The 104,289-nt window shown below is 40.1% G+C and overlaps 2 protein-coding genes across 4 annotated transcripts; one reads left to right on the top strand and one right to left on the bottom strand.

The window, feature by feature from the left end:
* The first annotated feature begins 7,488 nt into the window (after positions 1-7,488).
* On the top strand, positions 7,489-52,165 carry RDX (radixin). 3 transcript variants are annotated; one of them, XR_010783135.1, is made up of 16 exons: positions 7,489-7,650; positions 15,766-15,836; positions 24,556-24,639; positions 29,550-29,645; positions 30,961-31,235; positions 32,469-32,552; positions 33,006-33,152; positions 34,615-34,711; positions 35,318-35,481; positions 36,097-36,227; positions 38,319-38,479; positions 39,439-39,531; positions 40,375-40,617; positions 41,595-41,755; positions 46,513-46,669; positions 51,469-52,165. XR_010783135.1 is itself a non-coding variant. In XM_066544775.1 (15 exons), exons 2-15 carry the CDS (start codon positions 15,825-15,827, stop codon positions 51,503-51,505), a joined length of 1,785 nt encoding a protein of 594 aa, XP_066400872.1. In that variant the 5' UTR covers positions 7,489-7,650; positions 15,766-15,824; the 3' UTR covers positions 51,506-52,165. The 3 variants fall into 3 exon arrangements, 1 of the variants encoding a protein (XP_066400872.1); XR_010783134.1 differs by having other exon boundaries at positions 46,510-46,669; XM_066544775.1 differs by lacking the exon at positions 46,513-46,669.
* Positions 52,166-65,167: 13,002 nt separating this feature from the next.
* Positions 65,168-102,957, bottom strand: ZC3H12C (zinc finger CCCH-type containing 12C). The gene is made up of 6 exons (XM_066570876.1): positions 102,886-102,957; positions 82,855-83,621; positions 71,399-71,538; positions 68,547-68,781; positions 67,542-67,648; positions 65,168-66,791 (listed from the first exon to the last, which is right to left on the bottom strand). The coding sequence occupies exons 2-6, from the start codon at positions 83,547-83,549 to the stop codon at positions 65,392-65,394; spliced, it is 2,577 nt and encodes an 858-aa protein (XP_066426973.1). The 5' UTR covers positions 83,550-83,621; positions 102,886-102,957; the 3' UTR covers positions 65,168-65,391.
* Positions 102,958-104,289: the final 1,332 nt, after the last annotated feature.

Raw genomic sequence — 104,289 nt, 5'->3', positions numbered from 1 at the left:
CACCACTGAAGTAATGAAGGAAAAAAAATCTCAACTGTACTTAAATCATAGGAATTATGTAAACAAACAAGAAAGGGCAGATCTTCAAGGTACTAAACCTTTATTTTCACGCAAAGCCTCAATGATTTTGTCTGGCTTCATGTAGAATAAACTCCATATAGAAGATGATGAGCAATCAGTAGGGCAACCAGAGTTACTCTCCTCTTGATCTGTTAAGTGGGTGCAAAGAACATATTTTGTTTTAAAAGAAACAAAAAGTGAGCAAACCAGACATCTTTGCAGGAGGAATGCTCCATCTCATCTAATTAAACTCAAAAGATGAACAGTTGGGCTACAGAGATGCATGCACCAGACAGATGTTCAATTTATTCCCAGAATTCAAGTTTGGGATGTAACAAAATTTTGAATTTTCAGATGGAAAAGGCTGTAACCAAACAATGTAGGCTGCAAGTAGCATTTAATGCCAAATATCAGATTTAATATTGTGTTATCTACAGTCTAATCAGACCGTTAGTTCAGGGTATAGGAAAAAAACCTGTTCATTGTTTAACAAGGTAAATAGCTGGGATAGGTATTTCTTTTGCCTTCATAGGGGATCTCAGTTTTATAACTTTATTTTCAGCCCAAATTTTGTCATCAAAGTAGGCTTCTCTGCAAGTTTACTTGATAACTTGAAAACCTATAAGCCAAATACAAACAAAATTCAACAAAGGTAGGAGCCCTGAAAAAAATTAATATCCTAGAAATGTTATGTAAATATACATCGGGAAAGAAGAAAAAGACAACTGAGGTGTTGCCAGCTGGAAAGGACTGACTGAGCAATCTAGTAACTTGGCTCAGAGGGAATCCACACCAGGCAGAGCTCTCAAGTTTGCCTCAGCCACAGGACAGAATCACAGCAACTCCAAGTCAGTCAGTCACAGGGCTCTGTTTCCAAGCACACACAACCTAAGTCAACCTAGTTTTGTGCAGAAATTTCACTATTTTGTGATTTCAACTTCAGCAGCACCTGCAGTGTCAAGTCTGCCCATATGTACCATCCTTTCAATCTCTGTTCACCAGGTAACAGAAAACCATTAGCAGAATTTAAATTAAGGGGACTAATTTCCTGTTTCTGTTTAATCATATGTCATAGTTTTGGTACTTGTTATATTGTAGCCCAATATAACAAGTTCTTCAACTGCCTTTGAGGTATCCTTAAGGGTAGTCAAAGACTGCATCTTTTAATTTTATTTCCTAAGACAAATAAATACTCTTAAATCTTTCAGACCTTCTTAGTACACAGTGAAATGAAAAAGAAGCATCCTTTAAAAATATACTGGGAGACACAGCACATTGAAGATCTGAGCACCCTAGCATTATCTTACCTTTCTCCTTTTCCTGCCTTGTTTCTCTTTGATGAACTCCAGTGAGGGGTGATTTGATCTGATAAGTTTTGATTGCAACATAGCTGCTGCAAAAGCTTGTGCCCTCTTAAGGCTAAATTACCTTCATGCCTCCAAATTACATCTTTGTAGGTGTGCTGATGATAAAGTTCTGTGGTATTCTGGTTCAGCAAATGAAGTGCCTTGATACATTCCTTGCTTTTTATGCTTGTGAGGTGGAAAAAATTAATCTGGGGGATATCAGCTTCAGCAATAGAGCTGTAGCTGGTTTTAATGACACATGCTTTTGCTAATATCAGCTCAGCCTTCTTGTTCCTGAATTCCCTCAGAAGTGTAGAATGTCTGTGCAGTTAAAACATTGTACTCAGAACTGGCAGATTAACTCTGAAATAAGCCAGTGATTTCGGTGGAGGCATAGAACATTTAAAATAAGAGAGGAATTGTATTCAGTCTCTTGCTATCTCTTTACATAATGTTAATGCTGAGACTTTTTGGGGTTTTTGCTATTTTTTAAAGCAGTTTCATGATTAAGGTTTAGCTGAAAATAACTGGCAAAAATGGTTTGAGGAAACTGTTGTGGAACATCCCCTTCAAAGAAGCAATGGAGTGTTTCCTCCAGGCATTTTTGCATCTTTTGTGATGCTACTGGAATGCCATCAAAAATGTCCCATATCCGGAAAACACAAACCTATTTAAATTTTCACTATTCCCCTGCCTCCCCCTCAATACATACAAGTATTCCAAAAAAATTCCCATACTTAAAAGAGGCTGGATTTGGGGAGAAAAAAAAAAGTGCTTCTATTTTGAGGTTCTGACATCTATATTTTTGTAAAACTGGGAGATGACAAAATATTGAGAATATATTTTACCTGAAAAGTTGTAACACTCCTTCTATGGTTTTGCTTATTTTTACTTGTTAATAAAGAAGCAAGCAAATGCAGTAAAATTAGAAGGGACTAGGACCTTAAAATAGTCCACTGATGGATTCCTAGTAAAAAGCTCTACTTTTTATTATGATTTTATTTATTCACAAAGTTTATGGCTGTCTCTCAGAACAGTGTACATCCACGTTAGAAGAAACAAACAAAAAAACCCACAAAAGACAAACCCAACAATAACACAACCCCCGAAAGCATTTGCTTTGGCTCGAACAGGTGTATACATTTTTCAAGTTTTCAAACACTTGCATCCAATTCTCTGGTAATCATATTAATTTTGTAGGTTTTTTTGCCTGCAGAAATAGATTCTTCAAAAAAGTTGTCTGGATTGGTGCCTTTAAGTGCTTAATACCTTATATACTATTTTATTTTGTTATAACATTATTTTGCTGAAGTGCATGTGGTTATCAATAACTTTGATTTCCAGTGCAATGGACATGACACAGCTACTGCCACAATCTATCTAAATAAACACCACCACTAAAAAAACAGTGCTGTCACTACAGAACAACTTGTACTTGTCATAATAATTATAACTATGAATGAAATAAAAATATTAAGTGGACGCAAGCAGGAAGTGCAGCTAAGTGTCAGCTGTTAGATGACAACCTTATGTATCAGTGAAGGCATGTTTGGGTGACATGACACAAGAAATCAGACAGCTTGCCCCAACCTTAACTGCAAGCAGCTTTATTTGTTAACCTGTCTCTTGTGCAATTACCGAGTTGCAAAAAAAAAAAAAAAAATCATAACATTATAAAGGTGATTGAAATAATAGATGGAATGTAAGTGCTGCATAATACACACTTTGGAATGAGCAAATTATTGCCAAGTGATATGAATACTGATTCACTTAGAATGAATTGCTGATTGCTGAGATCCATATTTGGCACTCAAATAAACACAGTCTTCTACAAGTGATTCTGCTACTCCCTGTGTATTAAGATTTGACTCTGCAATAGGTGGACACCACTATGGTATCTTTGCTGTAGTACCAGGGACTAAATACCAGGGAAAAGCCAAAAATCTGTTGGTGGAAGAAGTCACCAAGTGTGACAGACCATCAGTGATAAAGCCTTTGGGCTTCTTACTCACCCGGGTCTTAGGCTTCCCATGAGAACAGTCAGCAAGAGAAACAATGTTCTTAAATCTTACACTGGCAGGAATTGATTGGGCTGCTGGACAAAGCTTTTCAAACAACCCTTTGGATTTTCAATGGGAAAGGTGTGTGCTGGCCAGCCAGGCTTCACACAATAGTCAATATTATAGCAAGGCTATAATAGCCTCTATTATAGTCAATAATAGAGGCTAAGTCTCCTCAGCCGGGTGATCAAATCAAGGGGTGAAAGACAGAGCCAGCTGCCAACACTGCAGCTCAGCAGATTACCCTGCCCACTGTTGTCCAGGCTTTCAGGTGCTGATTTATCCTTTCTGTCCACTGTGTGTCTCTGAAGAGGGAGCATCCACCTTCCATATGGCTTGTGGTACACTAGGTCTGTCCTCCCTTATTCCAACACTCGTGCAGGGGATTACCCTGGACATGGACTCCTGGACTTCTTCACTGGAGCTGAGGATTCTGGAGGTGCTGCCCAAGTGCAGGATCTTGGCCCTGGAGGACACCTAAATAAGCTTCAGACACCCATGGTATTTCAGAAAGGGAAAATCCAAATTCCCCAGGATCATGTCATATTTTGCTTTTTGAACTTGATCAAAGCTAAGACTGTACATATGCATGCAACAAAGGCAACTTGGAATTCTCAGTGTTGCTACTGGAACCCTTTCATTTTTATTGAAATCTGGTATGTTAATACCATGCATGAAAAATATTTTTTGGAATTAGATACATTTAGTTTTAAATGACAGACAAATTTAACAAGAGACATAAAAACTATTACTTCAGACATTTATTGTAATTTCACCAAATATTTGAAGTATCTGTGAACTCGATTAATCTGATGACTACAGAATACTTTGAATTCCGTTTGTTTCTAGCAAGGACTTTAAGGGGTAATCTAACATACTTTTTGGAAAAATAATTACTATTAATGTCCATTATCACAATGTATCCTTTTATTGTTATTCAAAAACTAACAAAAGAAAAAGCAATTTGGTTTTAGACCATGCAATTAGTAAGAGTAAAATTACCCTGCAATAATTTTAGACAATGTCAGGTCTGCTTCTGTAAACATATTAATAGCTGAGTATGTGTGTGTTGAGTCATATGTATAATTATTCCCAGAATGGCTGCCTTCCAGGCATGGAGGCTGAGTCCATGTATAACTCTTCACGTTAGGGGCATGGTATGGGCAGCACTACTTCTATCCAGGCTGCTGGCATAAATCATAATTGAATTAGGTAAGGTCAAGGTGCTTTGCATACCATTTGAAAATAAAAAAAGAAAATCAGAAATTTCTCATGGTGGTGCTTTTTTTTTTTTAGTTCTCCTTTCCAAAATGCCTTTTCTAGTAAATGCCCCTTGAACTGTACATTTGGCTTTAATAAAAGTAGATTCTAACACACAACTGGGTATTCACTGACTGATGCTTTATGCTTTTGCAGGTGCACTGAAGAAGAGAAACCTTGGCCCAAAAAACATTACTTTCTAAAAGGATTCTAGGATTGATTTCTCAGATCAGGCAATAGAAGTTTAAAATCTGTTTTTTAATGAAGAGCTGGGCTTTGGCATTACTGCTGAAAGACAAACTTTTGTCTTGCACTTAGGGCATTCTTATCATTAGCTTTATCTTTATAACCTACCTCTTAAAGAACTGTGTAATGTGAGTTGATAGGGGTATCTGAAAGCCCTCTTTATTGCCTGTAGTTCTTTCTGTAGATTCAGTTTCATGGCTACAAAGAATATGATCTCTAACTACACTTCTGTTTTTACTGCCCTGTTTTATCAGACAAACTGCAATTTTACACCTTGTTAAGGAAGCAAGGTGAGAAGAAAACCACATTATACTGTGGACAAGGAAGATAAGACTATTATTTACCTTGACATTTCTGAGCAATAATATTCTTCATGTAACAGGATAAGAGATAAAGCATATCCTGCAGTGATAATGCACAAACTGAAAGGAACTGGCTTCCACATGCTATCAACACCAGTAATGAAACTGAGCCCTAGTGCAACAATCCTACATTTGAGCCAGTTCAGAACGGACTATTTGAGAAGAAAGCAAGCCTTTAATTCGGTCAACTAAAGTAAACACATTTTATCTGTGCACTGCAGTGAATCATAGCCAATTTATTTAAGTGGCTGAATGAAACAGGGTTTGTTTTTCTGCATTTTGTTTGTTTGTTGCATTTCCCTTGCTCTGACCTGCAGGTAAAGGCCATCTGAACGGGGAACAGTACAATGCACACTAATGGTGGCTGATCCGTGAAACTGTGTATCTGCAGACACTGCAAGATGCCTTAGAAATTTAATGTACTGCAAAATACTGTTTGACACGAGGATGTTCTTTACAATGAAGAACAACAGAGACAAGAAGGAATTAGCCACTGTCGTTTCTTCCTTGGAGCAAAACGGCACAGACAAAGCTGGAAGTGAAATTTTAGCCCATGTGAGGAAATTAAACATACTTTTAATAGACTGAGATGTTCAGATTCTGTGATGATGACTTAAGATAAATGCCAGTTTGAAATAGACAACAAAATGAATAAATTAAATAAATGTCTCCCAAAAAAGTAATTATGTTCAAGTTTCTATCAATATTTAATATTATAATAGTTTGTATTATGTGGTCATTTACGTTATCAGAATGTTCTTTAAATTTTGTCAAAAAAATTTTAAAATATTTAGTCAGTGAGGCTCCCACAAATTCTCTGGGAGATTATTCCCTCTTTGCCAGGCTGCTTTCCTTCTCTTCCCCATCTCAACTTCACCACAGAATGTTCTTTTTATTCTTTTTGAATCAGCTTTAAATTGAAAATTCCTCATAGTTCTTCCCCCAACCTCTCTTTATCAGACAGCCAGAGGGTGAGGTGTATTAATAGCAGCTGCATGACTCAGAGTTGGTAGCTCGAGTGGATCTCTTTGCACTGAGCTTTGCTGCTTGGCCTCCCTGCTTGGGTTGCCACTGAGCTCCGGGAGCACCTTCACTTCCTTGCAAAAAAAATAAACTGAGAAAGCACAGTGGGGGCTGGGATTGCCTCAACCTCTCTGTCCTTCAGAAGGATTCTCCTCACTGCTATTTTCTTCTACATTCCCATTGTGACTGTATACAAAAAAAGGAGAAAAATATAAAAAAAAAAGTGTGATCCCGTCCACCAGCGTGACTGTTTCACACGACTGAGTGATGGAAAAAAGAGAAAACGCCCATCACTGCGATGATACGAAGGAGAAGAGGGTCAGCGCTCTCCACTCAGACTGCATTCCATGCTCTTTCCCTGAAGGCAGCCCTGTTCTCATGAGCCATCACAGCTCGACCCTTCCCAGCCCTGGCTCACCGCTCACCCCGGTGCTGCCCGCCGCACCGCGGGGCGGTGGCATCGCCAGCTCCGAGCCACCCTATCTGCCGAGACACCCGGCCTCCCGCCGCACCCGGAGCACACGCCTGCCTAAAAGGCGGCACGATGCCTGGCGGGGCTTTGGACGGAAAAAAAAAAAAACACAACCAAACCACGCCGCCAACTCCCCCTCGCTGGCTGAAGCCTTTTTTGAGATTGTCCTTTCCCGCCCGCGCTAACGGGAGAGCTGCTTCTCCTCATCCCCATCTCACTCAAGCGAGCAGGGGGTTTCTGGCGGGCGGCTCTGCCGCTGCAGCAGCTGCCACAGGCTCTCATGACACCGTCAGGGCTGCGCGGGGTCCCAGAGCACCGGCTCCGCCGGAGCGCGCGGAGGGGCGCGCAACCCGTACGGAGGGGCCTGCGGTCTCAGAAGGAAAGCGCTCGCCCCGCCGTCCCCTCACGGGAGCTCCGTCCCCCGCCGCCAGGAGCCGCGCTCCCCGAGCTGTCCCCGTCCCTCACGGGAGCCCCTCGCGGCCACCGCCCCCGCGCCCCTCCGGGCACCGGCTTCGCGCCGCGCGCCGCGCATGCCCGCCCGCCCGCCCGCGGTGCGCGTGCGCAGTGCGAGCGCAGGAGCCACATCTGATAGGGGGGAAAATCCGAACGGCGGCGGCGGCCGCCATATTGCGGAGCTGTCACAGCGCCCGCCGCGCTCCGCGCCGCATCTCCGGCGAGCAGCGCGGGGCGGCCCCGCAGCGAGGGGCGGCGGGGGGGACACACCGCCCCGCCAGGAGCGGAGAGCGCCGCACCCCGAGCACTCTGCCCCGGGGGCTCGGCGCCCCCCTCCGCTCGGCGCCGCGGAGGGAGCGGAGTCCCAGGTGAGGCGGGGTGCTGAGGCGGGGGGTGCGCGGGGTGCTGAGGCGGGGGGTGCGCGGGCGGCCGCCAGCGGGGCCCCGGGAGGGCAGCGCGGGGGCGGAAACCCGAGGCGTGAGCCCGCCCGTAGCCCTCAGTGGGCGGGGGGCACCGGGCGACTTGTTGCGGCGGCGGGAGCGCGGCACCGCGCCGCTCGTGTGCGGGACACCGCCTCCGCCCGGGAGCGGGACCCGGCTCGCCGAGCCCCGGCTCGCCCCGCTCTGTCGGGGGGCCCCGGGAGCGCGCCCCCGGCGTGCCCGCGCAGCCTCCGCTGCATTATTCATGTCCCCGAGCGGCGCGGCTCGGCAGGTTACACCGTAGTAGACATGTGGCAGTCGGGTCGGGCCAGCTGAGTGCGGCGGTGTGGGAGAATAATAAGGAATTACTTCATAAACAAGTGCTGTGGAGCATCTGTTGCTGTCTATTGTTTTCGACAAATGCGCGTTTTTAAGAGTCCTTAAGTACTGACCGACGTAATGGGCGCAGCGGCCCTGAATGAGCCTTTGTGCATTGTTGTTTTGAATGGATTAATGTTTTGTAGAAGTCGTGGGCATTTGTAATTAACCTTGTCGCTTAAAGTTTAGCGCAGATAAGGGGTTTTAGTTTCAACTTTGTGGAATTCACTTGTCTTTTGTCAGTTTCTTAATCTGAACGCGAAAAAAAAAATCTCTTTGGACTCCATGCCAGCACAACTAATCACTTTGGTTGTAAGGTGCTGTTAAGCTGTCTTTTCCAGTCTGTCTAACACCCTAGACAAGTATTTCGTGTTCCTCTTTCTAGTACAGGCTTTTAAAAAGGTTCAGTTTTTCAAACTGAGTTACGGGAGTGGCATTTTCTGAGTTTTATGTAGTTCAGCCTCTGTGGCTGGTTCGGGTCAGGCTTCAGATGTATCGCTACATGTCGCTCTGGTTTGTTTCCATCGGCGATGCCTGTCGCCGTGTCTGTGCCACGGGAGCGTTTTTGGGGACGCGTGTGCCTGCGCAGCGCCTCGCACATGGAGAAGATTGTGGAGATGCGGTTGTTGCTGTCAGCTCTGGGTGCGTTGGCACAGCGCTGCTGGGCAACGTGTGCTCCCGGGGAAGATGTGGAGTTGTTGTACAGTAACGTTATGGCTGCTGCCATGAAGTTGGTTTTTAATCGTTAAAGATGGCACAGGTAGCAACTGTTTGTTAGATTATAGGACTTGTCTCTATTGATCTATTGATTTAGCATGAGGGGCTGTGAGAAAAATAAACTGCGAGTCAGTGCAGTGTTCCCAGATAAGCAGCCTCCCAGCAAATGGCAATTGCAAGGCAGTGGCGTATTTCCAAGCTTTGTACTCAAGTGACACAGTTGTTCTACTAGCTTGGGAAACTGGGAGAGCAAAAGCGAAACATCTTTAGAAAATGCATGAAAAAATGACATGGTGTGACATGTCTGGAGCTGTCCAGAGAGTTTTTGTTGAATGCTGACTCAAAGAAAAGGGGTGAAAGTGTGTGTAGAGATGACAAAAGGAGTTCTGCTCTGTTTCTGCCATTGCAGGGCTATGGTAATAGTACTGCCAGAAAAAGATTGTTTCACAGAAAATTGGGTAAAGCTGTAAAGAGAGTGAGGATTTAGATCCACCTACGAGCTGCAAAACCAGGAGGGTAAGACATGTAGATGTTATGACGTGAGAAGGCATTTCCTGGCAGGGTTCCTTTAGCCTTTGCCAGGATAGGTGAACGGCCTTTTTTCTTCAGCAGCCTCGCTCCACTTTTTGAGAAGGGCTGCCTCTGTTGCCAGAGGTGAAGAGGAAAGTTGTTGTAGGCATGATGTCTTTCTCTTGGATGTGTTAAATACATCAAAGCTGTCCTATCGCTTTATATTGCATTATAAGTCTGTGGGAGTAGAGGAGAGGGAGGATTTTCAAGTTTGTAAATGTAAACAAAGCTTTTATACAAACTTCTGGAGAAAGAACTGATTGTGGAAAGATACTGATCCATTAAAGCAGCACGCGGTGTATCCTGCATGCTCAGCAAGTTTACTCCAGAGCTGAAGGAGCCTAGGTGAACTCATTCCTTTCAACACCAAAGAACTGCATTTGTTGGCTAACTGTACCAATAGGCTAATACTTAGCTGTACTTTGAATATAAAAAATGGTTTTTTGCTTTCTGCTTTAGATACTTATTAATCACTCTGTGAAGTGAAACCTTCAAGTCATGTAGTACAAAGAAAAAGAAATATGACATTGGCCCAAAAAGGCAGTTAATCTTTACATGAGTACATTGCAGTTTAAGAACTCTAGCTAGTTCATATGGAGAATGGTGAGTGGCCAGTTCATAGGTTTCCTTTATTCTATGGAACTGGTTGTTAGAGACTTAACAGCGTCATTCATAAAATACAGTACTTGACTTTGAGATGAGATATACCCAAAATTCTGGGTACATGTCCTATTTCTTTGCTAACTGTATGTTTAGAGAGAGGATTATTGCACTTGGAAGCTACAGTACTTCTATCAGTTTATATTCATGATTTCCATTTTTGATGGTGCATCCAATGGTAAGATTGGCCTTTCTATCATTGTAGGACTCTTCAGAATCCTTGAATTATTTCCTATAGTGCATTTGGGGGTACTTGAAGTTAAGGTTACTAAACTCAATAAATATTAAGTGTATGTAAATCGTGTAGCATGTCTAAAACATACCAGTTTATGAACTGGCAAAACTGCAAGTAGTGCAGAAATATTCTTTGACTGGTATGAAGTTGCTTTTAATTGAATACTGTATTGGCAACTGCCAGGTTTTCATTTTACTTCTGAAGTTGACAGGAAGTCCAGTTTAGAAGAAACGCTAACTCTTCAAAATGTATTTTCCTATAGATACATTGAATACATAAGTCGTACTAGTTCTATTGCAGTTATTTTTCAGACCCAGCAAGCCTATTTTGGGTGTTTCGGGGAGGGTTGGGGGAAATAGTGGTTTTAAGAAGGGAAAGATACAGTATATAAAAAAAAGCGTGTAAAACTCTGCATGTGGTATCTAGCACTGATCAAATCTCAATTTTTGCATATTAGGTGTACAATTCAGGGTTAGATTTTTGGTTGGGGTTTTTTCCTTCGTTTTTTCTTTTCTTTTTTTTTTTTTTTTTTTTTTTGGTGAGATAAATGTCTTTAGTTCCCGCCCTGGTTTGCTTATATTGCAGACAACTGTGTAGGCGGTCGCTCTGTCCGTCTGAAAAAGATGTATGCAGAAGTAAAGTCTGTGGCAAATGAACTTCTTTATTGGATTGCAGCAAGTGAGTCATTAGGGAGCTGTTAGTGTGAAAGATGATTGCCCTGCAGACATTCACAGACTGCTTTGGAGTAGAGAGACATTTTTGTAGAAATCTGAGACCAGTTAGTCAGGTCCAATGGCCTGTGAGTTGCCTATTGCTTCCCCCGCAAAGATCTAAAACTTTTAGGTACCACAAAAAATGGAATGGGATAAGACTTTGAAAAGAAGTATATTAATTTTAAATAAGTTTCTGTTAATAAATGAGTGAATCATGTTGCTGTGGGTAAAGCTCTGTGGTCCCTGACATCTATCTGTATTTAGGGAAACAGATGGTAAACCTCTTGCTCAAGCTTAGGAGGGATGCTGCTGGAGGGGCTGCTTCTGAGAGAAGGCCTTAAGCTATCAGACAGGGATCCTGCTTTTGAGTGTTGCTTCTCTACCAGCCAAGCATCCTGCTCAAGCTTTCTGCCTGCAATCCCATCCTCACCTGACCTCAGACCCATGGCTGTGTCTATGAATGTTTCTTTTGAAAACAGATGCTGCATAAATTATTTGACAGAATTTTGGCATCAGGCATTTTATGCACCATCATTTTCTGAAGAAAGCTTTCATTGTCATCTTTCAACAATTGCTTTATTTGTTGCTTTCTGTGGCATAACTCAAAACTTGGATGATACTGATTTAAAAATTTCAACTGCCTTGTAGTGAAACTAATTGAAATCACAGCTTTTCATTTCAAGAGAGTTCTTGATGTTCTGGATGACTTTTTTTATCTGTTTGTGCTGTGGAGCCTGCTGATACTTTTGTTGCTTTGGTCCAGAGTCCACATTACTGCATATACTTCTGAAGGTCCTGAGTGTTATAGCAGTAGGAAGTTGGCAAAGTCACAGCCCTGTTAATCGTGACTTGGAAGAGGGACCTTTAGGATTTTAAATGCTGAAGTGATGAGCCTTTATGCCTTGTAGGTCACAAGCTGGTTTCAGAATGCAGGAATCAAAAGGAATATCATTCCAAATCCCAGCTGGCTGGGGTCTTTTTTGCTAGGGCTTTTTTTTTTCCCCACTATTTGCAATGCCATTTCCCATGAGTGTTAAGATTAAAGTAAGTGTAAGTAATTAGTTGCTTCAAAGTTAAGAATTTGGCATCTGCTAAATATAAATTTATCTGAACTGGCATTAGTAGCAAAAGCGAATTGCCACTCCAGTAATAACAGTGGAGATACACAATATTTTGCCTGGCTGCAATCTTTGGTTTCTTTTGGCCCAGTGTTTCTCTCATGTTTTGTTTTTAATGTTAGCTGGTGCCAATGATTGGGAAAGATGGGATGATTTTCGGTTTCTATTCAGTGCTTATTTGATGTCAATGTTTGCAGTTTTAAGATCTTCTTGATTTGTATATAAATATAATAGTTACAATGCATTTGTGTGACTGTACTGTTTCAAAATTGCACAGTGTTTTGAATATGAAAACATATTCAGGCTGACACAGGCTGTTTTTTGTATTATATATTGTAAGACTGACACAGGTTGGTTTTTTGTATTATATATAAAATGAAAACAATGGAAATAAGTTCAGCACAGTTGGCTATAAATTTATACTTGGCTAAATTTTAAAAAAAGAAATTATAGTTTTTTTTTACATTTATAAAATATACTGCATGCAGACACTATAACAAAAAATACATGGGATGCTGTTTGTTTTGCATAGATTTTATTTTTTTTCTGTTGCTCTTATACTGTGATAATTTCTCAGGCCCGTGAGGTCTGTGGGACTAACAGTGAGACTTCATTTTTATTGAGTTTTACTTAAGAGGACTCTTGCTTTTTGCTGATAACTTTGTTCTCTTGCATGTGAAAACATGTCTCCCAATTGTGGTTTGATGACATAGGATTAACCTGTAAAACTTTGTAGTCACATTTCTGATTTTAAAAGTTAACTTAAGGTTTTAAAGTAAGTTTTCAAATAAATAATTTTTGGTTTGTTGGTAGTATTATAGCAAAATGTTTGAGTAAATCCCAAAGCAAAAATCTGGGACATGTTTATGAATGAATTTGTGGTGATAAAATGTATGAGGGTATTACAGTTATTGCAGAAATTGCTAGACACGTTGTCTCTTAGAAAGACCTCAGAAAGGAATAGTTCGATAACACAGATCTTGGTCCTGTGCCATGTGCTGTCATTGCTCTCCTGGAGACTGGACTCCCTTATCAGTCATCTTACCATACCCCTTCTTTTCAGTGCTCTGTAACTAAAGGCACAGGAAGGTAGCTGTGCTACTTTCTGTTCCTTTTGGTACTGTTGAGTTGGCACACTCACAAAATGGTGGATGAGAATCTAATTTAGCTTTTGCATCCTTAATTAGCTGAGTGTAACTCTAGGGCTTCAATCTGCCTTCAGTTTTTCAAGCATTGAGCCTCTGCTGTCAGAGGTGAGCACAGGGATTACTACAGCTTGGAATCCTGCTAACTGTTAGCAGGTATTGGAAGCCAAGCTTGTTTTGGTTTCTGTTATTCTCTTGAATTTTTCCAAGGTGTACATTAGGGAAAGAAGGGAGAAGAGGAGGCAGTCTCTTCTCTGAAAGGGAAACATGCTGTTAAATTTTTATCAAAAGCCAGAGTTTATCAAAAGCCAATTTTTTCTTCCTCCCCAGGAAGCTTTTGTGGTTAAAAGCAGAGGGGGGGAATAGAGGAAAAGTGTATTCATAATGTTCAAGGATATATTTAACAGTATCTTAGAACAGTAGTCTTACTGCTGATGTCCAGTGTTAGAAAGATAAATGACTTGTCAGTAGAATTGCCTTGTTAAAGTTTGGGGCTTGACACTCTTCAGCCATCTCAGACCCAGGGGAAAGTTAGCAAAGTTTGGAAGAAAGATGTTCCATTGATAGTGGGCACAGGGAATGCAGAATTCACGAGCCACAAGGACGTTTGGCAGAACTTCCAAGATAAGGAAGAAACAAACAAAGCCAACTCGGCAACTGTGCTGAATCAGCTCCAAGTGGAGAAAAAGTAATTCTGGCAGGGGTGACTGTGACCACAACTCAGGGCCTGCTGGCTCCCTAAGCCCATGACTCCAGAGGGGAATGGCTGAGCATGTGGAGTGATTGGCAGAAATGAGAGAATCATTGAACCAGTAGAAGGTAAAATGTTGATCAAGAAGAGAGCCATGTGACCTGTAGCCAATAAAACATGACTTCTTTGCTTGCTAAAATGTATGAAAGGTGTGAAGTTTGGATGATTGGGGTGCCAGACTTTGGTGGGTTCCTGCCCAGCTCCCTGCTCTGAGCAGATCAGAATAAAGAAATGGAAATGCCTTGGCTCAGTGCGTGAATTGGCACTGCACATCAGGCAGCGAGCCTGCATTTGGGACATGACTGATACTGTCCAGTTCTCTAGAGTATCTTCTGTAATTAAAAAAATCTGCTGGAATGTAATTGTCTTTACGCTAGGCAAACAGAGTATTATTATACCTTTAGAGTTGGGCTGGATTAGTTATAGCATAGTTAATGTAACTTTAGGATAGTGTTTTAATGTTTCCAGGCTGATTTTTCGTTAAACACCAGTTTTGTTCCATATCTGAATTATGCCATTAGATCTCTGTTTCTGTAATCTTTAGTCTTAACATTTGTTTTCTTTACCAGCCAACAACAATTATGCTTCTTAAATTCTGTTTTCATCCTTTATCTGTTTTTTTTAGCCCATTTTCAAACATATCTCTACAGATTAGAAGAAGAAATAAAAAATAAAGTGCTAATGCACCTTAAATTGCTGTGCAAATGTTTCTAATATTTACTGTATTTTTATTGCCAAGAAGCAGGGAAAATTTTGTTCTTTAATTTTTTTTGTAAAAATACTTTATTTTTTCACTTTTCCCTATGAATGAAATATCAGTTATACAAAAGCTTGGTTTTGATAACTGGATCGCTCTCAAGTATTCTGTTTTTCTTTTGCTTTCTTTTAAGCACTTCTAAAGATTTTATTCATCTGTTGTAGCTGTGGAGTTATAATACTGAAATCTCGGATTATTCTGACTAGCATGTCACAGTCATTTTTCTTCGTATAAGAGTAATTCCAGTTAATATTATTTTTGAAAACAGTGCAGTCTGTGATGCTCCTTGCAAACCAGCAACAGTCTGATTTGTGGAAGTCATTACTGTAAATGTGTGCAGGAAGGTGACTAGCTGCTTGCTCTAAGTTAGAAGGAGTTGAAAAGGAGGTAGGATGATATCTCCCAATAACTTTGCAAGCATATTTTTTCAAGGCATAAAAACTTTTTTTGGAACGGAAAATAATAGTGAATACTTTCATCACCACATAGATATAACTTATAGCCTTCTGCTTAAAAAGAAAAAAACGGTGTTATTTTAAGCACAGCAGAATTTCTTCCTTTTTTTTACTGTTGGTGTATTTGCATTTATTTTAATTTGGAAAAAATTACTGTTGTTCTTTTGCTGAGAGAAGCAAATTATTTTATAGGTAGGAAATAAAAGTTTTGATGCTTTAAAATTATTAGAGCGGGTTTTTTGTCTTTATGATGTTTCTTGTAAATAATGTTAGAGGTTTTTAATAGTCAATGATGTATGATAACAGAACCTTTAAAAGAATTTGTAGCACTTTGGGGAAACTGTTGTCTCTTTATGGTAACATTACTGCATAAATGTTCTACAGAAACTAGGAAGGATGTTACTGCTTAGAGACGTGTAGATTCTGGCTCTGGCTAAATTAGTTGCTCTTTCTAGATGTCACCTACTGAGAAGTGTGTTTTGTACATGTAGAGCTCTTGTATAGGAATTTGTACTGTGATTATTGATTCATTTAAAAACAACCCTCTTAATTTTATTTTTGGCAGAAGGGGCAAAGAGTTTTTGGAAGATTTAAGTGAACAGGAGACTACAGAAAACAAGAAAAATGCCGAAACCAGTAAGTAGCAGATTTATATTCATCTAAAATCTAGGAAGGTTTTTATGTTTTAGCGAGATAATCTTAACTGTTCTAATTGTTTTGACTCTGCCCTTTCTAGATTTCATAAGATTTGATCTTGTACAATTGAAGCTGAGACAGTTTAGTACCAACATGAGGAAAAAAAGATCCAGAAAGCTTGGTACTGTAAATTGCATGGAGGACAATTGGAAATGGGAGCAGTACCTGAAGCCCTCTTGGCTGGCAGGAGGAATGACTTTTCAGGAATTGTTGACTTTGCAATGAGCTACTTACAGTAGTTATTTGAGGTATAATTTGAGCCTGACTCAGTATCTGTGAGAATCAGTGGAAGGGTTTGGTGCAGGATTTGGCAGGGGAAGACAGAACGTGTGTAAAGTGTCCGCACTAAGTTAATGATTTTACCATGGTAGAGGGTATCACATAGAAAGTAAGTTTGAATGGAGGAAATAAGCAGAGTTTCTGCTCTCCTGTTCTGCTCATTTCAGCTAAGATAAAGATTCATCCACTTTCTACCTGGGGGAAAAAAAGATCTTCATCTTCTGTTTTGATAATAATTCTAGAAGTCTTTGAGGAGATTATTAGTCAGTAGGTTGATTCTTTTTCTGGTAATGTTATATTGCTACCTTAGGGTTTCATCTGCCATGTGTTAAATGACTTTTGCTTGTCTCTTCCACTTGTATCCAGTGAGAAAAGCATTCAGAAAGGGAACTGAATTGTCAGGTTGTTTCTACTCAACTCGGCTGGTTTATGTAATAGCCTTTGGGCTTTCTTTGTTTACTGATGTTTCATTTTGGTAGCAGATTAGGAGCAGGGTAGGTCTGTTGCTAAGAATAAATGTGTCTATGTGCATTTGTATACACGTATATCCCGATATGTAGATGCATAAAAGGTTTTTGCTATTAATAAGAAATTACCCCTGTAAATAATCAGTTTTGTGTGCCAGTATTTGGAACTAGTACAGCTCGATGAATAATGTGAGCATGGGACTAAGGGCTCAAAGTTCTGTTCTGAGCTTGGCAGTTGATCTGATGACCAACTGGTCATACCTTGTTTCTGTAATTTCTTCTTTTCCTGCCAGTGGATTAGGGGCAGTTTCTTGGCACTTTTTCGAGCTGGAAGTAGCTGTCTCTATCCTGCTCATTGGTGGGAGAAAGCTGCACTATAAAGGGCAGGAAAATGAATTAGCAGCATACTATTTTCTGCTCTGTTTGAATGCTGGCTATGAGAATTGAGTATACTGCCTTTGATGGAGCTTCTCAACTGGAAAACTTTGTTTTAAGAATGAGGCAAAAAGTCATTGTGAGCTCATGCAGTTTGTGAGGCCTTCAGCTCCATGCAGCTGGAGACCCATGGAGCCACAGAGGTCGTGACTAGGGAAAAAAAAAGCCTGGGTGAGGCAACTTCTTTTTAAATTCTGGGACTGGAACCATGAAATTTAGGCAGGCAGGGTTCTTGCTATTTTAAGGACCAGAGAAAATTGAAGGAAATAAGAATTTTAGGGTTGCTCACGAGGAGAGCAATATCCTTAGAACTGAGATTGCAGTGGTGTTGAAAGAGTGCACAGTCCACCCTAATAATGGATATTAGCTACCAGATCTTGGCAAAGAAGCTGGCCTTGTGCCAAAGATATTTTTTTTTATAAGGGACTTTTTATGAAGAGTTCATGTGTCTCTTGATGATGTGGGTGCATGTGAAATCCTAGAAGGAAGCCAAGTGAAAGGAGCCATTATAAATGAAATGAAATTGATTACATTTCTCAGTGTCTTCCTGTAAACTGCAGGTTGCTGTAATTATATTTGGTAATCAGTGAATGAAGAAATAGCGCACTTGCCAAATGTTAAATAGTATTACCTATAAAAATCAAACCTCAGATTTTGTTCTGGTTGCTTCTTAAATGATAGGTGGCGTTGGAGCTCTCTTCCTCCCCCCTCCTCTCTTTTTTTTCCCCCTTCTTTCTTCTTTGGAGACTGTAAGAGCCTAGCCATGGTTATGTTTCATGAATCTGACGTTGTTCTTTGAAGAGTCTTGCTGTTCTGCTCAGATTTGATAGTACTGGACAGTAGGAGGTCTCTTGCTATGGATATTTACTGGAGCTCTTGGGAGCTGTCTTTATGGACAATCCACAATAACCAAATGCACTTCTAGTCCAGAAACTATTTATGCCCTAACTCCTTGTTGCTTATTTTTGACAGTTGTTGCAATAAGACAGTCAGTGTTCTGTAGCTTTATTGCTGGAAATCATTTAACTTGAAAACTAACGAAATATCATGGGTAAAAGCTAAAAAAACCCAGTTAACATAAGTGGTGAGATTTTTGACAATGTTATTTTATCTCTTCTGTATTACTGTGACCTATTTAGGTTTTCTTTTTTCACACTCTGCTGTGATGATCCAATTGATAGTTTTCAGAAACGTCTGGTAGTCTTGTAAATATGTAAACCTGTGCAGTACAACTATAAACTCTTCCTGGGTTTCTGGGATTATTTTTTTTGTTGAGAAAATAACAAATAAATAAGCCATAAATCAATTTAAATGAAATCAGTACCCACAGAAAAGGCAATTAAATAGATTTTGGTTTCACTTTTTCTGGTTTCACATCGTAAAGTTATGTATTATTCCAGACAAAATAAAGTAAATGAACACCAGTAGAAAGTCTTAGATTATTGGAATTTTATAGCAAACATCTTTCATTTTTCTTGGAAGTCTCAGTCTGAAATAAGTTTCATGCCACTGTGAATGATTCTTATACATGGCAGTAAAAAGGCATGGGTTTTGGATTTTCTTTTTTAGAGGATAGTAGGTTAAATAGTTTGGGTGAAAGGTTTTGAAAGGGTAAAAGCAACTTTAGTACATTGTCCTGGGATACTAAGGTAATATGTGACTGAAAAGTATACATAATTGAAACATTTTCATTTTTGATTGCTTCAGTAGAAAGTCTGCTCCTTCTTTTTGCCTGGGTTTGTGACAAAGTGGCTTTCCAGTTTTTCAACTGTTACTCAGCATCTACTCTGATTTTACAACCAAATAGTTTGTTTCTAAAAGAGACTTAGTGTTCTCAGTTCTACCTAGCAGTGTGAATTTTAGTTGCATGTAGCATGATGTGATCCATCTGAATAAAACTGATGACTTCTTTGTTTAATTACATCTTTGTTGCTGTAATCAAAATTTGAGCTATTGCAAGTGCTGTTCTCAGTGTGCTTAGTTCTCAGCTTGCTGAAGAACAGAATATTTGTTGACTCTTATTTTCAGTGCTTTCTTCCTAAAAGAATAGATACAAAATGTTTCTCAGCTCTACGGCATTCTCACAGATCTGCACTGAAAATAGAAACATAGAAGCTAAAATTAGACATCACGGGTTACATAACTGTTAATCATTTCATATGCTAAGAAGATTAGATTTAATTGACTGAAATAATGTATTTATAGGGTGTAGAAAGAGTTAAATTATCATCTGGTTTTGGTGATAATTTGCAGCACTTTTGTACAAGACTGCAAGGCATGAAAGCAAGCAAGCATTACACTGGGGAATAACACAGATAGATGTCAAAATTACTAAGACTAAAAAGGATTTTTTTTTTTTAGGTTTATTCAACATTTTATGATATTGTGTATTCAGAAGGAATAAATAACAAATTCTGGAATAATGTTGTGGTTTAAAATTCTAATATTTGCAAGCTCAAACTAATTTCTGTAAGGTGGTTGAACCGAAATAGTGTATAAATTTTTTTTACTACAGTGCTGTTGTTACACAGGAAAATCTTTGAGTCTGTGTAATGCAGTATTTGAATTATGGCTTGAATTTATGATTTATTTCTGTAGTATAAATGGACAACTGATGTTAGCTTGGAGGACTGCTTTCTTGATTCGTCTATTAGTAAAATCTGTTTGGCATTATTCTGTAGCCTTCTGTTCTTAATGCTGTTTAATCCTTACCTTTTTACCTTACCTTCTTCATAAAGTTTTTTTCTTTCATCTCTTCCTACATCTACTTTGATGTTAGTATTGAGAGAGTGCAGTGGGACTAATTGTGAAGCAGTGGGACTAATACACTGCTACTCTTAACACAATTTAATATGCAAACTTGAGATTGTAAATGGCTGAACCGGTGTGAGGGAGCTCATTGAACAAACTTTTTTTGCCATATGCAATTTTCTTACAAATCAGACTGGTTTTTGTGGCTTTTACAAATGACTAATTTGTATTGCATTCATTAAGCCAAAGCAAAACCTCTGGAAACCATTTCCATGTTATTTTAAATGGCCTTTTTTTCTCAGTATTGGTATTGACTCAGTTTTGGAGTTCATGATGAAGTGCCATAACTAATATTTGCAAAGGATGGCTGAAGTACAGTAAGATAAAGTTTTAGGTTATTAAGCTTACAGCCAGGTTTTGTGCATGTTTCATGGACTGTATCTGTTTGAGGAGAGGTTCAAAGCTTAATGCGGTGACGGTGTAATAGTCCCATAAATTGTGAAGGGTTGAAGTTAGGTACTAAAAGAAAACGTAGACATACTTTTTCAAGTCCTTAAAGATGAAAGAATGCATGCAATAAAAATATAATTCCCTTATGAAGTGCGGGCTTTTATTAAGTGCACATCTGTGTTTGTTATTCCAGATATTTTCAATGACTGTACTCTTTATTGGTTTTGATAAATTATTTAATAGATAATTTGCTGTAGAATATTTTCTATAAATAGTATTTTGTGAGCTGTGGCAAATATCCTCATAACCCATTAGCAATATTTGTTATCAAAACATCAGTTGCTCTCTTGGCAAAGAATAATCAACGTGTAATTCTTAAGTGTATGTTTTTTCCTTTCCTTTGGCCATGTTTAATCATTCTGAAACAAGTTTGGTAAAATACAGATAAACTCAGTCTGCTGCTGATGCCAAGGACCTGGACAAGCTCGAGAAGTGGGACAGTGTGAACCTCCTGAGGTTCAACAAGGCCAAGTACAAGGTGCTGCACCCGGGTTGGGCATCCCCCCATGTCAACACAGGCTGGGGATGAACAGATGGAGAGCAGCCCTGCTGAGAAGGACTTGGGGGTGCTGGAGGATGAGAGGCTGGCCATGAGCTGTCAGTGTGCTCCCACAGCCCAGAGAGCCAAACGTGTCCTGGGCTGCATCCATGGTGGGCAGCAGGCCCAGGGAGGGGATTCTGCCCCTCTGCTCTGCTCAGAGCCCACCTGCAGGGCTGCACCAGCTCTGGGGCACCAGCACAGGGAGGACATGATGCTGATGAAACAGGTCTAGAGGAGGATCACAAAAATAGTTTGCCGAATGGAGCATCCCTCCTTATGAGGAAAGGCTGAGAGAATTTGGGGTTGTTCTGCCTGGGGGAGAGAAAGGTGCAGGGAGACCTTATTGTGACCTTTCAGTACTTAAAGGGAGCTTATAAGAAAGGTGGAGACAAACATTTTATCAGGGCCTGTTCTAATAGGACAAGGCTAATGGTTTCAAGCTAAAAGGATATAAAAGAATCAAACTACATAAAAGTAAGTAAATTTTTATGATGCAGGAGGTGAAACTCTAAAAATTGCCTAGAGAGGTGGTAGATGTCCCATCCCATCTTTGGAAAGGTTCAAGGTCAAGTTGGATGGGTCTCTGGGCAACCTGATGTAGGGGAAGGTGTCTGTGCTCGTTGCAGGGGCGTTGAACTAGATGACCTTTAAAGATGACCTAAATAGTTTCCCTTCCAAGCCAAACTATTCTGTGATTCTATTTAATATGCAAACTTGAGATGGTAATTGGCTGAACTGTGTGAGGAAGGGACCTGTCAGATTCTGTAACAAAGATGTGGGATCCTGGTGAGAGCAAGTTTGAAAAGCAGGCACTGAATCAATCTTGTGGTATGCGTAGTGGTAGCCTTCCAATACTTGCTACAGGAAGCCTTCATGCATTTCTCTTGTCACCATTGCAAGAACTCCTTCCTGTTTCTGTATTTGTGTGGTAAAGTTGGTTCAGATTAGTGACTGTCCTCGTAATTTGTGGTTCAGATAATTTCCCCACGGAAAGAGCATTGTGTCAAAGTAGCCAGAGATGCAGCAGAGGTTGTGTGAGTGACAGATCATTGCTGAAGCTCCTGGACCTTCTTTCTCTGCCTGTGTTTTTTCAATTCCCTGCCATATTTATGATGTGGAAACTTCCCCAATGACTCTTGGTAATGTAGTTTGCCAGCTTTATTTTACAGACAATGCAACTGGTACCAGAGGTTTGATTTTTGTTGAGAGGGTGCTCTGTTATCAAGGTTTGAATTGGATAAGTAGACCTTCAGGGCTCTTCAGGTTTTGACAAAAGTAACTTTATGTTCCATGCCCAGAAACAATTGAAGGTGTGAAACAATGTTACAAGTTTGTAGAAGCCTGGTATTTGTATGCCAAAAATCAAAGTCAGTTCAAATTCCTTCAGAAAGAAAATGAACTGTAGTGTTAACTTTTGTCTCTTCTTCAATAATTCATACCACAAAAGGTAATTTTTTAACATTACCATCATTTAATTTGCAACTTTTTTATTAGAACTGAATGTGTAAATATTGATTAGCAGCTGAGTGATCTGTTAATTGGAAGTACAAAGATAAACAGAAATGCTGCAGGCTTAAGCAGTTACTGTTATGTGTAGAAGTGGCTAGGTACTCTTAATGCCTGTTTGTACCTGTTGGAGGTGTAGAAGCTCTGTACTCTTAGAGCACTCAGATTTTTTGGGGCAGTAATATCCAGAAGCAAACAGAATTTAGAGCTGAATTGAGTTTGTCTCTGTATTACAGCTATTATTTTACTGTTTGCGTATCCTAGTTCTTGTGAAGGATAAACTCTCAGGTAATATTTCTTGCATTTGTAGATGACATTTGTAGTAAGGATATTTATATAAGAAGTTTTTGCTGCTGCAATTAGTTTTGAACTTGCTGTGCTTTGTAGATCTGTGATGCTTCTTGTTTTGGCAATGGTGCTGTTATATAACAGAGCACTTTGGCATTTAATAAAATTATTTTTTGGCCTTATTCTTTGTAACTTGGTTACTTGTGACTGCCCTAAAGAAGGCTTCATTTTTTCAGTAAAAAACTGGTTTTAAAAGTTAATTTTTTGTAATTAAGGGGCAATCCCTCATGCTTAAACTAGTGTAACTGGCAGTGAGTTAGAACTACCATTTAAAATTAGTTATTTTGTTAGATGAATTATATTCCTTAAGGGCTTTTTTTCTTCTCTTGAAATAAAGAGACTGAGAATTTACAGAACATCTTTTTCCCTCTTCCTGACACACACCCTCTATTTTTTTGAATTTTTTTTTGCAATAAAACTAAACTATCTTTTACTCCAAAGTCTTCAACTCTTGTTCTTTATCAGTGCTTGCACACAGAGTAAAGTTGGCTAAGCCCCCTCTATCATTCTTGTTTGCAAGTCTGTAACCTCGATGTCCTCAGGCTCCTGCTATTCTTGTCTTGTATATCCCCCTCGTGTTTACCTTGACAACGAAGGGAGCAGTGATCAAGCTTCATCTGTTGCATGAAGACAAACTGCTCTGCAGTTTTATTTTCCCTACCTTAGATCTCCCTTCCATGTGTTGTCTTTCCTTCTTTTCCAGACAATCACTTCTCAAAGTATTCCACCTGGTGGCAAAATTAGGGAAATAGTTAATGGAAATGGTTTCCACATGCATAGATCAAGTAGTGTAAGAACCTGTAATACAAGTCCTAATTTATTCCTCTGCCCTTTTTTACAGTAGAGAGAAATTAGAATATATCTGTGTGAGTTTGGTTTTTGAATTTATAGGAAGATATATTTGACCTTTTAATACTTATATTCTTATGCACTAAAGATGAATAAAATGTGATTGATACCCTGGCAGTAGGAGTTGGAGGACTGTTCTAACACTGAGAAGACCATGCTGTGCATTTAATACTTTGTTCTGTTTCATGGAAATTCTCACTTCTGTATGTACCAGCTGAAGAGAAATTGGCAAAGACCGTTGTACTTCCAAGTAAGGCTTCCAGTTATCTCCTGCAGTATTTGACTTCTTGTTTTATAACAAATAAACCCAGTGATTGTCAGGAGTCATCTGGAAAATGGTCCTCCCTTTCAGGAGAAGGAGGTTCATTGAATGGTGGCGATTTTTTAGTCTTGTACTAAGGGAGTTGAAGGAGGTTGGCACTAAGGAGAGCAAACTGCTGTAGTTTTTCTTTCCATTGGTGAAAACCTGCTTCTTATCTGTCCTGAGATGTACAACAAGGTCTAGTCCTAGAGCTTGGTCAAAGTGCCTACTTTGCCCACCAAACTGCTTGATTTTAGAAATGGTAAGCAGGAGGCTGCTTGTCTTTTTATATTGCTAGGCATAAATACCTTAAAATGACATATATGTGACCAAGAACTTTTTCTTTTGCATGCATTTGAGAAGCCCTCTGAAAGATAGTGCCCAGTAGCTCAATATCCCAATGTTCTTCAGCTGTTCAGTAGTAATGTCAGCTTTCCCATAAAATTAATTTTGAGCTTTGTTCTCTAATTTAACCTTCCAATCTATGGGTAAGTACTATGCTGATTATGCTTGTAGACTAAATAACGATGAGAAAGTTTTTAGATTGAAATTTTCTGTTTTTCTTACTGCTATGTTCTGTGTGTACACAAGACCATTAAAATGTTGAACTTAAAGGCTATGGAAGCATTACACTGTTACGGTATGATTTAAATGTTTCCTTTTATTCTGTAGATCAATGTCAGAGTAACCACAATGGATGCAGAGTTGGAATTTGCCATCCAGCCCAATACAACAGGCAAGCAGCTCTTTGACCAGGTAACTTACATGTCTCTATGTATATAAGTGCAAGCACATAAGAGTATTGTGGTTATTAAGGCATAGTCTGAAAAAGTGGTAGTGTTCTCATGTACAGACTGCTTTCCTTATGTTATCTAAGCTAGGCTCTGAGTTAGTGTGAATTTCCTCATTACTTCTCCTGGAACACATTGAATTCAAAGACAACTCTCTAAATACGGTACCAGTGAGCCTTCGGATAAATTGCGTACAGGACTGCTTTGAAGTTAATTGTGGTTTTTATGTCTAATAATATTATAATTGCTACGGCAATATAGTTGATAGAATTGCATATTTTAGAAATATGTATGTAACAGTAAATTCATTAATGAAAGGTAACACAATTGCTTTCCAGCAATAAATACTGTAAGATGGTTTTTCACTTCCCAAATGGTAGAACTAAATACTGTTGTCCTGTGAACCAGTTTGGACTTTATGTTTAAAACAAAAAGAAAAGGAAGAAAGGTTTGCAGACCACAAGCACACTAAGGTCATCATTTTCAACTATTCTATCACAGCTACACACTGTCACTTGATGGTGTGTTATACATCAGTCAAATGGACCAAGTGAACAATTTCTTAAACAGGGCTGTTCTTGCACTCATGTGATGTTAGTCTTCAGAATCTTGAAACAAGTTTTTTGAGCTGTGTTGTGGGGTGTTTGAGGAAACCTTAAAAATAGTCACGACCTGTCAATGTGTTATGTTGTTTTCCAACAAGATACCAATAAATATGTTTTATTATCTAGATCCAAAATGTATGCCTTTATTTAGGAAATCTGGAAATATCTGAAATTACCCTTCAAAAATAGTTTAAGTAGATCAACAGTTCTGCCTAGTAGTTGTTTCTGTCCATTCCACTATAGATGCTTGAAATACGCAATGATGAGTACTAAGAGAAAGTAACACATCAAAAAAGTTCTTTAAACTTTTAGTTGACCTTTTAGAGTCAATTAAATGTCTTATTATATAAATTGAAAATAAGAGAATGTTTATTGTTTTAATACTGAACTTTTAGATGAATGAAATCGCCTTTGCAGTTTTTGTTTGAAATGACTGACTCTTAACACTTACAGCCTGCCCTTTTCTCTAACATCAGTAGCAGTATATGGATATACCAATGAAGCAGGTCTTAAGCCCCTACGTAAGAATAAACTTCATGACTCTTAAAAACACTTCTTGAAAAAAGAGGCTGTCTTGCTTTTTGTCTAACCAGCATCACCATCATCAAATAAAAGTATGGTATTCTGTGGCATAGAAGGCTCAAGCTGTTACTTGTCTTTTGCCAGTCTTTGCTATCTTATGCCATTCACTGTTGGGTGGGGTGACATTTTGCTGTGTAATGTCTTGTGCCCAGGTAATCAGGCTCATCCAAATTGGAGCATTTGCAAACAGCAAACAAAGATACAGTTTTGAATTTGTTGTCATGCTGTCTTCTTTGTTCCTCAGTTCTCTGTGTGGTGTTTGACATCACACCAATTCTTACCTCTGGAGCTTTAAACTGAAAAAAAAATTTAGGTCAAGAAAAATCAACCAGGGTAGTTGTGTGTGAGAAACACTTTTTAGTCTGATCTTAAATTCACGTGTGAGTTCCACCATGTAACATCAAGAGCTGAACTGTATTGTGAAACCAGCATGAAATTTCCAGACAAAAAGTTACCTTGTTTCTCTATAGAAAGAGAATTGAATAGCACTGTTACTGAAAGGATTGGCCCTCAAGGTTTATGCAGAAGTGGTGAATGTGACAAGCAAGTTGGTTATTGCTTGCAGAAAAAAAACCTCTCCATGGATTCAGCTGTTATTTAGTGCTCCCCTACATTTTTGGTGAATGACCTTTCAATCTTTTACCAGCCAGTGTTCGTTTAGGCTTTTAATTGGCATTTTCTGGAGTTGTTCATTTATTTCCATTTCCATATGTATGTTCTCATCATCCTCATCTGCTAGCAGGCAAGAATGCAGCATTTGAAATCTGTGGCTATCTCTTTTCTCTTCCATTGTCAAACTCAGTAAACTACTTCTTTATTGCACAAGCTTTTTTTTTTTTTCTAATTACTTGCATTTCAGAAGGTGTACTAACATACTTATCATTGGTCCCTCTGTCTATCCTGTCTCTGGTCAGAACATGCAAGAGGGGATCTGTCCTCCTCTAGTCAACCAGTTAAGCATCTGTAGCTTCCCTGAGAGAGGAAGAACCCTGTGAGGATGTTTCCACACACTAGTGGTAGTTGTGGGGGAGCTGTTTTGTTTCGTTAGCGCTGTGCATTAGTAGCTTTTCGTTGACTGTAGCTGTCATTCAGAAGGAATGTGAGGGTTGTCTCCTTTATTTAATGTTGTAATTTTCCTTTATCCTTTTTCCATTGTCCTTCCCAGATGTCTCCAAAGCCTTCTTTACAATCTTGTGGAAGGTGACGATATGAAATCCTTGTTGTCTAATGTGTATGTTGTGATTTGCCCAAACATACATTGTTCAGGTTGCTTTTCTCCTCTGATAAGTTTTTATTCCCTATTAATAGTCAAGTTGTAGGATATGATGGTGGATAAATCTGTTTTACAGATGGGATGAACACTTGCCTGAAGCTACTTAATAGAATTTTGGGCCAGAATCAAACTCCTAAGTTTTTCATTCTCTACCACCTTTTCATTAACATGCTACTGCAGTGCAGAAGTGCATGTATTATCTCGGTATAAAGTTTCAGAAAGGTTATTTCTTGCCTTTGAGCTGAGAGGCAGTGTAGGCAATGCTTTTTCCTTATTTGTGGGTTCTGCTAGTTTTAGTGTTGATTTTGCAAACTTGTGTAGCTGTGCATTGCTGTACCCAGGTTGTATGTATTTAAATCATGTGCATCTCAGGGCCATAGTTAGTGGGTTGAGAGCAAAATGTTTTGACGTGAGCATAAGCACTTATGCTCATGTCTCCTTATGCCTTATGGGCAGAGCTGTTGAGCATCTGCAGTTCTGTGCAGCTCAGAGAGCTGATAAGGTACAAGGGCTCAGCTTGGACAGCTGCTGGGTAAAGAGCATTCTCAGTCATCTGATAAAGCCATAAGTAGTTTGATCAGTGTTGTATAGGAGATCTGTGCCAAAAGAAACAGCAGGTCTGAAATTCCTGAATTGGGGCACCAAATTTAATGCTGCTTGGGACCATACTAGTAATATATAGACCTGTTCTAAGCATTTCTTATGATCTAAAGTAAATGATGTGGAAATTCTAGAGGAAATAACCATACTCAGTCAAGGCATCAATCAGGTTGGATCCACAAACATTGTGCATTTTGTGCTTTGGAGTTTGATGGTGAAATGATAAAGGAGGAAAAATGTGCACACTCGAGTGGTTGTTAAGTGATTATTCAAATATGCAAGGCAGCAGAAGTAAGTTTGCATAGTTACTTTATGACATTTTCTAATTTTCAAAATCTTAATTTTGCAACCCGATAGTACTACTTTAAAATGGAGGAGGATCTATGTGTAAAATTCTATTTACTTCACATGCATCTGAATGCTTCCATAAAACAGCCTTCAGTAAAGCAGCTTGGCACCATGGTCCAACCTGAGGACATATGTAAGTACTACCATACGTGATCTTTGGAGCCAGAGTTTACAGTAATTTAATAATCTTTGCTGGACCCTTCTGATTAATTGCTTATTAAATCCACATATGCTTTTGCTGTGCAAAAGACTTGTAAACAGTTCCACAGTTTCATTATACTCTGTAGTAAAAGTGCTTCTTTTTGTTTGCTTTGAGCCTGCTATGTCATGATTTCTGTTGATTCTCTTGATTCTTACGTTATAAGAAATAATGAACAATCATTCCCTATTTTCCTTCTACATGCCATGCAAATTTTATAGACCTTTATCATAGCCTTCCTTATTTCTCTGTCAGTAGCCCTAGTTTGTCTTAGCTATGCCAAAAATGTTCCAAGTCACTGGTCATTCTTTTCAACATTTGTGACACATTTCCATTGCTACAGCATCCTTTTTTATAAGTTGATGTGATCAGTCCTTATGTAGAATTAGAGATTTGTGAATACCATACATGTGCATAGTAATGTAATAGCTTTCTTGCCTTTTTGCTTTACAACTAGAACTTTGTTCACATAATTTAAATTGTTATCTTTTATGTACAGTGTTTTGCTTTTATTGAATATGATCTTTTATTGAGGTTCATCTTTTTACTGTTACTCACAGATCTTTCTGTAAGGTTTTTTACAGCAGATTTTTGTCACATCATTTTCATCCTTTTTTGAAGTCCTGGGAGACTTCCCTTGTGGTTGCACTACAATTCTTGTGAAATTGAAAACAGCTTGTGATTTTTGTCCATCTTTTTAAGCAGTGTATCCATAAAACAGCCTTTCCTCTAGTCAAGGACAATTTTGTTTTTTAGTAATTTTTGGTGGTAGACCTGATCTGAAATCTTACAGGAAAGTCATGTATGTTAAATTAGGAGATCATCCTTACCCCTTTTATCATTAACTCTTAGAAGATGGCAGAACTATTTGAAGGAAGCAGTTCATCCTCATTACGTCATACTTGTTCACAAATATTACTCTTTATTATCATTTTACCAGTTGTCTTCTGCTGAAGTTTACTCACTTCCCCATAGGGCTGCAGGTCACTTCCCAGATGTGCTTTATAACCTCAGGGTCCTGTTACTACCTTCTGTTCCTCAGGTGCTGATCTACACAGTGGGCTGCACGCTCCAGCTGATAGCTTGGAGCGTTTGAGTTTATTTAGAACTCTGGGGTTCTCTGAACTTAATGTTTTGCTACTATTTAATCTTTTTTTGTTCTTGTAAGACTTGATTACATTTCAGTTTGTTCACGTAGCTTTATTAAGCTACACAATGCCAGTTAAAAAAATGTATTGTAGTGATGATTATGGCTCATTTATCTTTAGGTGGTGAAAACTGTTGGTCTTCGTGAAGTCTGGTTTTTTGGGCTGCAGTACGTGGACAGCAAAGGCTACTCAACTTGGCTGAAGCTAAATAAAAAGGTAACAATTCCCTCATATTTAGCCAAGTGTACAGTTTGAATATATTGTATAAGCTTTGCTGATTTAATATCTTAAGTGAGGTATGGCTGGCTTCAAATTTAGTTGAAAAATTGCTTTTTGTGTGCTTTAAATGACAAAATAGTGTTAAGTTAGATTAGATATAAAGAATATGCAAAGCTGCATCATTATTTAATTTGAGGAGATAGTTTCCAGTACTGTGGAATGCATGCATGCATGCATTAAGAAAAGTTGAATTCATATGATTGTCCCATTTTCATGTAGCAGAACATAATAGAATTATTGTTTTACAGTTTAGGCGTGTGTATGAAAGTATTTGAGCTTCAGGAATTTGTATGCATACAGCTATGAATCATTAAATAAGGCAAAATAATCTGCTTCTAAAATTTAGGTATCTGATAGGTAGACTGTAGGATAATATTTTTTTTCCCAAACAGCATTGAGTGCCTTGTATCTCCCAGTTACTGGGAACTGGTTCATTTTACTTTAAATTGTATTTGTGAATTTGAATAGTCACTTCTTATTTTAATATTGGCTGTCAGATTATTTGTTAATGCCACTGTTTAGAATGGAGATACTTGTTTTTTATTTCAAACTAATCAAGAATACCTTTTTTATCTTCAATATTAAGAGGCAAATTGGGTGGGTTTTAGGAGCGAGTCCCACTGTCTTCACTTATGTAATCTTTGCTTCTCCTCTGTGGAAAATCCAGTCAGTTAAGCCTGCCAACCACCAAATCTGTCTCCTAGAATTTCATATGTGTCTTGTTTCATGCACAATAAACATTGTAGTGCTACAGATACGCAGAGACAGGAACAAAGCACATATATTTATTTCAATAGTTGAAACACTTTTAAAAGAATCCAACTCCATACTCACGTTGAAGAAATGTACTGTAGTTCTTGCTGAAGAACTGTTGTTAGACCCTAATTTATTCCTTCCTGCAAATCATCCTTGGATATAGTTTTGATCTTTTTAATTTCTCGCAGCTTCTTAGTTTCCAGATCTTTATTGTGATAAATAAAAATTCACACAAGCCTACAAAAAAAACCAACCAAACAAAAAACCACCCAAAAAACAACTTAATCAGCCTGTAAGTAGTATTTCAGAATTGTCTGGTTTATTCAAATTGACAAACTTGTTTGCGCCATGTGAACCTTTCAGTGAGTTCTGCAGTGGGCTTGCATGGAAACTGTGGGGTTCAGTGTAGAGAAGCTAAAGACTTAAGTACTATTAAATCACATTTAATTTACCATTTAGTGCTCTGTTTATTTTTCTCTTTATTCCTCTCCCTCAGGTAACACAGCAAGATGTACGGAAAGAAAATCCTTTGCAGTTTAAGTTCAGGGCCAAGTTTTTTCCAGAGGATGTATCTGAAGAATTAATTCAGGAAATAACTCAGAGACTTTTCTTCCTGCAAGTCAAAGAGTCAATCTTAAATGATGAAATATATTGCCCACCAGAAACTGCAGTTCTTCTGGCTTCCTATGCTGTCCAGTCCAAGTATGGAGATTACAGTAAGGAGATCCATAAGCTGGGCTACCTAGCCAATGACCGGCTTCTCCCCCAGCGGTGAGTGAGATGGGTTTTGCACCAAATGGTGCGCATAAACTTAACTAAAGCACATTTTTTATAAATAAAATATTAAGTGATAACATGCATTTAATAGTGGCTTTCTTAGAGTTCCTCTTTTTGCTAGTAAAATTTAGACATCCTGATTTAGACTTTAATGAAGAATCATCACAGCCGCATGTTTCTTGACATGTATTTCCTGTCCTGTCCACAAACATCTGCACAGATTTAATTTTACACATTTCCAAAGTATTCCAAAATAATTTAATGTTAGTGGAGGCTGCTTCTGCCAAATTAAAATCAAAATACTCCAATTCAGAAGTAACTAAAATTAATTTGATACTCTCTCCTTTTCTTCAGTTTTCATGTTTCTACACACTTAAATGACAATAATTTCCTGAAAGTAAGTGTACTGCAAATAAAATATATTGCAGTGCTTGAGTACAACACAAATTTGTATACTTAAGGTGCTCCTTTTCAGTAGACAAATGCTCAGATGATCTTTTAATTGTACTTTAAAACAGCTTCTCCACAAACACCTGAAATGCTGGGTGCATGGAATTTGGAAAGCATAATAAAGTTATCATATGCATTTGATTTCTTACTGCAGTACTATGCTGAAAGTTCCAGTAGGCCAAAATATAATTCCATCATTGCAGCCTCTTGTAGATTTAACATTACATAGCTTTCTGAAGCTGCTTCCCTACTGATTTTATTCATAAAGGAAAAATAAAAAGAACCCAAAACCACAAAAAAGAAACCCTCAACAAGGTTGTCTGCTGATTTGTTGTAATGTCTTACCTTTTCTTTCAAATGACAGCAGAATGAAAGCTTGGGTGTATCTTTGTACACCTAGAGATTAATTTGCAGCATTGTTGCCAGAAGATTCTATAGGTGTGCATTTTCAGCTGTCGTAAACATTATGACTTAACTGAGGTATGCAATGGTGTGACTTTTATATTACAAAGAATATAGAATACCAAGAAAAAAGAGGTGACTTTCTCAGTATTTTAGTGTGGGAATTTGGAAATACAAATTCCCTTCTGATTTGGAAATAGAAATTAGAAGGGAATTTGTTGAAATACAAAGTCTCTGTTTCTGTGCTGAAAATATGAGCCATATATAGGAAGTCATCTTTTAAGTTTATTCAGTTAAAGCATATGTTGTGCGATGCAACAAAAGAGGTTAAGTTTGTTGTCAGTGTCGTTTAAGAGCAACAATTTCTATTCACAGTGTGTTAGAACAGCACAAACTGACAAAAGAACAGTGGGAAGAAAGAATACAGAACTGGCATGAAGAGCACAGGGGAATGTTAAGGTAATTATGTAAAAAATGTTCACGACACCTTTCATTATTATTAGGATGTATTTTGGGAGGTATTTGTTTGGCAAATGTTTCTTTTATACTGACCAAGGTAGGTAGTTATGAAGGACTTCCATGAGAGTTGAGTTTCCAGCTAGGTTGTTGGTTTACCTACATGATTTCTGGTAAGGCTGTCAACTGGTAAGGCTGCCTTCATCCACAGTTGCCTGCCTCTAAAATACATTTAGTATTTGCTTAACTCATGGGGCAGAAAGACAAAGTGCAATGATTGGACTCTACTTTGATATTGGAATGTAGAGCTCTTAAAGGTAGATGAGTCAAACTATTTTAGAGAGAGATTTAATTCATAACTAATTTTACCCCAGCTGTTTTTTCTGTAGTTCCCTTATTCTTACATTGTACTTATGATTTGTTGTCTAAACTATACCAATTTTTCTTCTTCATCAGGGAAGATTCTATGATGGAATACCTTAAGATAGCACAAGACTTGGAAATGTATGGAGTCAACTATTTCGAAATAAAGAATAAAAAAGGAACTGAATTGTGGCTAGGAGTTGATGCTTTGGGTCTGAATATTTATGAGCACGATGATAAGTAAGTGGGAAATACTCATTTTGCAGTTCTGTACTGGGAGTTGCTATCTGAGATTGTACAACCCCCACCTTACTGTGTGTTCAGTAAGATCTGGCAAAACAGGTTCTCCTTCTAATCTATGTAAGAGATAGAAAAAGAGAGAGAGAAGTTAACTGCCAGAATGTTTGAATTTTAAAGATTAGGGAAGTAAAAGGAGGGAAAGGAAGAGCAGTTCTATGGAAGTTTAAATTTACATTGCTTTATGTGAATTACTATGCTAGACCATCTTTATATGGTTTCTTCCTGTACTTTTCACTCAAAACATTCCCTTGGGTCAGGATGAAAAGGACATTTTAAAGCTAAGCAATGTATTTAATGAGAAACATTTGTAAGAGCCATAATGGGGAGTATAGATGTTGGAGCATGAAAAACTTAGATATTTAAAAGTGAAACCTTTTAGACACCAAAGAAAATAGGTCATCATGTGTCCTGATAAAGAGATCACATCATCTCTTCTACTTGAAGAGGGAAGAGCTGAAATGTGGGAAATATGAAGAATTTGGAAATAGAACAACAGACTTGCTCTTTTCTTTCTTTACAAGCACTTGTTAGTAGTATCTCATGTCAACAGACCCTTCACAGTGATTTGAAGTTACACATGATAGGTCAAATTCCAGATGGGAGCAGTCAACTTTAGATGTATATACTCTGTAACAAAATTCTGTAAGCCTTAATTGCCATTAGATGGCAATATAACTCCTGAAAGCAGGAAATATTCAAAATGTTCAGATCAGATTGAGTTATGAGGCAATTTTTTGGTATTTCCTGTCTCCTGATGTTAGCAATCAAATACTTAAAATATTTTCTGATATTTATAATTAAGATAATATGAATAAAAAAAAAGTCTGTGCTGACAGAAAAATATTTACTGTTATGCAGTTGATGCGTAACATTGTAACAATTTCTGAATTTAATGTGTTTTACTTAAGATGCAAGGGAAATAAATTTAACTTGAATTCTGAAAATGTAAGATCACAAATCTGAGCTAAACGGAAGTACAGCATGGCTGAAAGTTACTTTAATTTCAGTATTTGGAATGGCAATTTCTCACATTTCAGTAGTTACTCGATTTCAAGTGGAAATACAGTTACCAATGCCATATAAGGAATGAGTACATGATCATGATGTTTAGCATCTAGGTAATAGTAGTAGAATAAGTCAAATCAAAATTTCTATTGTTACGATGCCATGTAATTTATGAAAATGTAATTAATTTGATGGAATATTTGGAAAAAGAAAAATCTACCAAAATATGCTTGAACTGTTGTTAATGTTCACATTAAAATATAGTGTTGTAAATGTAATATTCTAAATGTAGCTACGTGTAGTAGTGAGAATGGTACAGACAGAAGCCTTATTGAATTCATGTGTATATAGAGTGCACATCCTTGCTGCTTCTAATGAGAACTTCTTCTCTCTGAAGGCTAACACCCAAGATTGGTTTTCCTTGGAGCGAAATAAGAAACATCTCATTTAATGACAAAAAATTTGTCATAAAGCCAATTGACAAAAAGGCCCCTGTAAGTAGTGTGTACAATAGCATCACTTGCTGTATGAAGAGATTTAAGTCTGCAGGGACTTGTTCTGGCATTAAGGCATGAGTAAATAGTGGTGACATTTACTACTTCTACTGATAGAATAGTCAGTAATCAAAAGAAAATGTTCATTTTGAAATATGGTATGTTTATTTTCTCTCTTTTCCTTCTCATTGATACTCCTAAATTGTTGCGGGGTTTTATGTCAACTAATACTCTGTGATGCATTGAAAAGACAGCATAAGATGGTAAATTCTCTACCTTTTCTTTTTGCTTTTTTTAAATTAAAACAGCAAATTTCATGAGACTTTCTAGGTCAAATGACTTCAGAATAGAATAGAGAATAGTATCATTAAAAAAAGAAATTAATCTTTTATATAAACCAGCTAATTCCTGGAGTGTTCAAGGCGCAATTTTGAATTTAAGTCTATGACAGTAACTAGGTTTATAGATTATGGTGTTCACTTGCTCAAAATATCAAAATACTTGTAAGTTTTCATTTAACCAATGCAAGAATGCAGTAATGTTTTGAATCCTGTCTAAGTGTGGTTTTTTAGGCTAATGGATACACTGGAATAACTTTTTTCTTAGGATTTTGTTTTTTATGCACCCCGTCTGAGAATTAACAAGCGAATTTTGGCACTGTGTATGGGAAATCATGAATTGTACATGAGGAGGAGGAAACCTGATACAATTGAAGTGCAACAGATGAAGGCCCAAGCTAGAGAAGAGAAACATCAGAAACAATTGGAAAGGTAATTAAAAAACTTCCATGAAACAAAAAAAAAAATTCTACCTTATTAAGAAGTCATAGAATATAGTATATCTTCGGATTCTAGAAAAGAGAACTGCTTTTCTTTCTGCACTATGTAAGCAGGTTTGTGAATTGGCATGGCTCCCCTGTCTTAATATAAAAGCGTATCTTTCTTAAGCTTCCAGCACAGTAATAGTAGTTGTACTGTTGTTCCTGTTATGTATTTTGTGCAATTCTTACCTCTCTGTTGCTTGATTCGTAGGGAATTTTATACTCTATGAGTGAACCCTTTAAGCAAGTTCAGTGAAGAATGTCCTGGCTTACCTTGAATGTATTTAAAAAATACTGTTGCTATTTCTAGCCCAGATGAAACATAATGCCTAAAATGCAGATATAATTCTAGATTTACATGTTGAGCCATAACCAAGGTTGATTATCAGTCCTCTTCATAAATTGTTCTTCTCTACAGTATTTTGAAGCAGAAAAAGGATTAGAAGTATTTAAAATTGTCCTTCCTGCTAGCTGAGTAAACTGAAAAATTGGCTACCTGCACCCAAAGAGTATAATTTAATATGTTGGAGAGTAAAGAAAAAACCTTTTCACTATTTTTTTTCAGAGCACAATTAGAAAATGAGAAGAAAAAAAGGGAGATAGCAGAAAAGGAAAAGGAAAGAATAGAGCGTGAAAAGGAGGAATTAATGGAGCGCTTAAGACAAATTGAGGAGCAAACAATGAAAGCTCAGAAAGGTGAGGTCATAGATTTCTTAAATCTAGTGACAGTGTTTAGTTTAGCTGGGTCCTTCAATTCCACAATTCTTTTTCTATGTCAAAAGTGTGTTTTGGTACTTTGGGGGGGGCTAAGTTTATTTTACTAATAGTGGCAAGAATTTAGTGGTGTTCTATTTGATATGAGAGATATTCTTTTTCAGTGTTTAAATGACAGTGTGTGTGCTTTTGTCTGTATCTTTTTAATATAAAACCAATTTCTAGTGTAGCAAAAGTTTTGATTTAGTAAAAAGAAAATTAATGCATGCACACTTCAACTCGGAATTATGAAATGCTCAAAGTGCTGAACACCTGGAGTTGAAGGGAGCAGGGAAATTAGAGGGGAAGATTCAAAGTACTTTCTCTAGGATTTTGTTGAATTTAGCTTTTAATTTGGAAATTCCTTGTTCCTTCCTCCTTTCCTATTCCCTTGTAAGATTTGAGAAATTGTCAGACATGAGTGACAAAACATGTAGGTTTCACCAATCACAGTTCTTTGTGTTTATTCACCCTGTAGAGTCCCTGCCTCCATGATTTCCCAGTCCCTCCTCTCCATGTTCTTTTTTTTTTTTTTCCCTACTCAGGTGTGGTTCACATTCATAAAAGTTTTGTTGCTCCTTTCTTTTCTTAACTCTTGGCTTCAAGCATCATAGAGACAATCTCTGATTAACTCTATGCAAATAAATTGCATATGCCTGGCACTGCTCTCCAGCTCTACCCCTGCGTTTTTCAGTCTTTCAATGCAGAACAGGTTGGAGACATCCAGACAAGTAACACTCTAATTGTGCTGTGGAATTGTTTAGGAAGAGCTATTTTGCCCAGGACAGAACAGTGTCAGAGTAATTCTGAAGGTTTGACAATATGCATTTTCTCATAACTTTGTGAGCAATATAGCATAATTTCTGATGCATTACAAAATGTTAATGTGTTGCTGGTCTTTTTAGCTTTCTTTGCGCACGTGGAAAAGTCTTTATATAAATGGTCTGTGTTAGTTTTGTGTTCTCCATCTTCATATGAAGATTTGTTTGAGTAGTGTTTTTAAATAATTTTATTTTATTTAATTTTTAGGTACTGGATTTGTAGAACCCCACATACTTGTGATGCTGTTAATTTAATTTTATAACTGTAGTAGTAGGCCTAGGAAACCAACTGAAGAATAATGGTCACATTACTACTTAACACTAGAAGTACAAAGATGAAGCATGTGTCAGCATATCTGGGGAGGTGCTTTTATAGTATTAAAGCTTGTGGTGAAGGCAAATGGATTGTTGGGAAAAAAGAATAGTTGTTTAGGTTTTCTATTGGAGGAGTCTATGAAAGCTCTGCCTAGCCAAGATCATAGCAGAAATCTTATCACTAGAACCAGCAAAGAACTTTAGAAAGACTTTTTTTCATAGTCATCTAGTTTTTCTCATTGGGGAGGAGTATAATTTTGTCTGTGTAAACCTAACCTTGCAGTACTTCTAGATTATTACTTCTTCCTATTTCACTTAAGGGTTCTGTCCTTTAGATTTCAATATTTTGCTACGCAGGCAGCTGGACAGCTATTATCTCTCCCTTGATATAAAATTTTCCTCCTCTGATATACAAAGAATTTTTCTGACCCTTCCAGTGGGTCTTAAGTAATTTTGCTGGAGGCATGTGGTTAAATTTTCAGCTGCAATTAAGGAATCTGTCAGGCATTTCAATATGAAGAGTGTTTTTGCTTTCTTTAAGAGAGTGATTAAATGTACATGAAGTATCCTCACGGTAGGTGCATGTGCATGTATATTTACCTGTATTTGGGTTTTTACTTTTATCAGTGGAGTGACACTTTTCTGAAACACTAGGCTGTCAGAAATGTCAGGTGAGATGAAGTATATCCAAAGAATATCTTAAAGTGGGGGAGAAACCAGACATGGAACAGAGCTCTGGGTAACGTGCTCAATAGCTTTTCTTAGCTTGAGGTGGTCTTGTAAATCTTGGTTAGTGTTCTAGGTTACTTTATTTTGGGCATGTTACAGCTGGTATCTGTGATACATTTGAGGAAGAGCTGGGTAGTGATACCTTGTCTGCAAACCTTCCTCTTGGCAGAGCTAGAGGAGCAGACTCGAAGAGCTCTAGAACTGGATCAAGAACGGAAGCGTGCAAAAGAGGAAGCAGAACGCCTGGAAAAAGAGCGTCGAGCAGCTGAAGTAGCCAAAGCTGCTCTAGCCAAGCAGGCAGCTGATCAAATGAAGAACCAGGAGCAGCTAGTAAGAAACTTTATTTTTTTTCTTCAAAGTAGGATTAAAATTGGAAAAGACAGTTGAAAATTTTGCCTTTACCTTTGATTATGTCAAATGAAGAAGTACATTGAAACACAAAAGTACTTGAGATACTGTTACAGAGTGTTGTGGGAACTGTTTGAGAAAACTGCATTAGACTTGCCACTACTTTGCAAGGCAAAAATAAAACTCTGGATCTCTAGGAGATTAAAAGATGACCACCACCTTTCAAACTGACAACACTTATTACACTCTCTTTCTAATAGTCTCAGGCTTATCCAGCTGAGCACCAGAGTAGCTTCCTTCTGCAGCCCTTTGGGAAGCTTATTCTCTGAGGCAGGTTTGTTCTGAAGCTTGATGGTGATGGTGGAGAGTTGGTGACACTGGGATTTGTTGGGGTATTTTTGTTGCTTTTCCTCTTCTCTTGCCAGTGTTTGCAGTGTCTTCTCACACTGTGTTAGACTACTTCTAATTCAAGATTTGTGCACAATAATCAAGAAAGGCATGAAAATAGAAGAAATTATTTCTCAACTATAAATGAGCTCTTGATCTTCTGTAAACTTGGCACATAATTCTGATGGCAAGATTTAGCTTAATAGTACTGAGATTATGATCCAGATTCATAGTCTTAATGGTGGGACCATTAAAGTTGTATTAGACTGAAACAGCCTGAAATGCTAGTTTGTAATGACAGCTTGCTGTTTCCCAGCAAGCTTTGGAAGTGCAGAAGAGAATTTTTTTTTTTCCTGGACATATCTCTGTTAGGCAAGAGCACTCTGATTCATTCCCTTTGTCATGTATGCTTAAAATTTCTATTTTTCACAGAGAAGTGGTGGATGATAACTAAATTTTCAAGCTGGATCATAGCAAAGGCTCTGCTTTCTTCTACTGCAAAGCCAGACTGATACCAAATTAAAACTTCTTCTTTGTTCTTTTGTTTGTTTCAGGCAGCAGAAATTGCTGAATTCACAGCCAAGATTGCACTTCTAGAGGAGGCCAAGAAAAAGAAAGAAGAGGAAGCATCAGAATGGCAGCACAAAGTAATGAGCCCATGCTGTGTGAAGTCAGAACTTCAAAAGGGCTAAGGGAAATGAGTGCGGAAATCTCACTAGAAGTCCATGGGGTCAAATCTCTCCCTTTCTGTTAGGCTTCAGAAAAGTCTTTCTTAAAGGTTTTTGTCCTCCAGTCTACTGAAGCCAGCCCATGCTTCTGTTTAACTCATTTCTTGATATTACGTAGTCAAGAAGGGGGGGCAGACTCATCGCAAAGGTATGGTCAAAGATTAGAAATTGCTTCCTTTTGTGTGATGGTGAAATAGATTGGAGCTTTGTGTTAGAGAGGAAAACACCTCAGGAGTAAGGTGTATAAAATCATGAGATTTGATGGAAGGCTGAACTAAAACAGTTAACAAAGGCACATGAAATGCAGCTGGGCAAAAATTTAAAGCAAAATAGTATCTCTTCATAAAATCTATAATTAGCTATGGAATGTGAGTAGTTGCTGTGCGTGGGTTCCAAGAGGGTTTGAACAAATTTTCATAAGTTCTGGTTAAGTATGAAATTTGAAGTCATCACCTTTGATCTAGGAAATTCCTAAGTCTTAAATTTCAGGAGGCTAGGAAAGTTGGAAAACAAATGGTATGATTTCTCTATTCCTTCGCTCTTCTCTTGTCTACTGCTGGAAATAGCTGGTCCCCCTAGTACAGCTTATTTTGAGCCATGTCTGGTTTTTACTCTGTCTCTATTTGAAAGTTTTCAGTGTGTAAGCTTGTCATGTCAGTTATAAAGAACAGTTCCATGTGTCTGAGAACATGTCAAATTTTTATTTTTCTGACTCTTGATAAATAATTTAAAAAGATGCTAAGTACTGTTTACTGTATTTAGGCTTTTGCAGCCCAAGAGGACTTGGAAAAGACCAAAGAAGAACTGAAATCTGTGATGTCTGCTCCTCCTCCACCTCCACCCCCACCAGTTATTCCTCCAACAGAGAATGAACACGATGAACATGATGAGAACAATGCTGAAGCCAGTGCAGAACTGTCTTCTGATGGTGTCATGAATCACAGGAGTGAGGAAGAACGGGTAACAGAAACACAGAAAAATGAACGTGTTAAGAAACAGCTCCAGGTAATGAAGATTCATAGTTGTCTCAGCACAGTTCAGGCTTTGGGGTTTCATCCTTCTTTTGTGAGAAATTTCACTGATGTTATGGTCTGCCAAGGAAACAGCTTCTTTATAATTTAATAGGTTTATTACCAGTTTACCAACCAGTATCATTCACAGTGTTCTAGAAATGGAGTATATAGCAAGATTGGATGTAAGATTGTGCTTTATAGCTTTAAAGTGTAAGTATGCTGTTGCATTAGCCAGTAAATGTTTCTAATAATTATATCATTTCCAGAACTCTGCATGTTAAAGCATAATGCTTTCCTTTTTCAATACCAAAACTAATTAAGTGGTATGAACTTGCTTGGTAGTATTTATGTTTGTTTGTAGTCACTCATAGGTGTTGTAAATGCAAAAACTCAAATTACACCCATTTTGGGTTATTCTTATTTCCCTAAAACTGAGCAATTCCTCCCAGGGTAAGTCTTATCCCTCAAAGCATAATAATCTCTAGTACTGGTAGCCCTTTTCCTGGTTACAAGATGTTTATTTGGGAAGAAAACAGAAGAAAAGGAAAGCTGCTACTTTGTCTGGCAGCATTGTCTTAGTAGCATGCATGTGTAGTATTCTTGCTTGGTCAGTCACTGACCAGATGAGGGAGATAAGTCTTTAGTTACAGAAACATTGAAAAATAAGGTGGTTTTCCTGCTTTATCCTGCTGGTCCCTTTCTGCTTGGATTTTATAGTGTATGAGGCTTTTTTTAATATAGTTTGATGTTTACACTCATGTAAGGAAAGAATCCTATGCTCTCCTTATCTGTCCTTCTGCATTCCTTCTGATAGACCTCACAACTTGAGTTACTGAGGAGCACAACAAGCATTCCATAGGTTGGCATTCAAGAAATTCTTATCCAGATTGCAGAATAGTTATTATCAGAAACTCCAGAACTGTTAAAGGATTAGTCAAAGCACTTAAATTCAAATATTTTATTCAACAGGCTTTAAGTTCAGAGTTGGCTCAAGCCAGAGATGAAACCAAGAAAACACAAAATGATGTCCTTCATGCTGAGAATGTTAAAGCAGGCCGCGATAAGTACAAGACTCTCCGGCAAATCCGACAAGGCAATACAAAGCAGCGTATTGATGAGTTTGAAGCAATGTGAGAGCTGGTATTTTGCATATATGTTCCTCGTAAAGCTGAACCACCAACAGAGAAAAAAAGCAGGCCTTTGCAGATTTGATGGATTGCACCCCACTTTGCCAAAGCACTTAATACCAGGTTGACTACAGTGACTAGAAGACAAATTTAGGGGAAGCTATTCAACAGTAAGGCAGTCTGTTAACTCTAGGTTTTGGGTGGGGGGAGGGTGTGGAGGTTAAGAGCAGGTTTTTCCCCATTGCGTTTTCAGTTTCATTGTTTGCTTGGGTTTTTTACCCCCCTTTGGAAACAGGTGTGAAGTATTTAATGACTGACAAGTGTATATATTGCTTAAACATTAAAAAAAAGAAGAATGGAACTGTACCTAAACTGGATAGGTACTGTTTCAGTATGAAGTTTGAAATTGGTTTTCAATGTAGCTACTCCATTAAGAGTTTAATACTGCCCACTTTCAGTTTTGGTTGTTTTTTTCTTGTTTTGTTTTGGGGGTTTTTGTGTTTGTGGTTTTTTTTTTTTTTTCCCCAAGTGAAATTCTTTGGTGTTTCATGTCCTGTCATCATTGATGGTTTTCTTTGCCTACCTGTTCACAAAGGTCTGGATGGCAGGTGGTAGTTCCAGGAAATGTTTTTAAATGGAACACTACCTGTGGGCAGCACATGGCTGCTGATAGGCTTGAGTAAGTATTGCTTTTCCTAGCTGATTCTTTTAGATGTGAAAAATGTTCCAATGCAGCAAAGAGGGAAAAAAATAAACAAAGCTTAATTTGCTATTTGCTTGCAATTATTTTATTTGCAGTAGGGAGACCTGGACCTTTCTGGCAAGGGAGCATATGAAAACATCAGTCCCAGGGAGGGGACAGTATCCTACCTCACTACTATGTACATGATGACTGGTCCTTCAAACACCATGAAAATAACTGTTTAAATTGACTGTCACTACACAGTAGCATCGAAGATTGCTAGGAGACCTTACTCCTATAATTTTATTTTACTTTATTATGGATTTACAATGCTGAGTACTGTCTAACTGCCTTCTGTTGAGTTGAAATTGTAAAAGCATCTGGTGTATTTTAAAGCTGTAACCTGTCACTGGTATACTATATTCTGGGAGGGGTGTAGAATGTGTGTGTCAGTCAGTTTGGGTTTCAAATACAAAATGAAACTTCCCAGAATTGGAGTAAAAGTGTTTGTAGCTTCAGTTTTCAGTGAAGCTAGTATTGTAATTGTCATATCTGATGTCAGATTATTAAGTCCTTTCCCTCTTGAAAAGGAAACCTGCTCTTTTAAGAAATTTGCTTAGAAATTGAACTTTAGTAATAACTTTACAGTTAATGTGGACTTCAGTTACTCCCTATGTTAAAGTACCCTAGTAAATATTGACAGTGGAAGAACCTAGGTTTCTCTGAGGATGGTTCAGCTTTTTTTCTGTTTGATATTATGCACTCATAAATTTACACTCATCTATTAAAATTTGCCATTTTATTAAACATTTTTTTTTTCATGCACAATAGGTCTAAATTTCTCATGAACAGTCCGACTAAGTTTGGTTTTTTATTTTGCGGTAAAAGTTTGGCTATGTGGGGTGACATCATGAAAATTAAATAAAGATACATTAATATATTTTTGGTTTGTGGGGCTAAACATATCTGCTTGACCTTGAAGATTGATGTGCAGATGCTGTGCACATGCTTTAAAATGCTGCTTGGTGGAAGTTGGTGTTTCAACTTGCAGTGCATTGTAAGAACAGTTTTTGTTTCACAGGCTTCATACACCGAAGCTTAAGCAAATTTCTGAAGTATTTAAACAGTTTGGCATGGCAGGTGAAATACTGTGCTTCCAGTGAGTTTTCATTTTTCCCTGAAAAGTGTGCACTAACACTGATCCATCAGTTTCAGTGTTTGGAAAAAACACCAGTAAAGATTGTTGTTCATAAATCTACAACATATAGAGTAGGACTGAATGGATTCGATCCATTTATAAAGCTGTGTGATTTTTTTTTTTTTTTTAATTCAAACAACCAGGAACAACCATTTGTAATACAGGTTTTCACAATGAACAAAGTGGTAATAACTGCTGTCACCAGCAGTTGGGAACACTTACTGGTGCAGAAATACTAAAAATACATCTAATGATTACTCAGTGAAGTAATTTTCCACATGCTTTTTCCTTTAGCATCATGTTTTGTGTTGTACAATTAAGCTACAATTACATCTACTATTTTGGATAACATTCATTGGTTAAAAATAAAGAGATACAGTTAATTTCTCTGAGGTCCATTGTTGTTATTTAATGCCCTTTTTTTTCTGACCGCTTTACTGAGCACAGTCCAATAGCCTCTCTTTCCAGAGCAGTGTCGAAATCTTGATCTTTTTGTTTCACACTCTGGTCAGAATGAAATTTAAAAAAATCAAATTGTACCCCTAGAGAATGGTATTTTGCTTAAGAAATTACCACATACAGTTAGGAGGAAGCACTGGTGTTTGCAATTCAAAACAGGATGTGAATCGTCACAGCAAATTTGCTCTCTTGAGAACAGAGGGTAATTTGGCCATAGAAGAGCTCTGTGGGTAATGTCAGAACTTTCAATCACTGCCTACATATTGCTTAGCCCCAGGTTAAGTGAAATTTAGTTTAAAGGGTCAATATCTTAATTATTGTTAAACCTTGATCTCTTTGGTTTTTTTTTCCTTTTGATACTGTACCTTATAGTATACAGTGCTGTCAAACACATGCATGGCCATGTGCTTTAAACAATGGCAAGTTAATGGGCTTTTTCATTTCTCTAATACACTTGATAAAGACAGGAATAGTCCCATCTAAATAGGTGTACAAATAATCTGCTAAAATGTTCTCACATGAATTAGACCTTGTCTCAGGTGCCATTCCATTCTCTCTTGAATTTGTTTGGCCTTGCACTCAGTACAAGCACATTGACCCTATCTATTGCTCCATAGGGCAGAATTGCTATGAGGAATTAAAACTTGGTGCTTGTAAACATGCACATTTCTAGTTTGATATTTCCCTCTGCTGAAGCCTTAGCTCTGAGGTTTCTCACTTGTTAGCGAGGTTAGAGAGCTTCTGCATAGGTATGTAGCTTCCCAGTAGTGTGGTTGAAAGGGGAGGCAAGTGCTTTGAAAGATTATTTTTTCAAAAATATGCTCTTGAGTTGGAGAAAAAAAGATGCAAAATAGAGCCACTATTTACAGACTATTACAATCAAACAGAATGCCTCATTGTGCAAGAAGATGTTCTGTCTTCTTGAGGTAGTCTGTTCTACAAATCCAAACCTACGTTTTCTGTCACTTGTACCAGTTTGGAAAGCATTATAGTGCTTTTGCATTTTTCTTAAAACATGTTCTTTAGGGTTTTTCAAATTACCTACTTCGAGCACCTCTGAGGAAAAAGGAGGTTTGTTCTAAATGAGGTATTTCAAACTTCTGAATAAAAAGTACCACAAATATTTTCTCTAAATTTTTAAAGAAAAGATAGAGATTAAAATAATTAATTAAAACCTTTTGCTTTTGAAGAGGAACTTTTATGCAAGCATTTTCCATGTCTGTTTATTTATGGATAATCTAAAAAGTTGTTCTGCCCAAGACATCAGGGGTTTTAACAACGATGATGTATCCAAGTGGGCTGAAGTATTTGATCCTGGTGTTTGTAAATATACTTAAAGTGGCAACATGAAATTGAAAGCTTCCTTATGAAAAAACAAAGTTCACTTATTAATAGGAGTTGTCTCATACACATAATTCAATTTATCTTGGCTGGGAGATACATTTTTAAAGAGAATCTTAATACATGTCAATGTATCAGCATACAAACTGTGGTTATTTCTTTGACCCCCCTGGGGCACGTTCTGCTGTTTGTGCTTGTAGGTGGAGAGTACCTGCTTCCCAGTGGGAATGCTCTGCTGCCTGGCTGGCTGAGGAGATGCTTCTGGCTGGTGGCCATGGGCACCTGCCAAGCACTGTGTCCCACTGTTCCATTCCCAAGCAGCACAGTCCAGTGCCTTTCCTCCCCACAAATTGGTCTGCAGGCAGGGGAGTTCTGCCTGGCTGCTCCTTTTCCCACTTTGGGGACCCAGTCAGCAGCAAGGGGCAACTTAAAGCTGAAGGGCTGGTGTGATGATAGAGGGCTCAGTGAGGGGAGAAAACCCCAAATGCAAATGTGCACTACATGCCCTTACTGGCTCGTTTATTTACTTGTGTGAGGACTCCTTTTCAGTGTAGTCTGATGGCAGGTGTGTGACCAATAATCTGTTTAACAATTTTAGTAGCCAATTTCCTGGAGCAAGTTGTAGTTTTCATTTCACTGAGCTGAGTCTTGATCCATAGGCATAGGCCAGTTGCCTGATTTTATTTTGATTCATGGAGTTTGTCACTTGTGTTCGCTTTACTGTCTGAGTTGATGATCTGCCTCTTGGAGTGCTATTAAATAAGCTTTGCTTCGCCTTTTTTTTTTTTTCCACCCAAGAGATTGCTGCCATATCAAATGTATATGTTTTGTTCAATGTGAATGAAGTGGACTCACCAAGCCCAAAAGACTTTCTCACCAAGCTATCAAATTTCTTCAGAAGAGAACACAACACTTGCAGCAGTGCCTCAGGAAGGGACAGATTATGCCCACATAGCTCACAGTTTAGGGAATTACAAAGTTAGCAGGAGGAAACAGAGCATTTTGAATTGTTGGTATTCCATGAGGTGTTTATATTGGCTTTTGTAAATAATATGTCAAGAGTGTTTCTGTTCACAGCAGTAGGCTTTAGGCAGCAGAAGAAACGAGGGGAGATGGAAATGCACATCAAAGGAGGCGGCCTGCTTGGTTCAAATGTTCCTAATGCACGTGTGCATAAGAGTTAATGTTTCCTGTGCTCTGGATAAGTGGATCAGGTGAAAAGAGATCAAGTTCAGAGGTAGGATAATTGCACTGCTTTTTGTGCTTATTTGTTTTTCTTTTGTGGTTTTTTTTTTTGTTTCTTGGTTTGCTTTTAAGGTACCTTATTTACAGAGGAGGAGTTGCCATTATTTGAAGGCTTTTATAAAGCCTGCTGCCCAGCACTAAAAGGTCTTGGAGTTCTTAAGGCCATGTGCTCCCAGCCTGGCCTCTGTGTTATAGTTGTAACTCCCTCTGCAGTGTGGTAATTTTGCCCCAGCACGTTTCTGCAGGGCCAGGAGCTGTGCACATGCAGGGTTCTGCTGCCCCACTGCTTGTTGCAGCAACACGAAACCCATGTGTGCCCCTGTGAAACAGTAATCGCTCCACAGCCCTGTGGCTGCCTACACTCAGCTCAGTGGGATCTTATATCCACAGCTCCCTACAGCCTCAGCTTTCACACCTCTTATTCACCCTCCATTTCTTCTTTAAACTTGATACAGTATTTAACTTCTTCATCTGTGGCTTCAGTGACGTTCTGCTGAACTAAGCTTATGGTGAATGGTTGAATACTGTGTCAAATACTTTCTTTAAATATATCAATGAGCTGTACTTTTATTCAAATAGCGCTTCTGATTAATTAATAATCTCTGTGAATATGGTAATTGCAGTTGTGTTGCCAGAAAGAGATTCATTTGCACTGAGACCAAGGCACAGAACTCTTCTGCTGAGTGCGTTTCAGTCTTCAGCAAAGTCGAGAAATAGAATACACAGATGAGTGGATCCTGATCCCAACTGCCTTTATTGCTGGGAACAAATTCATTTATATCCAAGTGATTCAGTGTTTGAGACTCAGGTAACCTTGTTCACACCTCAGAAAAAACTCTAAAAAATTTAAGAAATCTTCACACCATTAATCAGCACTCCACTGTTTTGTTTCATGTCCTTGATAGTGTTTCTTCAGTTTAATTCACCTTTTGAATTCTTGGATCTCTTCTCTTGTGAACAGTGTTTTGGACATCTGTCTCACTGCTCAGTGCCAGTTGTACTTTTCCATACCATTTGGAAATGCAGCTCTTTCTTCTTTTGCATTTGGGATCTTAGTGTTGTTTTCAGCAAAGCCAGTGAACTCATCGTCTTCAAATTTAGAACTATTACTGCTGCTTCTCAAAATAGTATTTGGATTAATTTTGTGTGCATGTTCTCTTACCAGACATGCATGGCATATGCCACCTTATAGCATAAATAATTGTATTGACTAGTTAATAATTGCTGGTAGCTTTCTGGAGAAAATGTCAGAAAACAAATATGTTAATGTAGAATCTGAATCATGTGTTTATACCCATGAGGTTCAGCTTTGAGCCTAGCTCTGCTCACATGCACAAGGGAGTATGTGGGAGAGAGAAATTCTGTGCTTTCACTGTGTAGCTCATCTGGCTGTCTGGACTAGGCAGGAGAAGGCATTGGAGCAGGATGGTTATTCCTGCTCAAACAGCAGAGCTGTCAGGCACAACTGCATGGTGCTGCAGCTTTGCTTTTCTGCACAGCAGTTGTCCTGGATGTAAAAATTAAAAAAAAAAAAAAAAAGAAGCGGCCATGAAATAGTTGGCTTTTCCTGTGGAGTCCTAAATAAGGCTTTATTATTATTATATTCCTGTCTGGCTTGAACCTTCTCTGCAGGTCACTCTTGTAAAAGCTGAACTCCTCTATAGCATAAGCACAGATACCTGAGAGCAGGAGTCAGGGATCCCATGGTTCTTCAGCCTGCCCTGTTGTCCTGATTTAGGGCAAATTTGGGAGAAAACCTCCAAAGGGGTTCCTCTAGAAAGCAAATTCAAGTGGCCCCTCCCCCAGCTGGTTTGGGGAAATATTTCCTTGGAAAAAAGTGGAAAAAACTGTTTATTTAACAGGCAAAGCACTGACCAGCACAAAAAAAAAAAAAAAAAAAAAAGAAAGAAAAAAGAACAGTATTAAACAATAAAACCTCTTGCCACTCCAAAGAGATGACAAACTCAGAAAGTCCCCTTTGTGGGCTGTAGCTCACTAGCTAAAACTAACTAAAAAGCAAAAGGAGAGCTCTTCTTGCTGTCTGTCCATCTGTCTGCAGACAACCCAGTCCAGGAGCAGGAATGTGGAGTGAGTGCAGCTTCTGCAAACAAACAGCACACTTCTTCTCTCCCCCCGCTTCACTCTCAGAACAGTCTTGAAGGTGCACAACTTATTTCTGGGCTAAACAGACAAGTGGGAATACGAGCATCATAAAGTCAGCCCAGGACACCTCTCTGTAAAAAACAGTGACAGGTGTGGGGGAAAAATACCTGTCTCTATTCCTTGTAATAGAGGGCCATGAAAAAAGAAATTCTGGAATTCTACTTCTTTCTAGCAGTGGCTTCTGTATGCTTTGGGATAGTCCTTTCATATGTGCTTCTCCCTGTCTTCTTTGAACTGGTTCTTGCATCTCACTTCTCTTTGCTGCTTTACTGCTTGGTTTTGGTTTTGGTTTGGGCTTGTCTTTGTTATGTTGTTTTCTTTTTCTTCTTGCTAACGTGTCATGTCTTTTATTTCATCTGAAGAACAGATTTCAGTTTACATCACTGACAGTTTCAATGCAATTAAATAACTTTGTTTCAATATGAGAATGCAAATTAAGATAGGGAAGGAAGATGTTGCATAATTATTAGTTCAAAAACATTGTGAGGGTAAGTTTAAGCTTGCAGTCCCAGCAAAAAAAATAGGGTGCACTTAGCTAACTAATTAGACCTAAGGTGAAAAATGGAGGCAGACAGCTAGGTATGACAAGGTAGACTTCTCAAACTAAATTCACAATAGAAAAGTACTTTGGTAAAACTCATGTGGCTTTTTATTTATTTGCACTTGCTGGATTATTTTGAGAACACTGGAGAAGAAAATATTGAATCATTCTTCAGTCATATTTTCCTTAATTACTTCTGTTGTGTCTTATTCTACCAATTTAAGAGTAAAAATGATTTTTGTTCCTCTCCAGCAATTTTGTAAAATTATCTTTCACCTATGACACTGAAATTATCTTTGCAATTTGGAGCTTAATGGTAGAAACTATTTTCTGAGGGAGAGGTATCATGATTTGTTTTGTATTTAACTGAGTTTGATAATTTATATGTATGTATATATATGCACATATATATTAAAAATGTATAGATAGCATGGTTAAACTGGAGATTTCTAATAGAGCATGTGGCACCAGGCCTTGTAATGGCTGTATTAAAGTGAAATGTACAAGTTGCTACTTATAGGAACTTTGGTCTTGAATAGCTTTAAAAATGAGACTTTTTAAAACTGTGTTTAAAGTACAATTTAAAAAATATCACAGCAGACAGAGTGAATATGGTTCAGTTTTGTTCTTGATCTCAGAATCAAATCTACTTATCTGCATGTTTGATTTTAGCCACCTGTGAAGGCCAGCTGTTCCTGGGGATCTCTTGGTACCAGGAAACATTTCACTGGTTTCAGTGGTGCCTTAACAGCCTACGGTTTCACTCACTGACAGAAACCTGTTTCTTCTCCCCACCCATGTCCAGGAATTTATCTCAGACTTTTAAAGCACCAGTCTTAACCACATGCCTTATTTGCTTATGGTCAAGCCCTGGAAGTTCTTGCTGACTTTCTGTGCCAGAAAAAGATTTGTGAGGGAAACAGGCTGTGGTATAGAATTTTGATGTTCCTACATGTTACATGCTGTACCTGCACTCATAAATGAAAAAAAAAAAAATCCTATTGAAGGCTTCTTTGTTTTGAATAGATGCTTATTCCCCATGCTTACTAATATCAAAGAAAATTTGGTTATTTACTGTTTTTCCTGATTAATTTTGAAAAGTATTATGATATATTGCTACTTACAGCTGAAGTGTTTCTTGCTCTAAAACAATCAGAATGAGACGTTCACAACAAAGGAAGGTTCACATAGGAAGGTTGAATATAAAATACTGGTTATTCTTTGCCTAGTCATAATATATTTAAGGGAATCATTCTCTGAAAGGAAAACAATTTTCAAGCCACTTTAACAATGTTTTTCTCTACATGGAAAATATACATTTTTGAAATGTGTCTCCACTCAAGTAAGTTTTGACTCATTGTGAAGATTTCCAGCAGAAAACTTTAAACTTTAGGAGAGAAATAAATTTGAGAGAGATTCTTTATGCTGTCCTCCTTACCTTTTTCTCCAAAAGGCTCATGCAAAGGAGCAAACCGAATAAACGAAATGCCAGAGCTTACGCAACAAACAGCACGTGTGCTGTGCTAAAACAAAAATATGTCTGAAATCATACTGGCTGTGATTGACTGTTCTACAAATATGTCCTATATTTGGTGTATTTGTGCACAAGGCATTTTGTTTCAGCCATCTTTGGGAGCAGTTTTAACAGAATCTGTGTTGCACTCACATGGGGTTTGTGTTACCTGCAAGAGCAGATTGGTCCTTTAAAACTACCCCCTGGGTGGATTTTCAGTTAGGTTCTTTGTAATGCTAAAATTTGATAGCAAAACTGAACTGCCATGTGCAAAAATTTGGCATAGAAGAGTACATGGAGAGTTGGACCTGCTCTTCAAGCTGAAAGCCTGTGAAGTTGGGTTCTGGGTGTCCCTGGGTGCCTTGGCCACAAGAATTGTGTGTTTCTGAAATCACTGTGTTTCTGATGCTCCCTTGTTGTGCTGACACCTTAGGAAAAAGCTTCAGTCAGAAGTTATATATGGAATAGCTGCAGGAAGTGAAGTATGGCTCATATGATGTTGCTGCATATTTCTGTCTATTGTTTAGTATCCTTTTGCTAAATCTATTTGATCTCTCTGTGTCTTTCTGTGCAGGTTACAAAAGTACGATCTCTTGCAACCCTTAGGATAGGAGCAAGGTAAAGATCTGCAGAGGACCTGGGGTCTGCCAAGGCCTGCTATTGCACTTCTGTAAATCTGGACAGTGTACAGTGCTTTAACTTAGGTACCTGGTCTGTGAAGAGTTTTTGGAAGGACCAGGAAATGCTGTTACAACATTTCATTAGTGTTTGATTCTCTCATGGTCTCTTAATCTTTCCTTTGTTGTCTTTTCCCAGGAGAAAATTAGCTATTTGAAATATTTAAGCTGTTGTTATTTCCAGGAAAACAGGAAATAAGACTAATGTGTTAATCTTTAACTTGTAATGGGATGTGCTAGAGTAATGTGACCCTCCAGAGTGCTTGGGGCATCCTGTAGGCTTTGTCCACAAGTGATGTAGTGTGGGAAGCCTGACTTATATCCAGCCTGGGTAAAGTGAAATGACAGTAGATACTTTCCAAGTTTTATTGGTTTTCTACACAGTTTCTAATAGCCTTGATGATACCTGAACAGTGTCAGATAATTTTCTAATGTAAAAATCCCAGTTTAATATGTCTGTATATACATTCCCAGTGTAAGCACCCCGTTGCTCCTTGCCTTTTTGTATGCTGTCAGGATGTGCATACTGTGTATACGTAATTGCTGGACTGTGCACCCTGCACAAGAGCCTGAATAAATGGGTTTTAACATTCATCCAAAGAATCACTATTCATTTGATGATCAGTGGTGCTAGTGGATTTTCTTTCACTTCTTGGAGAAGGTTTAATTCATTTTGTAGCACCAATCCAAAGTGGAGTTTCCAGGTATATATCTGGTGCTATGACCAGGTAAGCCAATGAGAGGCTTTATTTACAAAGATTACTCTTGATGAAGGAAAAGACAGCTGGTAATTAAGGAGCTGTTAAATGAGTAGATGGACACCCAAATTATTCTCAAATCCAGCTAGCAGCCCTGGGAATATACCAAACCTTGGTATATTCCTCAGAGTGAGTGAACTTCGTGTTCCTTGCAGTGCCCTCTTGCACAGTGGCCTCCTGTATTGGGAACTGTGCCAGTAGATCCCTCAGAGGACGTGGATCGGAAGCAGCAGCTGCCAAAGCCTCTGGCATGTGCCCAAAATCATTGGATGATAACTGCCCAAGGAGGAAGCTGCCCCGGGGCTCTGCAAGCATCCCATGGAGCTGGGACCTGCCTTGGAGCTGCTGCTGTGCCTCCTGTAGGCAGCACCTCTGGCAGAGCCCTCCAGCTTGGCTGAGGGAGGAGGGGCTGTGTGTCCTGGGCCCTCCATCCTGCCAGGGTTGGGAGCCACATCCCCCACACCTCAGGACTGCACTTGGGTAGGGTGGGCAGTGGGTTGTGGCCAGGCTCCTGCTGAAACCCTTGCAGAGACAGGGGCTGTCGAGAAGGAAGCCTCCCTTGCCTCTCACTGGGACACCAGCACACCACCAGCTGAAACAAGGCCCTGGCTCAGCCCTTGGAGGACAAAGTTCGGGTTGAAGATGCCAAGAGGAACATAAAATCCAAAGCTGTGGAGTTTTCGGGGTCTGATTTGCACACATAGGCCAGCATTGGGGTCTTGGGACTGGCTTGCTCAGCATATGAGTGATTATTTAAAATTGTTTCTGCAGCCTCCCTCTCCCTGCATGACCCATGTAGGGGCTTAGAGATGTTCCTGCTGCTCAGGGGACCAAGGCACAGTGGCCTCCATGAGTTTCATGTCTAGCAAGTGTTTCTGCAACACCTGCTGCTTAGAGGAGCCTTTGTTAGGACTGTGCTTGCTTCAGGTACCAACAGTTAAGGCAGTAAAACCCTTTTGTGCAAATATTTCTTTAGTACCATCACAAAATGTTCCTGAGGATTTTGTCTAGTGCTGCCCTGGCTGCCTAGGATGCTTTTAGCTTCTCTGGTGAGTGCTGAAGTTCTCTGGTGGATGCCCTGCAGAGGGGGAATTGGGCAAGATGAAGTGTACCTTAGCAGCAGCAGGTTTAAAACCAGAGGCATGAAGATAGAGTTTCTGATACAAGGAAAGTTCTGGGCTCCTCTCACTGTTGATTGTAGCGTTGCTCAAGCTGGCCTGGTCTGGCTCTGACAGGTGGGATTGGCAGGCAGCTCATTAGCTGGAGCGTACAGGTTCACATCTGCTGCTAGCAGCCAGCAGGAGCTGCTCTGGGAAGGGATGGCAGCTCCCCCCAGCAGCTACAGGAGGAGCCAGCCCGGGAACAGTGCCTGCCCTGCTGCAGCAGCCGCTTTGGATGAGCCTGAATGGCCGGGAATGGCCGCAGTCTGCCCTGCGAGGGCAGGGGACCGGGGCGCGGTCCTGCCTCTGGGCAGGAGCTTTCTCAGTCACCTCCGCGGCAGTCGGGATTTTGCCCTGGTGAGGATGTTGTTGGAATTGCAGATTGGTATTTACCTGTAGGTAAAGGTCTGTCTGAAATGTTGTAGCAGAGTTGTACGATGAAAAATGCTATCCAGCAGAGCAGGAGAGAGTGAATTCAATCCTGCCTGTGAATATCTGGCATCAAAGAGCGGTGCCTGGTCTGTAAGGCAGGAAGCAACTTGATTGCCACTTGAAACGGTGGTGTCCTTCCTTGTCCCTCTCTCCTCCATGCTATTTCCACACTTGATGGCTGGCCAGCAGCTTTGCTTCTCCTTGTAGTTCATCCTGGGTCTGTCCTCTAAATTCACCAGTGATCTTTGCATCTGTGCCTGCAGCAGGGTGTGGATTTGGAAGCAGCCGGGCTGCAGGTGGCCCTGGCCAGGTGGGCAAGCAGTCGATGGAGTGCAGGCACCCTGAGTCTCACAGCTGAGCCACCTCACTCCCCTGACTGCAGAGGGCAATGTTGTAAACCTGCAACCATTTGAGGGTTTCTTCCCAGTTTTTGTCGTGGTCTGACTGAAGTTCTGCTGCCGCCTGGCTTTCCGTGGTTGACGTGCACTGAGGAGAGGAGAGTGGTAGCCTGCCTGCCTCCTATGGCAGCACTTGCTGGCCCGCAGCTGGGGGCGGGTGTTCCATTCAATTCGTTTTAAATGGTAAAAGCTGGGGTGAACAAGTTAACTTTCATTAGAAGTCTGATCCAGGTTTAGAATAGGGTAGCAGCCCCATTTCCAGGCAGCACATGGCACACTAACACTTTCCATTTTTATCATGCTGACGTTTTCCTTTTTCCCAAATCATTCTATAGATGTAGCCCGTGCCAACCGTGAGCAGCTTTGCCGCATCCCGTGTGCGCAGTTTCAGCATTAATTAAATCGCTTTGTCGCAGAGGAACCAAGGGGAGCTCATTTAATCAGGTATTAAATAAATGAACAAACAAACATAACATCATCCCTCTCTGCAGTTCCTGGAGTGCTCCTTGCCATCATGACCATGATGAGACCAGGGCAGAACATTGGGGGCAGCTCAGTACTGAGGATTACCATGGTCTGCACCTCCCAAAAAGCCCAAAATGTTTAACTGGGTTTGAGTCCCAGCAGCTCTGTGCTTACGGGCACTCTGCAAACATGTGACTGATGCCAGAGTCCCCAACAACTGCTGGAGGTGGCTGCAGTGGGAGAGCAGCTAGCAAAACACTGCCTGAGACAGGCAGTTCTGCCACTGAATTCAGTTCACTTTCTTTTTCCCCCACCAGGGAAAATAGACTTTCTATTCCTGAAACTGGTAAAACATAAGTTAAAATCCAGGTTTGTGCATGCCTGAAAGTTTTGTAGAGCTACATGAAACCCAAAAATTCCTTCTCCCAGGCACCCTGGCCAGACCCCAAAGCAATTTTCCCCCTTTCAGGCCACTTCCCAAGGGCTGGAATGTTGGGTCACCCAAAGCACTGCTGCAGTTCTTGTTCCAGGGTGCAGTTGGGGATCTCTGTAAGGTGAGCCTGGCTGGCGTAAGGAACCTGCCTGGAGAACATTGCCAGCTCCTTATCCCCCACACTCCTCTTGCTTACGCTTCACCCAGCTCATGTAAATTAATAGCAGCGTTGAATTTCTGTCATATCTACCTGCTGCTCCTGGCAGATCAGCTAGGAAAGAAAAAGCCTGACTGTTGCTATAGAGACCATCAGATGGAGTGGCACCAGAACATCTTCTGCACCACTGCCACCGAGTGCTCACCTGTGTCCCAGCACCTGACTGGTGACCATGCTGGGAGTGGGACACCCCTGCTCCTCAAGCCACCCCTGTCCTGCCCTGCAGAACCCCAGGGAGGACTGATCTCTGGGTCTCCTACAAGCTGGATTTATGCAGGTCTTCCTCAGCATGAAGCTTCTCCCAAGCTCTCCTTGAACAGGCTTTTGGGTTGGACATGTCCCCAGGGATGTGCAGGGAAATGCACAGCAGCAGCTCCTTCCTGGTGCTGGTTGTAGGACTGTGGGAGCCTGCTGGGAAGGCTGAGTGAGACAGGGTGTGTGACAAAGCTGGCTGGATGGTGGAGGCAGCTTCAAGCCTTTCCAACACTTGTGCTGCTGGCTCTGCCAGGCCAGGTGTCCCAGGACTGGGTGCTGAGGTTACTGAGTACAGGTGCTCTGCTGTGACACTGAGGAGCAGGGTGATGCTGGTGTTTATTGCACGTGCTCGGAATGGGCCCAGTTCTGTGCCAGCTTTTTCTTCACAGTTACAGCAAAGGGGGCACTTTATGCAGCGGGACACCAAATCTCTAAATGTCCTTTCCATTTCTTTCCATTTCTTCAGCACAGAATGAGCTCAAAGATCCGGTGAGGCTGGAGGATGCTGCCCAGAGCAGCTCAGTGACATTTTGTCCTGCTTGGAAATGGTCTTTCAGGGAGCATCCCTGTGTGTTTGTGCAGCAGCCTCTCCCCAGCTTCTCCAGGCAAGGTCATGCAGGTTTCCAAGTTCAGGTTTCAGCTCCAGGATGAGTGACAGAGCCCTTTCATCTCCAGTGTCACAACACTTCAACCTGCATCAAGGGCTGCTGTGATGCCTGCCAGGCTCACGGGGCATTTTGTTACAGCTTTTGCTAGAGCAATTTGTAAACTGGTGACAGAGTCTCTAGGCCTGCCCTGCAGGTGATGTGGGCAGATCTCAGGGGATTTAGAGAATTGACTGAATTGGGGAAACTCACGGTCCTTGATCAGCCCAAGGGAGAAAGCAGAGCTACAGAGGAGAAGCCTCAGGTGGTGGTAGAAGCACCATCCAAAGAGACCATACCAGATTATACAAACACCAGCAGCTTGATGTTTTGAGGAAAAAAAAAAAAAAAAAAAAAAGACTAGTTTAGCTGGTATTCTTGAAACAATCTGAAAAACTGAAATCCATCCTGTGCCAGCAAATCACCTATGAAGACACCAGCAAGTTTAGGGATGTGGCAAATCACAATTGTGGCTTTGTAACTCCTAATTATCCAGCACAGCAGTTTCTTCCCAAATGAGGAATGAGTGTAAGTGTGGTAGTGGCTGTGAGGTCTCACTGAAGACAAGAGTTACAGCTGGAATACGGATGTTTAAAGCAGTTCATTGGTCAAGATCAGCCACAGCACTTCTACTGCCCTTCCCTCAGGGTTTAACACTGCTGCTGCTGCTGCTGAACACCTTGTGTGGAACAGAGTGGGTGATCTTTACAACCACTTGTGGCTGGAAGCTGGGCTCTGGGGATGCTTGGCCCCCTTGCAAGAGAGAGAAGCATGATGGTCAGCCAGCATCCCATAGCTCAAGAACTGGAGCCTCCTACAGCTGAGAGTCAGGAAAGTGAGCAGCTATTTTTTAGGAAATAGCTTCAGTGTGCCAAAAAACTTAGTAACAGAGAATATAATATCAGGTGATAATCTGTCCATTCCATTTTATACTGGTCTTACAGTCCAAACTCTGGACATGCCCCAGGCCCTGCTACCTCTCACTCTTTGCAGGAACCATGAGCTGATGGCTGTTTTTGGTTATCCACCCAACCCCACCATCTGCTCCTCAGCTCTCAGGAGTTACAGCTCTGAGCTTTGGAACAGCACAGTGTCAGCAGCACTGTTAGTTTCTTCTGCATCTGAAACTGATGATGTGGCTTTTCCTTTTCTTTTGCCCTAAGCAATGCCTTTGAGAGAATAGGGACTTGCAGGGAAAGTAACACATCTTCTTAACTTGCTGGAGTGGAGGCTGCAGAGCAAGTGAAGCAGGACAGAGCATCATGAGACGTTGGGAGACAGGGCCTTGGGGCAGCTCTGCTTAGCCTGGAAATGCAGAAGAAGCAATTCATAGCTCTAAGCCCATAAAGTGAACCCATCCTTTACTTGTGCTTTGAGGGATTTTTGCCCTCTGAAATTGCATTTTCTTGCCAGGTGAATAATATGACTTTTAAAAGTAATAAGGAATTAAAGGAGATGTTATTTGATTTTATCATCTACTGCAAATAGAAGGTTTCTGGATCCATCATGTGGAGGCACAACAAAAATACTTTAGAGACTTTAAGCACCTGGCCAAAGGAACCAGCAGCTCTGGGCTGTGCCGATCAGCAGCCAAGGAAACCTATCTCACACCATCAATCCATCTCTTTCCACCAGAGGTGTGATCATCCACTCAGATTCCTATCTGCTGAAGCTCCAAGCACTGATTTAATGAAAAGTAGCTGTGACAATTCAAACTGTGTAATTCAGAAAAAATTATGTGTTTCCATGTGGAGACTATAAGGGCTCAGCTGAGCTGGAGGCAATGGGAGCACCAGGCCCAGCACTGCCCCAGCCTGAGTTCTGACAAGAAGGCAACAGGGGTACTCAGTGTCCAGCAGCAGATCAGAAAAATGAAATCTTTGCACTCACTAGAATAGTTCTTAACCATTCTATTCTAAATTCTATTCTGCTCTATTTACCCCTGCACTATCCAGAGTTAGGCCACACTAACAATTATGCAATGGAAGACAAATAAATATGGAGGAGTACCTAAAACGAGAGTAGGTCCACTGGCACAATGTCTAAGTCCAAAATTTGCCACTATAAATGAGTGATGTGTCTTCTTAACGCCAGAGCCTTTTTTCTTGGTAAGCAGAATGAAGGGAAAGAGCCTAGTAAGTACAAATTACTACATTAGAAGTGAACTGATAATCTATAATCATACATGTTTATGTATGGTCCCATGTGACACCCTTCTCTCTCAATTAGAGAGATGTGTATTTGATGGCTGCTCTGTTCAGAGGATAAGGAATTGGCTGGATTGGTGCAGCCGGAGGTTTGCGGTCAATGTCCAGGTGGAGGCTGGTGATGGGTGGTGTCCCTCATGGCTCTGTCCTGGGACTGGCGCTCTTAAAGATCCTGACAGCACCCTCAGCAAGTTTGCATGTGGCACCACACTGGCTGGTACAGCTGATATACCTGGAAGATAGGAGGCCATCCAGAGGGAAGTTCAACAAGTCCAGGTGCAAGGTAAGTCAGAGCAACCTTAGACACGAGTACAGACCAGGAGAACTTATTGAAAGAAGCCCTGTGGAGATCTGGGGTTGCTTGTGGATGAAAAGCTGGACACAAGTCAACAACGTGGCCTCATAGGCCAGAAAGCCACTTGTATCCTGCCTGTGGGCAGCAGGGCAAGGGAGAGGATCCTGCCCTTGTGAGAGCCCACCTGCAATGCTGCTGCATCCAGCTCTGGGTCCTCAGCTCACCTGTATGAGCAGGTGCAGAGAGGCACAGAGATGATCAGAGGGCTGGAGCATCTCCCCTGTGAAGACAGCCCAGAGAGTTGGGTTTGTTCAGCCTGGAGAAGAGAGGCTCCCAGGAGGCCTTACAGCACCTTCTAGGATCTTAAGTAGGATTACAGAAAGGAGGGAGTTGGTCTCTTTGTATGGGCATACAGGACAAAGGGCAACAGTTTTGAACTAAAATAAAATAGGTTTAGATTAGATGTTAGGAAGGAATTCTTCACAGTGACAGTGGTGAGGCACTAGAACAGGTTGCCCAGGGAAGCTGTGGATGCCCCATCCCTGGTGATGTCCAAGGCCAGGCTGACCAAGTCCAGTGAAAGGTGTCTCTGCCCATGGCAAGGGGGTTGGGACTGGATGATCTCTGAGGTCCCTTCTAAACCAAACCTTTCTATGATTCTATTTCTGAAACTGTTCCAGTTTACTCAAAGTGAGCAGTTTTGTTGCAGGTTTTGTGCACGTAGGAACACAAAGCTGTCTATAACTCACTGCTAACTGCTCTAGAGATTTCTTATGAAACAAAACCAGCCCATCAATGAGGAAAATGAATCTTTATTTTTTTCTCTAAAAGCAGAATCCATGTACATGGTTATTTGTATGGTTTAGAGGTGGTTTTAAGATGTGAACAGTCACATCACAGAAACAATACAGAACAACCAGTGAGGGAATGAAGAGCCAGTTTGACAATTGCTTTATCAAGTAGCCCAAACATTATTTTTAGCTAATGGTTTTGCCACAGTGGACTTCAGGACAATATTAAAATCTCACCTACTCAACACAAATACAGAGATAATGACCTGGAAAAGAGCTACAAAATATAATTATTGCTGCTGTACCTGCATTGCTTCCTCACAGGATACTCTACTGTATGCTGGGAAAGCAGTTCTTAAATTTCAGTTTCATTAAGAATGTCATTTAGATAAATAAAAAGTAATGAACCAGCCAATCTCACATGGTTAATTTATCTGAGAGAAAATCTCACATGGTTAATTTATCTTAGAAAAACCCAAAAGAAAATGGGTTGTTCTACAAAAAAAAGCAGAGAGGTTTTGTTTTATAAGGCAAAGAGTAGATTGTTATACTTTGAAAAAGAGAGGATGGATGTGCTTAAACATCTAAGTAAATTTGGTTTGTAGGTGTTCCCAAAGCCTGCAAAGGGCAATCCTGGCTGAATGACCTGTCAGCACCAGTGAGGTCTCCCCTGTGCTTGGGAGGAGGCGGCTCTCCAGCTCATGGTCCAGCCCAGATGCACTTACACACACAGGTCTGACTCAGGTTCTCTCACACCACTGAACCAGCCCACACCTCTGCTTCTGCTGAAGTCAGGTGTAGGTGCTGGTGTTTGGGAGACTGGGCCCTCCCATGTGTGTGAGGGAATGAGAACTATTGCAATCATTTAGCTTAAAGGGTAGACAGAGCGATGAACACTCCAAGCACAAGTTATGACAACCCTTTAAGACCTGAAAATGGAAGGTGGAAAATTATTTCAAGCACACTGATAACTATGAACCACACATGGTATTTGGTAGTGCCTCTATAAACATCTGTGAGACTTGATATGCACCAGCACATCTCCCTGTACTGCATGGCAAGGAAAACCCAGCACTCTGCAGGATGCTTCCCATGCAAATGTGCATCTCCTAGGTGATTGGGTGCCTAGGTCAGCAGCTTCTGATGAAGCCTTAAGAAATGTATTCTAGAACATCTGAAGATGAAATTTGAACATCTCTCGTGTTACCGAGCAAAACGTTAGCTGGAAAAACCATTTAATACAGGTGATTCTAGGTTCAGTTACATGATTAGCCTAAACAATGTGCCCAAACATATTTAATTTGAACAATATTCTTAAACTATGCCTCTCTAAAATTTACAAAGTATATAAAACATGTGATTTGACATTTATAAAACCTCAGCCCTTTTACAGAAAACAAAACAAGGCCATAGAATTTTAAGTTTAAATCTATTGGTTTTTCTTCTCAGCAGTTTTAGTTCCTATGATAAAAAAACTTCAACAAACAGCATTCCACCATGGCCTTATAATGCAAGGAATAAATTAGCGAGTCACACTGTAAATAAAAATAAATAATTTCTAAGGTTGTTTTTTTTTTTAACGGTCTTTTTAATTGCACAGTATTTTAAATTTTCAGTAGCGATGAAAAGTCAGTTGGGTATTTTTCTAAATGCCCCAGAGAGTAGGAAAGCATTGTGTCTCATTTTTCAAGCTCTACACATTGAAAATACCTTGGTCAAACCATCAACTGATAAAGCTGGTAAATGTTTTGGTAGTCTCTTACTGTGGCAAGATGCTGCAGTATTTCTCCCCCAAGGCACTCAGTCCTCTGCGCTCTCCCTGCTGGGGCAAACGCCCCCAGGGCCCCCTTCCAAGTGAGGTACTCTGGTTTACACTGGCAGCTTGGATATTTTTGGGATGGTGTTCCCCACTAGCTACAACTTTCACAGCAGAAGTTCATCAACATCTCAGCTACATCCGCACCCGCCGAGGCTGCAGGAGTCTCCTTCGAGGGCTTCCCCAGCCCTCCTCGCTGTTTCTTTTTGGTGTCACATGAACACATCAGGCTTTTGGCTCTCCCCAGAGCTACTCCGCAATGCAGGACCAAGCTACAATTCAGACATACCAAAGAAAATGGGACACCTGGAAAGGTATGATCTTACCTCAGACCATTAGCAGTATCTTAAACCCACCTGCCAAATGTATGTGTGTATATATACAAATATATATATATATTACACATATTTGAAAAAATAAAAAACAACAAAGTGATTAATACTGTCATAGCCTGGGTATATTTAGCTCCAAGTTAGTTACCTACAGGACATACTTAAAAACTCTTAAGTATTTGCAACATGTTGTATTGAAAACAGTTGTGAGGAGATGCCTAATGTATGTGCATTAAAAATACTGTATATCAACATACTATTACTGATGCAGTTGTAACAGCTTGGGATTTTATCCAAAAATACAGAGTTTCTGCTAAGTAGCAAAACAACTCTCAAGTACTGAAGACAAAGGGAACTTTTGCCCTCTTCTTAGCTGAGGGACAGCTCTAACTTGAAGGTACTAAATCCTTCATTCCATCTCTGGCACTCAGCTGGGGCCAAGACAGCATCACTGAATTACCTCTGCTATTTAAGGATCATGGGAGGTTACAGCTCAGTTATTTGCATCAATGCAATTACATAGACAAAGGTAGTATTTGACCAGTATCAATCACTGCATCCATGTTTGTTACTGGTGTACTTTTCAGAAGTTGTTACATATACAGACTGATCTCATTAAGGAGATGTTCACACACAATTCCTCCATCTGTTACCACAGCAAAACAAAAGGAAGTATCAAGGCAAACATTTTGTCTACAGTAAATTTTCTTTACCCAACATAAGCGAGTCTAAGGGGAACTAGCACATCATTGCACAACATTAAAATCCACCAAATTACTCCTGCTCTTGTATTTTTAAAGCATTTTCAGTGCTTGGGTGCAAAGCACAGAATATATCACAAGAATTCCCTAGGGATCACCACCCTTTGGGTGGTGTGTGCCCTGGCTGTGTGCAGAGGCAATGGACACTGGTAACTCAGGCCTGGGCAGCTCCTCACATGGATATCCCAGTGGCTAAGCCTGCTGAGCCCCTGCTCTAGGCCAGACTGTGACATGTGCATGGCAGGAGCAGCCTGGTGCCCACACCACAGGAAAAGCCACAAAACACTTCTATTACATATGCACCTTTCAGTTCATGCTTAAAGGAATTGAACTTTTGGCAGAAGTAAATACCTACATAAAAAATAAACGTAGAAATCCATTAAAACCACAAACACAATAACTGCATTATTAAAACAGCTGCATCTACACTATGGTGTAGTACTTCAGTGTAATTCAGTTTAAACAATTCTTAGCATACAACTAAGATGAGACCCATTTCCCAGTCCAAACCTCAGCATCAGCGCTGCATCAATCTCTACATTAAAACATGCTCTACAGATGGTGACCAACCAAATCCAGGGAAAAACTGTTGCCACAGGTGAAGAGGTCTTCTCCCTGAACAGACAACGCAGGACAGATGGTGTAGAGCCCCTCTGGCCATGCCATGGGGACAGGCAATGGCAGAACCTGCAGCACTCCAGCAGTGGAAGCTGCAGGAGCACCACGTCCTGAATTGGTTTGCTGAACATGGTTCAGATTATTGGATATGTCTATAGCACAATGCTCTTTAGAAGCATTTACTGTATACCCAAACCCTACTTGCTGCAACACATGGTGTCACACAAGTAGTGAAAATGTCTTCGTATTCAAAGGTGCTTGGACATCATTTTCAGGCAGCATTTTACCTTTATTTTAGTGAGTTCCCACTACAAAGATTTTAGAAGGAAGAAGATGCCAATAGTCTATTTTTTGTTTTAGTATGTGAAATTGAGACAGACACCTAAATAAATACCTACTTTTACTTGCCTAAATCTATTCTATGTCTGAAATCTCTAATTTTTAAATAAGGGATAAAATGTTGCCCAAAAGACTAGTTATAATTTTACATTTGTGTTTCTAATCTACAAATCAAAATAGTTCTCAGTTAAAAAGATACAATTTGTATCAACAGTAAAAGGTACTTTCTGGTTCTTCAGGGCCTTACTTAAAACTCCAGCAAATGTACCAAAATTATCAGCTGTAATAGTGTAAACGAGTGACATTTTTTTAACACTGAACATCATTGCAATGGATGGAAACCTAAAACTGTTGGCAACTGATGGTGTCATGGAAGTACATCTGACATCAATTGCAAAAACTATTTCTATTTTTCATATATATTATATATATATATAAAAGCTTAAGAGGTGCTAGTAAAACCCATGACTTTAAACCAGAAATATCCCTTACTAATGCTAAAACAGACTTGGCTCGTCTGTTTCTAAAACTACACTATTTGTGGCAAGAATCGGGCCTACACAATGCAAAAAGCGAAAAACTAACTCCAGGAACACATATGGTATCTTCTCTCCCCACCACCCTCCCCTCCCCAGCCAAAAAAAAAAAAAAAAAAAAAAAAGTTTAAGTTATTATTTTGAGCTACAATATCATTACCATAGTGCAGATAATAAATGTTGCATATCCTGAACACACAAAACTTTTTCAGGCCGGCCTTGATAAATAGCAAGAAAAATCAAACAGTATCTTAAATACAAAACTTGCATTGAGATAATTAAATTCATTTAAAAACAGGTAAATACTTTATGAAAAGCATATTTTATCCAGTACAGTTGTGCAGCAATACAAAAGAAAAACATATAAAACAACTAAACAGGGCCCTACGATTTCAGGTCCCCATCTATTGACCAGAGATACACAGAGCTGGGTAACAACACACAGGAACTGAAACAGGGCAGCCTGGCTTGGGATGGTTCTGAGCATTTGCAGTTTCTCTTAGCTTCCAAGGGGGGTGCAAATTCTCAGTACCTCTGAAAATCAGGCAATAAGGCTTTTAACATATCCATAAATAATTAAAAAAAAAATCTTTTTCCACTCTGTTTGCATCTGATCTTACTAATTGACTGCATCAACAAAAACATGTAACTATTTAGGCAAAACAAAGAAAGCAACAAAAAGTGCCATACTATAAATTACCAATATATTGTTACCCATTTCACTGTTAACTGGTAACTTAGTTATTTTTTTCAAAAAATGAAGTCACTGCTGTAGGAAATCTTTGTTTTCTACAAACAGGTGATTACAGCACAGAAAAGCTCACAAAAACAAACAAACATACATCAGACATACACGTGGTGGTTTAAAAAGTTCAGAAACTTGGCTTGAAAATTGGCTTGAAAATTCCCTGCCAGAAGTAGCAAAATCCTCATTCTGCAGGTTAATATCTCACAGCCCAAGGATAAGCATCCAGCAAGTTAAAAAACAAAACTAAAAATCCCAACAAAATGTAACAATGATAAGAAAGTGCTGCATATAAACCCCTGATGCACCAAAGATTATAACCAGAGACCACAGATTTTTTATATATATATATATATATATATATATTAATTTAAACTGGAACATCCTCCAGATGTGAAAATAGCCATTTAGAAAATTTCAAACTAGAACACAAAACTTATCTGGTACTTCCAATGCATGGGGCTATACATACAGACTCCATGATACAGTATTTCACATAAACGGATTACTATATAACCTCCTTGCTGAGAAGGAGATCCGAAATGCTATTGTAGCAAACCTCCCTCAGCCTTAGAGCTGAGCTGAAAACTACGAGACACCACAAAGATGCGCCATCTCTCAATAACCTAGCTGAGATTTCTCCACTAAGATGGCAGCAGCGAGCTGCTGAGCGTCCGTCACGTGAGGGTTCTTCTTCATCACCATCCGCACGAGATCGGGGGGGAAGATGTTGCAGAGGTTAATGTAAACCTTCTCCCGGGTGTCTTGGAGCCTTGGGGGGTCTTGCGGGGGGATTCCACAGTAAGGGATGCGCCAGGGCTGCTCCTGCTGCTCGGGAAGGCTTTGGAAGGCGAACTGCTCGTAGCACGGCTGCGTGGGGTTGCTGGGCAAGGAGTACGTCTGGCGGTAGCCGTAGGCATCCATGCCGTAACTCTGCCTATCCCAACCTCCCAGCCCTTCCTGGCCAGAGTAAGGCTTCCTGTGTCTTAAGGGGGAGTTTTCGTACAAGCGTGAGTCTGAGATGCTGTCTATCCTCGTGGACACCAGGGCTCTCCCCAGGTGCAGCGCCTTCGAATGAGATGAGCCCTGAGGCGCGGAGTACTCGCTGGGACAGCTGGAACGAGCACCAACTGCTGGGTGCTGCAGATGCACAGCCATGTACGGAATGGGAGATTTGTGGTGGTGCTTTGGTTCTTCATGACTGTAGCTCTGCACTCGAGCCAGGGGCTCGTGGTAGCTCTGCAGGAAGGGCTGAGCGTTAAGGCGGCCGTGGGCGTGCATGTGCTGGCACTTCAAGTTCTCCTCCAGCTGTGGGTCAGGAGAACTCATGTAGGAGCGGTCGCTGTAACCCATGTAGGAATCGCTGCTGCCACAGCTGACGCTCCCCTCGCTGCTGCAGTCAGAAGCTACAGAGCTAATCCGATAATCTGTGTCCAGGGAGAAGCGCCTCTCGGGACTACGCGGTCCCGATATGCTGAGATTTGAATACGCACTCAGCATAGAGTAATACCCTACGTCCACCGGAGACTCACATTTTGGATACTGGTCATAAGGCATTGGTGTTCCATGATTTTTGGTTGCCATCATCACTGTAGGATACTGTCCCTGTGGTCTTTGATCCTGAGGTGGGAAATGAACTCCAGATGGAAGGCCGTTAGTTAAAGGTGCAGTACTTTGGGGTTTTCCAGCAGAGGAACTTGGTATGCTAACTAAAGAAGGTACAGACCTGGTTTCCAATTTGTTTTTGGTGGGAAGCTTTTCCTCCAAGTCCTGATAGACTTGAGTCCTTATACTAGGATCCGATTGCCTCTTTGGAGCAGCGCGCTTCAGCTCTGAAGTGCCCTCGCTTTTAGTGCTACAGGGAACGCTATTGCTTTTCACCAGTCCTCCTTCACTCGTAGTTTTGACTGCTGTGCTTCTAGACATGGCACGAAGTTCATCAGCTACAGATCGCTGAGGCTGATTTCCTCTTTCTGGATGATAGTATTTGCATTTGTGTCCATAAGTACATTTCTTCCCTATTAATACAAACATAATCAGATTTTAAAAACTTCAAACAAAATCTGTTAGCTGTCCAGTAACAGAAATGTCCCTCATTTGAAGTTTTACTGTTGATTTGAAAGATCTTGCAAACAAGATTGGCTTTGTGCAACACAGGGTGTGCTCTAAGAGCTTATCTCTCCTGTTTTGTGGGGAAAAAAGAGGTGATGGTAATGCCCTGCAGCTGGTACTCTGGGAATGCAGACCAACACTACCAGCCACGTTTTGAGCTGGATGTGGCACTGCCAGGGAGGCTGTACCTGCTGTGTTGAGCCAAGGCAATATACAGAGAGAAAACTTAATTGAGAAGTCCCACAGCCGTAAGGCCAGCAGGTTTCCGCTCAGTCAAGATGCCTGTAGGAATGCTCAGTAGCTAAACTTCAGATAGCTCAATTAATTCTCTGGAAGAAAACCTCAATATCTCATAACATTAGAAAAGGGCTCCTGGAACCTGCAGAATTTAGGTGCTGATATGGATTTATTCTAATGAATGATTAATTAAGTTGCTCCTTTAGTTCAACTAGTAGACAGAAATGTTTTTTAAGTAGCACATGAAAAAATTGCTTCAGTTTCCACCATCAGCCCAGCATTTCAACCCATCTCAGGCTAAGACAACAACATTAAAACCAATGTCAAAGAGTTTTAAACAGTTTTGGCAGTGTTAAAATAAAGCAGGATCTTGGTCCCCAGTCCCAGTCCATAAAAATTTATGGATTAAATCAAATTACCATATGGACATGGTTGCTTCTTATGCTCTGGCACAATAGGCTTCTTCCTAAGAAAATTGTCCAGACTTGGACCATGGCGGCCAAGAGGATCATCAGGAGGCATAAATCTACAAAGAAAGAACAAAGTATTATGGAAGCAAACAAGCCTTTTCATATTTCTCATGCAATGACCAAGAACCTTATAACTGTGCTACACCATAACCTGCCATCCTGATGTTTTTAAATCTGGGAACCTCAAGAGCAGTTTTGGAAAGCCACCTTTCTGCTGCAGGTACTGCCTTAGAGGTGGGTCACAGGAACAGACTGCGTGGACACCTCTAGACTGCTACAGACACCTTTGGTCCACATCAGCTGATGCTTTGTGGCAGAGCAGGGCTGCAAATAACCCATCCCGAATTCAAAAGTAAGGGTGCAATACAGGCAGCCATTTCTTAAAACACTGCTACTAGCTTTGCAAAACTGTGCTCATGGCCTAGGATTCTTGCATCAGCATTCAAGCACCTCAACACAAGTGCCTGCTTAGGGGAGCACTGAGTGCCTCCCACTACACAAAGACACCAGCAGTAACTGCAGTGGATCTGTAGGCTGGGGTAGAGTTACTATAGATGTATCTAACTACAGATCCCCTGAAGTTCATTCCAATTTGGGTTCTTCTATGACTCTAGGACTTAGGAGTCTAACCACAGGCACTCAGAAATGTTGGTTCAGTATCTCAACAGAGCTGGAATATTATACCATAGCATACATCAAATATACATTGACATACACCAAAGAGGAAAAAATAGCATAAAAATAACATAAATGTAAATAAATGTAAATAAAAATGTTGCTACAAAAACAGTTTCAAGTACTTCTAATCAGAAGACCAAATTTATGATTGACTATTCCTCCTGTTTTCCTACATATACCTAATGATCTGGGTGTAAGATAAAAAATTTGTATAAATCTTCAAACTGTCCTTTCTTCAATTATTTCAGTGGCACATGTAAAGACAGAATGACTTACTTGTCATTAACAAAAGAATACATCAACAAGCGTTCATCTATGAACTTCTTCCATTCTGGCTTTTCATTAGCTAGATCCCTGTAGTTGTCATTGGAGACAATGATGCCATCTGACTCGAAGGCCAACTTCACTATGAATCGGTCATCGTAGCACACCACCCTTCTCCCCTGCACGCGCCGGGACGGAGTGAACACAAGAATCTTCTCCTTCTCCAATTTACGCAAGATTTCTTGATCTACAAGGAATAAGAATCAAAAGCCAAACAAGAAAGAAAAAAAAAAGTTTGTTTAGCCTCTAAAGATATTAGACTTGAGGAAGAAAATCCAAGCATGTAGGACTAAAAATGTTTCATATGTTATAGTCCATATATGATATCTGAACTTATAGTCAGAAGTCAGCTGCCAATACTTTCAAAAACAAATCAAAGCCTCCTGCTCCACACCATATCTCTAAGACCAACACAGGGGACCTTGTTCATGTTCCTGTGGCTCAAAAGAAGAGCTATTTTATCAAAATACCTGTGCAAAACTCCTCTGGCTAAAGGGGTCATTTTAAACACCACTGAATACAAAGACTATACCCAAGTACAGCCACAGTTTTCCCGTAACTAAGATCCTTGGTAGAACCCAGCAAGAAACATCTTTTGAAAGAATTCCAGTAGCTCATATTAATGGGACAGTCTCATGAAAGTCTCTGCCCATCAACAGAAGAGGGTACCCACAAGGACTAGAAAACCCATATTCTGTACAAGCAGGTTCTCCACAAATATTAACAGCATTCCCCAGAAAGGCATCTGATGTAATTTTGTAACCAACAGCAAAAATTGTGGTTGTTTGTTTTGGTTTGGGTTTTTTTGTTAACACCAGTAATAGTTTAGATTGTATCTTTGCTTGGATGGTTTACACATGTACATTTAAGTACGTATCAAAGCCAGACAGACTTCTCTTCAACCTTCTAAATAAGCATATTTAGCATTTTATGTAGTTCCTTGTTCTACACAATCTTTCACTCACATATCCCAAAAGTATTATATTTTCCCTTTTTTCTGTATAGAAGCTGGAGTTCCCAAGGAGCTTTGAAAGACAGACCTCGGGCTATGAAGGAAGTTGTACCCAGTACTGGCGCCCCTACCCCTTATGTTGATTCTCCTACCTATCACTCTTGGAGCAGACAAACTATGAAGGGAAAATACACAAATAAACTAGGCAACATCTAAAACAGCAGATGCTTGCATAGTGAATATGAGTCATGGCTATTAGCAATGGTTAAGATCTCAACTCAACTGTTTTGTAGCATAAGAAACTTGACAAGGGAACATGTTCCATCTGGGAAAAAAAAATTCCAACAGGGAGAAATACAGCATTAATATTACATATAGGCAATATATTTGATACAAGTATTTATTTGCTTAGTAGAAAAAGCACACGATTTTAAACGAAATACAACCTTTTTGTATTCAACCCCCCCAATGAGTGATAGTGAGATGGAAGGTGATTTTTTTCTTCCTTGCTAAGAAAGAATAAAAAAAATCTGCCATGTGATTACTGGTGGGCACTGGTAAGAAAGATGAGGCTGTTGTTCAGTCCAAGAGGCTTCTCATGAATGCTGACAGTCTAGAACCATCCCCATGTTAGTCATCTAGGGCTTTTTCAGAACTCCAGCTGGCTGCGTATTTTAGGTGTGTATCTCTGGAAACAGAGTGTCAGCACCAGATATTTTACATGCCTGGTAGCACACAGGTTTCCTGCATCCTTAGAGGAAAACAGAAGATGCAATATTTTTACAGAAGATACAATAACCTGCTCTGATCTTCCTCCCATTTTCAGGGTCCATGATGACACATGAAAAACTGATTTCTAGGTCAATTCTAGCCTTGCTGCTTTCTTGAAACACCTTTTGGGGCCCTTAGCCCTACACGAACTTCAAGCAGATGTCACAATTAGAAGTGGTCAAATTTTTATTTCTTAGCCAATGCTCTTCTCACACCCCAAACACCAGTACAGCAAAAGAGAAGGGCTTCAAGAGGAAGGCTCCACACTGCCAGTGGTGACAGGGTAACAGCAGCTTTCCAGATGTTTCCTTGTGTTAACATGCTATATTCTAGTAACAATCAAGCAAATGGAATGAAGTGTTAAGAGGATCTTTCCAGATATTTGAAAATGCACATGGCAGTCAAAACATGCTTCTGTATTCTTTTAGAAGCTATGTTGCCCCTCCTGCTAAAATAAACAAATCCTTCCTTCTTTCTAACTTCTAGGGTTTTTTTAACCCCTAATTCCTTTCTATTTCAACTTTAGGGCAGTTGGAGGATGTCTCTCCAGCCTTCACAAAGAACCTGTTAATTTGATGAAGGAATAAATACTTCTACATCAGATTTTTTTTTTCTAGGATAAACATATTCAAAATTAAAATTTTCAAAAGTTGTCTATTTGCTAATAGTAATGACAAAGAGGGGAACCATTCCTTTTCTGTCTGGATAATTCCCATAACCCAAAGCATGGGCAGTGACAGGCCAGCCTGGCAGAATCTGCTCTCCACAAGAAATAATACTCAACAAATTACTAACTTCAAACCTCTTTGCTACTAATGCTGCACAGACATAGCAGATTTTAGAAAAGGCAATTACATTCTTCAAGAAGTAATAGCAATGGTATGGAAACTTAAGCAGATGATCAGAACAGGAGGACTTGTGAGGGCATTGCTTTGTCTTTTTCCTGTCTATAGATGACAATGAAATTACTGCACCAAAGATGCTTTCTGTTACAGCCTTTCATTGCTGAAGGTTTGTTCATTTGAGCAGTAGCCCTCCTGCCAGGCAAAGCACTGAACAAACAAGCAAAGATGGAGCTTACCTGTTATAAGAGCATCTGGTCTCGACTGCTCTTTCCTCCACGCTGGCACAAACACAGTCACATCCTTGTGGCCTCTTTCCAAAAACCAATCTACTGCCAATTTGATTCCTCGACAAGAAAATACTTCTTTGTTCCCATGGCTGAAACACACACATGGAAATTCTTTATTAGATGACTTTTTCTATGACCATAAATGGAGCTCAGTAAAATGCAGATGTCATAGCCATGCTCTTCACTTGCTCCATGGTTTCTAAAGGCAGTTGAGAGTCTGTCTGAGCCTTGCCCAAACACAGCCATCATTTCCAAAATGGTGTGGGAGAGAGTTTCCAAACATATTTATTACCTGTACACAGATTTGACAAGCAAAGAAAAATATAAGTAGGGGTTTTTAAAAAACCTCATAGCCCAACCAAAAGTATGGGATGTAACAGGCAGCTCAAAGACTTGGTGAGGGAAAGCAGGAGGTCCAAAATACCAACATGAGAATGCACTGTGCTTAGGAAATAGTAGCAGAGGAGTATAGGTGTGCACAGCAGCAGGGGAAGGGACAGCAAAGTCAGCTGCTGCAGGAGCTCCACAAGGTCCTGTGTGAACAGGGAATGAGAGAGGAGAAGGCCTCCAAGCCCAAGGGGATGGCAGGCACTCAATGGGACAAATTAGGCAAACTGGAGAGACTGTCCAAAATCAACATTGGCAAAACTAAGAATGTGCTTAGTATGTACTTCAGAAGGAGAAATTAACGTGTATTTAAAACACTGTGCAGAGACAATTAATTGTGATCAGACAAAAGCACAACAACATATGTGTCTGTTGTGCAATAACTGTCTGCGGTAAAGCAAGAGACGCAATGATGTCATTTTCCCAAGACAGACAAGTCCTTGCCCTACTTCTACATCCAGCTTCAGGCATGACATTATAAAGACATAGATGAAATGGAAAGGATTCAAAAGAAAGTAAAAGGAGACCTATGGGGAAAGGCTGAAGGATGCATATTTAGCTAATCTGGAGAAAAAAGCAGCTTGTGGAAGAACAAACCAATCTTTCATGTATAGGATGTAACTATAATGGAGGACAGCAATCAACCAATGGGTGTCCATAGAAAGGTTCTGGGAGCAGGGAGCTGCAGGGTGGTTGCTGTGAGAAAAATCTGAGATTGCCCCATGATGGGCACACCCAGATCTAGCCAGCTCCACAGTGCAGGAGATGGGAATGAGAGAAAACCATGGCATGAGGATGAGGAGCTACTTCATGAGGAGCAGGTACACCCCCAGAGGGATTTGCACACTAAAGAACAGGAAAAGTGCAAGAAGGAAGGAGCAGCAGAGAAAAACTGTGACATTCTGACCCCAGTCCCCTGCACTGCTCACAGCTGCTCCAAAAGGACTGACTGCCACCTGCAGCTGTGACAAGATTGTAAGAGTGATGCTGTGGTGAGGTAGTGAGAAGGACACATGCTTGGAGTGAAGCAAGCCTGGAAAAGAGGAGACAGTCTTTCCCCTAAATATTTTAATGTTTCTCTTTTTCGTCTCCCAATACCTGATTTAGAATTAAATATTTATATTAACTGGCTATAAATTAAATTGAATTCCCCAAGCTGAGTCTGCTTGACATAAAAAATTACATGATGAGTGATCTCCCTGTCATTATTTTGAGCCATGGGTTTTCTTGCTTCTGCTCCTCCTGTTTTCTCTCCCATTCTGCTGGGAGACGAGCCACAGCCAACCCACTACAGTCCCACTGGATAAGGACAGAAAAGTCCTTCACTAGAGCTAGGAACAGTTAAGCACTATGTTAGTAAAAGCTTTCTCCCTGATCTCTGGAACAGTGTGGCTATGGATTTTGGGATCTCTTCATGGGACACTTTGCAGAACAAGGTAGACAGCTCCTTTGAGGCCTGTCTAGGTTGTCTCTGCACAGGAGACAAACAACTGTTGTGACATCCCTCCCAACCCTGCAGCTCTGTGTAGCAGAAGAAACACAGGGGCATGGAAAGAAGCCATCACCTTTCACTTGGCTGGCTTGTCATGAATAGCAGGTATGCCACAATCTGCTTTCCAGAAGGGTAAAAGACAATGCTTTGTCTGTGATTAGTGAAGGGGACAATATCATGACAGATAGCCACAGGAATTTTAGAAGTCCCTTTCTCCTTGCATGTCTTTGGGTAAATAAAATACCAGAAAGTTATTTTAAAACTTTTTCCCCCTCAGTAGGAAAGTAAGTACCTATTTTTTCCACCTTTCTAAAACATAGCACTGCTGTGTCTTTCTTGACATTATGAGAACTTGAGTAATTGTGCAATAGACAAAGTGCCAAAGAAAAAGTGAGAACACTTCTGCAAAAATGTTCTGATTTCAGAAGCCTGTGAAGGAGGTGGCGTACACTTGCCCCTGAGTCAAGAGAGAATGAGTCATGGCTAACACTTCTTACAAAGCATCATTCTCAGTAAAGGCTAGGTGGAACGTCACAGATCCCAAACAAAAGGAGAAAAAAAAAAGGAAAAAGGAAAATAAGAGCCCACTACCATTAACTGGATTTAAGTGAGGAAGTGTCCTACTTCCTCTTGTAATGAAACAGGAGACAGTACCTGCAAACATAAGCATATACTTTGATATTGCAATTGTTGCCAGGCATAATGATCCAAGCGTGTAGATTTTAGCTGCCATGGGGCACTCAAAGGATAGTTTAAGCCCATCCTCTGTGCCTTTAGGGCTACACTAGGAACACTGTCAGGAACAATATATCTATCTACCTCAATATCCTATTCAACTATAGTTATAGGCCTCTGCAGTAACACATTCCCTGTTTTCTATGATCACATCACACAATATTGTATTACATCATAACAACACTGTAATAATAGAACACAGACCAGTATATTTTTCTAGGCATTGTTTTATACTATACAACTATTCTTGTGCTTGTTTGGCTGCAAGAGTGGTATCTCTCTGTATTTCAAAATTTACCAGGAGTAGGAAACCAAACCACACACAGATGTGACACACTTAAAGTGCACATGCACACAATACATAGCAAAAATGGCCAATAGTATTTCATCCATGGTCTAATTCCATCTTCCCTTGACAACACAAGATTGGGGCATTTGGTGCCTATTCAATGCCCAGGGGGCAGCCATAAGGCCTCCTTTGCAAAGCCTGAGACAAGAGGTTACTGCTATGCTAGCAGGCCGGGTGCTATCATAAACATACTGTAATCCATTTTAAAACAGTCAGGAAGATGTTGTTCCAGCTACTAAATTCCACTGGAATCACTGTACTGTGATTACTCTAAACAATCTCCATGGTTTCAAGTGGATAAACCCACTTTTCACTCCTGACAATGAAAAAGTGGTGTGTTAGACTACGTTTTAGCAGTGCTATGTTTCTTTCTGCAAATCTGAAAAATAATTTCAGGAAAAAAATCCTGGACTCTTGGAAAAAAAAGACATCCTTGCTTATTGCTTTTCATCAGGTTGTAGCTCAGGCCACGCTTTTAAAGGCAAAGGGAGAACCAGGCAGTTCAGCTCCTTAGTTTTCTATTGCATAGTACAGAGTATTAAAATTCTTTCATCCAGAATAGAAGTTTTAAATACACTTAAACTGTATGAAACAGAAGTGGGGAATGCATTACAATGCATATCAGCTATTCTGCACTGCTGAGCAAGTGAATTTATAACTTGTATAAGTCTTCACTTTTCTTCTGCTCTTTTTAGACACGTGCCTAAGCTGGCATCTGAGCGGATACAAATTCCAAGGAATTGAAATAATTAGTGAGAAAGTCCATGAAAGAGATGTGCAATTAAAATTTGTTCTTTTGTTTTGTTGTTAGGCAGATTTGATGCTCTTCATTTTGTGATCTTTGTGCTTCATCAGCTTTATGATACGTCATATGGTGAAAAGACTGAAATCATGCTGCTGCTTCTGACTTTTTTTCCTTCTTCTTAGTTGTGAAAAAGATGAGAAATGTTTGTACTTCTTTGTCAAGAAACTTCCTTTAAAAAATCTCCTTCCAATCATTAGGAATATGAGAAAGCTCACATCAGCCAGCTGTAGCCCTGGGTGAGATACTGGTTTACAGTATTTTGGTTCTGTTTGATGACTATCTAGCACTCTCAGTTGCAATATAAAGTTTAATTCTTTAGAAGTACCTGTTTCTTTTTCATATCATGAATGAATGATTCCTTTTACCATCATGTTCATATTTGGTCTGTTGATAGTTGTGATTTTATTTTTAAATGAAAGAAAATAAAGTAGCATGTCTCCTGAGCAAAAAATCAATCAAGCATTTTTTAGGCTAGGAGAATTAGTAAAAAGTGTAAAACTTCTGATGAGAACACTTCACTTTCATTTTCTCTGTTACCTTCCTAGACCCCAAATTAGATTTCCTACTGACTCTCTTGGAAAGACTTGTGGTATACACACTTAAAAGACTATTTAGAATACTTGAAAGACTTCTAGTGTCCTCCAATACAATATCCAAACCAACACTCAGATTCTGAAAGCTACAGAAAATATGCCATTGATGACAAGAAGCGAGGTCTATAATAACGTCTGCTGCAAACAGCTTTTTATACAACTGAAATCTGGACACATCCACACATCTACCACGTAAAAGCATATTGATTAAAAGCAAGAACAAAACCAAAACACATTCCTGCCCATTACAAGTTATTACAGAGTTACCAAACTATTTTCTTCTATGATATCATGGGAGGAAGAGTGTTCAGTCCATAGCACAGAGAGGAATTTCCATCCTGTATCATATTGGTGACTCATAACCCTGTAGCCTGATTTTGTATCTAGCCTCATCCCTTTTTAATTACTTTTTTTGAGCTCTACTAATTCCCTAATCACATGAATCATTTGTCCCAAACCATTTCTCATTAACCTGAGCCTTCTATCAGTCCTGCATTTGCTCCCTCTTTATATGTATATTTTGGTGCTGGCATGAAGCAGATAGAACAGGTGCCAAACGTTTTTTTTTTTCCATTAGCCCAAATTACTTCAATTCTTTGAGGTGTTTTAAAGAAAAAAGCCTTGGAAGCTGTCGCATATTACAAGATACCTTTTCCCCGTAGGGCTTCCAGTGCTGGAGCACTCTCCAAGTGCAGCAGATGCTGTCTCCAGCCAGAACTGTACGTGGGTCCCTGTCAGAGCACGAGCCACACACTCAGCACTTGAGGTCAAAACAGGCAAAGACAAGCTACACTCAAAGCTGCCAGTGACAAGCTCCTATCCATGTGATTGTTACTTGCTGGAAAAATATTTTTATCTATTCCTTATAGTGACTTCTCAAAATAAACTAAAAAAATAGATAGATAGTGGTACTGAAAGATGAATGTCTGAATCAAGGTACCAAGATACAACTACATCTACCAAACTCAGCAACACAATCTGAGGAGAAGCTAATGCAGTTATTCCGTTAGTTTGTTAAAATAAATGAGCAATTAAATTGTCACATGAGAACTCCATGTGGCACAGACAAGACAACTGAGCCATCATCCTGACACAAAGGATGCAGTTGTGGAGAACCTTCTGTGTCAGGAGGATATCAGTGAACCTTTTACTACAGCCCAATGACCTGCCTCAGGGTTAACACCCGGGACCAAGGCTCAGTTGTCTGAACAGAGATATCTAACACTGCATAGAAACCCCAGTGACACTTTCTCCAGCTGAATGCCACTCCTGAATGGCACTGGGGGCTCTACCCATGACTGTCAGGCCTGGGTGTATGTTTCTGGCGCCACCAAGCACCTACAACATCCACAGCTGGCAGGATGGCTGGGCATGAAAGATGGAAGAAAATTGTTAAATATCTGTCTTAAAACTGGGGCTGTATTTAACTAAAAACCACCTCCCCAAATCAGCATCTTCCTCTTCCCAAACAAAAATGAGTACACTGTTTATCTCATGCTGTGTTTTCCCTTGTGCAATGATGCACAATCAAGGATCACTTAAATACACAGGCCAAGGTTTTCCAGAAAGGGAAGCTGAAAGGCATCACCTCCATGGCCTGAGAATCCCAAGGGTAAAGTTTTCAGAGGAATCTAATTGACCAAAACAAGATCAATTGATTTCAATCTGCAAATCAAACCAACACGATCAAAATACTTTGATTTCTTTTCCCATAAACTTCTGAAAATTGTCGTCTAAAACTAATAATAAAGCAAGTAAAGTAATCAAATAATTTTACATCAGCGTTATTCATGTTGCACTCTCTGTAGGCAAAGCAAACTTATTTTCTGCCAGTAAGTTTTCAGCAAAAATTTTTATATATATTTGAAACATTCTATTCACAGTCAGCAAAGAAAGTCTGAAGGCACCCAGGACACCCAGTGAAAACTATCAAGGTCCACAATAGCTCTAGGGGATTATCTAATTTGCTGTTCAGCTCTGATTTTAAGTTTACATACACAGAAAAATCAGTCTCATCTTTAAGAGCATTCTAACAAAAAACCTTGATGTTTAAGGCTTAAACTGTGGGCATCTTTCCTCTTCTGAAAAAAGATTAACTCAACACCAAGAAAGGTAGAATGACAAAACAAGACCAGACTTTAAGTATCCTATAGGAAGCTAAATAGCAATTCTTCAAGTCATAGCTTGCAAAACCTCCTTTCTGCTATTCAGTTGAAAGAGGGTGTTTTCTTTGTTTTTAAAACTTCAGCCAATTCATATTATTTAGACCATATTGTAGCTTTAAACTTGATATACACAAGATGCATTTGATGACTCATTTACAGTTTAATGCACAAATGACAAGCAGTGTCATATGAAAGTTTAAGGAAAGCTTTCCAAATGTTACCAAAAGGCAGAAAAAAATGACTGTTGGGTTTTTCTGAATCTACAGTTTGCTAAAACAGCTTGTCTGTAACAGGAGTAGTCACCAGACAACTGGCATACATGAGGGCTCTGGCTTGCCAGAGTAAGTTGTTCTGACCCAAGCCTTTTTCTGTGCTGCTCAAAAGAAATTCATGAATCCATCAGCTCATTAGATGCAACCAGTTCCACAAATATGAGCACCCAGTCACATAATCAGACATATCCTTCCTCCTTTGTGTTGGATCGAGTTGTTCTCCCAATGACAAAAACATCAGGTTATGTTAACATGTCGAATGGAAAAATAATCCTTTCTGATTCCCCCTGCTCTCTGATTTAGGAAGGTGAATCAACTCATTTTGCAGCCACCCAGTCACTAGATGAGACGCAGATAGGAAAGCATGCCTGGCAGTGGGATAGAGGCAAGCCTAAAAGTAAATCACTCTGTGTCACTCACCGGATGTTTTGTGAAACTACATCCTTAATTAGTCATGGAATGGAGACACAGGGTAGCACAGTGTTTGATCCTTCCAGAAGAGGACAGCTATCTCATTCTACTCGAATTACTGGACATCAGACTCCTTACCTTCTCCATAAAACTTTTCCTCCCCATCAAATACATCCTTTAAGTGAAAATTAGTAGCTCTTATCTAGAATAATTCTAATAATAAATGTTATCATCATGTATGTGCATTACAACAACATGGCTGTAAGAATATAGATCACAGTTTAACCATTCCTGTGATAATGTGTGAGAAAGCTTCCAAGAACATCTCTCAAAAGACTATCTACAGTCTTGCTTAGAGCACAGGCCCATTTTTCTTTAGCAATTCCAGAGTGAACTCATTTGCCACAGCTTGGAAGAGTGAAGACAAAACCGTGACAATTTTTAGCTACACATAACAGGACCGTGGACATTTGCATACAGAAATCTGAAGAAGATTGAACTGCAAGTGAACTCCTGTCTCTCCTGCATGTAAAAGCTGAAATCTTTCCAGTATTTGAAGTGCTTAGTTACTAGTACCTATTTTCTTGGAGGGGAAAGGGCAGATCCTGTGGGCAAACAACTGGTTGCACAACTGGTGTCAGCAGCTGAGACTCATCTTTTACATACATGGACTGGCTTTTCTAATCAAGGACTGATTTCTAGAAAAAGGTGGGATGCACTGGACCCATCAGCCAGTTGGCAGAGATGCTTTTGTTCTGACCAACACAGCAAGGCATCAGTAATCCAGGAAGTTTCTGGAATGCTTTTGCGGTAACTTCTTAACGATGGTGACTGAGTACCTAACAAGTGCACCAGCTGGGCCTCATACTTAGAAACAAGGGAGAAAGAGACTGAGATGGGAAGGTCAGGGGCAGCCTCTGCTGCAGCAACCATGAGAGGCAGATCCTGTGAAGAAAGAGCAAGGCAAAAAGCAGATTACAAGATCGGAATTCTGGAGAGCAGATTTTGGCCTACTGAGGAGAATCCCAGGCAGAAGAGTGCACAGGAGAGAAGATGGATTTTTCAAGGATGAAAGCTTGCTCATGCCAAGCTCAAGACTGGCCCACAGCAATGCACAGAAGTTTGGGCAAAAGTAACAGGACAAGACTTTTCCCTCACTGACTTTTGGGAACACTGAAATGGAATATTGCCAGGCTTCTGGGGCCTGGCTGATGGGTGTTAAGGGAGCTGGCTAATGACATTGTATGGCCTCTCCTGGCAATTTTTGAAAGGTTGTGGTGATTGGGAATATTCCTAATGTCTAGAAAAGGGCAAATATCCCTTCCATTTTAAAGGGGATAAAGAAGGGTAATTCAGGGACCTACAAAGCTGGTCAGCCTCACCCTGATCCCTGCAAAGGTGATGGAGCAAATTGTCCTGCAAACTATTTCTGCATGTAGATTGGATGAAGATGACTGGGAACAGTCAGCATGGATTTATGAAGAAGAAATATGCTTGAGCAGCCTCACAGCCTTTTATGGTGAGATGACTTCTTCAGTGGATGAGGAGAGCTGTGGACACACTGTTTATTGTGGCTTTAACAAAGCTTCTGACAGCTTTGTTCTTGTAGCAGCCTTCTCTTACCACAGCCTCACTGCTCCTACTTCCCTAGTTTGTCAAAGTTAGAACAGAGATGGACTGAAATCTGACTGAACTGCTGGACCCAAAGGTGATTAGAGGTAAAAAGTCCAGTTGAAGGTCAACCAGTATCTGTGTACTCCAGGGACTGGCACGGGGGAATGCATTGCTTAACATCTTCATAATGACCTAGATAACAGAATAGAGTCCACCCTCAGCAAGTTTGCAGAGGAAGCTCAGCTGGGAGGAGAACACCAGATGGGTGTACTCTCATTCAGAGGGACCCTGGTCAGGGTAGAGCAATGGGCCAACATGTACCTCAGCAAATCCAACAGAGGGAAATGCCAATCCTCCAGCTGCAGAGGTCTAACACCAATCATCCCTACAGGCTGGGGGCTGATCACCTGGAAAGCAACTCTGAAGTGAAGGACATTGGGGTTCTGGTGAACACCAAGCTGATCATGAGGCACCAATGCGCATTTGCAGCACAGAAGGCCAACAGCCTCCTGTGCTGCATTAGGAAAAGCACTGCCAGCAGGTCGAGGCAGGGGATCCTTCTCTACCCATGCATATGGAGTGCTGGGCTCAGTTCTGGGCTCCCGCATACAAGACAGGCATAGACAACACTGGAGAAAGGCCAGTGAAGCACAATAAAATTAATCAAGGGACTGGAGCACCTTTTATACAAGGAGGAGGGGCTGAGAGAGATCTAGGACTGTGTAGCCTAGAGAGGAGAAGGCTTGGGAAGATCTTATCCATGTGTCTAAACACCTGATTGGAAAAAATAAAGGGAACAGAAACTGATTTCTCACTGGTGTCCAATGACAGAACAAGAGGCAATGGGCACAAAATAGAATACAAGAAATGTTGCTTTAACATAAAGTAAGGAAACTTTCTTACAATAACAGCATTCAAACACTGGCCCAGAGAATACATGGAGTCTCCATCTCCTTAGAGACATTTAAAATCCAATTGGACATGGCCTTGAAATGACACAGCTCTGTGTATGGATCTCCAAAGGCCCCTTCCAAATGGAATGATTCTGTTATTACATTTGGTAGAAAACAAGTAAAGACTTGATAATTTGATTCTTAGATACAGAACAACCATTCTATGAATAGATTTAATCTATTTATTAAGGTCCTGCAGCATGCATCACATACATTCATAGTTGGTTCATTTGATGCAGGTGGTCAAGAAAGTAAATTGAACATACGAAGGCAGATCCTAAATATTTATGCTAATAGCTGAATAAACATTAAGGAAAAATTACAGATCTGGAGCTAATTCTGGAATGTGTTCAGTACAGTTTGTAGGAGAAGTTGAACCTAAGTCCACTCACCAAGTCTGAGCTGTGCTAACTAGCTAACACACAACCATTTTGGATTCATGTGAAGTACAAAAAACCACCATTTTAGAAGTCACTGGGTAACTTGGTTGAGTACCACAATTGTGTTTGTTCAACTGGACATGCCTCCTCTACAGTTCAAATTGAACCAAGAGATAAGGCATGACACATCCAGCAAAAAGAACTCACAGGAATATACCATATTAAATAAGTAATATCCTTGCCTTATGTGCTAATTCCTCTACTTAAAAAACCAAACCCCATAATACTGGCATAAATAAGTGGTATATTTAAATTTCATTTTAAAAAGCTTCATTTAAAGGGTAATGACTTCATTAAAAGCTAAAAAAAAGTCCCATGGAAATGCCAGGGGTTTTCTTTAGCCCAGGAAAGTCTTGCATATTCCTAAGGTAATGAAAATCACATCAGGTCATCAGAAAACTGACCTACTAAATCTTGCTGTTAGTAATCAGACAATCCTTATGACTTACTGAACCAGTTACCAATCAATTTATCATTTAATAATTTATATCTCCATAAAAACCTAATCTCTCAGCATGTCTCTCTGCCATTTCCTTCTCTCTTTAATCACCGATGAAGCATGAACCTCTCGCCTTCACAGGCAAGTTTCTAATTATGCACCCAGATGACTGGGTCAGGATCAGTGAGCACTGCAGGTAAATGTGCTAGCTGTGGGCATGTAAGTGAAAGTCATCTTTCACACACTAATCTCAACAATTAATGGCAATAAAACCTAACTCCAAAACTGGCAACCAAGACCAATCTTATGGGCAGATTAGTTCTCACAGATTAGCCAACTAAGAAGTATCCCTTAAGCTGCTTAATTCTACATCACTATTTTATAATCTTAAGGAATCTTACATTTGCTGTTACTTTCTGTACATAACTCCATCCAGAAATTGCCTGTAGCAATGGTGACTATCAAAAATTAAGGACTAGAGTGGTAGTAAGAAGGAGAGATTTGCTATCTGCCTACAAAGGGACAATGGCATTAACCTCTGGTTGTTCTAACAGTGAGTAGTACACCACTGAAGTCCTACAGACAGTAGCCTGATTGCAATATCAGCACTCTGTGTGGTTGACAAAGACTTTTAAAAGAGACCCTGCATACAGCTTAAGGAAGTCACACCAAACATCAGTGCTTGAACTGAGGGGCAAGAACTTTCCGTTTCCATTTAAATAGAAAAGCAAAACCTTCATGGTCACATACCTCATTGCAACATTGCTGCCATCAATAACTATTGGCCTCAGGTTGTCTCCATCCTCTGTCACATCCTCCTGCAGTGGAGACTCTGACCTCTGAGACTCTATGGAAGACGCTTCACGCATTACACTAGTGTTAGCATTAGTTACAGTCTGATCAGTCTCAGTTTTATTCCCAAGTTTGACAAGTTCTCCCAAAATATCGTTTATTAAAGCATCAGTACCAAGTTTATTTAGTACAAGTTGAACCTGCTCTTCAGAGTAACCCAACTTAAGTGCAAACTCCAGTTTGGTTTGATATTCTTTCACCACATCAGGAGGCTTTTTGACTTCCTTAGGTACTATCTGAGCCTCTTCTATCCTAAAGTCTTGCAAGATCTCATTTCTTTTTAGTATATGAGGCTCTAAGCAAGGAGATCGGCACAGCTGTCGATGAGTCTTAGGCAATAAATGTGACTCCGATGCAGAATTATTCAGTCTCTCTGAATCATTATCAGAATTTGTGCTTTCTTCGGAGTCACAGCTTGAGCTTCCAGAAGTCTCTTCAGAGGTCTCCTTTTCTCTGTCTTCCTTCCTAGAATTAACCTTATCCATCGTTGGCTTCTCCGCCATCGACCAAGGTACAATTGCATTTATTTGTGTGCCAGTGCTCCCCACATAAAGGTGGCCTAAGTCATGACCCAGATGATCCTTCAAGCCCATGAAGCTGCTGCATGCACTTGACTCCACTTTGCTGTTTTTCTTGTATTCCTGAATATAAAGTGTTCCGTATTCCTAAAGAGAAAACAAAAACGTTGCAACTGGTTACACGCATTACTTGTTTCCTATTTTCTTGCTGCTTCCTCAGAACTGCATTTATTCTCTTGCAGCCGAGAAATAGAACTTCTTTCTTTTTATAAACATGGAAGGCTTTTTGTGGAAAAAACTTGCTAAGGAATATCTCTACTAAGAGGATAAATAACTAACCACCTGTCTTCTGAATGTATCAAATGTTTTACTTATACATTTCTAGAAATGGATTTATGAAAGAATATGAAACCAAAGACTCCAAGTTTACCTACTGTAATGCAGAGACAGGAGTAAGGTAACTATTTAAAAATAATGAGATATTTCTTCTAGCATAAGACTATGTTGTAACGACAACAACAAAAAAGTGACTACAAAATACTCTAGAAAAGGTTTTCAAACTAAATACCTTACAGTATGTTGAACAGAAAGAAATTAGCATAGTGCAAGATCCTCTGGCTTATTAGTAACAGAAAGCATGATTAAATAAAAACTTATTGGCCCTGAAAGACACTATCAGCTCAACTGAATACACTCAAACTATTTCTGAATTCCCTTATAAAGTGATAATTAAGTCAAGAAAGACTAATTGCTCTCAACAGAGTGTTGTACTACTAACACATACAGCATTTAGGGACGTGGATTGATCTAATGGCCAATAAAGCCAATGGAAGTCTTTGCACTAATTCCAACAGACCATTCATCAAGCCAACAAGACAACAAAATCAAAAGCTGGTTTCAGCTCCTGCATTAGATTTTTGCAAGCCTTTAGATAAATCAACCTATACCTGTATAGATACGAGTCATTTAGGAAGAATGGAAGAAAGAAGTTGCAATTTTCTGGACTTCATATACTCGCCATATCGGATTTTCTTGAGGAATTTTGCATAGCCGTAGCTATACAGAAGTTAGTTACCCATTTCATCACAAACATTACTTAACAACCTACATTTAAAGGCAGATTGCTACCTCTTTCCCTTACTTTGTTCTTTGAAACAGCAATCTTTGCTAACTGCTTCAATAAAGAAAATAAAACATAAATTATTTCTCATAAATAAAAATGGACCATATGGACCAATTGTACTGAAAGGTTACCATGAAAAAGAAGAATTTAAATTAAGGAAAGACTATGAAACAAAGAGTTCTTTCACACTTCCATCTTGTAAGGCAGAATATAAAGCAAGATATAGAGACAAAGGACTTCACTTGAACTTAAAATTTCTGTCAGCAAATACATTAACTCTCCCATCCCCCTACAGGTGAGCATTTAAGACTGGTGTGGTATTTTTAATATACAGTGTACTTTCCTCTTCTTGCAATAAGATAATAATAAAGATTTGAGAGTGTGCACCAGAGAAATTAATCCAGGTTTAAGATTAGAGAGAATCAAACAAACAGTCCAATCCATGGCTCAGTAAAAGTAGATTCTATAGGCAGGGAATACCAAGACATCACCATCGTGGTAGAGCGTTCTGGGGCACAAAAATCTTACTTTACCTGAACATTTCTAGTTAACATAAATAAATCTTATCTATCGTCAGTGCTTTCATCTCCAACACCTTAATCACAGCAAGGTCGATAAGGAAGAAAACAAAGTTTTATTTAGATCTTATCTTGTTAGAAGGCAGTAGGGCTGTAATTCTCAGGCAGTGTATTAATGAATATTGCCTTCTCTTAATGTAAAGCTTTAGGATTTCTAGCCACCCGGAGATAAAACACAACAAGAATTTAGGAAATGGACCTTTTCACACGGTGATTTATTAACTAAGATAATACACTTGATAGCACAGAGGTAGTAACAAATCACAATATTCCAATAAAAAGATACAGTTAAAAAACCAACACTGTGGCCTTCACAGGACCGACACACACACACACCACACACAAAAATTAAAACAAATCGCAAACAAGCAGCCCCTATTGGAAGCCAGGCTGCCTAGCAACCAGCCTCTAGTTGCTAGGATGCGCTCCTTTAACATACCATCATGAATACTAGCACAGCCAAAGAATAATTTGGTATGAACAAAAGCCCATGAAAGAGAGCGGGACTTAAGTGCGTCTGGTTTCCCCTTGGAGAACAATGCAGCTGCCAAACCAATCTGGAAGCCCCGACATCATTGTTCCACCAACCCCACAATCTGCTCTGACTCGAGGAAGTCTAGTTAATGGGCAATACTTTTAAGCTGGACTGAAAAGTTGAGCTGGCTCATGTACCGCTGCTGTAGAATACAGGGAGATAATGGGTCACTGCCTAAATCCGTGTACTGTGAAATGTCATTTTAGTATTGAACTAAAAGTGAAGGGAGGGTTTTTTTGGAAGGGGGGGAAGAAGAGTTTGCATATTAACAGCATCAAATACCAAAAGCCTGAAGTGCATAGATTAGAAAGAGGATTTTTTTTTTTTTAGTGTTAAAATAATACTTAAGTCATTCTCCAATCACTTCTTTCTTGAAGTTTAAGTGCTTTACAGCAACTACAATCATAACACCCTCCAGTGCAATTCAAAGAAGTCACTAGCATATGAATGTGTCTGAAGATCAGGCATTATACGAAACGTACTTTAGATGATTTGCACATCAACTGCATATGAAAAATGACCATAGCCTGAGCTTGGTCCATTGTTAGGAATATATACATAATAAGCCTCACATCTATCTGCTTTAATTTTCCTGTCAATCTGCATCATTCTTCAATATATAATTGCTTGTTTTGCAAAGAACTCTACTGTTTTTCAGAAACTATTTAAAGAACAGAATAATAGAAGGAGCAGCTTTAACATCTCCCACAGATAATATATAGTCATTATACTATTGCTTTAAAAGCATAGTTAAAATTGTATTTGTACTGTAAATTCAAAGCTAAATATTTCTGAAATAGTTTTGTATAAGCAGTACACTATTCCTGGCATTTGGCCTAAAATCTGCATGTAAACTGGACTTATTTTCAGAAAAAATTCTTACAGTGCCTGGAAACTTTGTATATTGTATTTGTGGTCAGTAGCAAGTCTTAGAAACATTACACTTTGGAGCTCCCATCATGATGTCCTTTATGAGATTCACTGACTAGAACCATGAAAATCAGATGTCACTACTGAATGCTGCTGATTATTTTGTCTTGGTTTGGTTAGTGAAGAGCAACACGCCAGGCAGTCAATTTGAATGAATTTGTATTCCAAATAAACACTAGTGTACCTATATACAGGACAACTACAGGAAGCTCATGAAAACCAGAAAAGGTCACATTTATCTAAGGAGCAACAGCAGCTAAGAATTCTTTATTCACAAGGAGCTTTTATTACACACATATGGTTTTAAAGTATGCCGACTGATACAATGCAAAATAGCTAAGAAAAGCATCTACTATGAATTCTGATTTAAATGAAAGACAAACAAACAAAAATCATCCCAAAAATTCCAGTCATGAAAGTCTTCACTTTTTTGTTATGCTCACCACAGCTCAGTAAAACAATTTGTATTTATGAAACAGTTGATAAAATGGGTAACTCCCAATTTAGACATACCTATGATAACATAAGTTTTAAACTATAGCCCATTTTAAATGACAGTATCTCACACTGTGTTCATTGTTAAAGGCTTAAAGTACTGCACATACATTTATCAGGTATAAATATAACAATCCAGATGAGCACTTCATTGTAGAAGTATAATATTTTACCATTTCTTAGAAGTTGTCACTATTTTCCACTAACCATTAGCAACAATCAGCCCATCGGTTCACCTCCACACAAAACAGAAATATTTCTCAAAGGGACAGGGGCTAGTAGATCACCTAATCTTTTACTGTGTATTCAGATTTCCACTTACAGTTGAACATAAAAAGTCATTTTATGCAAATTTAGTTCAAAGAGGAAAATAACAGAGTAAAGTGGTGTCATGTGGCACAGTATAACAGAAAATGTGTATTTGCAAAAGACATCAACAAGTTTCTGAAGATACAGTCTACAAGGAAAGAGTTCAACATGTTTTCACACAGGTAGACTTTTTCTAAGTCTCCTAAACACAAAATGTAAAATATTGAAATAATTTTGTTGAAACACTCACTGCTTGTCACAAACAGAAGTGCAGAGTTGATCAGAAAAGAGAAAAAAAGAACGTATCTGTTATCCAAATGATAAAGATACTGCACAATGCAAATAAAACAATGAATATGTAATAAATACCTACTGCTGTAGTTTCTATGTATTTAATTACCATTGTATTTGAGCGAGTGCTGTTGTCTGCATCGTTCTATCCAACAAAGGAGGGATGTCCCATTGAACAGATTGGTTAATGCTCTGGGGCAACAGATGTCTACTGGAACTGCAGGAGACCAGCAACTGGTGGCCTGCCCATCTTCTGAAAACTTTCAATAGACTCATGCATATGTTCACACAATAGGGCATGTGGTAGAAATGCAAACCTCTTTTTAACCCTTTTATATGCTCTCTTTCCCTCTCAACTGATATATGAAGGTCTTTGTTTTGGGCTTTTTTTTTTTACAGAATCCTTGGAACATAGGCTCATGTGTGAGCACAGAGTGTTTGTTCTTCAGCCTAACATCTGAACTCAAAATATAAAACAAAACAGATTAGAAACTTTATAAAAGCAGCCGGACTAGATCTGACATACTGATAACTGGTTTTAAAAACTTAAAACCTTTGTACCTGAGAGCACCCTTGTGCTCAATCTTACATGCCAGCCTCTTCAGACAGCCTATAATGGAGCTCTTCCTACTTCCACAAACATGGCAAATTTCACCCACGGTGTGGTATAATGGAAAAGGTGTCTAATTCTGGTTTTCGTTCTAAGAGCTTTTTCTACTACTCACAATTTAAATAACAGCTTATTTGCAAAAAAGGGTAAATACCTGTAACTTAGAAGTTGAAACCTCTCCTTCTCCCCAATGGACTAGAGAATTCATTCTGTTGATGGCTACTCCTACCATTTTCAAATTCTGGGAAATGCACCATTACTGATGCTTTCAAAAGTTCCTTAATAGAATGCAGAGTGAGTCAATGCTCTTTAATATACTTAATCTTAGCACATAACTGGTTTTCTATCCCTCTTTTTCCAAGAGACACCCAAAGTGTGCAAATCTCAGCCGACACGCAGGCTAGCTTGTTGTCCAAATGCAAACTGATAAGGCTGCAACGCCAGAAAGGTGAACCGTCCCGTTTGTGCAGAGAGAAGCCCCCATACTCACGTTGGCAGGAAAACACACAGACATTGGTTTCTCTTAGCTGCTCCAGAAGCAACTCCTTAACACGATTTCAGCTGCAGACTTCAGGCAAGCAAGCAGAACAATGAATGGACGAACAGATGGACCCGCGATGTCTTTGCTTAACCTACTACTGAGCGGCTGCGGAGCCAATCACGGCCGGCAGAGCTCACAATTAGTTGGCTGGGCAGATGCAAGGCAACCTCCCCATCCTGCATCAGGTTCCGAGGTTTCTAAGATAAGCAAGTTGATGTCATTCTCAGGGTCTGCCCCGGGCAGCATGTGTATTAACGAGGGGTGTGCAGCAACAATAGGCCATACAAAAGAGACTAGCAGGCAGCTGCTGTATGAGAGCCAGAGTCATTAGGGAGCAGGCTGCCAACAAGAAACACCTGGCTTGGGCAGACTTCAGCTTCTCCTCATTGTTTCTAATTCATGAAACAAAGAAAAGAATTATTTTTTAAGTAGTAAAAATTGTGAGTTTCTATTAAAATGTATCAGTCTGAAGGAATATAACCCCTTCTATTATGGAAACAAAATGTTCTTTGTCAGGAAAAATATTAAAGAAAAATAAATCTATCAGGAGCTATTGAAGTCCCCTTTTCTTGTTAGCAAAATTAATCATAGCAGTATAAAGCACAAGGAGGTATGAAAGGAGCCCACACTAAACACTGAAATGCATTCAGAAACTGCTTTCTGAATTTTCTGACACTTTTCTACATTAGTCAATAATTGCAACAAACTTGCATTTACAACAAGTCTAAGAGAACTTGTAGGTAATTTCAATGGAGCGGGTGAAAGCCTTTAAACTAAAACCACATAATATTAATATATGGAATAATGGATATTTTTAAGCAGTTGAAACATTAGAGCACTTGACAGAAAGGAACTACAAACCACTCTTTTGTTCTGGACTCCCTTACATTTGTTTGCAACACAACTGCTTTCCCCTATTATTTTTTCACAGATCTGTTCTAGATGCCAAGATCTCTCCATCTCTTCTCGATGACAGAATATTTCAAGAGAAGTCTGGAGCTAGGCTATAGCCAACTCTTTATTGTTTTTATTTTCAATTGAAGTAATCCACACAGAAACACAAACTCCAGTCCACATCTCCCCTCACTGCCCAATATTTCCATTGCCCAACACAGACATTTAGCAACATAATTGTAGCAAGGTTTGATGCTTGATAAAAAAAGGTGACACACTGTGGACTTTGAAATAAGAATTTGCCATTGCTGATAACTTCAGCTGAAGACAGGTCAACACAGAAGGAAAAGATTCTGCATTTGCAAATGTTCATCTGAATGACTACTAGAAAAGCGTATTTCCTGAACTTCAGCATCATTACATGACTAAAAGCAATAATGAGAACCACAGAGGCAGCTGTCTCCTCTGCTTGTGAGGACAGGCAAACTGCTGGGAAATATCTACTGTGATTTAACAGAAGGGAAGAATGAAAGTAGGTTTGTTACAACTGTTTCAAGTAACTTTCCAAGCTTTATGTGGATATTAAGGCAATTCAACACAGTAAATGAAAGTACATACTGTCATGCTATTACACCGATGCACTTATCAGGTTCCCAGATACTAAACTTCAAGGAAGAAATCCCAACTATAGTTTGTCCACACTGTCCATTAAACACTCCTAAAAACAACTACTAACACCACAAATTTGGAGCTTTTAAGTCAGAGGCAGGAGGAGACTCCACACTAATTTCTGCCACTGTGAGCACAAAGACTAGAGAAAGCTACCCACGAGCACAGTGGGACGCCTGATCCCCAGCACTGGATTAAGCCTCTTTGCAAACAGCGAATAAAAGCAGTGATCTGAAAAAGCTAATCAGTCCCTGCTGTGGTATTTAGACTACCTCAGTTGCCGGTATTGGATAACGTTAAGCATATTAAAACTTCTGTAGGCAAAATTGGAAGCCAGTCCAGTTCACCTATGTCCAAGAACTGCACTTAAATGCAAGCAGAAACACTTGGCTAGTCATTTGTTACCTCCCTGATTAGAGCCAGGCATTTCCTTTGCAATACAGAGATGCTTGCTTTGCAGAAACACATATGATACCCTTCATATACATCTGTAACAGAGAACTCCATGGCAGAGAAGTGCTGTACTTATGGCTCTACAACCACGACTAGTGCAAGTGTATTACTCAGCTTAGAAAACTGCCTTAAAAATAATGCTGTAGGACATTCACTCGCAAAGACCTGCCCCCTCTATGTCTTCTACAGTAACAATAAAAATACCACCCTGTTTCATGTACCGCCATACTCTCCATACACCAAGTGCATGTCTTCAGGGAACTAGGGATAAAATTTAGTTGCAGATTAAAGTTCATGCAAACACCATGCTGCAGCACTATGACTAAAATGAGAATGGATGCAGTCTGAATACTTACATTATATTGTTAAATTTACAGAAAATATTCTAGTAAGCTAGAGTTGGGTGAATTAGGACGACTTTTTCTAATTCTATCTTGTGCACAACATCAGTTACTTAAACCAGATGCCTCTTCTGGAAGCACTTCTCAGCTCTTCCCTAAAAGAAGGTGGGTTGTTAAAGGTTTACAAGGTATCAGATCATCCTATTAAATCACGCTTGTGATGACAGAAAAGCATTCATACTAAGGCTTATCAAGTACATGAGGCTTCCTTGTGGGAATGATGAGCTCACCTGCATGAAAGACACTGTATGAAACAGTGGGGCTGTGCCATCACATCTATGAGAGCAGATGTGCCTAAGAGCATCACCAGTAGGTATAAAGCAAGCACAAGGCACATAGCACAAAGGGACAAAGCAAGTTCTACTTTTTGTGCTAAAACCTCCAAATCCAATAATGAGTTCATAAACAGCTTCCTATTATTATACTCAAAATACAAAGAGGTAGCAAATTAAATCCAGACACAGCAAATGTAACAGCTCCTTCAAATTTCTGGTCTTGCAAGATGAGTAAGCTATAAAAACCTGTATTTGTGGCTGCTAGGTATGGGACATTTTGTACAGTGCTCATCAGGTCCTTAGTGCCACTTGATTAAACAGCAGGCCAGCACAAAATCCTGAATTGCCTGGAGGTGATGGGCTTGGAGACTCCATGGTGGAAGGAAATTTCAGAATGGCACAGCAGAAGGGTATGGGATGCTGCAGAGAGACACAGACCAGGCTGTCTCTTGCTTTGGGTGAGGGGTGGGAAGGAGAGCATCCCCTTTATCCTCCCCCCCACTGCTCAGCGTGGTGTGAAAAGCACACATGGAAGGGCCAGAGAGACCAAAGGGGGGAGAGCTGGAGCAGCTGGGAAATTCAGACAGCAGAGGCTGAAGATATTAGGGAAGCAGTACTATAAGGCAGAAAAAACCCTCTAAAAACCCTACAAAAAAGCTGCTAGCTCCAGCCAAATCTTGTTGTTTCAAACACATTGAAAGCAAAGCCTTATTTAAAGGGAAATTATTTTATGCAAGCATAGAAAATGGTCATTCTGTCATTCTGTAACTCCAGTGGTATTATTGCAGCAATTAGAAAGACAATTTGTCCCATTAACTTGTTTAATTATCTTTTATTTTACAACTTTGTGCTAAGCCTCCTGTAATAAATTATGTTCTTTGCAAGAACACACTGCAGAAGTTAAATCAATCATGTACCACTGCATTTATGAAGTAGAAATTAAGGTTATAGGCTACAGACAAAACTCAGCCCAAAAAAGGTGAAAAACTTATGTTTACTGTTGGACTTGGGAGCTGCAAGGGAGATGCTTATTTTTAAAATTACAAGGTGGCAATGCAAAAAAAATATTCCTTTCAAGTTATACGAAGAGATAGACTATCTTAAATAGAACACTTGAAAGAAGATCACCTAGTTTTGAGGAGTGGTAAGTGGTGCTCTAGACTGGATCTACTCACAGTCAAAACCAGACAAAAAACCACCACTCTACAGCCATACAAAGGACTGAATTAAATGACGCGTAAAGAATGCCAAGAATTCAGAAAAAGAACTGATATTATGATAAAGATGAGTAATGTTTTGCCTAGAGAATGACCAACCTTTCAAAACCACCATATTTTAAAATAAGGTTCAACTGTATTTTCAAATGCAGTGCAATTGCTCTGTAGAAAAATATGCACTTTCAAATGCATTAAAACAAAGTAGTGAAGAGTTCTTTCACTCTTTGAAAAAAGACACATCTCTCTCTAGTTATCCTTAAAATTAAAAAAGCAGAGATGCATTTTCCAGCAGGGCATCATCTTAGAAGAAGACCAGAATGTCTACAGTTTCTGGTATAATCCCATTAGATCATTGATATATTGGCTGCATGCAAGACCTGAGCAAACCATTGCAACATTTATCAGGATGTCCTCTGAGGTGATGAAGAGAAGTAGAAAACCCCAAGTGTTATCATACGTAGCAATTTTTTTGCTAACCACGGGTGAAACAGATCCAGTCTTTATTTTTCTGTTGGTAGACAAAGGCAGTGACCAGGAGCTGTTCATCACAACATGACAAAGCACCAGCCTGCAGCTGCACAGTTCGCCTACATAAGGGACCCAAGAGGCTTGAGCCACACCAGCCAGCTACATAGAAAGCATAAAGCAGCATTCTGTGATGCCAAAAAGCACTGGCATCACCCTCACTACCACACTGAGATGTAGCACCTGAAATGAAATACGTTTTCTGAAGCATATTTTAATTTTAAAATTAAATAGTTTCGAGCATGTGACAAAAAACCCCTCCACTGTTTACCTAAGAGGATGATGATTTCCTCAGTACTGTTACTTACAGATATTCACTGTAGGCATGGATTCCTAAGATGCGCTCCTTTCACAGCGTGACAGAATCCCTGAAGTTGGAAGAGACTTCTCTAGGACATCAGGTCCAACTCTCCTCCTCCAGCAGGGCTACCAAGAGCCAGGTGCTAGACCCTCCCCAGACAGCATCTGAACACCTCCAAGAATGGGCACTCCACAACCTCCCTGGGCAGCTGCCAGTGCTTGGTTATCCTCACAGAAAAAGTGCATTTCCTAATGTTCAGAAGGAATAGTCTGTGCCCACTGCTTCTGGTCCTGTCCATGGGCATCACTGAAAAGAGGCTGGCTCTGTTTGCTTTGCACACATCTTTCAGGTATTTATATGCATTGATAAGAAACCCACAAGTCTCTTCTCCAGGCAGAACAGGCCCAGGTCTCTCAGCCTTCCCTCCTAGAGGAGATGCTCCACTCCCTTCACCATCTTTCTGGCCCTTCATTAGACTTGCTCCATAACTCCATGTCTCTCTTCTGCTGGAGGGCTCAGATTTATCTCACCAGTGCCAAGCAGAGGGGAAGGATCACCTCCCCTGCCCTGCTACACAACCCCTGCTAATACAACCAGGCCACTGCTGGCTGCCTCCAGCACAATGACATACAGCAGGCTCAAGGATTTCCCATCTTTAAGTGGATGCTCTGACTCAAATGTGGTTAAACTCCAGCACAAACATACGAGCCACTGTAAGCACACCTGCACAAGCACACCAGGGCATGCACACAGATGGACAATCCCAGAAGTCTTGTTTCCAAGGGCAGTAAGTCACATGGTCAGAAATTCTTGGGGGTTTTTTGGGAATAGACACAAAGCTCTGCTGGAAAGTATTCAGGGGTTTGCAAGCCTGAAAGCACTGAAACCCCCTTCTACACACTAAGGTGGCTGTTGGGCAACTGCTCTCATCAACACCATCTCATAAACTTCAAGTGTGAAATTCACTGTCTGTTTCTGCAACAAATGGGGGAACAGTGCTTACTTAAAGATTGCAACTGCTTATTTTATTTTTTAGTTTTATTATTTATGAATTGAAGGAGACAAAAAGCTACAAAGTGTTCAAGGGAAAAAAAAGTTTCCACCAGTACATACATGTCAGATTTGATCTCCTCCCACTTCCAGAAAGAGTCACGTTGTCTGGATGCTTTCTGAGCATGAAAATTTGAACTGTCTAATTAACTTTCCCTGTGACAATACTGGGTGGCCAGACAATGCCTACAACTGTACAAAGTGTATACCATCATGCTTAGCAAAGTACTTTTATTCAAATTTGTTCTGTCAGAAGAAAATCCTCTTACAAAACTAACACGGTTATGTGAAAAAAAAGTATTCTCTTCATTTAAATACACTTAGCTAGTCAACTTAATATCTTTTATCTGTGCCACAGACTATTGTTAAGAATTTGAAAGGTTTGTCAGAGGAAAATAGGCTTCTCAAACTGTCTAGAGACATGGCCAGGTTGTGTTTCAGGCCATGTTGCTGGCAATAGAGCCCCATAATCTCCAGGGTTCCTGGACACAGTTCAAGGTGTTGGTTGGACTCTGTGTCGCCCTAAACGGCTTCACAGTGTTATGCTTATTTGAGACACAATTCCTATGCCTGTACCACACGGCTGCAGTTGTCTTTTTGGCCTGGAGCCTTCTGCAAGAGAGCTGCCAGCAGCAGATTTTCTGCACGACTTTCAGCCTTGCCATTTACTCTCTACTGGGATGAAAGAAGCAGAGAATATGTTAAGGTTCAATTTTTTACCCAGATTTAGTAAGCTAAGAATCAGAGAAGACAGAGATGATCATGTGGTTTGTAGAGACACACTTGGCACATAACTGTTTCTTACTTTCTGAGGAAGCTTTTAATAGACCTCACAAGTGGCAACAATGGCCACATTTTACAAAAAGTGGGTTACTGTAGCTGCAAATCAAAGTTCCAAATGAACTTGGATTCTTGGAATTAAAGAAAATAGCTGCACAGAGGTCTATCTTATTACCTGTCATTTAAGTATAGCTTTTCTTCAGATTTACTGTATTCCTGAACTCAGGAAAGACCATCAGAAAGCCTCCACACTGAGCTACATACAGGCTTTGAAATCCTAGTATCTTACGTGTTAATAAAACAGCTTGCTCCTGTTTAATAACCTAATACATCAGAAAGAGACAAACTGTGTTAGTAATTTCACATAATTTTTCCAGCTATTTGTAGTCTCAGAGTCATTCTGGGCTCAGAAGTTTGCAGCTTTTAAAGTAGTAATTAATATTGCTGACCAAATTTTCTTGTATTTGGTTGAAAAGCCAGCTAGATTTTAGACCTGTGAATTCATGCACACATTTCTTTAACTAGGCTAACATTTTGAGCCCTTCTGAACCCCCAGTGCTCATACTTTGTTTTTCCAAGTCCTTGTCATGAAGTTAGATCTGATAAAGACATGCAAATGGGAATACTTTATTCAGAATTGGTGATGCTTTAACATTTAGTATTAAATAATTTAGTTTGGAAGAAACCTCTGGAGGTCAACTAGTCCAACAAACCCCCACTTAATTCAGGATCAGCTACAGTAGGTTGCTCTGTGTCTTTTCCTTTTGAGCATTTCCAAGGCTGGAGACTCCACAACTTCCTCAAACACCTGCCCCAGTGTGTAAGTATTCTCATGGTGACATTTTTCTTCCTCTTCAGCCAGAATTTCTCACATTACCTTGCCAACTGCTGCCTCTTGTCCTTTCATTACATGCCTCCACACAGAGTACTCTGTCTTCTCCAAACAAGTTACAGAGCTGAAGATGGCAATAAGATGCCCCTTGTCTTTTCTTAAATAAGGCTGAACAAACTCAGCTCTCCCGGTGTCTCTCCTTGTTACACAACCTACTCCAGCCCCCAATCAACCTGGTTGCCATCCACTAGACTGGTCCCTGTAAGACAATGTTTTCTCTTGCCCTTTAGAGATCAAAACTGGGCTCAATGCTCCAAATACAATCACACCAGTGTCAAAAAGGTTAATGATCACTACACTTGGGCTGATCCTCTTCCTAATATGCCCTATTTAGCCTTATTGTCTATTTCTGCAACATCATCTTACACTCATCAAGGGACAAGGCTTTACAGTCCACAAAAGGATCCCATGTCAGCAGATGAACTAAACCCTATCTACAATGCCCACTGGAGGTGTCTGTTTTCAGTCTGCCCACTGCAAACATTTTCTCATCAGAGATCTCACAGGCATAATGATAAGTGCATTCAAGCTGCAGATGAACAATTCAAACTGCTCACAGAAGTAGCAACAAAGATCAGCTTTAACATGATGATGCTTATTTCACACTAATGAGTTTGCTTATCTGAGGTCTCTCTTGCAACATATGTATATATCAAAACCAAACTGATTTGTAACATACTAATGTCCAAAATTTATCAAGGCATTACATGTGAATTATAGTCCTACCACAGCCTTATAAAACTTTGGAGCAGCCAGTTTTATGAACAAATCAGATGGCAGACTACCACCAAATACTGTACAAAACCTTAGGGAGAGACTTAAGTACCTATGTACTCTACCAACACCATTAAAACTTATCAAACAACAATTATTCTCACTCCTGAAAAAAACCTGGCTACATAATTTCACAATGCAAACACACACTAAATCTCAGTGAGATCTGTAGTTTAGCTTCTCCTAAATGATCAGGCAAGGGTGGTTTACCAAGTTTCACTTATAAGCAATGCTCAATTCAGAGATGACAGCAAAGATCTCACACAAAACTCATGACTTTGAATGAATCCTGGCAGTAAGGTCAAGCTCCAGGAAGTGAGCACTACCTAAACACATTTAGCCACACAGTCTTTTGCTAGAACCAGATGAAAATCCCATCAATGTATGCATGATACCAGATGTTATTTTCCTCCACAGAACAGCTAGAGTAAAAAGCCATGAAAAGAGAAGTGAACAAGTGGCTGGGGAAACAGCAGCTGAAGCAGAAAATTCTGATTTTAATCTTTCACCAGAAAGCATGGGCTGTACATGCTCAACAACTTTAAGAAACCCAGACTGTAATCCCAACAGTGACAGTTCCAATAAGTCTAATGAGTCCAACTCCCAGCTCGGCAAGGATGGCAAAAGCCTAGCTGGCAACCCAGCAAGAAAGGCAGTACAAACCCCAGAAGCAGTTGCTACAGAGACTTGTGAACCCAGCTGCACAGCCCTGGGCACTTGCACATCACAGTCCTTCCCTAGCCAGAACAAACCATTTCCAGAGGTGTATCTGGCATTACAAATAGCATGTATTAGAATTATTGCTGAAGCAAAAATTATCTGAGGTTTCCAAAGCAGTTGAATGTTTTAAGGTAGAAAAGCCTTAGGGGATGTTGCTACAAGCTATGAGGCTCTAAGGCACTTCACTAAGATAAAGTTGAGATCTCCATGTAAATGTTTATGGCACTTCTTATAAGAAAACTGTCTCTCATCAATAATGAAGCCATGTATCGAATCTGGAAAGATAGATAACTCATCAATTCAAATATTAGCTTTACAGATAACAAAGGATTGAAGAGACCTGTTGAGAGTCAAGGCACCAACTATAATGGCAACTATGAGAGCAGAGAGATGAAGAATGAGATACCAGCTACTTACATTAACAGTTTAAAGAACAAAAGTAGACTTGGAAAGTAGCTTCTGCCAAAAGACAGGCAATCTGTCCCTTTTCCAGACAACCTCTGCCAAACCACCAAATTTCATTAATCCTAAGATAAAAGGTCTAAGTCATAGCAACACTGAAATTTTCAGTTCATCACAAAACTTTAAAGCTTCATGGAACTGATTCATTGATTTCACAACTTAGCACGTTACTTTTTACAGCTCATAGGAGAGCATGGCTCACACAAATGGTCATTTAGGAATTATCATGTGAGTTTCTGTCAAGCAGTAAAGGGCTCAAGGATTTTACTCTTTTAGATGCTCCCTAGACTCTGAAATTTACCTACTCACAGCAAGCAAAATGCTTTTCAGGTATTTGCAATAACCTGTGTCACATTTATTGAACACCTCCAGCTTCTCTGATTCTCCAATCTCTGGCACTCCTCTGCAACTTTCAACCTCCTCCCAAGACATTCCTTTCATACCAAAAGAAGCTACTCTATTTCTTCCATTGGGAGGATTAATAACATCCATTAAACTTCTCTGCACTCCCATCCACTGAATGTCTTGCCCCTCCCTCCTCTCTACCCACTCTTTTCTCAAAATACCAACCTCTCATAAAGTAAAATCCCTCCTTCTTAACAAAGCTTTAGTTTCCTCATTATCCACCCTGAAGAAAACTGTAATTTTAAGCAAGAATACATTTTAAATACTTAGTATAATACTGCAGAAATTTTATGCAAAGAACACCTTTACCCTGAAAGAATTTAGAACCAAATCACTTTGGTCTAAAACAGAGATATTGGGAGCTACATTTATGAGCACATAGAAGGTTTCTACATTTAAAGGACAGCAGAACCTGGGATGGTCTAACATTCTATTCTGTATCCATCTACATGTACACACACACATATAAATATATAAATAGACACCCACACTCCCAGGGAGGAGGATGATGTATGTCAAATTTTAAAGTGTTACACTGGTATCATAAATCAAGCAAATATTACCTTTAAATGGTCAACTCATCAGGAGAGGTAGTCTGGTGCTCACTATGACATAAGCCTGGAAGAATGATAAATCTCACAGTTGCAGAGGGTGAGCTACGTTACCCCCCAGGGGAAACTTTGAAAACATCTCATCTGGACCTTTTGAGTTGGGAGAGTAGAGGTGCAAGTCTTAAACCTGAGGTACGCTCTCAAATCATTCTCATTCTGCAGCTATAACTCAAGAATGAATGGAGCTTGAGTTTACCAAAGCCCTAAAATAATTCTTTAATGGGCAGTACAACACCCTAGCAGAATGTGAAGAGTCAGTGTCAAATGTTAAGTACAGCACTTCATGCTAAGGAAAATGCAATTTGGATTTTTGGCAGTGCAAGTTAAGCTTTTTACATAAGACATGTGATCTAACCTGAAGTAATCAATCCTGATAGGTAAAAGAGAAATGCCTGGTTCATCTAAGCAGAAAGCCCCAAGGTTATGAAAACCTCTGTCAATTTCTACTCACGACTAAACAACTTGGTAAGGAACATGCTTTTTGACAGAGCCTCAAGCTGTTATACAAAAACATTTAAAGATGAAGGCCTTTTCAATTAAAAGTCTCCTCTAGCTCTGGAGATCTGCCTATTCCACAAGATATACACAGGAAAAAATACATACAGTGAGAAAAAAAGTTAAAAAAAAAGAAGGATGAAGAAAAATGAGTGGGGGAGAGGGGAAGAAGAGAGAGTGAAATGCCTCATAACTCTACCAGGAAGGCAATTATGAGCAGATTACAATTGATTTTCTATCTATTTTCTAACTGAAAATAACTACAGTTTGAGGCCAGGAAGTAAGAAAAATGACTCTGATTCTTATTACACCATCTCACCTCTGGTTTTTTTATAGTCTACTTTTAACATATAATTTAGCAATTAAAATGAAGTGTCAATTCTTTCAAGCATAAAAATATGGGCTTGTTCAATTAATGGGTTTCTTGATTCAAACATATGGTAGAAGTAGTACATTTATTATAAATATTTAGCAAGCTTGGAGACATGAGGCATTTTACACATAACTATATATGATAAGAGATATAAAGCATCACTCTACAACTTCAACCGAGGACAGAAACGGCTCAGTCTCTTCATAGAAAAAACTCACTGCAGTTTTTGTACAACATCTGTTTCTTACAGTAGCTCAGACCCAGTTTTCAGTACCCCAAGTGAAAAAGCAAGGTGCAATCACCTCGATCACTAATAAGGCCGCTGGCTAGCTCCCATGGCAACAAACACGATGGAAATGACTGAATGATGAAATATCTCTTGAATAACTTAGAAAAACTCTTATCTATGACTACCTAGCTACATGTGAGACATTGCTTCAGAGAACAGCAAAAGCAGCAGAATAATATTTACAGAAGAGGAAAAGCAGAAGTTTTACATCACACATTTTCTACCCTTCCTCCTAGTTACTATAAATCTCTCTCCCCATTATTTACTACTGTTACTCCCTCTGAAGCATTTCAGTTTTTAAGAATTATTTAAAATACAGATTATGAAGAGATTGATCATTGGATGCTGAGGCTACCAAAATCCAGATTATGATCTGTTTTAATTAAAAAATAAATAAAGGACAATTAGGGGAAAAAAAATAACAGACTCTTTAGTTCTGGGCAGAAATTTTTTAATAACTGGCTTAAGATAGAAGTTAGGGAGATGATGCAGAAAATACTAAACAAGATTTTATGACTCCTGTAATGAAAGAAGTCAAACTAAATCACACATCTCTTTTCTACCAAATGGAGTTGCTTAGCTGTAGCCATTTCTGAGTACAAGAAAAACTGACCTGAGCCAAATAAGTTCCTCATTTTACTTCACACAGACTTTGAACTGCTTTTTCTCCAGCTTGCTTAAAGAGTACTTTCAACTGCATGTAGCATGTATAAGACCTCACAAAATAAAATTTCATAAGGTTTTTGATTTACCTATGTAAAACTGAGCAGTAAATAATCTAGTCAATAGGTTTCATCAAACATCTAACTGCATCTCCAATATTTTCAAGTCTCACCAACTGCAAGCCTAGTTTTCCTCAAAAGTATCAACAGCTCTGGAACACCAACAGTGTTTTTAAAGGTTGGTACAACCCAGAGAAGCAGGCAGTGAAATCACTGCAGCAGAGTGCTGTTCAGCACAGCAGTCAGCATGAAATGCACAATCTGCACAGATGAGTCAAGTCTGGATAATCCCTTCATGCTCTGTCAGGTTGAGAGTATGAGGTTTGTTTTTAAATTGCATACCTTCAATAAACTCCACTTCTCTGCATTCACATTTTAAGACAATATTTTTCAATGCGTGTTTTGATTTGCAGATGTGTAAAAATACTGTTAGTGGAGTTCTGTCTATCAGGATCTTATAAATAATAACTGCCTTTTAAGAAGGACTGCAAATGGTAATGGTAATTGCAGCTCCCCTGGGTGACTGCTGCCCAGAAGTCTGGTGTAGTAATAAAGGTGTAATAACCGTGGTAAGATTTGTAGAGAGATGAAATACTTTGAATTGGTTCAACTACACCCATCAGGAAAAAACAAAAAGTAAGTTTTCGAATTTTCAAGAGTAAGTGGTCTAATTAATGAAGAAGAGGGAGCAGGGAGAGAGAAAACATAAAAATCTCCCCCTAATTCCCTAAAATTGTTGCAATTGTGTATTACACTGACATAACAAATTCTCTTTAAAATGCCAACATGCTTGAGTTCAGATTCATTAATGACAGATTACACTCTGTTGAAGTGTAGTATCAGCCTGGAGCACTACCAGTTAGAAAATTTAGTTCACTAAGATATATCTAATATAATCCTTGAAGTAGTCTTATTGTCAGCTCACTGGCTTGCTATATAGGCAAATGCTACACGGTAAGGAGACAGTGGAAGAGGAAGTACCCTGCCAGTTTGAAAACCCAGACATACTTCAATGGTTTATTTTCCTTCCAGATCAAAAGACCGTGCTACTGCTATCTTAAGTATGTTGTTAATTGCATAACCCTAAGAGCTGCAACTATGAGTTATGTCTCCGCTTTGCAAACACAGATCAAGAGGACAAGACACAGTAAACACGACATTTCAATACCTCTGTTCGAGAAATGTAGCCTGCCGTTTAGTGGGATGCATTTACTTAACCCAACTTTTGGCAACACCATCGCTTATTTCGCCCTGTCAGATGCACCTAGCCAGAGCCAGGCACGGGAGTGCGAGACAGGGCCAGGTCCGGCTGCAGAAGGAGCTGCACAAGCACAGCCCGGCGGAGTTTCCTCCCCCGGGGCATTATAAAATAGCGTCACCGCTCCACAAATACAACCCTACACGCCCGGCGCTACTCAGACATGCCTGCAGAATTACGCCCCAAACACATAGGTGATTGAAAATTAATTTTTACGAGAAATTACTGCTTAGAAGCCACAGCCAGATCTGAGAATGGTGAAACCAACAGATATTGCGGTTCGGTTAGAGAAAGCCAAATTATGCAGCCCGTCCTCTCACACAAAGCGGAGGAAATAAATCTACACCCTCCTCACAGAATTATTAAAAACAGAACAGCCACAAAAACAACCTCAAAAGTTAGAAGCAGGGGAACGGCAGGGTAGGTAGAGTACCTGAAACAAGTTTTAAATTCCTTGTCAGGCTCCCGGTGCGGGCGGGCACGCGTGTCCCCGGGCCGGCCGCAGCTCCGGCACGGCCGCGGGCGGGGCGCAGCACGGCGGGGCGGGCCAGCCCGGCGCTGCCGAGGGGGCACGGCCGCCCCCGCTGCCCCGGCCAGCGGCTCCTGCCGGGGTCGGCAGCGAACAGGTCGGGGAAAACTTTCCGGAGGAACGGGGCCTGCCGAGGCGCGGGGCGACCCCGCCGACCCCTCGGGGCAGAGGGCTGAGGCTGTCTCCTCCCTCACCGGGAAGCGCCGCCGCGCCGCGGCCTCCGCCGCCCGGGCGACCTCCACCGGGCGACCTCGGGGAGGCGCCGGGGGCAGGGCCGGCGCGTGTGTCAACACGGGGCCGCGACGGCCGGCCCCGGCAATGGGCGGCGCCGGGGCGGGAGCGCGGCAGCCTCGGCCCGGCGTTCCCCGCCGCCATCACCGGGGCCCGCCCGGTGCCGCCGAGCCCCGCGGTCCCGCAGCCACCCACCGGCGGCCGCCGGCAGCCGCCGCTGCGGGCAGGAGGAGCGACCGCAAGGTTGCCTTCACCTCGCCCGCCGCGGTGCCGCCGCCCGCATCCCCGCGGGGCCCCGCCGGGCCGCCCCTCGCCGCCTCTCGCCGGACACGGCCGGGGCGGACGGACGGGGGGCACCCGGTGCCGGGGCGCCGCGAAACCCGGCGGGGGAACCGCCCGGGCCGGCCTCGGTGGGTGAGAGACACGGCTCACCCCCCGTGCCGTGGGATCCCGCCGTGAATTCCCAAGGTTGCCGCGGTGCCCACCTCCCCAAACGCCGCTACGTTACCGGCTGGGGCCAGCGGGGAGGGCCTGGGCGGCGCGGCCTGGGCAGCTGGTCCTCCGGCCCGGCAAAGGTCCTGCCGCCATCGGAGAAAACCTCCCGGTGCTCACGGGCGCTCGCTGTGCAAGTGTCCCTGTGCCCCACCGCCCCCGCTGTGCAGGTGGAGAGAGGGCGATCGGAAAGCTTTTCGCCAAGGATCACGAACTCCCTTTGTGACAGAGTTGGTAGAGACCTTAATTTCCGTCCCGTGTTCTAATTACGAGATGTTTCCTCCCACCCCGCAGTTACTTTTATGCAGTTGAAGTAATCTACCTCTCACCATCCCACCCAGCCTTCTGTGCTTCTGCCGAGGCGGCTGAGCGCCAGGAGCTGCTTAGAAGATATGAATGAAAGTCTGGTGTTGTGATTACGGCTTGTAGCTGATGGAGCATATCGTATACAAGATAAGACATACAGCCATTGCTACTCGCAGGCTGCAAATGTGTCTGTGTGTGTATATAGATATATATTTATATGTATATATATAATTGTTACCCACTGCTATTCTACTATTGGATTTATAAAAACCTCTTCTG

This window comes from Molothrus aeneus, chromosome 2 (assembly GCF_037042795.1).
Source record: "Molothrus aeneus isolate 106 chromosome 2, BPBGC_Maene_1.0, whole genome shotgun sequence".
NCBI lineage: Eukaryota > Metazoa > Chordata > Aves > Passeriformes > Icteridae > Molothrus > Molothrus aeneus.
Note: the sequence above shows the minus strand (reverse complement) of the source record. Positions and strands in the feature narration are given on the sequence as shown.

Bases quoted from the DNA above. Each gene is read 5' to 3' on its own strand.
- RDX (XM_066544775.1), top strand. The intron at 31,236-32,468 runs GTGAGTGAGATG...TTCTATTCACAG, and splicing joins GACCGGCTTCTCCCCCAGCG to TGTGTTAGAACAGCACAAAC. The intron at 38,480-39,438 runs GTAAGAAACTTT...TGTTTGTTTCAG, and splicing joins TGAAGAACCAGGAGCAGCTA to GCAGCAGAAATTGCTGAATT.
- ZC3H12C (XM_066570876.1), bottom strand. From the start codon at position 83,549: ATGGGCTTGAAGGATCATCTGGGTCATGACTTAGGCCACCTTTATGTG. The intron at 68,782-71,398 runs GTAAGCTCCATC...TATTCCTTGTAG, and splicing joins ACCAGATGCTCTTATAACAG to ATCAAGAAATCTTGCGTAAA. The intron at 66,792-67,541 runs GTAATTTGATTT...TTGTATTAATAG, and splicing joins GAAGCAACCATGTCCATATG to GGAAGAAATGTACTTATGGA.